This window comes from Xyrauchen texanus, chromosome 24 (assembly GCF_025860055.1).
Source record: "Xyrauchen texanus isolate HMW12.3.18 chromosome 24, RBS_HiC_50CHRs, whole genome shotgun sequence".
Taxonomy (NCBI): Eukaryota; Metazoa; Chordata; class Actinopteri; order Cypriniformes; family Catostomidae; genus Xyrauchen; species Xyrauchen texanus.
In genome coordinates, this window is record NC_068299.1 from 30,283,219 (window position 1) to 30,400,818 (window position 117,600).

At 38.3% G+C, this 117,600-nt stretch overlaps 4 protein-coding genes across 11 annotated transcripts; 1 reads left to right on the forward strand and 3 right to left on the reverse strand.

Moving 5' to 3' along the window:
* Positions 1 to 1,375: 1,375 nt before the first annotated feature.
* trmt61a (tRNA methyltransferase 61A) lies at positions 1,376 to 19,331 on the reverse strand. Of its 2 annotated transcripts, none has more exons than XM_052089867.1 (4): positions 18,931 to 19,331; positions 14,771 to 15,156; positions 9,802 to 10,068; positions 1,376 to 1,997 (listed from the first exon to the last, which is right to left on the reverse strand). In XM_052089867.1, the coding sequence occupies exons 2-4, from the start codon at positions 15,099 to 15,101 to the stop codon at positions 1,678 to 1,680; spliced, it is 918 nt and encodes a 305-aa protein (XP_051945827.1). In that variant the 5' UTR covers positions 15,102 to 15,156; positions 18,931 to 19,331; the 3' UTR covers positions 1,376 to 1,677. The 2 variants fall into 2 exon arrangements, with proteins under 2 accessions (XP_051945827.1, XP_051945828.1); XM_052089868.1 differs by having other exon boundaries at positions 14,771 to 15,159.
* A 155-nt stretch (positions 19,332 to 19,486) lies between these two features.
* On the forward strand, positions 19,487 to 24,363 carry LOC127617792 (creatine kinase B-type-like). The gene is made up of 8 exons (XM_052089865.1): positions 19,487 to 19,641; positions 20,367 to 20,565; positions 21,265 to 21,419; positions 22,165 to 22,297; positions 22,572 to 22,743; positions 23,145 to 23,268; positions 23,674 to 23,863; positions 23,982 to 24,363. Exons 2-8 carry the CDS (start codon positions 20,379 to 20,381, stop codon positions 24,158 to 24,160), a joined length of 1,140 nt encoding a protein of 379 aa, XP_051945825.1. The 5' UTR covers positions 19,487 to 19,641; positions 20,367 to 20,378; the 3' UTR covers positions 24,161 to 24,363.
* Positions 24,364 to 25,481: 1,118 nt separating this feature from the next.
* On the reverse strand, positions 25,482 to 67,906 carry LOC127617694 (MAP/microtubule affinity-regulating kinase 3-like). 5 transcript variants are annotated; one of them, XM_052089744.1, is made up of 19 exons: positions 67,787 to 67,906; positions 63,835 to 64,026; positions 63,448 to 63,501; positions 54,851 to 54,899; positions 50,773 to 50,838; positions 49,823 to 49,893; positions 48,289 to 48,345; positions 45,717 to 45,953; positions 45,511 to 45,630; positions 44,048 to 44,147; positions 39,442 to 39,554; positions 39,200 to 39,350; positions 38,814 to 39,010; positions 35,660 to 35,763; positions 35,153 to 35,392; positions 34,907 to 34,933; positions 29,732 to 29,841; positions 27,391 to 27,435; positions 25,734 to 25,965 (listed from the first exon to the last, which is right to left on the reverse strand). In XM_052089744.1, exons 1-19 carry the CDS (start codon positions 67,889 to 67,891, stop codon positions 25,877 to 25,879), a joined length of 2,127 nt encoding a protein of 708 aa, XP_051945704.1. In that variant the 5' UTR covers positions 67,892 to 67,906; the 3' UTR covers positions 25,734 to 25,876. The 5 variants fall into 5 exon arrangements, with proteins under 5 accessions (XP_051945702.1, XP_051945703.1, XP_051945704.1 ...); XM_052089745.1 differs by lacking the exon at positions 34,907 to 34,933 and having other exon boundaries at positions 67,787 to 67,905; XM_052089746.1 differs by lacking the exon at positions 27,391 to 27,435 and having other exon boundaries at positions 67,787 to 67,905.
* Positions 67,907 to 76,877: 8,971 nt separating this feature from the next.
* LOC127618030 (eukaryotic translation initiation factor 5-like) lies at positions 76,878 to 98,977 on the reverse strand. Of its 3 annotated transcripts, none has more exons than XM_052090243.1 (12): positions 98,892 to 98,977; positions 98,551 to 98,747; positions 97,413 to 97,692; positions 97,209 to 97,290; positions 91,910 to 92,082; positions 80,177 to 80,288; positions 79,467 to 79,588; positions 79,200 to 79,361; positions 78,541 to 78,702; positions 78,141 to 78,305; positions 77,829 to 77,957; positions 76,878 to 77,305 (listed from the first exon to the last, which is right to left on the reverse strand). In XM_052090243.1, the coding sequence occupies exons 3-12, from the start codon at positions 97,482 to 97,484 to the stop codon at positions 77,213 to 77,215; spliced, it is 1,272 nt and encodes a 423-aa protein (XP_051946203.1). In that variant the 5' UTR covers positions 97,485 to 97,692; positions 98,551 to 98,747; positions 98,892 to 98,977; the 3' UTR covers positions 76,878 to 77,212. The 3 variants fall into 3 exon arrangements, with proteins under 3 accessions (XP_051946203.1, XP_051946204.1, XP_051946205.1); XM_052090244.1 differs by having other exon boundaries at positions 98,887 to 98,967; XM_052090245.1 differs by lacking the exons at positions 98,551 to 98,747; positions 98,892 to 98,977 and adding an exon at positions 98,315 to 98,379.
* Between the last annotated feature and the right edge of the window lie 18,623 nt (positions 98,978 to 117,600).

The window sequence follows — 117,600 nt, forward strand, 5'->3', positions numbered from 1 at the left end:
GAGCACTGTAATACTTCTATATAAAACCTGTATCTTCATCCAAATACAATTCCATAACAAAAAGTACAACTATACTTACTTTGAAATGGTGCAGCAGATCCTCAGTCTTTGAAAATCCTATGAACTGTGATCCAAGATAACGGGACTGGACACAACCAGCCTCCCAAAATCGAACTTGGACATCTAGTTGTATATTTTTTGTCGACTGGTTGAAACTCTCATCAAACATGAACACAAATGGTCCTGCATTGTTAAATCGCAGAAATCAGTTTATTTTGAAGTATGGGCAAAGTCCAAATTTTAAAATGTAGCTTGTTTTTCCTTTCCATAGGTGAAAGATTTGGCTATTTGTGAATCAGGAAACATTGCCTGGAACAACTCAGAAACACCTTCACTGGATGTGTATGAGTGGTGCTGCACGGCAGTGTTCAGACACCAGAGCACCTCTGCCTGCAGCGTTGCATTCTAACCAAATGCTGCTCGAAGGTCACTCGATTTTCCTTCGGTAGCAACTCCGCTGGAAGCGGTGGTCACTACGGCAGTAGTTGTGGTGGTAGTAGTAGTTGCTGAAGAGGTTACTTTGTCTGTCACGGCAAAGTAACTAGACTAGTTACTTGCTGTCTGCCTTTTACAGTTTGTGGCCATCAGATTGCACAAGATTTAACCATTGTACATAGCTAAAATACTTTTTTTTTACAAACACTGCAAAATCCTTCTCCATGTTGATCACCAACGGGCTGCAACCATGTCCTAAATCAGCCACTTTTGCTGGAATTTGCACTTCCCCATTTCTTTGCGACTTTACGAAATTTACTTTCTCTGCTCTAACTGCTCCAGGTCCCAGCCCACCGCTGTCCAAACATCTGGTATTACAGCGATTTTACATTTACATTTATGCATTTGGCAGACGCTCTTATCCAAAGCAACTTACAGAGCCCTTATTACAGGGACAATCCCCCCGGAGCAACCTGGAGTTAAGTGCCTTGCTCAAGGACACAATGGTGGTGACTTTGGGGATCGAATCTGCGACCTTCTGATTACCAGTTTACCAGTTATGTGGTTTAGACCACTACACCACCACCACTCCCATTTTTTCACTAGCCGGAGGCAATTACAAAACTGGTTCCACGTGTTGATCACACCAACGTACATATTTTGCGACAGCAAATCAAAGTTGTTTGAAGGCTATATTAAAATAAATTGGTATTATTATTTTTTCAAAACTCTCTAAATTGTTTAATGCGTGTAGGAATAACATTTAATGCTTTTTAATGCCTTGTGGAAACCCTGAATTATGCATGTTGATTTTGATAGTGTAGTTTTTCAAAACCCTAACAGCTCAGAAAATCAAGAAAAATACACATGTTCCTTCTGATTCAATTTATTGCAGAAAAACATAATAAAAATTCACTATTTCAAAAATAAATAAAAACCAAACAAATGAGACAAATAAACATTAAGCTGTATTGTTAATCAAAATGTTTGAATGGCATTACCAGTCAAGATGTTTATGCCTCTCAAGCTGGTAACAATTCTTTTATATCTAAGCTGAAATTAAGCAAAACAAAAAAAGGTTTCTACTAGTGAAGTCATAATATTCAGGAAAGATCGAGCCAGCAGTACTCAAATCTATTCAAATTCCAATTTGAGTTGCCTGCTTTAGCCTCAATTTGGCTTCTAGTCTCGTGGTTTGGTAGCAAATGTAAGGTAACCGGTGTGTCCTGCCATTTCTCTTGGGGGTATGGCAGTCCGGCAGATCACAGAGGCAATTCCAGTCTTTGAGACTTCCTCTTGACTTACATTAGAAGCCATCTGGGTGCTGTCAGTAGATCCCTCCTCTGGTCCAAAGTCTGGTAAAGGCAGCGTAACAGTACGAACATCATGCACCCGCAGCAGAACCTCCAGAGTGCAGATCTCCTCAAAGCCATGGTCCAGTAATGCCTCACAAGTCCTCTGGACCTGCTCTATGCATGGTGAGAAGGAACATACTCGTCCTCCTAAAGAAAAAGTGACAAAAAGAAAGGCAAAGACATAAGCTAATATAATAAAGCTAGGATGTTGCAATTTATACTATTAACTTGCTCCCCCAAATAAATAAATACTGTAACTGCAATAAACTGAGTTTCATGGACTAAGTGGTATCCTTGAGTAAAACTATTACTCGAGCCGTGTTTAAACCTTAGCAACCATATTAACACAATCTTGGTGATCTGTTCACAAGCCTTCGAAGAGATGGTCTCAGATTTCAACACCAACTTCCATGAATCCAGCTTTCGTGAATCTCTGCAATGGTCAGTGTTTGTAAATATATAGAATACCTAAATATCAAGAGCATTAGTTCACAAAAAGGGGCCTTGGTTATGGGTAGTGTAGCTCTTCACCAGTAATTTGACTATTAAATACGATTTCGTATTCAAAATGTGGCTTCTATTGAAGCATATATAATTGCTTAACCTCAGGGCTCATGATAAGTCTGTCTTGAAAGTGTTATGAATTAACATTAACGATCAATTTCTCTAAGGTGAAAATGAAAGGGATCATCACTTACAGAACCCTGCTGTTTTGCTCTATTGTGGCTGACATCAATTAAAACTTGAAAGCTCCAAATAGTCTCCCTTGGAAAAGGAAACATTTTAACAAACACATTAGCTTTTCAGTTTCTAAGGAAATTACCACAAGTGCCATTTAAAGTCCAGTATTAGTGGCTAGAAACTGTTGATATGGTTCTAGTCACACTCCAGAGGAATTAAAACAACTATGAGAATATGGTTCTTCAGTGGGCTTACTGGAAATTGAGAGAGAGCAGTCAACATGCTCATGTTTGCATATTCTTCCCTTACTGTTAAAAGGTCTGATATACAAAAGGTCCAGTAATCCACTCACATGAATTGAGGGAATATGGCCAAAAAGATTATTTAGTATTACTAGCATGCACAAGTATAGCCAGATCAGATCAGATCAGAGAAAGAAGATGGACAGCATGGTCTTGTGAGTAGAGAAGTATATTGAGGAAGAGATACTGATGGGTGAAGTTTACTCTCTGGATCTGTATTTAGATTAAATCCAATCAGATCCACTTAACTCAACATGACCCCATCTATCAACCTGTACATGACAGTCATTATAGGTATATACTCCATGGTGCAGGCACTCTATTATTGACTGTGTTGGAAAAGTACCTGAGTCTCTCTCTTGGAATTCTAAGCTGACACAAGAGATGCATCAGGAGTCCAGAGTAACTTAGTAATACATTGATTAAAATTATCATATACTGCATAAACAAAATAATGCAAAAAGGTATATTACAAAACACAGAAAGATGCCTGGCTTTACACTGCCTTCATTGGCAGCATCCTAACTGAAATGGAACCTCATAAAGTAGCACTCGTAAGGGCAAAGGCACAGGAGACTCGACTCACAATTGACTTCAGAGTATGGTGTTAGCATATTACAAAGCTTAAGGCAAGTTCGTGTATGCAGTTGTGAGCACTTGGTCAACACATCTTCAAGGGGGGGTCGATGTAGTAACTTTCAAAAGTCTGTGCCATTAAACTGGATGTATTAATATTCAGGTAAGTTGCTAAAAATATATTAACTTTAGCTTACTTGCTCAGCAATATTCTCCTCAAACTGTTGCTCCATCATGACAGTAGTTGGTTTAAAATAGAAAACTTAAGCATAGAAGCAGACAGTTCACACTAATGTCACTATTAGTCAACTGTACATACGTAGAGTGGGTTTCACCTTTGAAAATGCAAAGCACACACAAATTTAGGGTAAATTTAGATTGAAACATTTTTATTAGGGCTGTCGATTTAACGTGTTAATAACATGCGATTAATTTTACCAAAAATAACGCGTTAAAAAAATGAACGCATTTAATCTCAATGCTTTCCTGAGAGATTCAAGCTTGTAGTACCACCTGTTTACTCCAGAGGGCAGTAAGTGAAATTTCAGCTGTGTGAGCAACACACAGTTTATTACAGTGAACAAAACATTAACAACGCTTCAGCGGACACACAACATAAACGTGGGAACCAAGGGATCTCAAGATCTGTTTAAAGATTGAGTATTAAACTATATTTAACTTGACAAAGTGACCTAAACATTTTACTTTTATGACGCAACCCACCCGAGACGCGACACAAGCATGTCTGATGCAGGTCGTATGGTCTTTACCTCACAATATTTAATTACCGGTTAAGGAGGTGTCTTTAAACTGTTACACCGTTTTTATCCAGTCAATCTTTATTTAAGAAACATGCTCCCTGAAATAGATGCACTTTGCTCCTTCAGTAGTACTCTAGATGAATCTGCCCCTCACATTTTTTGGGAATGTGTCCACGCTGTAGTATTTTGGAGAAAATTTGGTTTGATTGTACATACCTCCATTTTTACTAGTTTTTCTTTGCTTTATAAAGATGTTTTATTTGGTTATCACAGTTTTATACATAAGTGTAAATTTATGTCTATAAAGCCCCTATTTGCACTTTTTTGTAAAGACTTGAAATATTATTTAAATACTCCTTGTACCTCCAACAACTCCAAAGCATTAAAAACCATTGCACTACGTAATGAATATAATGTCTTGGCATTATTGTAAAATACATCTGTGGTATTGTGTACTATGTACCCCTGGCTTGTTTCTAAAAAAAATAAAAAATGTCTGATGCAGGTGTACATTGACGGGTCCTTAAACAAGCCCTCATAATAAATCTCCAACTGATTTACAAATTCACTTGTGAAATGGATTGCTGTGAACTATGTGCCAATGATTGACTTATGATCAATAATATGGTATTAAATAATACATTGTATTCTAAAGCAGCTTTTTGAATGGTCTTCAATGATTAACTCAATGATTAATGATTAACTCTTCTGCTACAAGAATGTAATGCATTTTAATTATCTGAATATTTTTTAATATATATAATATATATATATATAAAATTTGTTAATATTTAAAGATAACTATGTATAATTATTTCATCATTATATATTGAATTATTGTTATATGAGGGGCTTTCTCAGCAAATATTTGTATGTGCGATTAATAAATCGGGACACCATGTAATTAATTCGATTAAAAATGTTAATCGATTGACAGCCCTAATTTTTATAGATGTTTTTGGTATTGAATGAATTAGAACCGAACGACCTACGACCGAAATCGCGTACTGTCATAGTATGTACTGTATTCGATATAGAACGCATTTCTCATCCTGTAAAATAGTATGTTTTTAGGTATGCAGGTGAGTAGTATGAATAGATTAAAGACACACTTGAATGTGGGCATTGTCCTGTGACCCGAATATATCCTGTAATAACCTTGAAAATAATCTACTCTGGTTTTATTAAACAAGCAACACTTAAGCAAAAGGAACAACTTCCTTGGTGTATACAGTATAAAGCACTTACAGTTTAAAAGACCCACCAGACTCACATTTTTGTATGTGATGTTTCCTCAGCTCCAGAGGGATTATGGAATAGTAAAGTGTCTAGTCGATCAAAACTTCAAAATCTTGCCAAAAATAGTTGGTCATCCAAGTATTTATTGCGTACCGTTTAATGAATACTTAAGACATACTAGTCCATTGGCATACTGTTTTGGCATACTATATTGTAGAAAAGAATGCTTATTCAGACACAGCTTTATAATTGACATCCATCATGGATGGATTTTTTTGTTGTCTAAACTCCTCACAATGCACTTTGGCATTTCTTCACTGCAAAGGATATGCAATGCTGCCTTAAAATGTTGGCAAAATAAGGTGTCTAAGGAGCAGTTAGAATTTGGCCAAAATGTGTTTAGAACAGCATTGATGTCAGAAGGAACACATCTATGATGTTTTAAAATGGTTTTGGAATAGAGCGTGGTGATGTATGGATAAAGACTGAGACTAAAGAGCAGAAATAGAATGAAAGAGAGAGAGAGAGAGAGAGAGAGCGAGAGGAGACACAGAGAGAGCGCTGAAGTTTATGCTGCCATTCCATTAACAAATAAGGCATTTCCATGAAACCACAGTTATAAACAGAGTCCTCAGGTCTCCTGGCAACCAGGCTCAACAGGTCTACTAGCAACAAGGGCCTGGGAAAGAAAAGAGCTGTGCCAATGGCTGGGACTCTCAGAGGGAAACAGCAAAAATGACAAGAATTACAGAGGGAAAATGGATGAAAAATCAAAAAGGTTCGGAGAGTGAGACTGTTGAATCATGGTAGTTTGAAGTTATCTAACATAGAGCAGCAAAATCAATGTTGTGAGAAGGATCTTATTCGTCAAGGACATTCATCTTTGCAATGCACTTTACTTTTAAAAATGTATTTGTCTCAGCACAGAAAAGTAATACACATTCTTATGAAAATTCCTCTTCCAATATACTAGTGACGCAGGAAAACAACAAAGCCCCAGGCCCCTGGCCATTGAACTGAATTCTCTTCTGGCCTCATTTGACTTGGAAAGACTACACACCACAGCAACTCACAGATCAGGCAACTAGCTGGACCTCATTTTTACACGTAAATGTACCACCTCAAATATTCTTGTTACACCTTTACATGTCTCTGATCACTACTTTGTTCAATTCAACATGATTCTCCAATCCATAGTAAAACTTTCGCCGTAACCTCTGTTCCCTCTCACCCTGTTGCCTTTCCACTGATGTCTCTGCCTCTCTTCCCACAATAAATGTATGAAGAGGAGATGGCGGAAATCTAAAGATCCAGCCGATCCAGGTAAATATCAGCTTCTGCTTGCAACTTTTTCAGATAACTTTAAAGCTGCAAAAACATAATATTACCAGACCAAGATCAACAGCACAACAGACACTCGTAGCTTGTTTCGAACATTCAACACACTTCTCTGCTCTCCCCCTCCACCACCTGACACATCACTGACAGAATATATCTTCGCCACATTTTTTACAAATAAGGTTACAGCCATCAGCAATACATTCACAGCACCACACCCTGTCAAACACCCACCTCCAGTATGCAACTGTTCTTTCTCCATGTTCTCTCCTTTAACTGACACTGAAGTCTCTAAACTCCTCCTCTCCAACCACCCCACCACCTGTTCCCTTGACCCCATTCCATCACACCTTCTCCAGGCCATCTCTCCATCCATCCTACCTGCACTTAGACACATAATCTTCTTGCAGGCACTTTCCCCACTACATTTAAGCATACTATATTGTAGAAAAGAATGCTTATTCAGACACAGCTTTATAATTGACATCCATCATGGATGGATTTTTTGTTGTCTAAACTCCTCACAATGCACTTTGGCATTTCTTCAATGCAAAGGAAGCACTTAGACACATAATCTTCTTGCAGGCACTTTCCTCACTACATTTAAGCAGGCTCGAGTAACCCCGCTGCTGAAAAAACCTGCACTTAACCCCACACACTACAGACCAGTCTCTCTCATCACATTCATTGGTAAAACACTTGAAAGGGCAGTTTTCACAGAACAAGCTGCTGGATTACAATCAGTCAGGCTTCAAAAGTGGACACTCCACTGAGACTGCCCTGCTGTCTGTCACGGAGTCGCTGAGACAGGCGAAAGCTGAATCCAGATCATCCGTTCTGATTCCGCTGGACCTTTCTGCTGCCTTTGACACAGTCAACCATCAGATCCTACTCTCCACCCTCTCTAAACTGGGCATCACCGGAACTGTGCTTGGCTGGTTCAACTCCTATCTCACAGATTGGTCCTTCGTGGTAGCCTGGATAGGGGAGGTATCCAAGCCACATCAGTTACTTACTGGGGTACCTCAGGGATCAGTGCTTGGGCCATCAGATCCTACTCTCCACCCTCTCTAAACTGGGCATCACCGGAACTGTGCTTGGCTGGTTCAACTCCTATCTCTCAGATATGTCCTTCACGGTAGCCTGGATAGGGGAGGTATCCAAGCCACATCAGTTACTTACTGGGGTACCTCAGGGATCAGTGCTTGGGCTACTTCTCTTCTCCATATACACAACGTCATTAGGACCCATCATCCAGTCACATGGTTTCTCTTACCACTGCTATGCTAATGACACGCAACTCTACTTGTCTTTCCAGCCCAACGACACCACAGTGACCGCTTGAATCGCTGCCTGTCTGGCAGACATCTCAGCCTGGATGAAGGAACACCATCTGCAACTCAACCCAGCCAAGACCGAACTCCTTGTCTTTCCAGCCAACCCTGCTGTTGAACACAACATCACAGTGCAGCTGGGTCCAACTACAGTTTCACCTTCCAAAACGGTCAGATATCTAGGGGTAACCATTGATGATGAGCTAAATTTCACAGACCACATCTCAAAGACTGCAAGATCATGTAGATTTACACTCTACAATATCAGGAAGATGAGACCTTTCCTCTCTGTACATGCCACACAACTGCTTGTTCAGTCACTTGTCATAACTAGACTGGACTACTGTAATGCTCTCATTGCAGGCCTTCCTGCATGTGCTATTAGACCTCTGCAAATGATCCAGAATGCAGCAGCACGTCTGGTCTTAAATGAACCAAAGAGAGCACATGTTACACCACTCTTTGTCTCTCTCCACTGGCTGCCGGTTCATTCACGTACTAAATTCAAGGCCCTGATGTTGGCATACAAAACAGTCACTGGGTCTGCTCCAGCATACCTAAAAACATTTATGCAGAGCTACGTTCCCACCAGAAGCCTGCGGTCGGCTAAGGAACGTCGCCTTGTCATACCAAAACAAAGAGGCACCAAAACACTTTATTGAACTTTCAGTTTCATCATACCACATTGGTGGAATGAAATTCCCAACTCAATCCGTGAAGCTGACTCACTCTCTATCTTCAAAAAACGGCTAAAAACACATATTTTCCAAGAGCACTTAACCAGTAACTAAAAAAAAAAAAACCATTTACAATTCTTGTTGCACTTAAATCTGTTTTGTATACTATTCTGATGATAGTGAAACTTTGTAGTATGGCACTTTTCGTACCACTGTCTCCTTAAGATGATTCGCTTATGTTTTCCTCTTTTGTAAGTCGCTTTGGATAAAAGCGTCTGCCAAATGAATAAATGTAAATGTAACTCACAAAGATTCCTAACCCCTGTCTGGGCTACTGACTAGTCTGGGCCTGCCCAGTGGGGCAAAGTGGGTAGAAGTTCCTATGGCAACAACTGCTTGCCAAGTGGTCAGGTCACTTCTGAAAAGATCAGTTCTGACATGTTCAACCAATAAGAACAAACAATCTCTATCCAACACACTGATTAGAAAGAGAACATCCAAAACACAACAAGCTTTGAAGTCTGGTAAAACTAGGAGAAATGAAGCCAAAGTCTTCATAATTTACCACTATTTTGGCCCAAAACAGAGAATATATTAGGGAGGTTTATGGGCCCGTGTGAATGATTCACATGTAACATCTAACTGAGGTGAAAGGGTGTTACATGGTAAATTGCACAGGACAATGTACACAAAGTATCTAAACAAAATCAACAATTTGATCTTAAACCAAACCTCAGATTATGGTATGGTACTTACCATCTTATAATGTCACTGTATCATGGTATTACCACCACAGTTCTTTTTTGTAAAGTGTTGTATGTTAGTAATCTAAAAACAGTAAATGTAACATTTCTATGGATTTCTGTCAAGGTTTGCATTCATGCAGATCATTGCTGAAGTGGTATTCAGCCACAAAAGTAGAATTTAAAATTGTTATTTGAAGACATTTTACAAAAACATGTCCAGTTGTAGCAACAGAGAATATGACATTATGCATTATTATGACAATGTTGTTCCAGTGATCTCACTCTTTGTGCGCTCACCCTTGTGTTTTAAAGCCCTCTTGGCATGTATGACTGCCTCCCACGGAGAGGGGATGTCTAGAAAGACCGCATCGGCTACACTGCTGACACCAAAGCCCTCCTTGCACACATCTTGGTTTCTAACAGTAACCAGGTGAGACACCTTGTGCTCCTTGAACTCCTGGATGGCCTTCTCTGCTCGTTGAGCATGGAACTCCACTGTGTGCAGATGACCGGTGGGAGCAATGGTCCGCAGAATAGCGTGAGACAGAGAGCCGCTGCCTGTACCTGAAGACAACCACAATCCCACACGTAATTAACATTTGGAAATCTTACAAGCCCACCTTCTAAATAAACTCAAGACTATTAATTTAATTGATATTATCTAATTTAATTAATTTACAGTATTTCCAGAAGCGAATAGCAGGAAAAAATGTGCATGTCTTAGTATATTCAGAATATGCACAAGAAACTTCCAATAGCTGTTGAGCTTGCAAACCTCTTTTTAATAATAAAGACTTAACCAGAATATGGGCCTTATTCTGCAATCTATATGCTTTTATTGTGAAATAAACATAGTCAATGATTGTGAAGGCCCTAACACCACGTTAACACGCACATGAAAATTCTGATTAAAATTGGAATTTGGACATATTTTGTTTCTCTAGCCCATTACATGTCATATAAATGAGATAACCTAATAACCTGCAATAACCAGATTAAAGGGTTAGTCAAAATTCTCTCTTGATTTACTTGCCTTTAAGCCATCCCAGATGTGTATGACTTTCCTTCTTCAGCAGAACTGAAGAGAAGATTTGTATATGCTCAGTTTGTCCATACAATGCAAGTAAACAGGTGCCATCAGGCTGCTGGCTGTTTGATGGTCCAAAAGGCATATTTAGGCAGCATAAAAGTAATCAACACAGTTCAAAGGACTAATTTACAGTTAAAAATAATAACTTCAGCAGTAATCCTCCGTGATGAGCGCTCCCGCATGCGACCGATCGCATGCGCCGTGAAGAGCAGCTGACACACAGAAAACTGGAAGGCAACCACACTCCCAACATGCGGGCAGAGACAAGGAATCTTCCGATGAAGATTTGTGAGAACAGAGAACACTTGCACAGCAAACTGGAAGGCAATCACACACCGACCCATGCACTCAACTCAAAGACAGGACACGAAACACAGGACAGAACATGGGGCGATGATGTCCAGTCCCGTCAGCAACCTGACAAATTGGCAGGACCATGACAACCAAAATTATACCACAAATGCTGTCCATTGAGCTTAACTTGTACTGAAGCCGGAACATTCCTTTTAAAGTTATTGATTTATTGATCTTTAATTTCCACGACAATTGATTCGGAAAGTGTCTGAAAATTGACATACCACAAATATGCAAATAAGTATGTTAACCTGGTGTTTCTGAATGTACAGTGTGAAACCTCGGAACATGAATTCCCAGAGTTAATTATTAACCCAGGGATAAGTATAAAGAGTGTGAAAAATGAAATAAGATAACCGAGGTTTTCTGGGTTAAAGATGACCATGGGTAAACTATGTTAAATGTGAAAAGCCCTTGAGACGCTAGGACTTATGAAGGGTCAAGCTATCAAATAAACACATTTGGGTGATTAGGAGACTAAAAAACTGAACACAAATTACATTTAGCAATTCACTGCACTGTATTTATGTATACATATGTATTTATTGAGCTAATGAGTTAAAATGCATTACATTTCTGCACAGAATTACTATCTTGAGTATTTCTACTCACAAAGACAAGTCTTAGTGAATACATCGATAATCATATTTATTTTGAATACATCGATAATCATATATACAGGAATATTTGAAACTTATGGAAATAAAGGCTTAACCAGAATATTGACCTTAATCAGAGAATGATGTGTGTGTAAACATGGTCGCTCGCAGACTCAAGTGCATCAAGTGTGTGTGTGTGAACATTGTGATCAGTGTGCGTGTATGTGAACACGTGAGAGTGATAATGGCCTATCTTCCTCTTCAGGACTCATTAGTATGCCTTCTGTTCTCATGGCTACAATAGGGTCTATGTTTGGTCTACAGCATTGCATTCTGATAGAACAGGGTGACTGATGTAAAACAAGAGGCTCAGAAAGGGAAACAGAGCGGAAGAGAGAACACATGAGTATGAAAGAGAATTCAAAAGAAATATCTGATGGTATGTTTGAGTTATGAATACAAACACATAATACTGTATGTGCCAATGCTGTGACGTAGTCACACTCTCCTGACTACTGCATTGATATCATATAGTTAAAAGAGACAAACAATACAATTAAGTCATCATTTAATCATGCCATTACAAACCCGTATGACTTTCTTCAGTAAAACACAAAAGGAAATGTTACGCAGAACTTTTGTTGCATAGATAAATGATGTAATGAAAGTGAATGGTGACTGTGGCTAATATTCCATCTAACATCTCCTTTTGTGTTCCACTGAAGAAAGTGTCATTTTCAAGTTTGAAATAACATGAGGGAGAATTCAGTTGATGTGATTGTGAGAAGTGTAGATATAATTTCGATTTTTTTTTGGTGAACTGTCCTTCTAAATGTACACACATTTTATCACGTCCAGCTCAATGAGTTTAGAGGTCACTGAGGACAGAGCAGATTGTGTTCTGTATGTGCACACAGTCAGTAACCATTTAATGGATTCATTCATAACACGAGAGGCCCAACACTTTGAATGAGCCAAACTAAAGAGTCTTGGTCTCCATCAAGATGTCTTTGCCAGTCTACAAAACCACCTCAAAACAATGAGCTTGTTTACATGCACACCAATACTGTGATATAATGCCCAAAATTCAGCTTATTTGAAAAATCTGACAAAGCAAGAGAATCACGTTTACTTAAGATTTGAAATTATTCTCCGCTTTTCAAGTCAAACCTGTAGAGGCATGCTGGATAAGCCGGTTAGAAAACCGGTTAAGGTGTTCACAGTGCAACACAAAATCGGGATAATTGGCAAAAATCTACCCGTGTTGATAGGTTTATTCTTATGCCCTTCATGACCTTTCACCATTTACATGACCACACACATCGTTGACTTATTAAACATAACTGGTTTAAGAACGTGCTTGTAAACGTGCTCATTGATAACCCTTCATAAGCAAAGAATATTTATGTATCTCTTTGAATTTCAGGAAAGCAAAATCATAGGAAGTACAGAGTCCACATGTGGCCTGTTATTTGGGTAATTTACATTAAATGTTTTAGTTATTATTTAAATAAATCTTAAGGAAAAAAATGTAATTACATTTAAAAAAAAAAATATATATATATATATATATATATATATATATATATATATATATATATTAAATATTTATATTTATTGTGAGTATCGTTTTTTACTGATTAATCTGTGCAGATATTTGCTTTTTGGAACTATTGGTAATATGCAAAAATCTATGCCGATTTTTTCACCGTCACTTTTTTTCCTCAAATTTCATCTGGTGAAATATATACATACAGAACTCTTCATCTGGTGAAAATACAGGCTATAAAAGCTACATTTGGTAAATACATATTGAGCACTGTAACGGAGCCAAGTCTCTATCATTTCAAATTAAAAATCTTCGGGTTGTTTCGGGCATGTTTATAATGAAAAGTCCTGTGTTATGCACCAAACCTTTTTCTCTGGTTATTGGGAGTTTGGTTGCACAAACAAACTGCTTTTAGGATTTAATAAATTTTTCTAGAAATCGATTAATAAATATATATATGTATATATATATATACATCATCCGATTAATTGGTTATCAGCCTTTTCTGCAACGATAGTTTTTGGTATCAGCAAAATTCACTATCGGTCAACCTCTAATTACAACCTTTATTTCTTAATAAAATGTAAGGCTGCCCCTGACCAAAGAATTTCCTAGTCGACTAGTAGTCGTTAATTTAAGCCATTATTCGACTAGTCGCACGTTTATTATATTAATTTAATTACTTATATATATTTTGGTGGGCAACAGAAAATGGTTTGAGTTCCAGGGCTTTGAAAGAATGTTATAAGTAACATTGTTAACACTGTTCTACATTACAGAAAAATACTATACCGTAATAATGAGCCTTTCAAATATACATTTTACAAGCTCACGCATAAAGAATGCCGCGTTGACACCGGCAAAAGCGGGAATGATTCTGAATGTTTCTGCGACCAACCAACCAATCAAAACTTGGTCGACCAAGTCTCTTCTCACCGACTAAAGGTTGGTCGACTATTAGATAATCATAAAATATGATTTTTTTTAAAAGAACATGCTGATTTATTTTTAATCATTACTATGGTCGTCAATACACTAAAATAATCATGATTAATCTAGTTATTTCAGAATTAACTAGAAATTGTTCAAATAATGTCAAAGTTTGTACAGTTTTCACAGAATATTTTTGCGGACCCCCTAACAGCCCCTTGGGGGTCCCCAGACCCCACTTTGAAAAACCTAAGATGATTCAAGAAATCTGAGTTTTAATTTTGTCGTGTTAAGCTTAAATTATATCATAAATTTAAATTAATTTTCTGTGCAGATCTAGTCTACTCCAACCGTGGACTTACAAGTTTATCACAGGTAGTGGAATTGTTATAACATCTAACGCATATGATCTACATAAACTTGTTATAACAGATGACTACTGCTTTAACTACTACTGCATATTCCCCATCTCTTCCATGTTTATCAAGTATTAATTAAGCCCTCTCAACTCTCCGTTTAAAGCATCTTTCCATGTTTAAATCCATTCTACAGATTCACCCCCTAAAACGGTAGATAAATTGAAATTGTTGGGAAGAATGCTTTTATAATATGATGTTTTTCTAACCAGCCTAGCCTCTGGGCCCAGACAGCATTAAAGAAAGAATTCTAGTATATCACGGTCTTACATAAGATCCCTCAACAAATGGTTCATAGCTCAAGTAAGGCTCAAATGGTCATTCTTACCTGACTCACAGACGACAGAGCCTGGTTTGAGCTCCAGCATCAGTGTGATGTTGGCAATGTCTGTAGTGTAGAGGATCTGTGTTCGGTGGGGGAGGTTTACTGTCCATAGCTCTGGTGTAGGATGTAGCACATAAACCCAACCACCCTTACTGCAAGTCACTTTAGAACCAAACCGCTGTCCGATCAGATCACTGGAGTGGCGGATGACCCCATAGCGGGTCTGTGTCTGAGCCCCAGACTGAACTGTGATGGGCATCATGGAATCATGACCTAGGAATATAATGACGACATCCCCTTCTTGGATGAACTCAGAGTATTCCACAAAACTCATGAGGAACAGGTGGGTGTCAGCTTCAATGAAGAGTGCAGTCTTGGAAGATCAAATTCTGCTAGTCATAAATGACAACAAATTAACACATAGTCATAAGAATATAGACAATATATACTGCTTCATCAAAACATGACTGATTTCTCTCAAGTAGAAACGTCAATGCTCTGCTTTAAGTTGTTATTTTAAGCCAAAAATGCACTTACACACATAATACACAGGAGAATTATGTTATGTATGTAATTTTACATGAAAGAGTACCACATCTCAGATTATGTGTATAATAGCATTCTGTGGTCGAAATGACATTTACAAAATGTATAAATCCTCTTTTCACGATAGATTTTAAAATGGCTTATGATTATTTCACACCGTTTAAATAAATCTTGGTTTTATTCATAATAATGAAATTTTTATATGCACTTTCATAGTTTGGGAGAGTTCACACAAAAATTTACTTTCTTCTGCAGAACACAAATGAAGATTTAGGTCCATTCAATGCAAGTGAATTGAAGGACATAAAGGCAGCATAAAAGTAATCCATATGACTCCAGTGGTTAAATCCATGTCTTCAGAAGAAATATGATTGGTATATGTGAGAAACAGATCAATATTCAAGTCCTTTTTTTACTAAAAATCTCCACCTCACCAGCCCTGATCAATAGGTGGCTGAATGTGAAAGTAAAAGTGGAGATTTACTGTAAACAGGACTTAAATCTGTTTCTCACCCACTTTCCTCACTCACTTCAGAAGACACAGATTAAACCACTAGTCTCATATGGAGCTTCAAAATTCTGGCCACCATTCACTTGCATTGTATGGACCTACAGAGCTGAAATAATCTTCTAAAAATCTTCATTTGTGTTCTGCAGAAGAAATAAAGTCCTACAGATCTGAGATGACATGAGGGTGAGTAAATGATGAGAGAATATTTGAATTTTAACACTTTAATATTGAAATAATGGGTCTGGGAGAAAGGTAATTGTAAACAATAAAATCTATATGAAAAACATTTGAAAAGAAGTAAAAATAAATTACGGTATGGTAAGTCAGTTTTTTGACCATCTAACAAGAAAGATGTGTATATACATATATTTGTGTATATGTGTGTGTATATATATATATATATATATATATATATATATATATATATATATATATACACATATATACAGGTGAAACTCGAAAAATTAGAATATCGTGCAAAAGTTCATTAATTTCAGTAATTCAACTTAAAAGGTGAAACTAATATATTATATAGACTCATTACAAGCAAAGTAAGATATTTCAAGCCTTTATTTGATATAATTTTGATGATTATGGCTTACAGCTTATGAAAACCCCAAATTCAGAATCTCAGAAAATTAGAATATTACATGAAATCAATAAAAAAGGATTTTAAATACAGAAATGTCGGCCCTCTGAAAAGTATAATCATGCATATGTACTCAGTACTTGGTTTGGGCCCCTTTTGCATTAATTACTGCCTCAATGCGCGTGGCATGGATGCTATCAGCCTGTGGCACTGCTGAGGTGTTATGGAAGACCAAGATGCTTCAATAGCGCCTTCAGCTCTTCTGCATTGTTTGGTCTCATGTCTCTCATCTTTCTCTATAATGCCCCATAGATTCTCTATGGGGTTCAGGTCAGGCGAGTTTGCTGGCCAATCAAGCACAGTAATACCATGGTCATTGAACCAGGTTTTGGTACTTTTGGCAGTGTGGGCAGGTGCCAAGTCCTGCTGGAAAATGAAGTCAGCATCTCCATAAAGCTTGTCTGCTGAAGGAAGCATGAAGTGCTCTAAAATGTCCCGTAGACGGCTGCGTTGACTCTGGACTTAATAAAGCACAGTGGACCAACACCACCCGATGACATGGCTCCCCAAACCAACACAGACTGTGGAAACTTCACACTGGACTTCAAGCATCTTGGATTGTGTGCCTCTCCATTCTTCCTCCAGACTCTGGGACCTTGGTTTCCACATGAGATGCAAAATTTGCTCTCATCAGAAAAGAGGACTTTGGACCACTGAGCAACAGACCAGTTCTTTTTTTCTTTAGCCCAGGTAAGACGCTTGACATTTGAAGCCCATGTCCAGGACCCGTCCGTGTGTGGTGGCTCTTGATGCAGTAACTCCAGCCTCAGTCCACTCCTTGTGAAGCTCCCCACACATTTGAATGGCCTTTTCCTGACAATCCTCTCCAGGCTACGGTCATCCCTGCTGCTTGTGCACTTTTTTCTTCCACACTTTTCCCTTCCACTTAACTTTCTATTAATGTGCTTTGATACAGCACTTTGAGAACATCCAACTTCTTTTGCAATTACCTTTTGAGGCTTTCCCTCCTTGTGGAGGGGGTCAATGATGGTTTTCTGCACAACTGTCAGGTCAGCAGTCTTCCCCATGATTGTGAATTCAACTGAACCAGACTGAGAGACCATTTAAAGGCTCAGCAACCCTTTGCAGGTGTTTAGCTGATTAGAGCGTGACACTTTGAGCCTACAATACTGAACCTTTTCACAATATTCTAATTTTCTGAGATTCTGAATTTGGGGTTTTCATAAGCTGTAAGGCATAATCATAAAAATTATATCAAATAAAGGCTTGAAATATCTTACATTGCTTGTAATGAGTCTATATAATATATTAGTTTCACCTTTTAAGTTGAATTACTGAAATTAATGAACTTTTGCACTATATTCTAATTTTTCGAGTTTCACCTGTATGTGTGTGTGTGTGTATATATATATATATATATATATATATATATATATGTATGTGTGTGAGTGTGTATATATATATGTGTGTGTGTGTATATATATATATATATGTGTGTGTGTGTGTGTGTGTGTGTGTGTGTGTATATATATATATATATATATATATATATATATATATATAGATAGGTATATATATATATATATATATATATATATATATATATATATATATATATATATATATATATATATATATATATATATATTGGTTTTAATAAAATCCAACAACCATATATACACACATTTTAACATAAAATGTTGAATAAAAACATTGTCCATGTTATTTGTCAACTACCCAAAATGCGCACGAGCACTGCGCGAGAAGCGCCACATTTAAATCACTTCCAACCGTTAAATGCGACCGTTAGTTTCAAACGACAACAGCGGACTCTCCTAAAGACTGTGTATCATTTCAGTCCTGAGACTATTCAAAACAACAAGACAAATGGACGAGCTGTAAGTTAATCTGTCACAAACACATTTATTTATATGTAAGTGTGTACCTTTATTATTGCATGTATAAGATTCAGCAAGGTCACGGAATTTAATGATGATCGAGGCCAACGAAAATGAACCCGCTAAAACAGCTTCTGTTAGTGAACAGTTAACAATTTCAGTTTTCCCTGATGGCGGTGTCAGTTTGGTGTTACAGTTGAAATATTAATATTAAATTAATAACTTTTTATATGACTTATTCTAAAATCACCTGGATAAATTGAGATTCAGTTTATTCCTGAAACTCATTAAACTGATGAACTGTCGATTTCTAGCTATAGCAGACACGGTATCGTGGTTACCGAAGCTTTACTCTGCAGTGCGTAACACTGGAGACCAGTAGAGTATGAGATGAAAGATCATCTGACAGTGGCTCTCATTACAAATCAAGCGGTATTTATAGTCTCAGAGAGTTTGCAGTGAAAGCACAATCAAGCGCGTGCTGCTTCCGCAAACGGGTCATGTGAAACGGTGTTAAGCGCTCACAAAATGGAAACGCATGACATGCCTGAACATCGTTAATCCAACGTAAGGACGACAAACGACTCTTTACGCTTACCGTTTTCGGCAAGGATACAGCTTGATTTGGGATCAGAAAGGCAGTGCAGCACGTGTGCAAACAGCTCGCTTGAAAACCTCATGTACTTCAGGATTTTCTCCGAGAGCAAGTCTTCACATCATGTGGATCGACTTCAGTGCAGCTGGATGTGTTGCTCTTCATTTACAGATCTACGGTTTGTCGCAACATGTAAACGTCCCACGATGCAATTCAGTCTCAAAAAATGATGTAAGTATATTTTAAAAGACCAGTAACTTAAACGTCATGATGCACAAAATAGGTGTTTGAGGGGTGGTTTAGATATATTCACTGGGATATAATATTTTGGATAGATGAGATTAATAAATAATCACTGAATTTGTTAAATTATTACAGTCGTAGTCTGGTTAACTTGCTTTTAATAACTTGGACAGAGGACTGGACATGTTGTCTATAAAGATTCTGGAAATTATGAATAGAAATTCTCGAAAGTAATTGTTGAGAGCAGTCAAAGCTCCAACTGACGAGAACTACAACGTCAAGATCTTCTAATCGATGAATGGACTACACATAGTAGCCAATGGGCGCGGCTTTCCCGTACTATAAAACAGACGCTCCATCATACTCTAGTGCTGGAGAGCACAGTGACGCCGAGGAGTTTCATTCACAACCGGAAAAATAGGGATCTTTGTCTCAGCCCAGTCTTCCTCTAGCAGTAGTCCACAACCCACGGTAAGGGTTCATTATTTCGTTTTTTTTTTCCACGCATAAAAATGAGCTTATCTGAGATTGCTTTTAAAAAAAAAGGTAAAGACTTGGCTTTTCGTGCATCTCTGTATAAAGGACTTTGTATAAAATACTTGTTCTATTTATTAAGAATAGAGGTCTCCTATTAGGCTTTATCTGAAAATGTATAGGCGTTTTGTGAATTAAGTCTCATTCTCAGATCAGGAACACTGACTAATCACCCCCCTTTACTCTTTCGTCTACGTGGTCCCGTAGAGTAAACGACCTAAGTCAGATCTTAAGAGTAGTTTCAAGTCATCGATATAATCGATCTAATTTTTGCACCAAAGTTTGTGCATTTGTAGTTTGCATAAAAATAACGAATTAAGAAATCCGGTGGTATAGTGGAAACGAACTGAACCATCGGACAAAGTTTCATTACCTCACCTTCCTGCTGTACATACTGCTAACCACTGCGCATCTCGCCCCTTAAGTTCATCATTCAGAAAAGCAAGGGGGGATTTGAATGCTTGTTTAACAATTATATCACGCTTAAAAGTAAGTTGGGTAAAAAACCTTTCCAATTTATCCACATATCTCCACGAAAACCCAAGTCTTTCCCAGTTTTATTCAAATGTTAGGATGCGAGATTCGAATGTTAGATACGCCTCCTGGCTTTATTAAGCATAAAGTGTAACCACCTTTATTTTCCATCCCTTGGCCATGCAAAGGGAGCAGCAGCCATGCCTTTCGGAAACAGCCACAACCAGCTGAAGATGAAGAACTCCAATGAATATCCTGACCTCAGCAAGCACAACAACCATATGGCTAAGGTGCTCACCCCGGCCATATATGAGAAGTTGCGCTCCAAACAGACGTCCAGCGGATTTACACTGGATGATGTAATCCAAACCGGGGTAGATAACCCAGGTAAAGAGACCAAACAACTCTCAGTTCTCTTCAAAGACCATCTGTTGTGCGCATTTACAATCTGGCAATGCATTAAGAGCCTCATCATTTCACTAGGATCGGAAAGTCTCTTTTATGAAAACAGAAATGTCAATATCATTGTGCGTTAAGAGTGACCTTGCTGACTCTTTGTTGCTGCAGTTTCTGTCTAGCATGTGCAAGACCACATAAAAGATTGAATACCATTTAAACAAAGTATTTGGTAAGGCAAATGGTGCCAAACCACACCAGAACTCTGTGAACAACAGATGACTTCATCTTTTCACAGAGTGTGGTATTTTTTTTACATCTCTTGTGTTGTTGTATTTATTTAGCAATGTTAAACTAGCCACTCTGAGCATCAAGCAACTGTCAGCTGAGGATGAGTATCCAGACCTTAGCGAGCACTGCAGCCACATGGCCAAGGTCCTCACTCTGGACATGTACAAAAAGCTCCGTGAGCGCTCTACGCCCAATGGCTTCACCATAGATAAAGCCATTCAAACTGGCGTAGATAATCCTGGTAAAAACATACACGGTTTATCAGGGGTTACACAGTCAAGCTACTTCTGAGAAGGCATTTGATAAGCATGGATTAAACTGATGTTTTATTGTTATGTCAGCTCCGGCACTATGCATGACTTCTAATTTGTGTGCATTCACACTTGTTTCCAATCTCAGGCCACCCCTTCATTATGACTGTGGGTTGTGTGGCTGGGGACGAGGAGACCTATGAGGTGTTTAAGGAGCTGCTGGACCCTATCATTGAGGACAGACATGGAGGGTACAAGCCATCAGACAAACACAAGACTGACCTCAACCCAAATAACCTCAAGGTATGGAGTTAAAGGAATAGTTCACCCAAAAATTTAAATTTGCTGATAATTTACTCACCCTCAGGCCATTCAAAAATTTCTTTCTTCATCAAAACTGAATTTAAGATTTTTAGGATTTAATTTCAAGCCTCCTTTAAACAATGCAAGTGAATGTACTCAGTTTATTTGATGGTCCAAAATGCATATGTAGGGTGCATCAAAATAATCCACATGCCTCCAGTTGACAAAGTTCTTCTGAACCCAAACAATTAATTTTTAGAAACAAAACTATACTTTTAACTTCGCTTCCTGCCTACTCCACATGACGCGTGATCGTAACAACAATCTTATCATCCATCTCATTAGCACGCACGTGTCACAGAGATGTACGGAAGTGAACATTTGTAGTTAAAGTATACAAGTATTGTTTTGTTTCTAAAAATTATAAATCATTTGGGTTCAGAAGAACTTTATTTGTTGACTAGAGTTGTGTGGATTATTTTGATGCACCCTAAATATGCATTTTGGACCACCACAAAAATGGAGGACATTCGCTTGCATGGTTTAAAAATCTTAAATTCTGTTTTGATGAAGAAAGAAACTCTGATACATCTTGGATGGCCTGAGGGTGAGTAAATTATCAATAAATGTTCATTTTTGGGTGAACTATTCCTTTAAAGGCCTGTTTGGTGTTTTTATTAGACTATAGAATGGTGGGCATGGTGATCTTACTTATTCACAAGAACATAACTTTTTGTCCCTGCAGGGTGGTGATGACCTAGACTCCAATTACGTGCTGAGCTCTCGTGTCAGAACTGGCAGAAGCATCTGTGGTTTCTGCCTGCCACCCCACTGCAGTCGTGGCGAGAGGAGAGCTATTGAGAAGCTTTCTGTGGAAGGTAGCTGCAATGTCACATTAACCATAGCTTACATTCCTGCAATGTAGGCCTGGTGGCTCCCTCTAGTGGTATTGAGTATCATTGGCAGTGACTGAACCCAGTTAAACATGGAAAAACATTGCCATGGCTTTTCCTAAATATCTTCCTTCAGCTTGACCTTTAATCTGTTCTCCATGGATACTATTTTATATAAAAACAATTTATTTTATAATTGATGTAATGTATACATGATTTATGCACTGATTTATTTATTACATTGATCTGTCTACCATAGCTCTTGGTGCCCTGACTGGGGATCTCAAAGGTAAATACTACGCCCTGAAGAACATGACAGAGGCTGAGCAGCAGCAGCTTATTGATGACCACTTCCTGTTTGACAAGCCTGTATCTCCCCTGCTGCTGGCCTCAGGGATGGCTCGTGATTGGCCTGATGCCAGAGGGATCTGGTCAGTGTTCTACACTTTCCTTAATGCACAGCTTGCACTATTCAGAGGGTGACTTATAGAAAGGAAACTTGGTTCTAGTTGGTTTAATGCCAGATGCTGCAAATGGAGGCATTACCATTGAGTTGTTCTCACTGTAAACATGCCGCGTCTCTTTACAAAATGCTATGTGCCAATTACTGAGAATCCATTTTTTAAATTTTAGTTATGACTCGACACTATAATTTAATTAATAATACCCCTAATACTTGTATGCCCTCACCTAGGATCTAGTTTTAGATGAAAGTATGTAGTCAGAATTGGAAATGAGACTTCCACTAGTTCTGATCAAAATACTACTTTGTCTCCCCACCCCATACAAGCATAGTTGCTTACTGGAAAACCACTTCATTCTAATTCTCCAGGCACAATGATAACAAGACTTTTCTTGTGTGGGTGAATGAAGAGGACCACCTACGCGTCATCTCCATGCAGAAAGGTGGCAACATGAAGGAGGTCTTCAATCGGTTCTGCACAGGCCTCACCACGGTATAACATTTCCATGTTACACAAGTTATACATAAACTTTGCCCTGTTTCTTTGCAACTTATTGCCAAGATATTATTTTTTTTTTCAAACCGTTTTGAGAGCCGTTGTCTCTTGTAAAATTTTTAGGCCTACCTTGTCACATTATACACATTAATAACATTGTGATTTAGCTTAACCTTTTGTAAAACGGTAACTTCAGCTTAAATATAGTTCCTAATTATAGGAACTATATTTAATAACTGCATTAAGTATACAGAAAGTTAATTGTTGTCTGTGTTTGCTTGTATGATTTGAATAATTCCTGCTGCATGGCTGTAAGACTATTTCAAGGACTTTCACTGACATTTCTCAAGCACCTGATTATATAGAAGGGCAATAAATTCAAACTGATTGCATTTCTCACAGATTGAAGAGTTGTTCAAAAACAAGGGACATGCGTTCATGTGGAACGAGCACCTTGGCTACATCCTCACCTGCCCATCCAACCTGGGCACAGGCTTGCGTGCCGGAGTGCATGTCAAACTGCCTAATCTCAGCAAGAATAGCAAGTTTGAAGAGGTCCTTAAGAAACTGAGGCTGCAGAAACGTGGAACAGGTAAAAAGACTACAATCTTAACTACAATCTACTGTATACTTAACTAGCATCTTCCTGCCGCATTTCATCAAGAGAATTAATACAGCTCAATGTAAACTGATGTTCTTTTCATCATTAGGTGGTGTAGACACTGCTGCTGTAGGTGGAGTTTTTGACATTTCCAATGCTGACCGGCTGGGCTTCTCTGAGGTGGAGCTGGTGCAGGCAGTAGTGGATGGAGTCAAACTGTTGATCGAGATGGAGAAACAGCTGGAGAAAGGCCAGTCCATTGATGACCTCATGCCCGCCCAGAAGTAAATTGCACTTCAACCTCCCTTCCCTAAATCATTCCCGCACCCCCTCATTTCTTATTTAACTTTGACTCGGTTTTGGAATACATGCTGTATTTAAGAGTTCTTCGTTCTCTGGCAAGTTCTTGTTACACAGATATACTGTATATGTCTCAGGGCAACAGTTGGATGAGCATATCTCTGAATAAAAATTGGCCCATGTTCACATTATTTTTGTCTTTCCACTTCATTCCAGATTTCCTAGACCATTTTCTTTTCCCTTCATTTTTGACTACTGGATAAGGATTAATATAAACAATTTTATAGATATTGAATTCAAACATTTCAATTTCTAGCCAATAAAATAGTTTAGAACGGAGTGTAACTAGAACTTAGATTTTCTGAGAGAGGGGAAAAAAAAAAATCACTAGGAAATTATATTCCGTATAATTCAAGGTTTTCAATGAGCGTGAGAAACCTGTAGGCCGAATTCCTACCCATTTCTTTATGTAACAAGATCTACAGGTTGTGGAGTAGCTCAGTTGTTGCCCTGCAGCTCTTAAAATGCAAATGGGGTTAGAGAAATGATTAATTGAAACAAAGCACATACTGATGAAAAACACCCAATACAATGTTGAGATCATTTCGTAGCTGTATTAGATCTCGGCAATGAACACTGTGACAAGTTACAGAATGGAATCTGTGGTGAGTCTTATAAGTGAAAGATTACAAGATGATCTCTTGGTTTTAGATAACACAAAAAAAATATATATGAAAATGTGTAATTACCACATACAGTACATTATTTACACTAAAAATACATGAGTGGGCAATGACGTTAAATAAATTATAAAACATCTAAAGCTTGCTCTTGGTAACATTCAAATCAGGATTACTGCAGCCATTTTCACAGATGAGCACCAGCAATATATAGAGGTGCAGAGCAAATTTTCACAAGTCTTAAGCAACTTAACTTTTTTTTTTCAAGGTTTGAGCACACCCTATACACAAGGACAGCTCAAAACACGCAATAATTAAAACCACAACAGAATAGTGCCTGCTAAAATAAAACAAACTCATACAAATCTCAATCTAGTATCCATTTCCTGAATGATCCGTCTGAACTCATCAGTCTGTAATGATGTTGATGGCAATGAGTTGGCTCCTCTGTGAACGTACTCTGAGCATGTAATGATGTGCATACAATCGTAACACTCAAAGTTTCAAACCTGTTCTTACAGCATTTAATGACTTACACAATAATACAATAATTGTGTGACTGATGTTAAGAAATTATTGCTTTAAGCAATGTTTAAAATATATACATTTTCTCAAATACATGTAAGTGGTTTATAAAAAAAAAAAGAGAAAGAAATCGTAAACTGCTACTTTACGATTGTGCAGCTTAATTCATTTGTCTATATTGAACTAAACCATTTCATAAATTCCTCTATGTAGTTACACTAAAGATTTATTCATAGCTTGAGTTCGCCTGCAACTTTGGAAGCAATATTCTTAAAAGTGATTGAGTTGCCAGATATCCTCTTAAAACGGACACCATTAAGTGAGAGCCGGGGCAGTTTGCACACCTCCATCTCCCATTGGACAAGGCTGTCAGTGCGGCTGTCGCCGTGGGCACAGAGAAGCAGAAAGCATTCACGCTGCTGGTAAGTGCAGCTGTTGGCGTCCAGAACTTTGCGGATCTCATTTATGATGTCGGCTGGCTCCATGGTGCTGGTGGTGTTCATACTCCAGGTGAAACGGAGAGAGCGGGGTTTGCCGTCTTTTCCATCTTTCCCTTCATCTTTCTGCTGATCCCCAGATACATGGCGACTGTACGAGTTTGAGACGGAGTGGAAAGGGAATATAAAGAGCGAATTACAAGGTTAAGATCAGTGAGGTGGATGGAGAAACATGGAAGCAACATTTTGTATGCTTGGAAATTAACCATTAATCACAATGCTGGTGCATAAATGGGTTATTAATCATCACATATGGAAATTAATGTGAAACAAATGCACAACACTCAAACTGGGGCATGCAGACAAGCAGCATACATTGTAAAGCAATATAGCATGACTTAGGGTTGGGCAATATAGGAAAAACAATTATATTTAATTATATATACTGGAATATATAAAAACATTAAAAAAAAAATCAAGACCTCCATTTACAAAATGAAAATAAGGTATAAATCATTTACTTTCAATTACATACACAATATGTAAATATTAATCTATATATATTTTACTAAAACTTTAAATCATGAAATAATTTTGGCTGAAACGAACAAATGAATTGGTTAATCTATTTTCTGAAATAGACAGATTCTGATTCACAGAAATGAATTGACATTTGCATCTATAATGCCATGTGTGCTACTGAATTTTAAACCACAGATGCTATTCAAACATATCAGTCATAACGCTTTCATAAGGAAGGAATGCAAAACCAGTCTAATGAGTCTTCATTAAAAGGAATATTTTATTCAACAAAAGATAAGGTCTTGTTGTGGACTGCAGTTGTGGAAAAAATGTAGACTCGTTCCTCCTTTTAAAAAAAAGGTTATTTCAAGTTTACAGTAAGGCACTTACAATGGAAGTGAGTAGGGCCAATGTTTTGTGTGGTTAAAGGCAGAAATGTAAATTTGTTTAAACCAATTTAAATCATTAAATAATGTTTATGGTTGTTTAAGTGTTTACAGCGTTACGTCATCATGGCAACAAAGTCAAATTGGATATAACCTAATGCAGAATAGGTTAGTAAGTGATTTTATCACACTAAAATCATGTTAACACATATTTTGTTTATCTTGTGGCTATACTTTTGACAGAGTATTTTAATATTTACGGATTGACCGTAACATTTCCACTGCAAGTACCTCACTGTAACCCAAATTTGCGCTTTTATTAAAGAAAAGGAGGGATGAGTAGAAATACATTTTTGTGGTAATCAATATTATGCCACAAATGCTGTCGATTGAGCTTAACCTGTAAATCTAAAATAATCACAAATATAATGTGAATATTCAATATGTTGCCCAGCCCTAACATGAATGGAACAACAAAAAAAATACATCACTCATGATCAATAGGACAAACGAACGGCCCTTGTGATGTACACACTACTATACACACTGATATCTCCAGCTTACAGTGGGAGATGGGGAACATACAACCAAAACACATGACAATAATGAGCAAAGAGAATATTCCTGTTTTCATACTGAAAATGAGGGTTTCCAGTCGGACACCTCACCTTGAGCCCTCAAATCTCCCGCTTCTCTCAAACTCGGTTGAGACTCTATGGTTTATTTGTTGATTGATTAGAGATCACAATGAAGCAAAAAGAAATGGATGGAGAGTGAGAGACAAAGAAAGGGAAAAGGTCAAGTAAGTAATTTTTAGTCATTTTAGAGCACATCACTACACACGAGAGAGACTGAATGAGAGAGACATAAATAAATGAGGTAGTCAAAAAGTAAACTCCCCCACAAGACTTGGTTTTATCAGTACGTGGTGAGACAAAAACACAACAAAGTATACAAGACTGTTACATCCGACTTCGACGTCTGAATATGTGAAATACTTTTTGGCCATGCACTTATCTGACACTGCCATGCTGCTTCCTTCAAATAACAAAAGACATCAAGAATGTCACGGAAAGAGTGCATCATGGGTAAAAGCCTATTCCGAGCACTGGATGCGAGACATCACTGGATGTGACCTGACATCGGATGGATATATAGACATAAGGGTCATGTGTACATACAGTACACTGTGCACTTCACATGCGAGAGGATGCATGTCATAGTGCGTTTATGTATACGCCATTGTTCAGACTGATAGAGACTCAGGGTTCCCACACCTTTTTGAATAATAATCTTCCATGTTTTTTCCAGTCATTTGTGAAAACCTGAAAGTCATTTACAGATATTGCCCTTAAAATGTGTAAATTCTAGTCAATTAATATTTTAAAGCTGAGCAGAACTGGTTGATTCTCAAGAAACCTGTCACAAAAGTGTCCCTTTAAATCAATAAAAAAATAAAAGACATTTTTTTTTTTTTTTTAAATTAAGAAAATGAGGCCTCACTACCACCCCGGAGTTGCGAGTTCAAATCCAGGGTGTGCTGAGTGACTCCAACCAGGTCTCCTAAGCAACCTAATTGGCCCAGTTGCTAGGGAGGGTATAGTCACATGTGGTAACCTCTTGGTGGACGCTATAATGTGTGGTTCTCGCTCTCGGTGGGGTGTGTGGGAGTTGTGCTTGGATGACGCAGAGAATAGCGTGAAGCCTCCACATGTGAAGCATAAAGTCTCCATGTTAATGCGCTCAACAAGACACATGATAAGATGGATTGTCTCAGGCACGGAGGCAACCGAGGTTCGTTCTCTGCCACCCGGATTGAGGCTAGTCACTACGCCACCACGAGGACCTAGAGCGAATTGTGAATTGGGCATTGCAAGTTGGGGAGAAAATGAGGCCTACATTTAGGACCATACAAATTTTTTGCATTTTAATGGGATTTTCAGGACACTAAAACACATTTTACACCCCAATTCTCTAATTCACTGTACCAAAAAAAAAAATGCTGTTTTTTTTCCTAAATTAAAATCATAAAAATGAAAGGCAGTACCAAGTGAATACTACAATGATGAATAAATACTTTGCTATTTAAATATTATAGCGGGGGGAGGGGGGGTATTAAGTATTTTGGGGTAAATGTGCTTAGTCATGAAAGTAATGTCACAATGTAAAAAAAAAAAAAACACCTTTATTGCACCAAAAAATAGGCTACATTTTCTAGAATATTTCTTATTTCTTTCTTTTAAATTTGAAGTAAAATAGGACCAGGACATATTTTTAACAAGATTCGTGAGAATCACTACTGCAGAAAAAAAGAAATTCCAAACTTTTTTTTAATGACTTAAAAGTTATGTTAAATTATCTGTTTTTCTTCATTAAAAAAACTCTACATAAAGAAAGGACCCTTTCGCTCATGGAATAATTATTAATCATGGCTGACTGCAAATAGGGCATTTCTGCAATGTCAGTGCATCCATGCCGATAAGTGTAAATATAAGTCCAAGATGACTGCAATATTGGCCAGTGCAACATAAATATAAAAATTACTAAATATATTTTTGAATATTTGATTAATTTCTGACTTTTCCATGCCCAGAAATCACAACTTGCTCCCTAAAATTCCCAGATATATCTATAAGAGGCTTTACATAACCGTGGGAACCCTAGAAATGACAGAAATAACATGTCTTTTGCCTTCTCTCTCACACATGCATTAAGCCTTTCGCTCACAATTAAATACAACGTATAGTTGTTTATTTGTGTTTAAACGAGCCCATCCTCTAGACACTCTTCATCTGTGAATTCTTACAACTCCCTAAAGTCAGAGCAGCTGAATCTGGAAGAAAAGAGCAGCTCAAAACCGACAAAAAGAAAGAAAAATTAAACTAGTGGATGCAGATAAAACAAATACTACTACAGAGTCACATGTTCAGAGAGGTGGAGATGGAGGCAGGTAGAGAGGGGGATGAAAAATAAAGAGGAAGACAGTAAACGAGTGGAGCGCAGACTTACTAAGAGTCTTTGCCGCAGGGTTGGAGGGGACTGTGAGGGTGGGGGGCACAGAGGGGGCAGCCGGCCCTGATTTGACAGCAGACTGCCGTTTGCTCGGGTCAAAAGTGACCCTGGGGGAGGAAGCCAGACAGAAAGAGATAAAGGGAGGGAGGGAGGCAGGAAGAGAAGGAAAGACAGGAAAGAGAGGGATAGATTGAGAGACAGTTTAAACAGTAAATCGAGCATTTCTTTATGTTATAGGTGTATGAAAGAACTGTATGATCAGAGCGGTTCATTTATTTCATTTAAGGCACAATCCGAAGGTGACTTGCTGAAGGTCTGTTGCAGCTTACAGTCCTTTTTAACTTAAATCCTTCCTAATAGCCAACACTGGCTCATCCCTCCAGAAGCCTTCTTTAAGACATGCACATATGTTCTTGTAAAGAATTTAGTCCTATAGAACGCAAAAGTAGGACTGTGGGTGTAAAAATCCCATTTGTTTTAACCATTCAGACATTTTTAGCGGGGACTAAAGAAGAGATTTCAATTTTATAAAATTATGTTTAACAACCAACTTTTAGTATACTACAGTATACTAACTCTAATCCTAAAGAGAGATCTGCCAATCAGAGAAGTCACGGTCACCATGGAAACAGGAATTGTGCCAACAGAGCTCAGCAGGGACCGCCCACTCTCATTTTTCAACTACATCACTTGCATATATGAATATATTTGAATATTTTCCAATTAAATTCTAAATATTTTACTCAAGTACGTTTAAAAATAATAATAATAAAAAAAAACATTTCTAAAACATTAAGGATGTTTATATTGTACTGTTGTTTTTGTTCAATTATGTCTTTTGTGATGCTTAATGGAATAAGTAGTTCATTCTCACATCCAATAATTTAACTACCCAGTCTAGTAATTTAATCTTTTCCCCCCTGATTTTAAAATAAGATTTTTGCTTTGAATCAGTTGGGTTTTTAAAGGTTGCAATTCATCTCGGAGCTAGTTGGTTTGCTTCAAGGCTAAAAATTCTTTATTGAAGTCGTTTTTAAATTCAATATGTATGGGAACAAAATCCTGTCAAAAGTATTAATGTCACCGATCCAAAAATATTAAGCATGAATCAAAAAATAATAAGTGCATATAAAAAAAAAAATAACAAGCGCAGATCAAAAAATATCAAGCATGAATAAAAAAATATATAAATACATTTAAAATATGCTGCAAAAAATCAACAGAAAAATTAAAGCAAAGTCATCCGAATTGCAAACAAAATCATGTTTTCCTTGGTTATAAATCAAGTTGGGTTCTGAACTCACAACTTAGTACAGCTGGTAAAAACATGCATCAAACATCCACACCAACCTACAAACAAGGAAGTCTAAAATAATGCCTAAACTAAAGACTCTGCTAACTAAATTCTAAAGACTCGATACATGTGTTGACGGACAATGATAATTACCTATTCGGACAACACATTTTTTCCTAGAGCTGGCAGAAAATACTCAAAACAGACACAAGCAGCGTATCTACAAACCACAAATAATATCATATTGAGCAGCAGCCGACGGAGTTGCATTGGAGTGACATCAACTCCCCTCTTCCAATGATTGTTAGAGGAGGAGCTGTCGATCAAGAACTAGTGGACCAGTGGGGACGCAAAACACCCCCTGATTTACATGAAACTCTACTCACAAGTTTTGGAAAACCAAGCACAGAACTTGGAAACAAAAAGCAAAGAAAAATATAGCACAAGCGTACAAAACGAATGAAAATATGGGCAGAATTGTAAGACAGCACAAAAAAACAGTAATATAACCAAAGAAAACATGATTTTGTTTGCAATTCTGATGACTTGGCTTTAATTTTTCTGTTGTTTTTTTTGCAGCATATTTTAAATGTGTTTATATATTTTTGATTCATGCCTGATATTTTTTTTATCTGTGGTTAATATTATTTGATTCGCGCTTATTTTTGGATCTGTGACCGCAATACTTTAGATGGGATTTTGATCTCATAAATATGTTGAAAATTAACTGGGAAAAAAATACACCCAGAACAACTATGGTTGAAAAAGTGGGCAGTCACTGCTGCACTCTACAGTCAACCATTGGCTCCTCCCACATGACACATTCTTTAAGCACATGACAATATTAAGGCATATGAATTTCACACACCTAAGGTTCATTGATCATTCAGTGTACCCCTTCAAAGAAAACTCACATTAAAAAACTTTTTTTTTCACTTTTCCACTTTTGTTCACAAAAAAAACCTCTATGATGATGACGCATAAATTAAACTGAAGAAATTAAAATGAAAAGAAAGGTAAAGAAAAACAGAAGAGAAATGAAACGAGACATGAGATTAAGAAGTGTAATCAGAGATTTACAGAGTTTGATTTAAAGGACGCAAACTCCCATTTAGTCTCAACCTCATGCCATCCCAAATGTGCATCTACATTTTTGTTCTGCAGAAGAAAGTCATAGTATGATTTTTAGAAGAATATCTCAGCACTCTAGGTCCATTCAATGCAAGTGAAGGGTGGCCAAAACTTTGAAGCTCAAGAAAGCAAATAAAGTCAGCATAAAAAAAATCCATGGACAATGGATAGGCATGAGTGAGAAACAGATCAATATTAAAGTCCTTTTTTAATATAAACCTCCACTTTTACTTTCACATTCTTCTTTTGTTGTTTTTGTCCATTTACATTCTTTCTGCATATCGCCACCTACTGGGCAGGGAGAAGAATTTTTAATAAAAAGGACTTTAATATTGATCTGTTTCTCATCCACACTTATATCACTTCTGAAGACATGGATTAAACCACTGGAGTCTTATAGACTACCTTTATGTGCTTTTGGAGCTTCAAAGTTTACTTGCATTGTATGGACCTACAGAGCTGAAATATTCTTCTAAAAATCTTAATTTGTGTTCTTGAGATGAAAGAAAGTCATACATATCTGGGATGTCATGAGGATGAGTAAACGATGAGATAATTTTTTTATATTTTGGGTGAACTATCCCTTTAAGTGAAACAATTGGGATTCCCTTAAAGGGCAGTTGCAGTCACACTGTACCTGGCTCTAAAAGTGGACTAATCTAATCTTAGTCAATTTTAGTTGTAACTGACACAAACCAAATGTGCAACACCCTAAGTGCACTTTCTACCACCAGATGGCAGTGTACTATTATCAAATGGGTCCATTATGGTACAAACCACTCATTACTACTCAATGGGAGAGATATCCACAATTTCTCATGCTATTTTCAACAAAGCAAATCATAACAATATTGTATTTCATTGAAAACTTCAACAATCTTCCACAAAACCCCTTCAATTTTCCTGCTCTCTTTGCTTAATTTCAAAACCTTGCTGTCTACTGCTAACATGGGCATCTTCACCAAAAATGGAACCTCATAAGTGACCGATTTGTAACTCTCTACACTGGCAACTGCACGTCACACAAAGCGCACAGGAGACTCAACTCACAAGTGAATTCTACAGAGCTTGGCCATTTAGATACAGACTTGGCCATTTTAGATATAGACATCGAGAATGCGCAAGTGCATAAGCGATTTTCTTTTTCTTTTTGCGTAATCTGAGGTAAAGCAGCACAATTTATGATACATGTGTTGTCATATTAAACTGCTGATTTGAAATATGTTCTTTGATCATAATCTTGACCAACCGTTTTGGAGATTTAAATCTTTCCCTATTCAAGAAGATATGAGCTGCACTTATTTGCCACTTGTTTACATAGAAAAATAGCTGCCCAGCCTACCCGAGAATGTTCCAAAGATGGCCACAGAGTGGACTGACTTTCTAAGAAGACTTTGGTGCTACTCTGATAAGCATAAACAAATATTACATAAGAGTCCATTTCAATTAGATTTAACTATTTTTATCGGCATTGTTTGTTATTGAATGATTTAGAGTTATAAATCCAACATTTCTGTCAGATGAATGCCAAACATATCTCTCTACACATTTTACAGCCAAGAATATACTAAAAGCCCTTCCTGAATTAATACAATGATTCACAAATAAAGCTTTTCTTAAAGGGATAGATCACCCAAAAATGTAAGTTCTTCCACATATCCCAGGTGTGTATGACTTGCTTTCTTTATCAGAACAACTTTGAAGAAAATTAGTAAAATATCTCAGCTCAGTAGGTCCTTAAAATGCAAGTGGATGATGATCTGCACTGATCACAGACAGTCAGCATAAATGTCATCCATTTGACAACAATTTCTTCTAAAGTGGCACGATCGCTTTTGGCGTGAAAAATATAAACATTTATGTACTTTTATAACTCGGTCAGCAGTGGTATGCGTGTGTGACTTAATCGCACTGGCATTTAGAACACACAAAAACTGAGGCACGTGAGTCACAGCCGGAAGAGCAGTGCTGTTTACAAATGAGTAGGAGGAATGCTGTACAATAGCTTGGTTGGTTTTGGTTTAGATCTGTATCTGTTTCTTTACTTGCAATGGTTGTTTGTGTGCTTATCCTGGATGTCTCAACCGAGTGGAGAATGTGAGATTACCTCTGTATCATGGCAACGCGAATACGTCACACGAGAGATCTCCACCCTCTCGTGAAGCTTACCGGAAGCGATGATTTAGAGTTAAAAAGTACTTAAATATTAATCTTTTTTTCACATCAAAAGCAATCTTAATGCTTTAGAAGTTTAACCGCTGGATTCATGTGGATGACGTTTATGCTGACTGTCTGGGATTTTTGGAGCTTCAAAAATCAGATCATCATCCACTTGCATTTTAAGGACCTACTGAGCTAAGATATTTAACTATTTTTCTTCAAATGTTTTCTGCTGAAGAAAGGAGTCATGCAAACCTGGGATAGCATGAGGGTGAGTAAATAATGAGATAACTCATTTTTGGGTGAAATATCCCTTTAAAATGTCAAATTACGTCATACACATTGTTTTGCACAATCAGCTTGTGTCATGCAAACATTTTGATTAGTAGCAATCAGTTAAAGAGCAGCAGATTGAGTTGATCTGGTCGCACTAAGATGCAGGCATTGTTTTAAAAGCATGCTGTAATCAACCACTGTGAGAGTATTAAATCCCAAATCACTGCAATCAAATCACTACGGGTTAGTGCTTGAGATTCCTCTCATTATGTTAAAAGAGAGACTTACACCCGACAAATTCAAAGTCCTACCTTTTGGAAAACCTGAATGACATATTTCTACAACACAAGAGATGAAAAATTGACAGACATTACAAATATGGACAAAATAAAACAATAGTCTATTGAACCTACGAGAAAATATCAAAATAACAAAAATCAAAGAATAGGGGGTAAGAAATTCAGACCAAAATTCATTAATAACTAGAGACAAAACCAACAATACACTTTTGTGAGATTTGTGTATGTGCGTTTATATGCATATGAGGGTGTGTTTACCTCCGTGTGAGTTTGGAGGTGAGCTTGGTGAGCAAGTTGTTGGCATTACCGCGGCTGCGCGGTTGAGTGGGTGAGGCAGGGGGACCGTTATAGGTGGCTGTGCGACGATCCCTCAGCTGCCCGTGGAAGGTGCTGCGGCTCGCAGTGCCTCGTGGGAAACGCGTTTTATCAGGTGTGGCAGCGGTACTGATGCTGTGAGTGGAGGCACCAGGGTCCCGAGAGCCAGGAGACAATGACACACTAAAGTCGGAAACAAAATCAGTCTTGGTTTCACAACATTTGCATGGGATTACTGTGGCTGGTAAAGCATGGCATTAGCAATGGCAAGGTCATGGGTTCGTTCTCAGGGAACACAAATACTGATAAAACATATAGTCTGAATGCACTGTGAATGGACATGTATGAAAGCGTCTACCAAATGTAAACATGTTTTGTAGTAAAAAGAAAGGGAAAAAAGATGGGTTACAGCACTCAGTACACAAGTAGAACCAATACTCCACACTTTACCTGTTTTCCTTCCCATTGGGAATGACAGAAAGGCGGTCGGTGTTGTTTCTATCAGTGCACACATATGTGTTTCTCCTTGACATGCCTCCAGATCCAGAGTTATTCTGTGTGACATCAGAAAACTACAGGTATAATATTCTATCATATTATGTGAAATGATACAGGAGACCATTGCTCTGTTCCAGAGGTAGACCGAAATATCGGTTTTACTGATAAATCAGGGTCAAAAGTTAATTTTGGAACTATCGGTTATTGGGAAAAATCTATGCCGACATGTTTTTTTTTTTTATTCCTCTGTGGTCCCCACTGGAGGATTCTACAGTTAGAACAAATAGGTTCTACAGTATAACAGCAGCCTCTAGAACAGAAATAAAAACAATCACTGACACCTTGTGGTGAGTTTGCGGTCTGTAAATCATTGACAATATTCATACATCCTCACTTCAATGTATATTTTGTTATTTTGATTTGTTGTGTTCGAAATTGAAAAGAGCATGCCAAAAACAATTTGACTACTGTATTTTGAAATGTGCCTCATTAGCACATACATCGTGTTTCATCAAGCCAAATCTCCATCATTTCAAAATAAGAGTCCCTGGTGTAATTTGGCCGTGGTTATATTTAAAGTAGTGGTCAACTGACGATATTCATAATTTTTTAATTATCGCCATTGGCCGATACATTTTCCCATTTAGCCATTTTGACCAATCACAGTTCATTTGTTGTTAACTATCATTTAAATATATGTAATTCACGAACCTCACAAAACTTCTCTGGAACGCAATTACACATCTACCTCTAAAGCAAGTAAACCATCAGACTCTCTTAACACGCGATGGGATAAAGGTGGATAGGTCTCAATCAACTTGGCACATCTGGATACTGCAATTTCTCCCCATTCTTCTAAGCAAAACTGCTCAAGCTCTGTCAGGTTGTGTGGGGATCGCGAGTGCACAGCCTGTTTCAAGTCCATCCACGTTTTCTCAAATGGTCTGACTCAGCCACTCAAGAACATTAACTTTGTTGTTTTGAAACCATCCTTGTGTAGCTTTGGCTGTATGCTTGGGATCATTGTCTTTCTGGAAAACAAATCTTCTCCCAAGTCTCTGTTCTCTTGCAGACTGCATCAGGTTTTCCTCTAGGATTTCCCTCAACCTTTACAAGCCTTCCAGGGCCTGATGCAGAGAAGCATCCCATAGCATGATGCAACCACTACCATTCTTCAAGGTAGGGACAGTGTATTTTTGATTATGTGAAGTGTTTGGATCAAGTCAAACATAGTGTCTGGTTTGATGGTCAAAAAGCCCAATGTTGGTCTCATCAGATCATAGAATTTTCTTCAGAGTCTCCCAAATGCCTTCAGGAAAACACTTGCTGAGATTTCACATGTTTTTTTTTTCCCCAATTGTGGCTTTCCACTCTCCCATTAAGCTGTGACTGATGAAGAACCCAGGCAACAGTTGTTGTGTGCACGGTCTCTTCCATCTCAGCAACTGAAGCTTATAAGTACTTCAGAGGAGTCATAGGTCTCTTGGTGGCCTCCCTCACTAGTCCCCTTCTTGGACGTACACTCAGTTTTGAGGACGTACACTCAGTTTTGAGGACAGCCTGCTCTAGGCAGATTTACTGCTGTACTTCTTCCATTTCTTAATATTGACTTCACTGTTCTCCGAGGTATATTCAAGGACATGGAAATTTTCTTGTATCCATCCCCTGAGTTATGTTCATCAAAAAACTTTCAGCGAATATGGACTGTGTAAAGTGATTGCTGCTTGCTGAACATGCACAAGTGTGTGAGAGCAACTTCAAAAGTAATCGCTTCACGTGCTTTGAGTAAATGCCATATTCACTGTGCACTGTATATACAATTGGTTTGATTCTGTCTTTTGTGAGAAAATGTGTTTGCTAATGCACACATAATCCATGGTTGCAGGATAACTGTGTGTAATGTTGTCATTTCCTTCATACTTTATTAACAAATAAAGTTAAACAAATTATTTGCAAATAAATTGGATGAATAAACAGAAATCAGAAGAAACTGCTATTTACCACATTAAACAACATTTTATGTGAAATTGAGTATACTAAAAAAAAGTTTGTTATTATTATTTTTGCTATTTTATGTAGATGTTATTTACTGTATTAAATTGTGTGATATATCAGCATTATATCGGCCTATCCACCACCCTGCTCTCTGGATATCAGTTTCAGCCATTAAAAAACCCATATCAGTCAACCAACATTTAAAAGTTCCACGTTATTCACCAAATCTTCATTTGTTTCTGGTCATTATTGAGATTTAGATTTTTTGGGTTAAACTCCATTTGGGATTGTATTAATTTTGGACTGTTGTTGTCTCTATGTCTGTGCCATCATAGTAAGAAAAAATTTAGAAAATTTTTAAACACTGTAAATCGATTTTAAAAACTATCAGCAGATTAATCTTCTTTTTTTCCACTTTTTCACCACCTTGGTTATCGGTATCTGCAAAATTGACAAAATCCACCTAGTGAGCTGCCTACAGAGACATAATTTTAAGGAACTGTGAGTGCTCCCAAAAGCGAAGTATTTTCGAAAAGGTAAGCATCTTGATTATGCTGCCTTCTAAGAGAACTTGATTTAACCAAATTCTACGGCAGCATCATGGAGAAGACATTCCATAACGCATTGCGGGGGAAAAAAAAACACTTCCATGTGGGGAAAAACAAAACAAAAATAAAAACGTCCATCTGGAAAAAAAAAAAAAAAAAATGCATCCAAGATTCAGATTGTTGTGATCCAAATTATAAAATAAATACATTTATATTTTGTTCCATGGTGAAAGTATAGATAAAATAGGGTTGTAGTAAAAAAATCTTATTTCACCCAGATTGTGTGTGTGTATGCAATGCGTTTTTATGCTTTTTGATCACACCACCAGCTCAGAAGAATGAAGTCGAGTCTCCTTTGTGGAGCGTTATTTGTATGATGAACAGAATTGCTGCCAATGTAGGCTGTTCCAAATAAGTCACTTATGAGAGTCCACAGTGGTTAGGATTCTTCTGCCTTTGAGCGCAGATGTCTATGAAGGCAGTAGGTAGCTGGCTACATTTTGGAACAAAGCAAATTGACTATTTGTATTGTACATGAAAGGACAGAAACAGAGTGAACTCACATTAGGTGTGATGGTGCTGCCTCTCTTGCGGTCGGGTATTTCTGTTTTGTTGGGGTTGTTGGCATTACCTAGCAGTGGGCTGGGGGGGCTGTGAGATGGAGGCTTACGTACTGTGACCCCACCTTCCTGTTTGACATCATCGGCTGTGCCAGGAACCGTCCTCTTAGAGTTACTCAACCCTGAGTTAGTGACTCCAACTGAGAAAAACAGCATATCGATATAAACTGGTTCAGTATAGTTTTTGCACCATACACTTTAACTGAATATCCTCTGTATGGTCCTATTATGTTGGCCTGTTATCAGAGTTACACCAATAAAATCTTCTTTAGCTTCAAGGTATTCACATGCACCATTTTGAGCTAAAATGTAGATGTTAAACAATTCACCTTGGTCACTATGGCGTCTTGATTTTCTGGATTCACTGGACGAGACACTCCTCTGGACCTTCAGGTGAGTTGGTGACTGGCCGTTCATCTCACTTGAGGGCCTTGTCTTCACCACAGATAGATTAGTATTGGAGATGGAGTCAATAACCTCCTAAAACACACAAAACCAGCAAGAAATACTTGTGCTGTTGACCAGTCACAAAATATCTGTTACTTTGAATGATGCTACGTAAAGAGCTCACCTCATTGGTCTTTCTGCCCAGCAATAAGTATACAGCTGTGATCTCGTCATAGTTCATTTTGGACAAAGACTCCTGGATCTTTTCTCTGGAGAAGCCCATCCCCACCATCACATCTGTAGAATGACACACAAAGGTTTATTCACAGTGTCCTTCCCATGCTAGTTTAGTGCTATACAAAATAACTTCTGAAGTATTGCCTCCTAAGGCAAGCATGACTATTCCCGTTGTTCATACTTAGGGTTATTGACTTTTGCATGATCAAGCAGCATTCCCACTTTCTTCAGAAAACATCTTGTTTGAATTCTAGAATGCTATCCAAGTCTTTCTTGAGCCGAAACATTGATGCAACTATAAATAAATACAGTAATTGAAGTCTGAATTGTCTGTTTTAGAGATTGAATAGGATAATTAGGATAATTAAATATTATGCATGTTAACATAATTGCATCACATCCCCTCAGTTATGCAGACACAGCATAAACCTGTAGGTATCAGAGATCAAGTACATTCAGAAGTGTTTTTTTGTCTTGCCTTTTACGCACCGAGATTTGACCAGATTCCTTGAATCTTTTAACTATATTGTGCACTGTAGAGGGTGAAATGCCCCAAATACTTCCAATTTCTCTTTGGGGAACATTGTGAATATAATGTACAAATCACTCCTTTTTGTTTTTATTAGCATTTTTCAAACTGTCTTAACTTTTTCAGAATTGGGGTTGTAGTTCTACCTTGGTGCGGACTTAGATTTTTCTCCACAGATTTTTATAAAAAAAAAAAAAAGGGTTCAGTAATTACAACCATTTAAGTTAAGTTTCATGGTTTATGCTCAAAAAGGGGGTGTGTATCAAGTTAAGTGCTCCACAATGCAAAAAAATCTTCAAGGAATATTCCGGGTTCAATAGAAGTTAAACCTAACCAACAGCATTAGTGGCATAATGTTGATTACCACAAAAATATATTTCGACTCATCCCTCCTTTTCTTTAAAAAAGCTCAAATCTGGGTTACAGTGAGGTACTTATAATGGAAAGTTAAAATATTCACTGTTTCAAAGGTATAAGCCATAAGACAAACTATGTGTGTAAACATGATTTTAGTGTGATAAAATCACATACAAACCTTTTCTGTGCAAAGTTATAGTCAATTTTACATCTTTGTTGTTGGTATGAAGATATAAATCAACAAATCCCAAAAGCCTTAAAACAGCTGTAAAATTTATAATTTAAACAACTTTACAGCTCAAATACATTCGTTTTAACAAAATAATGAATGTAAGTGCTTTTATAAAATCATAAGCTTCAAAAGCTTTTAAAGCCTCCAAAAATTGGACAAATTAACTTCCATTGTAAGTTCTTCACTGTAACACTATAGTGTTAATCAACATAATGCAACATATGCTGTCAATTGAGCTTAACTTGTTTTGAACCCGGAATATTCCATTAAATGGTCCCAATGTAAAGTATAATATCATGCTTTTTTCTGTTTTAATTTTGGGTAAATATGACCAGGACATTTTCCTGACAGGTTTCAAGAGAATTACCCCATAGCTGTTAATATATTGTAAATCTACTCTATATTGTATTGTATTTCTAGTAGAGATGGAACACTGTAATGACTAATCGGCATTCAAGACTGTAACCAAATACTGTTTTATAAGACAATGTAGGCTTATAAAAGAGAGAGTCTAAGCAAATAACTTGTGCAGTTGTTAGCTCATTGGTATCACAAATAAAAACCTATTGGCTCACAGGGACCCGGGTTCACATTCAGTCCATCGTGTCCAAAAAGCCTGTTTCTCTCTCTCTCTCTCTCGCTCAACTTTGCTGCACTCTCTGCACTGTCCTACAAAAATGTTTACAGATCGATAGAGTCTGTATGTTGAAGCACTAAGGCCAGTTGGATGTTTTCTCTAATGCATATATGAGAGAGAAACAAGATGTAGGGTATATTTAATGATGGTGAATCAAACCTACTCCTCTCTCATGGGAATCCATATGTTGCTTGGTTTAAGTGCTTTCCTTCAGAGAGGCACATCAAGGGAACCTTTGTTTCACATCCTCTACATGCACAAGTACCACTGTGGGCTGCCAAGATTCAGCATGCTCCTGTCAATGTGAGGCTTCTCACAAAGTGGGGGTGGGGGGAGGTAGACAAGCCCAGAGTGGCCATGTACTCTACATTCCAGATTCAAGAGCTTGGCTATTTGTGATAAGTACCCTGGAGTTGTTCTCAAAGTTCCTCAATATGTAACAAGGTGTGTTCATGTGTGTGTGTGTCAGACACCTTTTGATCATTGAATTTGATGACTTTCCTATCGTTCGTGATTTCTTAAATAATTTTATAGGGGTAGATGGTCCGGATTTCCATTTGTGTGTCAGGAAACAAACCATGAAATGAATACCCTATGTTGCACTATTATCAGGAATGTGATCGGCTAAGCACAATTACCCTTCACTGAGAGAGCTGAAAAGTGATAATGAAGGCTGAAAGGTGATATGGTAGGTCAAAACATTATTTAAGCGATTGCAAAATCTGTTTGGAATTGACCCTACAACATGGATTGCGCTCCTTTCGAAGCACCCTGCGAAGGCATTATCAGCGGCAGTTAGAACACAGCCACACACGCTAGGGGAGGAAATGTTCTCATTCTAGAAAGCATTTGATTGGACACATTTTCTCAGGCGCTTTAACGGATTTCGTACCATTGTCTCAGAGGTCAACATTTGCAGTTTTTAAAGAGTTTTGGATGGGTTTTCCTCTCAACGTATAAGTGCCGTTTTTTTAATTACATTTTTTAATTTGATAATTATTTTAATTTTATTTATTTTTTTAAACATTAATGTTTAACAATGCGCGAATTAACCCGCAAAGACCACGGACATTCGCCATTACAGAGTCGTAAAATTAAGGTGAAACTGGAGCACTTTGTGTTCACTATTAAAGTTTATATTTGACAAGTTTATAGCTCGTTTATATTTTCGCAGGAGTTTAGCACGAGCCTCTGTAGACGTGCGCATATCAGAGCGCTTTGCGGATGTGAGATTATTTCAGAGAACACAACGAACGAGGATATGATGTCGTGTGAGGGCCTCTGGAATTAATAAAAAAAATACATCACAAAGTAATTAAAATTTAAAAAAAACATTAAACATTTTTAAATATACCATCTACAATAAAAACATCTAGCTATAAATTATATTAGAGGTCGGCAGTGTGTGACGTTTCGATATTCTATTGGTCACACGTCTTCTCAGAGTTCAGCATTTCCTTGTCGTCATGACACCATTACATAACAGTTATGGACACATGCGCACAACGTCCCAGTTTCAGAAAGCAATCCGATCAAGCATTTACATGGCAAATATTTTCTTCTCAAATGGATTATAAAAGGTTTATACCACCCCTTACAATCCGAATGAAGTTTTCATCGGAATTGGCCAGTTCATTCTGATTGATGTGGTTACATGAGAATGTTTTATTCGGACTGTGCTACTAGTCCGGTCATAACGGGTTATAGGTTCCATGTAAACGCACCTACTTTTTTCCAAAATAACTTGCTAATTAGGAAGCAGATCACACAGACAGCTTCATTGATTATAATGGGAGCAATCCAATATTCCCCATCTTTCCGCTGAGGAAATAATTATAAGCTTCTATGATAAAATTTCATCACCTCGCTCATGTAGATGTGCTTATTTCAACAACACGTCTAGATAAGTCACTTCAGGCAAACGTTTGATGTTCTTTGAGAAAATGTTAACACGTAGCTTTATTTAAAGAATTCAGTAATGATACTGGAAGTACTAGTAGTGTTCCAATTCCTTTGTTATTGTTTACATACTTGAAATAAGTGTATACAGGGCTCATATACTTTTTGATCAGTGAATTGTCAAGACTTTTTCTATATCTATCTAAAAGTTATTTTCTATACATTACACAAAAAAAGAGCAATATTAAGAGGATGTTTTAGAGCAGAGCAAACTAGGAAAAAATCCATACCTTTTCCATGCCTTAAAAAAAAAAAAAGAATCCCTGATATTTCCATATTTGCCATGACAGTGGGAACCCTGCCTATTTAGATATTAAGACTTTTCCATGGCAATTAAGATAACTGGAAACCACAATTTAAATACCCTGATATTCCCAGGTTTTCCATGGCAATGTGTTGTTATGCCATAGGTTGATTGCAGATATGTGAACAAAGCGGGGTGCTCTGCACTGCTACGCCTCATGTTACAGTAAGCTAAGCTCGCTCTCCACTCGTACTTGTGATCATATCACATTGCAACACAGGGTGATGTCTGCTGATAGAGAGCAGGAGAGGGAGTAGAAGACACCAGAGAAGTCGATAGACGAGAGAGCCAGCTGCTATGTGTTACGCAACACTCAACACTAACAAGTACACCCCTCATGCCCTTACTTCATGGTCTCTACACGTTTTCTCTCTATATTGTGGTAAGAGTCTCCTTCGACCTGCTCTAATAAAGGACGGCCCCTAAGCTGACATTGTCCACTGCATTTCCTGCCTGAAAATTAACTTAAACAGCTGTTAAAGAACTGCAGTGACCAGGAGATCATCAAGACATTCACATGCGTGATGTTTCTTACCTATTCTTTTCTGGTCAGAGATGTCGGCTTCTGGTTCAGTGAAAGGTTTGAGTTCATCATCTTCAAAGCCAGCATTGATCCAGCGCTCTTTCATGATTTGCTGAAAGATAAAGTTTAGAATCATAGTCCTATTGTCTAGGCTGGACGGAACAAGTGTATCTCAATCACATTTTGATGATATTCAATGTATTTCTGAAGATTTTTATATTTGCTCTGAAATGTCTTTAAGGGTGTTTTGTTTTTTTAATCAGAGGTACCATTATTTAAATTTGTTTCCAGTTTCAAAAGGTTCTAAATGATTATTGCAAAAAATTATTGCAGCAAAATAATGTAGTTCATGATCTAGTAAACAAATAAAAACCTAGTTAAAACAATCAAGGTGTGTTTTTCACAAAATTAACACAATGAGAAATAATATGTAATCGTTTTCATTTATGTGCACCAATAAAACAAAAAGTAATATCCCACAATATTTAGCTACTTATATTTTTCATTTATGCAAAATGTCACATGGAGAGTTCCGTAATTGTTTTTCAGTGATGACACAAATGAATCATAGTAAATCGATTTACAAAAATTTAAAATTTAAACCGTTTAACAGAAATGAATTGAATTTACAAATCCTATTGCCATTTTTGCAACTGATGTTTATATAAATACAATAATTAAACAGCATCTTAAAGGGATGGTTCAACCAAAAGAGAAATTCTCTCATCATTTACTCACCCTCTTGAATTAATTTCTTCTGAAGTGATATGATATATGTCGGTGAAAAACAGAGTATTTTTTTGCTATAAATCTACACCTTTGAACAGCCCCAACCAGTAGGTGGTGATATGCATGAAGATAGCAAATTGCCAAAAAACAAAAGATGAATGTGAAAGTGAAAGTGGAGATTTCTTGTAAAAAAGGACTTAAATATTGATCTGTTTTTCATCCATACCCATCATATCACTTCTGAATATATAGATTTAATCACTGGAGTTTTATGGATTACTTTTATGCTGCCTTAAAGTTCTGGTCACCATTTACTTGCATTGTATGGACCTACAGAGCTGGGATATTCTTCTAAAAATCTTCATTCGTGTTCAGCAGAAGAAAGTCATCTGCAATGGCCTGAGGGCGAGTAAATGATGAAAGAATGTTAATTTTTGGGTGAACTATCCCTTTTAAACACTATTTCTCTAAAGTTGCACCACAAACATTATTGACAAGATCTTCTGGAAGCATACACGGGCAAATAAAAAGTGTGTTGAAATCATAGCGATATTCACAATTATGTTTAGCCTTATATTGTGAATATATCATATATTTTATTTAACCCAGCTCAACATTCAACATAAAACCACTTTCTTAAACATGACACTCTCTGATTAAAGTTAAACAATAAGAAGTCAGCCAGTGAAGTTCACAGAAAAGTGAAAAAAGGAGTGAAGGAAAAAGAAAAAAAGAGAAAAGCTCACCTCTAATGTTCCTCTCTTGGCTGGGTTTAAAACCAGGAACCTCTTGAGAAGATTCTCACAGTCCGTGGACATGTAGAAAGGGATCCGATATTTACCACGTAACACTCGCTCACGCAACTCCTGCAGAATAAACACAGTAGTCAGTATTCACTGATACACACAAACACACATGCATACACTAAATACTGACAAAATGAAGTTAAAACCTTGAGATTCTGTCCATCGAAGGGCAGGGATCCGCTGACCAGCGTGTAGAGAATGACCCCCAAACTCCATACGTCCACCTCCGGCCCGTCATACTTCTTCCCCTGAAAGAGCTCAGGGGCAGCATAGGGAGGGCTGCCACAGAATGTGTCCAATTTATTTCCCACCATGAACTCATTACTGAAGCCAAAGTCAGCTATCTTAATGTTCATATCAGCATCTAGCAGCAGGTTTTCAGCCTGGAGAAAGAAACGGGATGCAAGAAAGAAACATAAAAAGGATAAAAGGCGACTGTGTCGGCAACACATGCATGATATACAGTGGCTGTATATGAGTTAGATCACAAAATATCAAACTAAGTGCTATGCATTTCAAAGAAAAACAGCTCAAACACACTTTAGGCAAATCAATGCACAAAAAGGTTTTACATTTACATTTACATTTATGCATTTGGCAGACGCTTTTATCCAAAGCGACTTACAGAGCCCTTATTACAGGGACAATGCCCCCGGAGCAACCTGGAGTTAAGTGCCTTGCTCAAGGACACAATGGTGGTGGCTGTGGGTCTTGAACCAGCATCCTTCTGATTACCAGATTACCAGTTATGGTGCTTAGACCACTACACCACCACCACTCCTACATTTTATACTCTATATATGAGTATAATATATATATATATACAGGAGTATAATACTTAATACTTATAAGTATAAACGTAGGAGTATAATACTTTATACTCCTACGTTTTACATTTAGATTTGTACGTTTTCCAAAAATGACAAACACACAGAGATACTGTTCAAAATGAAGACAATTTTAAATAATTTATGGTCCAACTCTAATGTCATTTTTTGCAGATGCCACTTTAAATGTTTTAATAAATTTTTAATTGTGAATTAAGTGTCCAAATACTTTTGAAATACACATGCTAATACACATTTGCTTATACATAATAATAAAATGTATTTTTATAGTTGAAGTCAGAAGCTTACATACACTTAAGTCATTAAAACTCATTTTTTAACAACTCCACAGATTTAATATTAGCAAACTATAGTTTTTTTAGGACAACTAAGTAATTTAGGACATTTACTTTGTGCATGACTTGAGTAATTTTTCCAACAATTGTTTACAGACAGATTGTTTCACTTTTATTTGACTATATCACAATTCCAGTGGGTCAGAAGTTTACAAACACTAAGTTAACTGTGCCTTTAAGCAGCTTGGAAAATTCCAGAAAATGATGTCAAGCCTTTAGGCAATTAGCCTCTGATAGGCTAATTGGAGTCAATTAAAGGTGTACCTGTGGATGTATTTTAAGGCCTACCATGTGCCTCTTTAATTGACATGAGGGGAAAATCAAAAGAAATCAGCAAAGACCTCAGAAAAAAAGATTGTGGACCGAGACATGTCTGGGAGCAATTTCCAAATGCCTGAAGACACACCGTTCATCTGAATAAGCAATAGTACACAAGTATAAACACCACGGGATCATTCAGCCATCATACAGCTCAGGAAGGAGATGCATTCTGTCTCCTAGAGATGAATGTAGTTTGGTGCAAAAAGTGCAAATCAATCCCAGAACAACAGCAAAGGACCTTTTGAAGATGCTGGAGGAAACAGGTAGACAAATATCTATATCCACAGTAAAACCAGTCCTATATCGACATAACCTGAAAGGCTGCTCAGCAAGGAAGAAGTCACTGCTCCAAAACTGCCATAAAAAAGACAACAGTTTGCAAGTGCACATGGGACAAAGGTCTGACTTTTTGGAGAAATGTCCTCTGGTCTTATGAAACAAATATGTTACAGTTTGGCCATAATGATCATCATTATGTTTTGGAGGAAAAAGGGCTTGTAAGCCGAAGAACACATCCCAACCGAGAAGCATGGGGGTGACAGCATCATGTTGATGAGGTGCTTTGCTGCAGGAGGAACTGGTGCACTTCACAAAATAGATGGCAAAATGAGCAAGGAAAATTATGTGGATATTGAAGCAACATCTCAAGACATCAGCCAGGAAGCTCGGTCACAAATGGACAATCCCCAAGCATACCTCCAAAGTTGTGGCAAAAGGGCTTAAGGACAACAAAGTCATGGTACTTGAGTGGCATCACAAAGCCCTGACCTCAATCCAATAGACAATTTGTGGGCAGAACTGAAAAAGTGTGTGCGAGCAAGGAGACCTACAAACTGACTCGGTTACACTAGATATGTCTGGAGGAATGGGCCAAAATTCAAGCAACTTATTGTGAGAAGCTTGTGGAAGGCGCCCCAAAAAAATTTAACAATTAAACAAAAGTTAAACAATTTATAGGCAATGCTACCAAATAGTAACAAAGTGTATGTAAACTTCTGACCCACTGGGAATGTGATAAAAGAAATAAAAGCTGAAATAAATCATTATCTCTGCTATTATTCTGACATTTCACATTCTTTAAATAAAGTAGTGATCCTAACTGACCTAAGACTGAGTTTAAATGTATTTGGCTAAGGTGTATGCAAACTTCTGACTTCAACTGTACAAAGCAATTTCCCAGTTCTCATTGTTTATGCTCAAGAACAACTGCTTACCTTCAAGTCTCTGTGCACAATGTGTTTTTGATGACAATACTGCACAGCTGACACAATCTAAACAAGGCAAAAATAATCAGGCTGCCTTTTGTTATTTAAAAAGACAACAATGCAAGAAAAAAAGACAATTTATAATAATTTTAAAATAGTAAATAATCACCTGTTTTCTACATGTTACTCTGCTAATCTCTAACAAATAATTTAGCCATTGACAACTTTCAAAGTTTCTGCATTCATTAACTTTTGTTTTAATCAATGCTTGCATCCACTCTGTGTTACACAAAACCAGACATTTCTAAATAAGCTTCATGAAATGCATTGGTTCAGGGCAGCAGGGCTACAGTCATAGGTTATGTCTGCTTGCATTGATAGCTTTTTCCAAAATTCAATGGGCTGCATTGACTGGCTCTACAGTTTCACATAATCAGCCACACTCAACCCTGCTGATGATGACTAACTGCTTTATCCCTAGTTTTAAGTATTATGTAACATACTGAGAACCAACAAAAATAGAATATCAATAATATGGCCTGAAGAATAGCACCGTTTAACACACAATATCACATTCACTACATTATGTTTTTAATGTCAGTGTCTTGGTGCTCGCAATGTCCAGCTGCGGCCTCTGTTTCCATTATTACAATTTATGTGCAGTCAGAGACATTTTCGAAAAAGAACATTTGTTCAAATATACTAGTGTCACATGGGCTCCTATGAGAATTTATGTAATACCAGTCAAAGTGTGTGTGTGTGTTTATGGGCTGGAGTAATTGCTGGTCAAACCAGTACAGGACAAATCAGATTGAGTTGAGACAAATTTACTGATTTAAAGGGATTGTTCACTCTAAATATGAAAATTATCATCCTTTACACACCCTAATACCATCTTAGATGTGTATAACTTTCTTCTGCTAAACACAAATTAAGATTTTAAGAATATTTTTGCTCTGTTGGTCCATACAATGCAAGTGAATTTTGACCAAAATTTTAAAGCTCCAATAAGCATATAAAGGCATCATAAAAGTAATCAATAAGACTCTGGTGATTAAATCCATGTATTCTAAAGCAATATGATGGGTGTGGGTGAGAAACAGATCAATATTTAAGTCCTTTTTTTTACTATTTTTTATTTTTTTTTACTTTGCTTTCACTTCCACATTCAGCCACCTCCTGATTGGGACTGGACAAAGGTGAAGATTTAAAAAAAGACAGACATAAATATTGATCTGTTTCTCACCCACATCTATCATATAACTTCAGAAGATATGGAGATAATCACTGGAGTTGTATGGATTATATGGATGCTGCCTTTGTGATATTTGGACCATCAAAGTTCTGGTCACCATTCACATGCATTGTGAGGACCAACAGAGCTGAGATATTTTCTAAAATTTTTGTTTGTGTTCAGCAGAAAAAACAAAGTCATCCACAACTGGGATTTTCATTATTGGGTGAACTATCCCTTTAAACTCACACAGAACAGAAAACAAACATCACTGTTTTTGAAATTTCTGAAATGTAGGAAAAACTGCACCTGTCTAAATTTAGCTCTGGCCTCTTTCTCCTTCATCCTCCCATGAGCCACAAGGTAGTCGAACACTTCACCTGCATAAGACAAAGACCAGAGGTCATGGTTAAATACCAAGAAAAACAGGCAGAGAATACAACAACTTCTGACCAATGAACTGCCAGGACTTTTAAAGGTGATTATAGGGTTGTTCAGGTTGTAGTCCAAAAACCAGGAAAAGAATCAGCAGTTTCGAGCCATGAGTTCCCTAGAGATTTTCCAGTGGGTTTTCACAAAAGCAGTCATGCTTCAAATAAGAATTTCTAAGCCGCATTGAAACAACATGATAAAAATATAAAATAAAAATAAATAAATGAACACAACTGCTTCAAAACTCACTTTTTTTGGTATAAGTGTGTCATTTATGTTCTAGAACAAAAGGTCCACGTATCTTAAAGTAATGTTTACTACAAACCTTACTCATAAATCCCAAAATGTAATTATAAAAACCCATAGGAAACTCCAGAGGGAATCCCCGGGGAATCACCTACAAAATTAACTTCACAGCTGAACAGCTCAATTGGATTGGTCTGGATTTTTAAAAGTATTTCCATAGCGAATGTCCACACAAAAACAATTTTAGCAGATTAAATATTTTTGAGCTGATGCTAAATACTTACACGTTATAATTTCCATAACTTTCCAATTACTTTCAAGGTTTTGTTATTGTCTAAAACACACACACACACACACACTTTTGACTCCTATAATCTGGCATTTACAGGTTTTCCATGACTATGGATGCCCGGATGCATAATAGAAATTTTCATGCCTTTTTTTTTTTTTCAACTTCAGGCCTGGAAATCTCAATTATAAATATTCCATGATATAACCAGGTTTTCCATCATCATGGGAATCCTGAACAGGGCACAAAACATCCACACTCACAAAGAAACAAACAAAACACATCAACGTACCTCCACTGGCATATTCCATCACCAGAAACAGAGTCTTTTCAGTCTCAATAACCTCAAACAGTTTGACTATAGAGGTACACAGAAGTGAATTGCAGAGATAGATAGATAGAAAGAGGAAAGAAACAGAAAATAAAAAAATATTATTGAAGTTTGTTTGAAGTCAACTCCGGTACTTTAATAGAGACAATTATGTTATTCATTTAGAAGAACAATTTTTTTTTTTATCAATTTAATAAAAAGTACCAAAAACATGCAATTGCAAGGTTTTGATGTTATTTTTTGGACAAGTTACCATTGCATTACCATGCCTTTTTGAATATGTACCATGCTAAACACTCTCTTTGAGCTTGGTTGATGATTTGAGCTGTGATGTATTTCCCACTGAAACAGGAAGCTGGGATGGGATACACACAAAGGGTCCCCTCCCCCCGCCCCATTGCCAAAAGTTTATTGAGAGCCGCATGCAACATTCACATACTGTTTATATAGTGTTTTTTTGGAGTCCCCAGGAACTATACACCTACCCCTACAACTAACCCTACCACTAGATCTACCCCTACCTAACCCTACCAACTAGATCTACCCTAAACCGAACCCTACCATTAGATATACCACTAAACCTGACCCTAACACTAGATCTACCCCTACACCTACCATTAGATCTACCCCCAACCTAACCCTGCCACTAGTACCCCTACACCTAACCCTACCACTAGATCTACACCTTCACCTAACCCTACCACTAGATCTACACCTAACCCTACCACTAGATCTACCCCTAACATAACCCTGCCACTAGATCTACCCCTACACCTAACCCTACCACTAGATCTACACCTTCACCTAACCCTACCACTAGATATACCCCTACACCTAACCCCTACCACTAGATCTACACCTTCACCTAACCCTACCACTAGATCTACACCTAACCCTAACCCTACCACTAGATCTACCCCTACACCTAACCCCTACCACTAGATCTACACCTTCACCTAACCCTACCACTAGATCTACACCTAACCCTACCACTAGATCTACCCCTACACCTAACCCTACCACTAGATCTACCCCTAACCCTACCACTAGATCTACACCTTCACCTAACCCTACCACTAGATCTACACCTTCACCTAACCCTACCACTAGATCTACACCTAACCCCACCACTAGATCTACCCCTACACCTAACCCTACCACTAGATCTACCCCTACACCTAACCCTACCACTAGATCTACCCCTAACCCTACCACTAGATCTACACCTTCACCTAACCCTACCACTAGATCTACACCTTCACCTAACCCTACCACTAGATCTACACCTAACCCCACCACTAGATCTACCCCTACACCTAACCCTACCACTAGATCTACCCCTACACCTAACCCTACCACTAGATCTACCCCTAACCCTACCACTAGATCTACAACTTCACCTAACCCTACCACTAGATCTACACCTAACCCTACCACTAGATCTACCCCTACACCTAACCCCTACCACTAGATCTACACCTACACCTAACCCCTACCACTAGATCTACACCTAACCCTACCACTAGATCTACACCTAACCCTACCACTAGATCTACCCCTACACCTAACCCCTACCACTAGATCTACACCTTCACCTAACCCTACCACTTGATCTACACCTAACCCTACCACTAGATCTACCCCTACACCTAACCCTACCACTAGATCTACACCTTCACCTAACCCTACCACTAGATCTACACCTAACCCTACCACTAGATCTACACCTAACCCTGCCACTAGATCTATCCCAACACCTAACCTTACCACTAGATCTACACCTACACCTAACCCCTACCACTAGATCTACACCTTCACCTAACCCTACCACTAGATCTACACCTAACCCTACCACTAGATCTACCCCTACACCTAACCCTACCACTAGATCTACCCCTAACCCTACCACTAGATCTACACCTTCACCTAACCCTACCACTAGATCTACACCTTCACCTAACCCTACCACTAGATCTACACCTAACCCCACCACTAGATCTACCCCTACACCTAACCCTACCACTAGATCTACCCCTACACCTAACCCTACCACTAGATCTACCCCTAACCCTACCACTAGATCTACACCTTCACCTAACCCTACCACTAGATCTACACCTTCACCTAACCCTACCACTAGATCTACACCTAACCCCACCACTAGATCTACCCCTACACCTAACCCTACCACTAGATCTACCCCTAACCCTACCACTAGATCTACAACTTCACCTAACCCTACCACTAGATCTACACCTAACCCTACCACTAGATCTACCCCTACACCTAACCCCTACCACTAGATCTACACCTACACCTAACCCCTACCACTAGATCTACACCTAACCCTACCACTAGATCTACACCTAACCCTACCACTAGATCTACCCCTACACCTAACCCCTACCACTAGATCTACACCTTCACCTAACCCTACCACTTGATCTACACCTAACCCTACCACTAGATCTACCCCTACACCTAACCCTACCACTAGATCTACACCTTCACCTAACCCTACCACTAGATCTACACCTAACCCTACCACTAGATCTACACCTAACCCTGCCACTAGATCTATCCCAACACCTAACCTTACCACTAGGTCTACCCCTAAACATAACACTACCTCTAAATCTAACCCTAAATTTGGTAACAGTAAATGAGGCAGCCCACTGAAGGGCTAATCCCTTGCTATAAAAGGCCAAAATGTTTTAGTTTATGTCATCCATGACCCATCATTACGGTCGGTGTCTTCTCAATTAAGAGAGCATTTTATGTGTATATACAAATTTGTGCAAGATGAGTAAATTTTTTTTAGGTCAATTTTCCCAAAGCCAATGTTTTCTTATACATAATTTTTAATTTTAGGCTATGCATCATATATTTTCTGTACAATGTTATTCTTAATGTGCACTATTCCACCTGTATTTGTATCACAGTACCCTGTGTTGTATTATCCAGGCATTAATTCAGACATTATAAAGAGTAGTTGTCTTCGGGAGTCCATTTGGAATATACTCCTAACAAAATACATGTGCCGTATATTTATACAACGGTGCTCTTTACTCATCTCACTCGCATAAAAACTGATTATATACCTCTCAGAATGCACCATGGATAAGACCATAATGAAACAGCTGAAGGTGTAGATATAAGGAGACTGGAATAAATGTTTGTTCATCCTGTACAGGGATGAATCTGTTATTCATTTAGATTTTTACGCACTCTGTGTATAGACCTTTCGTCGGAAGTTTGTCTTGCAAAATAGTCATGGATTTGGTGCGAGCAGGCCTTTAGAGCGGGCCAATCATTTGTCTCTCGCAGGCCATGGGCCACCTATTGAGGAGCCCTGCTATAGCCTATTTGCTAAAAGTACATTTTTTAAACTATTATGAATGGCATCAAATCTAACAGACTAAAAGCCACAAAACTTCCATTTTAATTTCATGCGGTCTTTAATACCATAGTAGTTTGGAGTACAACGTAAATAAATAACATGGTACTCAATAAGCACTATGGTACATATTAAAATACCATGGTATTATCACGAAACCATTACTGTACCATGGAACCACAGCAGTGCTCTTTTTTTTTTTTTAAAGGAGATATTACCTGATCAAATTCACTTTTTCTTTCCTGTTGTTCACATTGTTTATCCATCCCTCCCCCAACCATCTGACTCTTTGGAAATAATTTCTTATTTATGAAAACCGCTCTGTAGATTTAAAAGGAAATTCCACAATTTTTCCCCATTTAGTATAACCTCTGTCTGTCCTTAAATATCATGAAGCTCTCTCAATCTCTCGGGCTGAACCTCCAACAGAGCAACAATCTAAATATAGGCAAGTGATACATAAAGCTCTGTGTGTTAGGACATGACGACGTGTCTGGCTAATCATTATGCTGTTTGCAAACAGGAACTATCAACTCATAAGAGGGAAGCAATTACACTAAATCAGCTAAACATCTCCAAAGCCACTATTTATGGGGAAACAAAGGTGTCAGTGTGTACAACAATCAACACAATTTAGCTTACCGATATTTGGGTGATTTAAATTCTTCATAATTTTGACTTCTCTGGATAGCTGTTGGAGAGAAAATCATAATTAAATATAATCAACATGTCAAGATGTACAATTTAACAAAAGATTAGGACTACTTTTCTGCATTAGAGATGAGGAGGAAGCTTAGCCGGACTGTGTCATTGTAATAGCAAACAGAGTGCTTCTATCTCAGTGAAAACTAGCATTGAGTGCTATTCATTATTGATCCCTAAAAAAAAGAAAAAGAGAGACTGTATCATCCCCTCTCAAAAGAATGGAAGAGTCATGCATGTTTAATAGCTCTATAGCAGGCAGGCTGTGTTCCCGAGCTGTTAGCACGTGCTGATCCGCTCTCACACGTTGAGACGGTGCAAGAAACAGTGCGATTTTAAACCACAGGGAAAAGCTTTCCGTACCTCACAAAACCTATCCAATTCTCAACTCACTTAATTTCGTGATTCACAAGTATTTTTCAGTAATGAAATGGATACATCGGTCAAAACAGTGGACTAATCCATACACAAGTAAGCACATTTGTATGAACATGCACATTTATATACAATTCAGTGAGGTATTTCTTCTCTCAGATGTTGCCTTGACAGGGATTTCCTTTAGTGTACAAGACGTACTTATACTGAACTGTTTTTTTTTCAACTAGATGAAAAATATTTGTGGGGTGTGCTAACTGTTCAAGACAGCCTGACTGAGATTGATTAGTATTGAACCCGGAACATTAATTTAAAAGAATGTTCCAGATTTAATACAACTTGATCGGTATCAAGAGCCTTTGTGGCATGCTGCCGATTAATGCAAGAACAAATTATGACTAGTCTCTTAGCTTATTAAAACAAGCAATTTTTTTTTTGTCATGCATTTACAATATAAATCTATGGGGCAAGGCATTGTGGAGGGCTTATAAGCCAAAATGTGAAGCTTTTATTTTTGTTAAAGCTCTTATGACCCCATTTTCAGCTGGTATGGTACAACTTTACAATAACATTCCATTTGTTAACATTAGTTAACATGAATTAACAATGAACAATACTTTTACAGCAAGTATTAATCTTAGATAATGTTAATTTCAACATTTAATAATTTTTTTAAATCAAAAGTTGAATTCATTAACATTAGTTCATGTATGCACTATAAAATAACATGAAGTTCATAAACTAAAAATGAACAATTGAATTTGTAATAACTAACATTAACAAAGATTAATAAATGCTGTAAAAAAAATACATAGTTTATTGTAAGTTCATGATACCTAATGTTAACGAATGGAAGCTTATTGTAAAGTGTTACTCCTGTTTTTAGGATGTGTCTCGGGTGATCGCGTATGGTCAGGCGAGACACATTACTTAAATGCGTCTCCTGTGACTACTTGTGTTCAGATTTCAGGGGAAGGGTCTCTGATTGCATAACACATGCATCAATCACTATGTCAGTGTGTTACTGCATTATATTAAAGTGCAACAACGTCAGAAAAGCCAAAGAAAGTGTGAATAAAACCAGCACGCCGTTTCTGATGCAGTTGAAATTTTATTTCAAAATTATTTATTATTTTAGTGGATTACCCGTGTTAGCAGAACTTCAAATGTTCATGAGTCTCATGTTTATTTTTCTGTACAAATGTATGTGTTATTTGAGCAGGAAAGTTGTCTAAATTGTCCATTTAGTGGGACTAATTTGCGATTTCCTAGATTAACTTGTTGTTATTCGTTATCAACACAGTTCCTGTGGGTGAACTCTCTATATTAAAGGTACGTTTCTGGTATCCTTGCGTATGCGAAAGTTACTGGATTAACTGGCTTTACATGGTCATGACAAGAGAAATATTGTATGCAACTTTGAACAGAGGTCAGAAAGCATTTTTTAATTACACTAGTCACATGTTAAAATGTATAATGGTCAAGTTTTGTCTTTGGATTTCCTCTGCCCTAAAGGCCTTTCTACAGTGATCGTTCAAGACAAAACAGCCTGACATGTTAAAGGCTGATATGTCTCTGCAAGTGCATTCATGGAAATCATGAATCAAAACTCTCTCTTACTAAACTACCAAGAGTTACTCATTGGGTTTAGCTACTTTAATCATCAAATGCCACTGAGAGGCAAGCTAATAAAATAATATCAACTCAAATCATGTTTAATGAGCATTTATTCATTTATTTGCCAAGTAATAATAATGAATAATGAGGAGTCAGACAGTCATTTTTAAAAAGTAAACATCAACAGAACTCTGAAACAAACCGGAGGTGGATTCCAGCTGTTCGGAGATTTCTTTCTTCTCACATAATTTCAAGGCAAATCAATATTTTATGTCCATGTATTTATTTATTTGGTTAGAAGCCTTGTAATGAGTGGGATAATGTGCAGTCAGCCTGTTGTCATCACTAAATAAACCCCTACAGGGTGATACAAGACTCCTGATCACCCTGTCTGGGTTTATTGTGCAATAACAACCAGCTGACTATTCATAAATAAAAAAGTTCTAAACTTCTTAAGCGAGACGATCGCTTTTGGTGCGAAAAAAAGTACAAAGTACTTTTTAACTAAAACTATCGCTTCAGCACTTTGGTTCAACTTTTGTTGTATTTAAATGTGCTTTATAAATAAAGCTGACTTCAGGTAATCTTCACGAGAGCGCCAAGTTCACGGGGTTTCTCATGTGATGTATTCACGTTGGCATGTTACGGATGTAATCTCTTGTTTTTCTCTTTGTTGAGACATCCAGGATAAGCACACAAACACACTATTGTGAATAAAGAAACAGACACAAATACAGATCTAATCCAAAACCAACTAAGCTTCTCTACAGTATTCCTCCTACTCCCTTGTAAACAGCGCTGCTTTTATGGGTGTGTTGCACATGCCTCAGTTCTCGAGTATCTCATGTGCCAATGCGATTACATCACATCCTTTTCACACCAAAAGCAATATTGTTGCTTTAGAAGACATTAATTTAACCGCTGGAGTCATATGGATGACGTTTATGCTGACTATCTGTTCTTTTTGGAGCTTCAAATCTCTGATCACCATCCACTTACATTTTAAAGACCTGCTGAGCCAAGTTATTTTTCTATTTTTCTTCAAATGTGTTCTGCTTAAGAAAGTCAGTCATACATACCTGGCATATCATTAGGGTGAGTAAATGACCCAAAAAGGAATTGCCATTTTTGGGTGAAACCTTTTATTTGTGGCCTTCCAATCAAAAACAACGCAAAATGGAGATGTTAAAATTGTGGCTGCAACTTCTTGTGGTTAATCTGACACATTGCAAATGAAGTACCAAGTTAGTTGAGCGCATTGTGAGATACAGTATTCAACAAAGAGTGCTCTGCTGCATTCTGCACATTTTGCCTAATTTTGAATAGGCCTATACAGACAAATTAAATACTGTGGACTAGGGCTGCACGATTTGGAGAAAATGACACAAATATTGCGATTATTGAGGTTAATATTGCGATTGCGAATAAACAAATCGTATCATGAGTCAACTTGCTTGTTTATCAAGGAAAATGCACAAATAGATTACTGATAATGCTGAAATGTGTATTTTTCAACTCAAACATACAAACTAGCAACAACTATAAATGCACATTGTTTTCAAATTAAAATATTTGTACAAAATTAAATAATATCTTTGCATTACTGCAAACTTGTTATTTTCTCAATATTACACCTAAATAAATTTGAATAAATAAGAACATACAAATTTTCACGAAAATAAGATTGTCCAAACAAACAGGGACATTTAATCAGGATGTAACATGTACTTTCAATAAACTCTTTTAAAAAGGAAACTGAATATAAAAGTGTGGTTCACTCAAACCACTAAAACTGTTGTTGTTGTTGTTGTTGGTGTGTGTGTGTATTTATATATATAAAAATAAATACAGTGCATCTGGAAAGTATTCACAGCGCTTCACTTCTTCCACATTTTGTTATTTTACAGCCTTATTCTAAAATTGATTAAATTCATTATTTTTCTCAAAATTCTACAAAGAATACCCCATAATGATAACGTGAAAGAAGTTTGTTTGAAATATTTGCAAATGAAAAAAACAAAAAAATAAAATCACATGTACATAAGTATTCACAGCCTTTGCTCAATACTTTGTTGAAGCACCTTTGGCACAAATTACAGCCTCAAGTCTTTTTGTGTATGATGCTACAGGCTTGGCACACCTATTTTGGGCAGTTTCTCCCATTCTTCTTTTCAGAACCTCTCAAGCTCTATCAGGTTGGATGGGGAGCGTCAGTGCACAGCCATTTTCAAGTCTCTACAGAGATGTTCAATCAGGTTCACATCTGGGCTCTGGCTGGACCACTCAAGAACATTCACAGAGTTGTCCCATAGCCACTCCTTTGTTATCTTGGCTGTGTGCTTAGGGTCGTTGTCCTGTTGGAAGATTAACCTTTGCCCCAGTCTGAGGTCCAGAGCGCTCTGGAGCAGGTTTTTATCAAGGAGGTCTCTGTACATTGCTACAATCATCTTTCCCTCGATCCTGACTAGTCTCCCAGTTCCTGCCACTGAAAAACATCCCCACAGCATGATGCTGCCACCACCATGCTTCACTGTAGGGATGGTATTGGCCAGGAGATGAGCGGTGCCTGGTTTCTTCCAGACATGACGCTTGCCATTCAGGCCAAAGAGTTCAATCGTTGTTTCATCAGACCAGATTTTTGTTTTTCTCATGGTCTGAGAGTCCTTCAGGGGCCTTTTGGCAAACTCCAGGTGGGCTGTCATGTGCCTTTTACTGAGGAGTGGCTTCTGTCTGGCCACTCTACCATACAGGCCTGATTGGTGGAGTGCTGCAGAGATGGTGGTTCTTCTGGAAGGTTCTCCTCTCTCCACAGAGAAACGCTGGAGCTCTGTCTGAGTGACCATCGGGTTCTTGGTCATCTCCCTGACTAATGCCCTTCTCCCCTGATCGCTAAGTTTGGCCAGGCGGCCAGCTCTAGGAAGAGTCCTAGTGGTTCCAAACTTCCATTTATGGATGATGGAGGCCACTGTGATCATTGGGATCTTCAATGCTGCAGAAATGTTTTTGTACCCTTCCCCAGATCTGTGCCTTTATACAATTCTGTCTCGGAGGTCTACAGACAATTCCTTGGACTTCATGGCTTGGTTTTGCTCTGACATGCAACTGTGGGACCTTATATAGACATGTGTGTGCCTTTCCAAATCATGTCCAATCAACAGAATTTACCACAGGTGGACTCCAATCAAGTTGTAGAACATCTCCAGGATGATCAGTGGAAACAGGATGCACCTGAGCTCAATTTTGAGAGTCATGGCAAAGGCTGTGAATACTTATGCACATGTGATTTTTTTGTTTTTTATTTTTAATAAATTTGCAAAGATTTCAAACAAACACTTTCACATTGTCATTATGGGGTATTGGTTGTAGAATTTTGAGGAAAATAATGAATTTTATACATTTTGAAATAAGGCTGTAACATAACAAAATGTGAAAAAAGTGAGGCGCTGTGAATACTTTCCGGATGCACTGTATATATATATATATTACACACACACACATTTTATAGTTGTTGTAATTTTAATGTTATTTTTCACATAATATTGATGATATGATGATCTCATCAATGATGCTACACGTTGCAAGCTGCAGACAGCGGGGGTGAGAGATGAGCATCAGCCTCTTCCTGTCTCGACTCCCACTCAGATTGGGTCTCTTCCGCGACTGGTTGAAGCAGCTCTGACCACACAGAGAATGACAGTTTTGGAGTTTGAGCTTATTTACATGCCACGCTCCCGTATTATATTAACTTTAATTATTGATGAAATAAGGACATATCGCCAATCCGTGATCTGTGTTTCTGTGTTATTTTTTCTGGCCACCAGTTCAGTGTCGGTCTGTTCGGCGTCCATCTTCACCGGATTTCCACACTGCACACCGGAATCTCACATGACATGACCACACGTGCCACTCCCTAAACTGAGACTGACAGGTCATCTTTATTAGCGGTGTAGAAAATGGGCAACACATGCACTTATTTATTTAATAAAATCGCAGCATTTGCCGACATATAATCGCACAGGCTGACATCGCGATTGCGATATGATTAATCGTGCAGCACTACTCTGGACAGTATACATACTATATAATACAGAAAGAGTAGTATGTTAGTATGCTACTCAAAACATGGCCTTAAAATACAGCAAGAAGTCATAGTAATTTTATGGCCTGTGTTTGCTCATTTGGAGCTCAACAGCATTATGAAATGTCTCTGCAACTAGGCTAGTTAAACAGGAGACAGGGCAGATAGCAAAGACACTGTCAAAATATCAAAATCATTCAACTTTAAGACATTAAAATATGTTAAGAAAGAGATCAAAGGATAATGCTTTTGATTTAAAAAAAAAGAATCTTTGTTGTAAATCTAAACATTTTCTGGTATTTTCCAAGTTTAAATGAAAAAGAATCAAATCTTTATTTTCACTGTGGTATGTAACTTTTGGATTATACGGAATATCATCTATGCAGTCAGATTTCTTTGAGATTTTCTTATTTCTATCTCAACTCTTACACTCTCCCCATCTTAACGCCTCTGCGATGACTAAAAAACACCAGTCCACCGCAGAACATCTCACTTCAATCAAGAGACCAGACCTAGTGTGGAGCTCGCACGCCCACAAACAATTACACAACCTCCAACACACAACATTGTGCATACACAATCATGAGGACACGTGACAGAGAATAATTCATCTTGGGATTCCAACAAACACAGCATGCAGCACTGCTTCAGGACTAAAGATTACTGCAGTGTTATTAAGAGATATAAACAGATGGAGCCAGAAAGAAGGACATCCTGACAATATGAAAAGGATAGTTTACCTAAAAATGAAAATTCCAAAACAAAATGTTGTTCCAAACTCTGACTCTCTTTCTTCTGTGGAACACAACAGATGATGTTAGACTAAATTTTAGCCTCATTCACTATTCACTTTCATTGTTTGGTTAAAAATAAAAAAGATGCAATAAAAGTGAACAGTAATGGAGAACAATACACGGTCTAACATCTCCTGTTGTGTTCCATCAAAAAGACAGATGGTCATTTGGATTTGGTGATATTTTTTTAAATATCCCTTTAAAGAAGAAAGGCATACCAAACTAAAATGTACAAAAAGAGAGAGAAAGATGAAAAGAGGGCTGCTTGGGTTGTTCTTTCATTACTCTGGTGCGTGAGTCAGAGCTGCGTGTTGGCAGAGGACCAGCGAGCTGCCAGCAGACCACCGAGAGAGAGAATAGACACAGAATCCCAATCAATGGCGCTGTGGAAAAACGAATGGTGGCTGCGGCGAGCAGTTTCCAGCTAAAATTAGAGACGTGGCCTCAGATTGTGTATCTCAGAGCGAGCACTGATTAGCATTATCCTTTGAATTCTTCATCTCATCACATGCCCACATCTCTTGCACTTTCTGGACTCATATTTATCAGCATTTCTCCGTATCACCAATATGTAGCTCTTTCAGTCTCCTCATTCTGACTGTCATCAGTCTTTTTGTATCTGCGCCTGTTTTCCAATCTTTATCTCCAACCTCATCCAATTTTGAGGTCCCTCCAGTCGGTCACGTCAACTGTCCATCTGTCCTTCCCACTTCTTATCCTCCTCCTCCATCCTTTCCTCTCCTCATATGTCTGCTAGTTTATATTTATTATGGATGTTCAATTTAATGTTGTCAACCTAATTAAATAATATAATGTAACTGAATCTATTTAAAGGGATGATATGTTTATATATAACAATGTAGTTAGCTACTTTTTGTTAGTATTTTGTAGTGTAGCCAACTACTTTTTTAAAGGAGTAGCTTGACTGTAGTTTAACTACTTTAAGTTATGTGCAAGGTGTGAAATTTACTTTTTGGCTCACCGGTCACTGTGGCTAGTAGTGTTCCAAGGTCACTAGCCATTCAGAATTTTCATAAGCCAAAAATCCCTCACCTCGCAAAAACAAATTAAGGTAACTAGAGACTGCATGCATTTGTTTGGACATTTTATTTGAACGAGTGATATTTGTTTAGCAGGACTCAAACCTAATGATTTAAGTCACCTTTAGAAAATATGAAGCAAACATGACCAGATAGAACAGGAGTAGGATAGGACAAGAGGAATTTTTGTCAAATAATCGGTCTAGAATTCACTTGTCTATATGAAAGTTTACCATTGTTGACATTGTTTAACAGTGGCATTTGGAATGATAAGGCCATAACCACAAATAAGACCATTGATGGCTCTTATTATTGTGGTTAGGTTAAAGTAGATTGTCTCCTCTAAAAACGAGAGCATAATATATATTAAGTATTGTAAAAAAAAAAAGATTTGCACGAACACTTTGAGAGTTATGTGAGGCTTATAAAGTGCTTAATAGTCAAAAAAAAAAACATGCTTCAGAGTCATTCAATGAACTATTCAAAATCTTCACTTATGTAAACATCACAATATTGAGAGCATCTGTACAGGTCTAAATGGTATTGAGACGAAGAAAACAACTGAATCACACAACAGTATTGTTTTCAATACTGTTCAAATACATAAAACATACAAATAAATGTGAACCTCACCTTTTGAAGACTTGTTGGATTCAGTTGGGTTTTATCAATCATTTTTATTGCCACCTAATAAATAAAAATTTATACTTTTAGTAGGGTTCAACCTAAACTTTCAGGCAATTTTATATAAAAAGGCTTCCCAAAATGTAACATACATAAATGTGTATAAAGTCAATATGGGATTTGTACACATTAACAATTAATTTGTCAGGTTTTCTTCATTAGAATCATACTACAATTTCATTATTTTTTACAGTATTCAGTTTAACAGTTTTTGCTAAATAAAGCAATGTCATTCAAAAACTTTCCAAAAGGAAACATGACAGCACAAACACTAATGTGTTGGTATCTGGAAAAATGCAAGTCAGACTCAACATACTCATGACTCCCGACACTCACCTCGCTTCCTGTGAGGATATGGCGAGCCAGTTTGACCTTGGCAAAGTTGCCCTTTCCAATGGTTTTTAGAAGCCGGTAATTCCCAATTAGAGGGTGCACCTCATCCAACCCCGAGCCAGAATTCCGGTTTCGACCGTTCGACCTCACAGACCGAGAGGCCACCTCCCCTCGGCCATGGCCATTTGTTGTATGCTGTGTATTTTAAAGTCAAAACAAATTTCAATTAGAAATGATCAAACGCATTTATAAAGAATAATTTACTTTGAAAAATATTATTTTATGGAAACAACGGGATTCACAGATTTAAAATGTGTGTGCCAATATTGATATCCAATTATTTAAAACAACATCTAAATGATATCTACAGACTGGTGGCTCTACTTTTTTAAATAATTGGCCCTGATCATCAGCTATTTTTAAATAATCAGCCAATGTCCGACAGTGCAGATAATTGCTTTTATTAGCCAATACCGATGTTTGGCTGAACGGTGAATCCCTACAAACTTTATTGTGCATGTTGGAAAAACAAAAGTAAGCAGTCACTTCCATTAGGACTGGGTAAAAATATAGATTCTCCAAAGCATTGCAATCTTTATTTGAATGATCTCGATATTGATTCTTAAATCCCAAGAAAGATCTTTTGCTCTATAGGAAAACCTCTACGACAATGAGGAAACCACTTGCATTTGAAACCAAATTTCATGTTATGCGACTTAAATGTCTATGAGTAGCCACTAACTGGTGAATGTTTAGATTTCACTCACCAGTGAATGGGTAGTATAGTAGGGAAGAAATTAAGCACCGTGTTGAGAGTAAAAGTGTGGTTTGACTCGTTCTGTGTGTGTCAAATGACAAGATCCATGCAACCCATTTGTCATTGAATAAGGTCTCTTTTCAAACCCTTCCTGTTCTTTACAGTCAGTTGTTAATTTAAAACAACAAAAAAGAAACATATAATCTTAATCAAGCTTAGCGGATGAGGCCATTCGAGTAGGGTTGGGCGTTTTATCCGATTTTACCAATTAAATTCAAATTTGCATTTTGACATGATTTTGAATTTCTCTTAAATCGAGAAGTTGCAAAAACAAATATACGCTATAGTTAGATACATTGTAAATCCACCAAATGCTGAATAAGGAAGAGAAAAATTATTCTCAGCGCTTGTCTTAATGCCACTCCTGGTATGATCAGCTGCACGAGTGTGGTGCGCTCCAAATGAACATGACAGGTTAACAACATGGAGACTGATATAAAAGACAACAGTAATATTCCCAGTATGATTGTACACAGTGTGATTGTAGCTCAGCTTCATCCATCATGCAGGTATATACCGGCTAAAGACCATAACTGGCCTCGGTGTGCACATGTTGATGAACGGTATCCAGCTTGAACTGCTAGAGGGCGTGTCTCTATCTGCAGGGGTTTATGAATATACATACAAATTGTTTGATGTACAAGGAGTACTTTCTAGATAAACTTAATAATTTATAAATATTGATTTCTAGATAACTTTCTAGATAAACTTGGTGTAGATCAAATGAATACCTACACTGACTAAGAATTATTTTGTAGTTTTCTTATTCTATTATTTCTGGGTTTATTAGATTTCCATTTATTTTACATTTACACTCTGTTGACAACTTCACCCTGTGGTGAATTTGGTGTGTTTGTACATTTTCCTAATGAAAAGAGCTTGGATTTCTCTAACCAGGTTGCCTTGTATGCCATTTGAATCATGTTGAGTACATTTAAAAGTTGAACAAATCGATTAATGAATCATCCATAAGTTTGATCAAAATCGAGATTTAATTTTTTTGCCATATGCTCCAGCTCTACATTCGAGTCTCTCATATAAACATGCGTTCATTTACAGATGCTCTTTACAGAAATGCCGGTTTTCTTAAATGGACAGTACCGGTATTTAGCACGTCTTCAACAATTCAATGTAAATACTTGTAAATAGTATAAATTATGCATGTAAACAAAAATGTAACAAAATATAATATATGCAATATAATATCATAACTATTGATGGAATACATGGATTTGTTCCCCCTCAAGCATTTTCAACTCGAAAAGGTCCAACTACCTCATCCTTAATGATAGCGGCCCATACAAGTACCCCCCTACACCTTGCTGGTGCCTGACTCGAAGTGGTTCCCTGTGTCCATTAGTGATCCAGCCATGGGCCCATCCATCTGGTCCATCAAGAGTCACTAATTTCATCTGCTCTTAAACCCTTTGAAAAAATCTGTCTTCATGTATTTCTTTGCCCAATGTTGACGCTTCAACTTGTGAATATATTCAGTGGTGGTCGTTTTTCAGCCTTCTTGACCTTGGACATGACTGTGAGCAATTGGCACCTTGTACTTCTGGACACTGCAGATAGGTTGCTGGAATGTGGTGGCATTGGAGAATAATGGGTCCCTGGTTGCTTCAGGTTACATTCTTAAGTCTTTTGCTGTTAATTTGCACCTTTTCTTCACCATGTGTTTTTTGCACCCTAGTTGACTATTTGCAACAAAACGTTTGATTGTCCGGTGGTCACGCCTCAATAGTTTAGCTATTTCAATGGTGTTGCATCTGTTTGAAAGACATTTTACAATATTTGCCTTTTCAGTGTCAGTTAAATCTCTTTTTTTACCCATTTCACCTAAGGAAATGAAGCTGCCTAATAATTATGCACACCTTGATATTAATATTCATTATTGGCATTCATCAGTAATTCGGTATTCATCATTTCGATTTCACTTTTAATTTAGATATATTTCAGTTATAATGTATTTTTTGCTTAAATACAGTATGAAAGAAATGATCTTTCAACTAATGCTGTTATTCAGTATACAGTGGACATTATAACTTGTTAAATTACGTTTAACAAATTACATTTTATCATTAGTTTTTCATCATTGTGGTGACATTTTAGCTTATATATATATATATATATATATATATATATCCATGTATTACATCATAAACATGATGCATTGAAATTGATATATATATATATATATATATATATATATACAGTATATTGTTACATGTTTGTTGTTTACATGCCTAATTTGTACTATTTACAAGTATTTACTTTTATATGAAGAACAAGTGCTTAAACGGTTTTAGTGTTTGTTTGGTTGAATGGCTCCTTTACAGCATTCATGCTATGTGTGATTAGAACTAAATGTTTCTTTTGTTGATTTTGCTAAATAACTGACTGTGGAGAACAGAAAGGATTTTAATAGAGACATTATTAAACAACAAAGGTTTGCTTGGATCTACTCTTTGGATTCACTTCACACAGAAAGAGTCAAGTTTGTAATCTCAGCATGCAGTGAAAAATCTCGGTGCAGAACTTTTTTGCCACTACACCACTCAAACACTGATGAGTGAAATCTAAAAACAATGTCCCAGCCAGTGGCTAATCTAAGACATTTTATGTAGCATATGGGAAGCATTTAAGCACATATGACTGTAGGTGATTGCAGATAGAATGGAAGAGCGATCTTGGCATTTTATGAATTGACATTGGGATCCTGCAAATGAAGAACGTGTGAGAGTGGTCCAGCATGTCCGTGAGAGAAACTGTGAATCCTGCTGGATCAGTTTCAGTCTCTTGGTGCCTCATAGAAGTGTCTCTCACTGCACTGAAAATATCACGATAGATCATGATACATAAGTATCAATACAATATTGTGAGAAAAATGATCATGATATATCAATATTTGACTGTATCGACACAGGCCTATTGCTGACACTGCACTATATACAATGTTCCCACTAAATCCTGCATATTGTCCCTAGACACACCAAACTGAATGTTATCAGCAAAGCTCAGTCAAATAGATTTTTAAATCCACCAACATTGTCAGGCTTGATACAAACAGGAACACGTAAATCCAAGCCACTGTAATTATTTAACTGCAAAGAATGATCTTGATTAAAGGTCACTTACGATACTTGCACGATGCCTCATATTAGAGTGCGATCCTCTCATTTTTGAGTTGGCAAGGTGAATGCCACTGAACAAAACAGTCCGGTCTTTTATGTGAGAACTCATCAATACTCTCCCATCCACAAACACTGATAATGACAAGTTGCATCACTGCCAAAATCTTTTTGACATCCAGTGTGTGTGTGTGTGTGTGTGTGTGTGTGTCACAGAGAAATTTTGAGACTGGTGGGGCTGAACCTCGTTTGACTCATTGTACAAAAGTGAGCACCAATTTGCATTGAAATAGGCAATTGATTGATAGACAGTCATATAAAATATAAAAGAATGTCAATAAACATTACATAAAATTACATACTCAAATACTTCTATACATAAAGGGTTACAGTGGGCATACAATTCTCCCTCTTCATTCAGTTGATAGATAGACAGTCAGACAGACAGACAGACAGACAGACAGAATTCATTAAATTGTGGACTTAGGATTCACACAATGAAAATGAGTTTGCTTAATTAAAAATAAAAATGCAGGCTCAATTCAAATGCTTTGTGTAGTGGAAACATAAATGAATTGAGTTAACCTCACTTAAATTTGATCTGTCCAATAATAGAACCTTACAGATTGCTGTTAGGCAGCAGCAATGCACCTTTATATAATATATGTCTCTTTTTGTACAGTAAGACAAGTGGTGCTTCTGGTGAATTAATGATCTCCAATCAGTCAAAAAAACTGAACTGATTACAACAATACACTCTGCTATTCCAGTAGCAATATTCCCATCCTCGATCTAACCATTAGCTCCACTCTTCTTTATAATGGCAACGTCCACAAAATATATAACTTGACAGAAACTCCTTTAAATTAGGGATGCAACTAACTATTTATTTGATATTTTTTTGATAATTGACAAATCTAACAATTATTCGACTATTTGGGTGACTTTTATTATGATTAATCATTAGTTCTTAACCGACTATTCAGCTTGTGACCCGAGGTAAAAGGTTATATTAAATGTGCTTACAAACAATAAAGGACAAAATCCTATTGTTAAGTGTTTTTGTCTTGTTTTCCATTAAAATTGTCAAAAAATCCTTATAACAAGATACATTTACATGAGAAGCAACATATATGATGCTAAGAATTGCTTTCAGAGAACATATCTTGAATACAAACTTAATTTTTCACTTGTTCATACTTCTGCCAGTGCAGTAAAAACTAAATACAATTATATTCAAGATCTATTCTCTAAAAGCAGGTGCAAATATCTTATATGCTGCTTCTCATGTGAATGCATCTTTTTTAAAAGGATTAGTAGATATTTTAAAATATTTGCATTTTTAATATTATATTCAACATTCTCCAAAAAAAATGTTTTCTGCATTATAGCTGCTAAAGTAAATGTACATTATTTTAAAAGAGCTTTAGATATTTATAATGGAAAACAAGCCAAAACAAAAACAAATCAAACAAGTATTTTGTTGCCATGTTTAATGGGGTGAAGACTTCCTCTCTCACCTTTCTGTTCACTTCAATCCATCTTTAAATCACAAAAAAAAAAACTCCCTCTTATTAATAAAGCTGCGTATTAACAATTTTCTTCACATTTGGAGTGCATCTGGACTGTGAGCGGTCTTCTTCCTCTCCTCAATCAGGCATGAGCTGTTGTGCTCTTCTAGTGCGCCATTATTAGTTTAATATTATCTTATGTAACATTACATCAAACAACTAATCGACAAGAAAAAATGGTCGACAAATTAAATTTTCAACTAAAGTTTCAGCTCTGCTCTAAATCTCAACATAACAGAACATTAAACACTAACAACAGGACTCCAGACAGCGACTAAAATGGTTGCAAATGCAACCAAAAAATAATGGATTGCGACAATAATGTAAAATCTATTCGCCACTGGCACCAGTTGGGTTGTGACTTTAAATTAAGTAAAAATTATGGACTGTACACAATTTAATTAAGTTGAGACCAAATGCTTGAGCAAGTACTACAAATCAAGTTGAATGAACACCATCCGTCACAAGTCTGGATCCATTTGAACATTTCATAGCAATGTGATCACTCCACTCTTTGATGACTGTCTTGGACTTTACGCAGTAGAATTATGTTCTCATCTTAAACAAATGAATAAAATTGATTTTAAGTGTACTAGTTTAATATTTTCAATAGAGCTGCGTTCCCTTTTTTCAGTGTGGATGGATAGATGGATGCCTTATCCCATATTATTATTCTCAGGTATGAAGGGGAACCTGCATTGCGAGCACTCTCATGTCACCTTCTCTCATTGCTGACGTATGTGCAGTAACCTACAGGACGGAGACTGACGCCAATGCGCAATATCTGCATCCCATCCTCGCATTAAACATGCAAACCCACGCACGGTCAGTGGCAGCAAGTGTGCAGGAATAATCAAGCATATGTTGCACCCGAATATAACAGAATAAGAGCCAAATCACCGATGCCCTGGCCCCCATGCCACTTCAGCCTGGTGCCCCCATCTGTCTTTGAGGCTGGCACAAAATACTGCTAATCCATTTAAAAAGCACACAGTCAGCACAAAAAGACGACATGGGATGCGACTTTGCCTCACATTTTGGCCAAAATGTATCTGAATCGTCTTAGAAGAGAGCATAATTTCGTTACATACAGCTTTTTTCCACACAAAACTGCTGTCTATGTAGGCAGCTCGATGGGTTTAAGACACGGTCGTGACAAGATCAAGACAACAGCAGTATGGAGTCAGTCCAAAGGAGTTAAGACGGAGTACTAAAACCAATAACAAAGAAAATAAAACTGGCTACTCACGTTTTCAGCTTTCCGTTCGTTGACGGTTGGCAGAGGGGCTCTGTTGTTGTTGTTGTTGACATTGTGTTGATAGCAAGCCGATTTCCCGGAATTACAATTTAACCAGCAGATCTTGCGATGAAACAAGAGGGTAAGATATATATCTGGCAGATTTCAAGCTTGGTCAATAGCACTGATTTGCCTCTGAATCTGGTCACAAACTTGTTGAAAGTTTGGGTGGACGCTCGCGGTGTCTGGCGATATTGTATTTAAATAGCGAAGTTCAGCCATCTAATAGATTACTAATATATATATATATATAGGTATAGGCTATAGGTATAACTTGTGCACTTTTAAAAACATAATACGTCCTGGCCTGGCGTTGCTGTCTGTCTCATATTTCGGATGTCCGGTTCAATTAAGAATAGAGAAAATTGCACTTCACCGGGCCTCCGCAGTTCCGCTGCGATTCCCTCAAAGACAATCTGCTCATCAAACTATCCTTCCGACGGACTGTCCGATACATTCACATGTAACGGCGGGTGCTCACTGGCATCGGGAACGCGGGGAAGACGCGCTCGTTGACGATTCCATTCCACCCGAGCTGCAGCCGCGTCTGTCGCCTTCCGTTTGAACCGAGATCCAAGATGGCTGCACAACAGGGCAGGAGTTTCGAGCCGAGCCCTGAGAGAGACAGAGGAAGTGAGGAAACAGACGGGCCCGTGTGCTCATTGGAGAGCGCCGCTGTTGTTTGTTGTTTCGAAGTTAGGTGTTCATCTGGAAAAAGGGGAAAGCTATGTCATACCATAACATCCGTGACATGACACACCCTGGTCAATTGAATGTAGTTTCACCATATACGGTTTGACCGAATTTCAAATTAAGATAGAGGCTTTCACTTCATTGTTGTGCACTGTAACTTTTGGTAACCTACTTCTAGGGCATCAACATTGGCATTGTGCATTAATACCTATTTAAGGTGCACTCAGTCATTTGTTTCTTGTTAAAAAAAAGTTTTACTCCTAAAGAAATTAATTGCGATTTTTAAAACATATCTATTTAATCATGATGACACATAATATGAAGACACAAGGCATATCAGTAACCTTATAAAAGCTGTTTTATTCTACATGGAAAGGGTCCCATCATGGGGGCCGCCATATTAGGATCACATGACCAGGATATTACCACTCACTTAATCTCAGAATCTTCCCCTGTTATTGGACACTTTCCCTCATGAATTAAATTAATCATGGCTGACTGAATAGTGATTTTCTACAATGGCATCTTTAACTAAAAACTATTGCGTTTGAATGATGCTGCATTCATGCCCCTAGGTGTCAATGGAAGCAGAGACTGTTTCGCTGAGACTGACCACTGCTACTGAAATGAATGGGAGGAATTGGAATGGTCAATACATGTTGAAAGGAAGTCCTGCTTTGCAGGTAAAAGAGCCAATCAGGGCCAGCACTGGCCAGATTGATACCCTGCATGATCGGAAGTAAAAGTAGAAGTTAAAGTGCTAACAAAAATAATTACTTGAGAAAGAGTAAGAAAGTATCCAATTAAAAGCGTACTCAAGAAGTGATCACTTTAAAGGGATAGTTCACCCAAAAATGAAAATTCTCTAATTTACTCACCCTCATACCATCACAAATGTTTCAGCTCTGTAGGTCAGTACAATGCATGATAATGTAGAGGTGCACCGATCAGGACATTTTAGTCCCATGCCGATCTTTTTTAGAATGCCTTTTGCCTCAATTTTGCAAGTTATATGCTGCAGTTATATGTTTATGCCCCACACAGTAAAATTACAGTAACACTTTACAAAAAGTTTCCATTTGTTAACACTATTTAACAACATTACTGTCGTTAAGATAAACTATTGAACTTAATGTTAGTTACAACATACACTAATAAAATATTTAAATCAAAAGTTGTATTAATGCACTATGAACTAAAACAAACTAACAATGAACAATTTTATTTTTATTAACTAACATTACAATTAATAAATGCTGTAAATATATATTGTTCATTGTTTGTTCATGATACCTAATGCATTAATTAATGTTAAAGAAATGAAACCTTTTATTTATTTATTCATTTTTATTTTCTCCCCAATTTGGCATGCCCAATTCCCAAAGCGCTCTAAGTCCTCATGATGGCGTAGTGACTCGCCTAAATCCGGGTGGTTGAGGACGAATCTCAGTTGCCTCCACGTCTGAGACTGTCAATCTGCACATCTTATCATGTGGCCTGTTACCGCAGAGACATTGCACGTGTGGAGGGTTCACGCTATTCTAGAACGTTAAATGCATGATGCAACTCACCATGTGCCCCACCCGAGAGCGAATCACATTACAGCGACCACAAGGAGGTTACCCCATGTGACTCTGCCCACCCTAGCAAACAGGCCAATTTGGTTGCTTAAGAGACCTGGCTGCAGTCACTCAGCACGTCCTGGATTGTAACTCTTGGCTCCAGGTGTGGTAGTCAGCGTCAATACTCACTGAACTACCCAGGCCCCAAAAGCTTTTTATTAAGTGTTACCAAAATTACATTAATTGTGAATTGCTAACACAAATTTTTCCTCCATTTCTTCGGTCCAATGAGACTTTCTTGATACCGCAGCCTGTTACAGGTACATCATGACTCCTCCCACTGAACCTTCCTGTGCCCCGTTTCTAGCTCTCTCATTGGCTGTAGGTCAACGCTGCTGTTGTATTCAGTCAAAACATATTTCACATTGCACGATTTGGAATCGCAGACGGGTCCAGATATTTAACGTTCTAGATATCTCGCTGACATCACGACACGTCGGCGTTTCTCTCAAATCGCGTCTTTGATAGTTCACACATTACGTTCGTCGCTCACGGGAGTGAGCTCCGATTTCCCTACTATTTCAGACTTTAGTCGGTGATCTCCAAAAAAAATGTCGGCAAGCGAATATCGGGCTTAATATCGTGTAGTGTAAACTCTCCATTATTGTAACACAAATCAATAATTATTACGCAAATGCGTGAAGATGCGGTGCCGTTATTGAAGGTTAAACAGTTACATCTGTTATTAGTGGCATTGTGACCAACATTAATCTGATGTAAATGTAGATCCTTACAGAACAGCCCTGAGATGAGTGACTGAGATATTGAGAGCACCTGGAGAGCCATGTTTCATTGATGCCACAAGTGAGAATATTGAAGAGAGTGAAGCTGAAAGTGCTCATGATCGTTCAAACAGTCTCTATCGCTCAACATGTCTGATTGTCATGACTCACGTTACATCACGTGTACTCAGATTTGTATTTGCAAGTTTATTTGTTGTTTAATTTATTTTTATGCACATTAGCAGCCTTTTTGTCCTCTTCCTGATCGCTGTGCATCTAGTCAAAATAACTACTGGTTGACTCTAGAAAATGCTGACTTATGTGATGTTTTTTTTAGCTTTAAAATGTTGGCACCCATTCACTTGCATTTTATGGACCAAAACAGCTGAGAAATTCTTCTAAAAATCTTCATTTGAGTTCAGCAGATGAAAAAGTCATACACATCTGGCATGAGGGTGAGTTAATGATAAAAGAATGTTCATTTTTGGGTGAACTAACCCTATATGGGCTCTTGTCAGATCTGGATGAATTTGTCAATAAGAAGAGAGGTTTGGAAATCTGTCTAGTAATTATTACAGTGAAAACGTGAACAATGTCCCACAGGGACATTATATATAATACTGAAATATAAACCAAAGCAAGACTTGCTTTATTAATGCCTACTTTGGCTTTTTCATAGCTTTTAGTTCAGGATAGTTCGTTTTCAGTCTCAAAAGAATTTAGATAATTAGTTCTGTATTGCTCCCTAAACTCAGAGTACGCAGTCTGTCTGGGCCCGTAACACCGGCCGCGCAACACGCGACTCTTTGCACACACAGAAATGCTGTCTGTTCAAGCTCCAGTTGTCAATTATGCGAACAGCAGAGCAAATGGCATTTACACTTAACTTGGATGTTTACGTGGATTTATACATTTAATCAGTCCGAAGTAGCTGTGATTGCTTCCAGTAAAGCGCACTGATTAAAAAATGTACTCTTAAAAACTGATGTCACAAGAGCCCATATTTACAGAAACACCCTGAAAATGACCATCACCATGTCACAGAAAATCCAGCGTTAGCATTAGAGCCATGACTTCCCTCAACGTGCTGCCTTAAGTTAAAGAGTTAAGTTAAAATTTTGTTTTATATTTGACATTTGTGACAATACCCATTAAACGATCCTTTCAAGACAAACCAAGTTGGACATGCATGAATGGGTTTTCTTTGCCTAACACAATGCTGAATTTTAAAAGATTGATTTTTTTTTTCATATCAATTTTATTAGTCCTATAAATCAATTAAACTATTGAACCATTTGATATAACATCACAACAAATATTAAATGTTCTTAAAAATATCCCTTTGTTTATTTTTTGGGCCCTGATAAGATTGTCCCTGTAATAAATGCACTGTAAGTCGCTTTGGATAAAAGCGTCTGCCAAATGCATAAATGTAAATGTGTGTGTATGTTTTAATGTATGTAGGCACTGTTTATGTTAGTGATGACCTGCCTGGGGACTGCGGTTGAAAATTAGCCATTTGGCTAAATCCAGTACAATGCATAAAATGGAAACATTTATATAAAAAATTGTACATTTACGCATTTGGCAGACGCTTTTATCCAAAGTGACTTACAGAGCCCTTATTACAGGGACAATCCCCCCGGAGCAACCTGGAGTTAAGTGCCTTGCTCAAGGACACAATGGTGGTGACTGTGGGATTCTAATCAGTGTTCTTCTGATTACCAGATTACCAGTTATGTGCTTAGACCACTACATGGTCCCATTTAAAATAAAGACCTATATAAATATTCCAATTCCATTAAGCTCAATGACCATTTGACCTAGAGACATGAAACCAACTGTAAAACACTTCAAATATGATTCTGTATGTTTTTGGGAGTAAATGTTCAGTAATTTTTATAGAGATTTTATGTATAAATAGTACTGAACATTTACTCCCAAAAACAATTCTTGTGCTATATAGAATTGAGTTTAGTGGAATAACTATATTTATTTGAAATCATATAGAATGTAACTTCCACACAGTCTTGTCATGAAAGGGATATTTAAGAACATTTAATATTTTTTTTGTCATATCAAATTTATTTTTTTGATTTGGCATATTTATAGGGCTAATAAAATTTATATGAAAAAAATAATTTCTTTAACAGCTTTGTGCTAGGCAAAGAAAACCAGTTTATGCATGTACAAGTTGGTTTGGCTTGAAAAATTTGATTTGCACGGAGAGTTTATGGGTATTGTCGTGAATTTCAAATAAAAAAATAAACTTTTGCACTAAATTGAGCTGAGATTTTAATATTGAAATATCCGCTTGTCTTGGTGTTAAATGAAGACATTGCATGATGAAACTATTCTTTTTTTTCCCCACTGTATAGAGTGAAGAAAGTGTTTTAATTAGTTAGAGTTTGATGCTGCAGCAGTGATGGACTCGGCTTAAGTGACAGTGCGCACAGCTGTGTGAACTTCCGCTGTCATAAAAGTCCCATTCAATAATCTCTCAGTAAATTACACATCAACTTAAACCATGTAATGTAACAACAGGAATGCCGCCCATTGTAACAAAGTAAATGTATCAGCATGATCAAAAGACCGATACCATACGTGTATTGTACAGTATCTCACAAAAGTGAGTACACCCCTCACATTTTCTACAAGGGCGTACTCACTTTTGTTGCCAGTGGTTTAGACATTAATGGCTGTGTGTTGAGTTATTGAGGAGACAGCAAATTTACACTGTTATACAAGCTGTACACTCACTACTTTACCGTACATTGTAGCAAAGTGTCATTTCTTCAGTGTTGTCACATGAAAAGATATAATCAAATATTGACAAAAATGTGAGGGGTGTACTCACTTTTGTGAGATACAGTACATGTACTAAATTTGTAAATAAATAATTCCTAAGCTTCCATCTGGATCATCAATTTACAGGCGGCACTTGCCAGACGTGACTCGTCAGTAATCATCATCATCATCATCATCAGTTAGATGTACTGTGTGAACCATCTAGTGGCCATTTGTGATTTGACATTTTATACCATTTTCATTTACAGGACTACTTAAGTGGTCTCTTCTACCTGACAGAAAATCTGAACAACTGTATTTTGGGGGTTAGCCTTCAGTGAACCACACCTTTACAGCCCCTTGATAGAGTTATGCATTCGTTGTAAAAATGCATCAAATTGTCCCATTTGATGTATAGCAAAAACTTTATTTTATGATTAAGAAAAAAAGAAACACGTGCAGTATGCAAATCCATGAATCAAAGTCAAGCTCACTATACAAAAAACAGCTCAATATAGACAATAAAGCTCAAAACTTCTTAATTCTTCAGCAGCAAGTCAACGAAAGAGCTATATTAAAATCATTCTTGTAAAGCAGGTATACTAATTGAAAAAAAAAAACAACAAAAAACAAGAATGGTGCTTAACAGGAGGTCACTGTGATTCATTTTATCACTATTTTATCAGGAAGTAGCAAGGATCCGGATGATGGCTGCTGCCATCAGTTTAATTTGTCATTTTGTTAAATGGCATCTATGTCAAGGTCATCCTCCTCAGCTTTCTCTGGCTGAATGGTCTCCACCTTCAGCTCTCGTGCTGAGGAAGAGTACACAACCTGAAGAGGAAATAAGAGTTGCAATAAGACAAAAAAAAAAACACTTGGCACAGTTTTTCAGCAAATGTGAATGCACCAAGCATAACTCAGCTATTCTGTAATTGTAGCACAGAGAAGATTACTTATGTAATTACATGAATTGCAGTCCCAAGGCTCCCACTGACAGTTAAAATATAAAGCCGTTTCTCTAATTAAATACTACAGATTACCCTGCACCTCAGTATACACTTGTGTTTGGTACACTGAAGATTTACATTCATCTTGCGTAAACAATACTTTATACGCTACACAATTAGTTGTTGCATGAGAACCAGTAAGAGTTTGAGCTAAAACCAAAATGTAAATTAATGTAAAATTGTTCCTCAGTCTGAAGATATAAATTATAGAAGAGCACAGTAAAACACTATCTTCCAAGACACCAAAAATGAATTCTTAAGGACCTTTGATTCAAGCTGTTAAAGGGATAAATCACTTTTTTGACCAACCAACTGTTTGCCAAAAATAAAATATGGTGGGAAATCACCTCAACATTTTCATCATCTTCCTCGCTACCCTCACTTTCTTCCTCTGCCTCCTTCAGCCATTTGACAAAGGGAGCTGCCTTGGCATGGATCTCTTTGGCCAGCTCCTTGGAAACATACTTCTTGGATACCTTTCACCAAAAAAAAGGAACATTGTTCTTATTTTAGTGTCTTTAAGGGTTCATGGTATACACAAGTACAAGGTAGGTTCCTTAAAATATTCAAACATTAAGAAGTTTCATGGCCCTAATCTTTTATAATGTTCTTAAAGATGAATCCATCAAAGTAATAACTGAGATGTGTGAAATGCACACCTTCTCTGCCCATGAGAGGATGACATCCTCCTCCAGCAGATCAGCATCGTAGAGGTCTTTGAGAATGATGGGCACTCGTGGCAGCAGTTGACCTTGATGAAGCTTCACCAGACACTCAAAGCCTCCCAGCAGATACTTCTGAGCTTTCTTATCATTGTGGCAGAACTGTAAGAAAAGACAAGTTGGGACTTTAGCAATGTTATTGTATGGTAAAGTTCCAACATAAATTTATGAAATTATAGAATTATCATCACCAAGTAGCATTTTTCGCAGATAAAACGAAATTACAACAACTGGAATATCAGAACCCCCTCATTACAACGGGTTTAAATGACACTTACTAGCTAAATTCTGATCTATTAAATTTTAGTTTTAGAACTGGTATTTTGAGGCAACATACTCGTAGGAAGTGGCGTTTGTATTTTTTGATCTGGTCTCTGATGTTCTCGTTGAAGAGCAGTTCACTCAAGATGAGTGGCCCCATGGCCCTCACATCCAGCCTTTCCGCTTCAGCCAGAATTTCCTTATCGGCTGAGTCCATCGCTTCACTCTCCTTCTTTAGCTGATCAGAAAGCGCACAAGAGAGAGAGAGAAATGTTTAGTCCTAGTAGTCTTCATAGATCTGTGCTTGTTTAGACCTAGATTTTATTCTAAATCTAATCTACAGAGATACAGAAATGGTCAGATATAAGGATATCAATAGAGCGCAACAGTGACGGTCTACTTTTTCCAGAAGAATCCCGTTTTCTCAATAGAATAGAAAAATAAAAAAAAGACTGTGCTTTCATTGTTTTATGAGAATGAACTATGCATCCTATGAAGCATTGTGAATGATAATCAAATCAAAAACAGCTGTACAAAATGAATGTATTTATAGTTGTTGATTGAAAATATTCAACCAATTTCCTTTGAAGTTTAAAGCAAAAATTAGAGATATACACAAGTTGTTTGAGAGTGTAAAGAGGTCAACTTTTTCTCTGGAGAAAATGGAGTTATTTATTGCAGGAACCCTACTGTCGTGCTCCATGTTAAATATAAAACAAAGACTGGCATTATCACCTTGACAAAGTTGTAAAACATGTTCACTCTCTCTTCTAAGGTTTTTTCCAGGTCCTCGCTGAGGGTAAGGTTCTTGGCATGGTCGCTGATCTCCTCCATGCGCCGACGCTGAGCCTCCTCTGTGGTTTCCTCTGCCCAGTCATCATCTTCATCCTCACCATCCTACATAATTACATATACATCCACTTTAATAAACTGGCAACAAATGGCACTTAAAATAGAAAGTGTATTATTCATGAGAATCCCTTGCTCCTGTCAAACACACACCACAGCATCTGGTGCATCTACGTCGTTATGGTTCCCAGCCTCTCCACCTCCAGAGCCATTCTCCTTATCCTTCTTTCTGTTTTTCTTATCTTTCTTCTCTTTCACACAGGTGCTATCACTCTCTAGATTTCAAAAACAAAGAAAAAATAAAACAGACTTAGCTGAAGTCAGAATTTTACATACACTTAGGTTGAAGTCATTAAAACTAATTTAACCACTCCACAGATTTCATATTAGCAAACTATAGTTTTGGCAAATTGTTTAGGACATCTAATTCATGCATGACAAGTAATTTTTCCAACAAATGTTTACAGACAGATTGTTTCAATTCCAGTGGGTCAGAAGTTTTCATACACAAGTTAACCATGACTTTAAGCAGCTTGGAAAATTCCAGAAAATTATGTCAAGCCTTTCGACATTTAGCTTCTGATAGGCTAATTGGAGTCAACTGGAGGTATACCTGTGGATGTATTTTAAGGCCTACCTTTAAACTCAGTGCCTCTTTGCTTGACACAATGGGAAAATCAAAAGAAATCAGCCAAGACCTTAGAATAAACATTGTGGACCTCCACAAGTCTGGTTAATCCTTGGGAGCAATTTCCAAATGCCTCAAAGTACCACGTTCATCAGTACAAACAACAGTATGCAAGTATAAACACCATGGGACCACACAGCCATCATACCGCTCAAGGAGGAGATGCACCACTCACCAGGTGGGTTTTTGAGGATGAATGTGCAGAGCTTGTGCCGAGTGTCCAGCATTCCCCGATAACCACAGGCCTTGCAAGCGCTTCCGATAGTCTGCTTCTTTGGATTAACATTCTGAAAGACAAATAAAATCACAAATACAATGTGGGCAGGTTCAAAGAAATGTTCAAATTGTTAAGCGGATAAAGAAACATTATTATTGGAGGTTTTCTCTTATCAAAAGACCATGACCGCAAGGGTTGGATCTCCACTACAGGGAGGCACTGTCAAGAAAAGTAATTGGAAAACAAATTAATAAAAAAAAATAATGAGTCAATGAACTGATGTCGTTGAGCCAAAATTGACCAGACAAGTCCAAACTTTATTATTAAACGAATTAGCAAACGTCACTTCAAAAAGGTCCTCAATAAGAATACCTATAGTTGACTTAACACCTTTAAGCCCAAAGAATACTTTATTTTTTACACAAAACACTAAGATCTAATGCACAGCTTTTAAAAGTATACATTATTTGATGGTGAGTGCATACACAGGAGGTTAGTGCAAGCATGCTGTGACTGCTATGAGATACTGGACTTTTACTCTTTAGCAGTTTAGACCCATAACATTGTCTTCATATTAGGGATGTACGAGACTAGTCGACTAGACTGTTCTGATGCTGCTAGTCGACTCTGGAATTAATAGTTGGTAAATATTTTTCCCCATTAAACTGTTCAACATTTTATATATTTACTTTTGGCTTTATATTTTTACAGAGGCAACACTTATATTACTGTCATATTAATGTTACACGTTTTAAATATAATCAATAATACAAATATTATATATATAAAAAAAATAGAGGATCAAAGTTGCTGATTACAACCCCTGGAAGCACAAGTTCAAATCCAGTGCATGCTGAGTGACTCCAGCCAGGTCTCATAAGCATTCCAAATTGTGGAGAAAATAATAATAAAAACAAAAACAAAAACAAAGTAGCTATGGAGATCACTTAGAAGGTGATGCGTGCGGGAAGCGGATTTCCGAAATGTTGGCTTGGAAGTCGCTATGGAGGTACACTTGCCATGATGGCATAATTTTCACACTGGTAAGGTGTTCACGTTCAAACAGACTATAAATCCGAAAATAACCCAATTAAGTGATATTATAAATGTAAACAATAATTGTTCCATGAGACTGCACGCCTCTAACAGCACATCAGACATGCGCATAGATGGCTTTTCATTCAGATGTTCTTAAACCTTGTGTGCTGTTCGGGATGTTTTCAGCCACTGGGGGGTGTTGTTGAGTCGTAATTTGGCCATAACTTTCTCCTTGTTTCAGCAAATGGAATGATTTTTGGTGACAAATCTTATTCACACATATTTTAGGAAAATGCTTTGAAAATTTTCAAAAACTCAACAGTACACTGTGGGCAAATTCACTACCCTTTCGTTATGTTCGTGGCTGAAAACAGCCACTACTTTAAACTGCTGTAAAAATGGATCAGATAAATATTTTTTTCAAATATTTTGCATAAATCTATTAATCAATCTCAGTCCTGTTCAAAACTACTAAATGTTTAAAAAAAAATGCAGGATTTTAACTCTTTAATTGCCAAATTCATAAATGATGTCACTGATTTGGGGAAAAAAACACACAGAATGACGTATTTTCAATATAAAATGTGATTGTGGACTGGATTTTTTTTTAACCTTTTATCACAGTCTTGGACATGTGAAAGATTAGAAACAACATTGGTTTCGATGCATTGTTAGTTTTTGTGCAGCATCAGATTTAAACTTTTTCTCCCTCATTTACTGTTCGTGGCTGTTTTTGCCCCATTGACTTCCATTATATCCACATTTTTTGATTGCAAAGCCATGACACCATATAATCATGTATTTTTGATTGTTTGTGGTTTTCCCTGTTGGGAAGAGGTAAATTTTTTAATTTTTACTGTTGATAACCACGTGGCACCATTAACCCTTTAGATAGGCCTGTGCAAAAAAAAAGCTTAGTTTCTGGCTTTTACATGGAGTTATATGGAGTATAATAGCATATTAATGTATGTGTGTGTGTGTGTGTGTGTGTGTGTGTGTGTGAGAGAGAGAGAGAGAGAGAGAGTGAGAACTCACCTTGTTGCGTCTGAGAAAATCAAAACATGCACCTCAGCTCTCACAACTACATGGAGTAAACAAAAACAAAGTGCCTTTTGATGGTGAGAAATGCAGAGTAATCAAAGCAAGTGGATTTAAACACTTGCATGCAAGCCTGCTGGTCATTTGATGGTGAGAAGTGCAGCAAGCAACATGAGAAAGTGAAAAATCTACTCAGCATCTGCATCAGATTTATGAACAATTTCTAGGAAATCTAGGAAAAGCCTTCTCCGAAACCGCTTTGCCGGGTTCCAGGAGGGATCCACAGCTGTGAAGATGACATATGCATTATATGCCGAGACGTCCATCATATTAAGAAATAACGTCTGTGGCCACCGATTGGTCCTCCTCCTGCAGATGTAGGTGCCGACAACCTACAAAAATAAAAGAACAAGAATAAGTACAGATTTCATATAAGTATTTTTGAAGCTGCACATGACAATGAGAATAATCATGCAAACATTGTCAAAACACAAACAGTATCTCCTAAATTTATCTCTAACAAGCACATGAATTCAAGTAAAAATTAACAGGAATAGGATGCATGTAGTAACAAATGTGTAATGGCACATACCTTGTCTAGATCGTCGACACCTCCCTTGCAGCGGTTGTAATCTGCGATTATCTCTGGCTTCTTTTTTGGTCCCTCTGTCACCACTGCTTTGCTGACAATGAGGTCAATCATCTCCTCTGTGAAAAACAGATTAAACACAGAATCCATGTTCTGGACCCTTGCGATGGCATAGCGCGTCGGCCCTGGAGTCACGCCTCTGGCAGGCTGAAGAAAGGGAGTTGTCTCCGCGTTGGTGGAAAACGTATCGGTTACCTAACGTAACCTCGGTTCTCTCTAGATGAGGGAACGAGTATTGCGTAAGCTAGCTTACGCTACGGGAAAGATTCATCTTTTCTGAGATATTGAAGCCAAAAAATTATCCATAATTTTTGTATCCATTGTCAGCGCAGTCGCGGCAGCTGCAGACCTTGAGCCGGGCTAGCTAGCGAGCTCATAGGTTGCTCTGCGGCAACTGCTGCAGCCTATAGACGAGCTTGGGCGAACTCTCATCCAATGAGAGGCGTCCCGCGCTCACTGCATCAAAGCCCGCCAAAAGGGCGTGACTAGAGTGCATATAAGCGTAGTTCGTAGGCTGGAACCCTGGTTTTCATTGACTGAAGCGAAAAGTCGCCGCGTGGCGCCGAAGCACGGCCGGCTACGCAATACTCGCTCCCTCATCTAGAGAGAACCGAGGTTACGTTAGGTAACCGATACGTTCTCTTACGAGAGGTTCTCTCGTGATTGCGTAAGCTAGCTTACGCTTACGGGAACCCATTGTCAACGCCGTCGCGCCAAGCATCCACTGTATAAGCCCCAGGGAATTAAGGGGGACCCGGGGAGCCCTTATGAGTGGGGAAATAATATTTGGCCGGCAAGAATGCGGGTCATTGATTGTGTAATACATAAGCACATAGTAGGGACGGGAACGACAGAGCGGCGGTGCCGGTCTGTGTGGAATGTGTCCCATCAGTGCAGCTCACCAGGGGAGCTGTAGCGTATTAAACCGCTAGTAGTTTTGCCTGCAGAGCCGGGCACTTCCATATTGTAAAATCTGACAAAGGTGGAGGGGAAGTCCATCCCGCTGCCACACATATGTCGTGAATGGAAATTCCGCTGGACCATGCCCACGAGGATGCCATGCCTCTAGTGGAGTGAGCCCTAATGCCCAATGGGCATGGCAGGTCTTTTGACGCGTATGCAGCAGCAATAGCGCCCACTATCCATCTAGATAGTGTCTGTTTCGAGGCGGCGAGACCTTTGGTGCGCCCTCGAACGAAACGAAAAGCTGCTCGGAGCGCCTGAAAGCAGCGGAGCGTGCAGTATACAATCTCAGTGCTCTGACCGGGCAAAGGAGATTGGCGTCGCTTCGCTATCCGGTGCTGGCAGCGCCGATAGGGAAATGACCTGTGCTCTGAAAGGAGTACCGATCACCTTGGGAACATAGCCGTGTCTAGGCTTTAAAATGACCTTGGAGTCACTTGGTCCAAACTCAAGACACGCAGCGCTGACAGACAGCGCGTGAAGGTCTCCCACACGCTTGACTGATGACAGGGCAGTCAGAAAACGGTTTTGAGTGAAAGGTATTTCAAATCCACGGATTGAAGTGGTTCGAAAGGGGGCTTTCATAGTTTCGAGAACTATAGAAAGATCCCAGATAGGAACCGATGGGGGCGCGGGGTTCATCCTTCTAGCTCCCCTGAGGAAGCGGATGACCAGCTTCGCTTTTACCCCATGACTGGCCGTGCAGGGTTCAGCGAACGCCGCAACGGCCGCCACATACACTTTGAGCGTGGATGGGGATCTGCCCTCATCCAGCAGCTCTTGTAGAAATACTGAGCAGCGACGACACCCCACATGTCCGTGGGTCCAGGTCTCTGTCGGTGCACCATTTTGAGAACACAGACCATTTTGACGCATAGAGTCTTCTCGTGGAAGGGGCTCTAGCGTGTATGATGGTGTTTATTACTCCTTCTGGCAGAGCTGACGGGTAGTCGTTGATCACCCACGCATGCAGCGCCCAGCTCTGGGTGGGGATGCCAGATTGTGCCGCGAGCTTGAGAGAGGAGATCTGCTCTCACTGGGATGGGCCACGGCGCTGTCAGTGACAGCTGCGTAAGCTCCGGGAACCATGTCTGATTCTCCCAACGCGGGGCTATGAGGAGCACCGAGTGGCGCGTTTCCCTGATCCTCTGCATTACCTGTGGCAATAGCGAGGCGGGAGGGAAGGCGTAAAGCGGCGTCTGGGCCAGTCCTGGGCCAGCGGCGTCCTCGCTTCGAGAAAAATACTGGGCAGTGAGAGTTCTCTTTGGGCGCAAAGAGGTCTATCTCTGCTCTGCCGAATAGGTGCCATAACGTCTGGACTGTTTGGCGTGCAGGGACCATTCCCCTGGGGGAATATTGTCTCTGGACAGTCTGTCCGGGCCGTCGTTCAGGTGGCCTGGCACGTGCGTCGCCCTCAGCGGCGCCAGGTGGCACTGGGACCAACTCAGTATGCGTTTTGTCAGATGGAAGAGGTTCCTGGATCTGACACCGCCCTGGCGGTTTAGGTAGGATACCACAGATCTGTTGTCGAGCGGACCAGGGCGTGGTGACCCTGAATGACCGGGAGAAAGCGCCGCGGCGTACTCAACCGCTATCATTTCCAGACAATTTATGTGAAGGAGCTTTTCCTGAACTGACCATAGGCCGAAACCGGAGAGCCCTCGCGGACCGCGCCCCAACCCGTGTTGGGCGGCGTCTGTCGAGATGACTTTTCGGCGAGATACAGCTCCCATTGTCACTCCCGCTGATACCATTAGGCCACTGTCCAGGGCTGCAGAGCTGATATGCAGGTCTGAGTCACCTTGATGGGCTGGCGGCCTGTGGCCCAAGCCCGGCGAGGCAGCGGTGTTTAGCCAATGCTGAAGCGGAGCATGTGCAGTAAACCCAGCTGAAGTACTGCTGCGGCTGAGGCCATGTAACCTAGCACTCTCTGGAATTTCTTCAGAGCGTGAGGCTGTTCATCTGAAAAGATCGCGACTGAGTCAGCTGAACACGGCGTCTTGCGCTGTGTAGATAAGCGAGCCGTCATTGCCACGGAGTCTAGTTCTATTCCCAGGAAGGAAATGGTCTGACTGGGCTGTAGTGAGCTCTTGGTCCAATTGACTGCAAGACCCAAACTGTTCAGATGGCTGAGGAGAACTGCTCTGTGAGACAGAAGCTCCATATGTGACTGAGCCATAATCAGCCAGTCGTCCAAATAGTTCAGAATTCGCAAACCCTGACTCCGCAGGGAGTGCGGCGCCGCATCCATGCGCCGTGAAAGTCACGAGGTGCTAAGGACAGGCGAGCGGAAGGCGGTGTATTGATAAACCTGGCCGTCGAGGCGAATCTCAAGAATGGCCTGTGGCGGGGATTTATCTGAATCTGAAAGTATGCATCTTTCAGATCGAGAGAAATAAACCAGTCCCCTAGGCACATCTTGCGAGGAGTTTCCTGATTGTAAGCATTTTGAGCGGTCTTTTTGCAAGCACCTTGTTCAAAACCCTGAGATCTAATATGGGTCTGAGGCGCCGTCTTTCTTGGGAACAAGAAAATAGCGGCTGTAAAGCCCGACTTCAGCTCAGAGAGGGTGGCACTTTTCTATGGCCCTTTTGCACAGAAGGCTTGCTATTTCTGAGCGAAGCATGCACGCTGCTTCCGTGTTCACAGTGGTTTCGAGCAGCTCTGAAGCGAGGCGGCGATCGAACTGTAGCAAATAGCCCTGTTGTATTGTGCTTAACACCCACTTGGATATCCCTGGAATAGCTTCCCAGCTTTGAAGCGTAGCGCTAGAGGGTGAATGGCCAATTCGCTCTGATTGCCGCACACAGAGCTGAACAAAATGTGTGGCGCGTTTAGTGTGTTCATGCATGATTGCTCGCAGACAGCATGAACAGGCTGTTTTGTGAGTGACTTCCGATTGGAATGAATGGGGAAAGAGTCACATCTGTTACGTGATCGCAAAGCATAGTCATGAGCGCGGGACTTACACACAGAGGAATGGTTGCTGGCCGTGTAACAGAGCGGGCAGAGAATGGTAGCGCCTGCGCATTTGTGAGCGCATTTATTGACTCTAAGCGCTCGGCGGTTACGTAACCGCTTTATGTGGCGTGCTCTGGTGGGGACCACGAGACATGCAGTGCTTGTGTGCAGAAGTGAACACTGGATTGTGGGCACATTTTCTACACATAGGGCTGGTCGGTGTGACAGAGCGGGCAGAGAATGGTAGCGCCTGCGCATTTGTGGGCGCCTTCATTGACTCTGGCCTTCGGCGGTTAAGTAACAGCTTTATGAGGCGTGCTCTGATAGGGAACGCGGGATGTGTTATGCTTGTGTGTAGAGGCGAACACTGGGTTGTGGGCACTTTTTCTACACATAAGACATGTTTGCTCTTTACAAGATTTATTTGGATTGCCGTGAAAGCGGCGTTTGAGTCTGAGCAAGCGGGCAGTGTCACCGGCTTGTTGGCTGCTAAATTCACCACTGTAGTAGCCTGAGAGAAGGGGACTGACAGGGGTAAAGCTTTGACAGTGGTCCGGCCGGCGAGGACTGAGCCGTCGTTTGTTCAACACAGTTAGGAAGACTCGGCTGCTCGGGTTTCAGCGTTACCTTAGATCGAGGCCAGCGGAGGCGGTCTCGCGGCGGCTGTCTGGCCTTGATCGAGGCGGCCGCCCTGTCGGCGCTGAAGTCTGAGATTGTTGAACTGAGGCTGTGAAGAGGCTGCGTGCAGGAGGCTGATCGCGTGGCGGCCTGCAGAGGAGCTAGCGGCAGCGGCAGGAAGAAGGTTCATGGCTTGGGTGGCTTTCTGGACTTCTGAGGCGGTCAACAATGCCACTCACCGCGAGCCGAAGAGACCGGTTGGAGAGGCGGTGCGTTGAGAGCGTGGAGCGCTCTGCTTCTCCCATGTCGGCTAGTGTTAGCCATAAGTGTCTCTCGGTCACAGTCAGCGAGGCCATGCACTTCCCTAGAGCTTGGGCTGCAGCTTTGGTAGCCTTGAAGGGCGAGGTCTGTCGCGCCGTAGATCAGTAACAGCCTCTGGGTGCCTGCCTTTCTCATCCCACTCCCGAAGAAGGTCTGCTTGTAGGATCTGTAAAGCGGCCATTGAGTGCAGAGCAGATCGCGGCTTGGCGGCGGCGGAATAAGCGCGGCCAACATAGGCGAAGTCGCTCTGCAGGCCTTAGGCGGGAGCACAGGCTTGGAGCAGCCATCTCGCGGGGCGGACAAAGGTGTGCTGCTACCGAGTCCTCGACCGGGGGATGGAGGAGTAGCCTCTCTCAGTGGCGCCGTCCACCGGCCAGAGAGGTGGAGGCGTGTGAAGCGGGTCCTGGCTGAAAGCGGGCGTTCCGCGACTTTGCAAGCTCCGTATGTAATTCCGGCAGGAAGGGGCGGCCGGGCGCTGGTGTAAGCGGCGATGGCTTTGAAGAAAGCAGCCGTCGAGTCTGTTGGGTGCCTGCTCAGGGGCGGTGACCACTCGAGCCGAGGCGGTCGGCGGCCTGTGTGAGGCGTGTTAACTCCCTGCCGACTCCGGCGGGTCCTGCTGGATTCCTGGGCTGAGGAGGAGGCTTGGGAGCCTGTCCACTCCTCGCTGTCGAAGCCATGATGGAACAGCAGCCCTTATCCTCCGCTCAGTCATCCGAGATGGCAGCAGTCGCGGCGCTTCGGCGGCAACTCTTGGCGTCCGAGGCGGGGAGGGTGGCGATGCTTTCGAGGAGAGGCTCGGCGAGGCAGTCGCTTCAACCACAGTTTCCGGCAGCCTTTGTGGCGGCTTCTTCCTCTTGTGACTGAGGGTAAAGCGGCTGGCGGTTTCTGCTTTGACGCCGAGTCGAGCCGCGAGGGTCGACATCGGTAGCTCCTCGCAGAAATCGCATCCGCCCTCAGTGAGGCGAGCTCTGCGTGCCCCAGTCCCAGGCAGAGGCGCCAGATGATGTGGCGGTCTCCTGTGCTGAGAAGAGCGCGACATGAGGCGCAAGTGGAGCGAGGCATCTTGAAAAAGGCGCTTCGTACTCTTTTGTGAATAGTTCTTGAGAACTAGCTTGCTTAATAAAAGGATACGTCGTCGGATGGCGTAGCTTCGCAGGATGGCTGAAGGTGGCTGAGGCGGCCGGCTTCTTCTAGCGCTATCCACGCTTGCTAGATGCCCCTCAAGCGGCGGCGGCTTCCAGGTCAGCGATGCGGAGAGCTTCAGCTGAAGAGATGAAAATCAGGGTTCCAGCCTCACGAACTACAGCTTATATGCACTCTAGTCACGCCCTTTTGGCGGGCTTTGATGCAGTGGCCGCGGACACCTCTCATTGGATCTTGAGTTAAGCCCAAGCTCGATCTATAGGCTGCAGCAGTTGCCGCAGAGCAACCTATGAGCTCGCTAGCTAGCCCGCTCAAGGTCTGCAGCTGCCGCACTGCGTTGACAATGGATACAAAAATTAAGGATAATTTTTTGGCTTCAATATCTCAGAAAAGATGAATCTTTCCCGTAGCGTAAGCTAGCTTACGCAATACGAGAGAACCTCTCGTAAGAGAACCACACTTCGCCGTTTCTTCCAACCCACCCAGATCCAGGATCCTCCGAATCCTCCTCGCCTTCAGTGGAAGCTAGAGAGGATGATGAGGGTGCCACATCCAAATCAGGATCTGACTCTGCTGAGTCTGTGGTGTCAGAGGGAGAAGACAATACATCCTGCAGCTCGCTGGAGGGGTCAGGCTGCATTATCATCTCTAAAACTTCACTACAAGTCAAGCCCTTTCTCATGTTGCTTGCTGCTCTTCTCACCATCAAATGACCAGCAGGCTTGCATGCAAGTGTTTAAATCCACTTGCTTTGTTTTTGATTACTCTGCATTTCTCACCATCAAAAGGCACTTTGTTTTTGTTTACTCCATGTAGTTGTGAGAGCTGAGGTGCATGTTTTGATTTTCTCAGACGCAACAAGGTGAGTTCTTTCTCTCTCTCTCCCCCCACACACACATTAATATGCTATTATACTCCATATAACTCCATGTAAAAGCCAGAAACTAAGCTTTTTTTTGCACAGGCCTATCTAAAGGGTTAATGGTGCCACGTGGTTATCAACAGTAAAAATTACAAATTTTACCTCTTCCCAACAGGGAAAACCACAAACAATCAAAAATGCATGATTATATGGTGTCATGGCTTTGCAATCAAAAAATGTGGTTATAATGGAAGTCAATGGGGCAAAAACAGCCCACGAACAGTAAATGAGGGAGAAAAAGTTAAAATCTGATGCTGCACAAAAACTAACAATGCATCGAAACCAATGTTGTTTCTAATCTTTCACATGTCCAAGACTGTGATAAAAGGTTAAAAAAAATCCAGTCCACAATCACATTTTATATTGAAAATACGTCATTTTGTATGTTTTTTTCCCCAAATCAGTGACATCATTTATGAATTTGGCAATTAAAGAGTTAAAATCCTGATTTTTTTTTTTTTAAACATTTAGTAGTTTTGAACAGGACTGAGGTTGATTAATAGATTTATGCAAAAAAATTTGAAAGAAATATTTATCTGATCCATTTTTACAGCAGTTTAAAGTAGTGGCTGTTTTCAGCCACGAACATAACGAAAGGGTAGTGAATTTGAACAATGCACAAGGGTTAAAAATATAAGTGTTTTTTCAAGGGAGTGTGTCTAACAGCATTTCTTGTGTCATTCCGTATCAAAGATGTTTTACAGTTACTCACCATGCACATTATATTCGCAACCTGCAATTAAATGTCTTCTGTCAGTGCATATACTTTGCTGCCCGTGTCATTTCAGTGCATTATTTAGGTTAATTTATCATGGGTCGTAAACTCTTCATTATGCAACTTTTCTTTATTTAAGGCTATTCTATTTCTTAGGCTATTGTATTGATGTGGGAAGTTCCATTCATAGTGTTTCCCCCATTTACCCAGTATAAAATTTCACACCGGTGTTGTCCCTTGTACAGAGTAAAACCGGTAACACCCTGGCAACCCTATATGGAGGTTTTCACATTTGACTTCTATAAACCTGTGCATGCTTGTTATTTTTCCACTGAGCAGGCTTTTTCAAGAGCAGGATAATGCAAGGTGAACAAGTCGAAGATAAATGCCCATTTTCATTTTCAGAGGAATTTAGCATTGGATTTGGAATAAAGTATTTTAAATGGGTCGCATAAACACTTTTTTTTAAAGATTGTTTTCTGAAGGTGGGTTTCTTTTTAGACTAGTCGACTTCAAAATTTCAGTTTAAACATTCGTGAAATTAGTTGTTCTGCACATCCCTACTTCATATTACTTCAGACTCGAGTTATACAAATCCATGTATCAGTTGACCACACACACACACACACACACACACACACACTCACACACACACACACACACACACACACACACACACACACACACACACACACACACACACACACACACACACACACACACACACACACACACACACACACACAGTTGTTTCAACCTAACGTTTAGCAGGAATTACATATTTTTCCAGCTCTTCTTCATGACAGCCTTGGTGACCTGCTAATTAGTGAAAATATTTTATGTGCCTTAGTATCTATGGTTAAACATTTTTTTTTTTTTAAATCAGGCTTTACATGGGAAAATGAAACCCAAGTGAGATTCAAGCTGAAACCAGAACATCACAAATGCCCAGTCAATACATGAACAATTCTAATAACTATTAAGCATTGCAGACATTTGCATAGTTAGATCTATGAATCTTGAGCAGTAGCATTTAAGAAGACTTGTGATCACAACCATCTACTTTGGAAGAATTAGGGATATTTTGTCAACAGGTGGACTTGTGTAGGCATTTTGGGATGCAAGGGACAAAGTCTAAAGTGTATTGAACTGCATCATAAAATCAACTGACCTTGTACTTGCACCAAAAAGACAAAAACAAGTTTAAATTCTTTCCAGAAATGTCCAAACATTTGACAGACAGAAAACTGGAATAATCGTTAATGTTTAACCATGTGTGGACAAATCTGTATTCACCAGACAACCCTTACTCTCTTAACTTACTAGGTCAGTCTCGGGATTGTCACACTCTGAGCACAGCACATACTTGCGGATGAATCCATCCAGCATATCCTGCAGTTTGTTGGCTTCATGTGATCCGTTTACAATGTAGCGGTCATTCTTTGCATCAAACTGAGTCTGCGCCCCCAACTCGCAGCCGAAATACTTAGTTGGATCTGAGGAAACAGCAAAGATAGGAATGTCATAAAATACAGATAAATCGATTTTGATCAGCAAGTTATTTTCTCAAAACATTTTTGAGGCATTGATATATTAACAATAGCCGACATTTAAATCAAAAGCTTAATGTGCATTTTACTATCAGTTGGCCTTCCGTTTAAGGTGGCGTAATAGCTTTTGGGAGATCACAAGGGGATGATAACATTTACTGTACTTAAAGGATTAGTTCACCCAGAAATTAAAATTCATTCATCATTTAAATCACCCTCATGCCATCACATATTAATGAATGTCTGTAGGTTCATACAATGCAAGTAAATGGGTGCCAAAATTTTGTAGCGCCAGTATCCATATAACGGCAACATAAAAGTACTCCAGATGACTCTGGTGGTTAAATCCATATCTTCTGAAGCGATATGATAGGTGTGGTTGAGAAACAGGTCAATAATTTTTTCCTTCACTTTCTTCTGTTTTTGGCGATCCACATTCTTCATGCACATCACCCCCTACTGAGCAGAAGAATTTATGATAAAAATGACTTTAATATTGATCTGTTTCTCACCCAAACCCATCATATCATATCATGTCGAATGCGTGGATTTAACCACTGGATTCATATGGATTACTTTTATGCTGCCTTAATGTGGATTTTGGAGCTTAACATTTTTGACACCCCTTCACTTGCATTCTTTGGACCTACAAAGCCGAAATATTATTCTAAAAATCTTAATTTGTGTTTAGAAGAAGAAAGTCATACACACCTGGAAAGACAGGAGGGCGAGTAAATCATGAGTTTTAATTTCCGTATTAACTATACTTCAACATTGAAGGATGCTGTGCAGGCGGCAGTCCAAGTTGAGAATATAGTCACCAAATGCACAAAAGGTTACGAAGGCTTTTGCATTTCAAGAATGAACAAAGTTAAGTTTGCAAGTTAGTTTACGAAACTGGTGCAACTGCGCAAACTAAACCATTAGAAATGGTGACCGTTATTATGCAATTTCTCGTGATCTAGCCTTTAATAGGATTCATTCAAGCTGTCAAACCACAAAAAGACATACTTGCACCTGAAAATACATGTTGGCATTATGAAAGATGCATATAAACTAGGGCTGCATGATTTTGACAAAAAGTCATATTGCGATTATTTTGAAAAATATTGCGATTTGAACCAATTATGGTAACGTTTTACACATGTTGAACTCTAAAAAGGCTACTGGGGATTTCACACTTGAACCCTCTTAAAAAGAACCAAACAGACCTTTTTTTAGTTCAACCACAAACAAATAAATACATAAAACAGTGAAACAAATTCTTCCTCATATTCAAATGTTACCATCCGCCGTGTACCTGTTTTTGTCCATTATGTGACAGGATCTCAGCCCAATAATCATCAACACTAGTTTCTGAAACGGTCAGCTAGAATATTAGGGATGCTCCAATCAGTATTTTAACATCCAACACCGATCTCCAATTTTCTTTTCATCTCATCAATCGATGCTGATCATTAAACTTTAATCAGCAGCTGCCAAAACTGGTTATATGTAAACTTTCTGCTCAATGTCACTGTTAACTAAATTTCCCCATTTCCAATATAATGTTGGTTGATTGAATAATTCAGTATACACAAAATATAAATGTTAATCTTTATTCTAGGCCTTAAAAACTAGTAGGCGTATACAAACTATTCTTTACTGTTTATAAGACAGTCCTAAAGAATGAGGCTTAATGTCAAACTGAAGTTGAACTCATAACCCAATGGTGTAATTAAAATTACATTTAAAGTGAAAATTTTGGTTAGTTTGTCACTATTTAATTTAATTATTTGTATTCATTATTTTATTATGTTTAATTTAGCAATGCATTATATTAGTAACTAAATATTTGATATAGACTTACATGCATGTTCCTACCTTTTCATTTTGTTGGATGTTGGTAATATTAGTTCTGCTTTTCCGTGGGAAGTGTAATAAGGGCGACAGCTCTCTCGTGAGATAATAAATGACAGGAGAAGAGAAGTTTCTGGACTCTACAGGTGTTACTGTTAATGCGGTTTGCTCAACAATCATTGAATAAAGATGTTTGAATTATACCCCATCTTGTATTCTGGGTTATTATTATGATATCTGTGCCTTGCGGAGACTGAAATGCTGCTACCGGAGATAATAATAAAAACGCTTCATGCAGGACGTGCCAGTTTAGTATAAATAAAGCGTTTAGAGCTTGTAAGCAAACGGAACCGAACTCTGATCACTTCTGTTACTCTAAGCATGAGGGAGTTGTTGAGCACAGAACTGCTCTAAAAACACTGTAACAATGCGCTAACTTAATATAGACTGGACAGAGCAGCGCAAAGGGAGCAGACCATTTATTCAGATTGCAGCTCTTTGCAATTTAATAAATGGCACAAGGTCATATCTAGAGGTCGACCGATTATTGGTAGCGATTTTTAACATAATCGGCATCGGCCAATATCCAAGTATATCAAGCCGATTATTAGGCAGGCGCATCTGTGGGCAGCCTAGTGTTGTTGTGGAACACGTGTTCGATGCACACTGCCCCTAGAGTCATTTTCCAGCAGAGTGAGCAGACCTCATCCAGTGCCTAAGGAAGGAGCTAAGCTCCTTGGAGAAAACTGTAAAGATTAAATTTGTATAACTTCTTTATATTTAATTAAAAACTTTTGATATGTTACTGCCAACTTCGAGAAAAAACGCGACATGACATTCGGCTACTTTGGATATTGATAGCGTAGTTGAACTTTATCACAGCAGAAGGGTTGCTATAATGTCACAATAAGTAAGCAAGAATTTTGCAATTACAGACAGTGAATCTGAGACTTTTATTTGTTCTGTTTGTGTGTCTTATATTTGAGAGGGTTGTCACTCAATGCAGAGAAATAAGTAATAAAAAACATACCAACGCAGTATAGGCTATTGAAGGACTGGCTTTGGTAAGCTCGGACGTTATTTGGTTCTGCTGTCGGTACTGGAGAAATTAAGAAAATACATTTATTATTGCTATAAAGAGAAAGTTATTTTATCTCGCCAGCCATTTCTATGTATAATATTTCTATGAAACCATTTGTCTGTGATGCAATTTAGCTATACGCTCTCAGAGAGAGAGAGAGAGAGAGAGAGAGATCACTCCGCGGTGCTACAGCAAGCACAACATGAGCCCTGCTAAATGAGTGACAGAACTAAACATTCAAACGTAGCCTGTTTACACTTTAGATCTGTGATATTAGTCTGATTTTATTTTATATTTCGCCTTCCAAAGATTATCTTATATAGTAGAGGTATATATCGCATTCTGTCTAGCACAACTTCTTTCCCTTCACAGCGGTGCACTGACATTTCTCCCTAAAACTCAAACTTAACGTCAGAATCAGCACGATCGGTGATTGTTGTAAAATGCAGTCTAGCTACTGTTGCTAAATTGAGGGACGCGTTTAATAATAAAAAGAGCGCAAGAGATACCGTTCCCAAGGCAGCGCGCGCTCCGAAACAGACCACAACGAGGCAAGCAAAGTATAGGCTACTTTGGGTTTCATGTGCGCATCTAAACGATCAACTATACACAAAAATATGTCAAAACGACCAGCTTGGAGACTTACCGGCTTGGTTCACTTAAATACAGTTTATGTCTTAAATGGACGTAGTTATGGAAATAGTTGGGAGAAAATATGCTGCATCAGGAGCCTATTAGATCTGAACTTGGTGAAGGGGAAGCTGTCTAATGAACATGTTGACGATTGAGCCATTACTGCAAATCAAACAACAAAAGGCAAAGAGAAAATCACTTACAGCTCTTGAATGAATAACTTCTGCATTAATAAGCATTAATCTATCTATGATAAACTATGCAGTGTTATTTTACAATTGATTACTTTATTAGATTTATTTTTAGACCACACCTGAACAGTAATGTTAGTAGACCTTCCTGAAATTAAATCACTGTGCCTATATAACGTTTATCTTTGTGTAATATATATAACAAAAAGAACTGTTAAGAATTCCGTTAAAGTACCGGATCGATAAGCAGTATCGGTAAGAGTAGTAATACCATTAAAACCTTAACGATACCCATCCCTAGTTATGCCTGTGCTTCTCTTGGATGCTCTGAATATTGGATTACATGTCTGGATTGCCCCTTAATTAAAGCTGCATTTGGATCTCAACCTTCGTGTCTCGGAGCAGTTCGTAACACCTGCTTTGTTTATTCAATATATTTGTTATACATTATTTATACAATTTGTTTTTACATTATACATTTTTAATTTAAGTGTACAAGTGCAGATTGGTCAAGTGTTCAATAAATGTATTTGTTGAGAAATGTTGTCTATCTTAAGTAATTATTTGTGTTACATTTTATCTTTCAAATAAAAGGTTCAAATAAGAGGTTAAAAACAAGCACATATCGGCCAAAATAAATCAGCAGCATTAATCGGCCATCGGTCGACCCGGATTTCAAAAGATCGGCATCGGCCTGAAAAAACCAATATCAGTGGACCTCTAGTCATATCGCGGTTTCAATTTATTGTGCAGCCCTAATATACACAGTATATCTCCTGTGATGGCTAGAGTATACAATCCATGTCTTTTGATAATGATTTGGATCAAATTTAATGGAAAACTTTACAGTTCAGTTGTTCTCAGCGGCGCTGCAGAATTTTTTACAGACTCGTGTCATAGCTGGCCGTCATTGACAGACACCGATCCAAGTGACAGTGTGTGTACCTTCGTAGAAAATAATTTAGTCTGGGAGACACGTCCATTCTGCGACCACATTTAAGTTACCCTGCCGCATTGTATCAAAGTTATGTTGAGAATTATTTATTACACAAAAAATATTGCAGAACAAGTAGTCTTATTTATATCTGGAAAAAATAAAAAAAATAAAATCAACAATCATAGGGAACGATTTTCAGATTAGATTATCAATGTGTGAAAAAGGCATTGATCCCAAGCAAAGAGAATTAAAACATATTTGTTCATCCTTCGCACAGAAGCGAACAGGTACAGGTGCGCACAGGTGTTCCATAATGAAAAAGTGTCAAATAAATAACTACAGTACATCAAACTTTTCTGATATTAACAACTAATTGTAACTAAAAACTTACATGTTGGAGGCCTATTCAGTGCCTTTGCAACATCAACCATGTTGACAATGACCGTCTTGATTCCATTCCCTTTGCCTTCCACCTGTAAAATGAAATGAACAGTGTGAAAAGAGGATAGATTAAAAGATATATCCTTAAGCTTTATAACATAAAAAAAAAAACTGCATTCAGCACCAAAAACAGTATTTTTGTCATGACAGGTACCTTGGCAATCAAACGGGGCATCTTGTAGCGGTAGAACTGATCCAACACATTGCGGTTGACGTTGACAGACATTTTGCGTGATCTGAGGACCTATCAGCAAAATAAAAATATCTCGAATGGGACTTTTTGGGTATCTTCTGTCTGGAGAAGAGGGGATGACATAAACAACTGCAAGTGTGCTCGGTCTCTGACATGAAAAAGGTCTTGCCACAGTGGCTGCAAACTCTTTGCTCCTGGACTAGGTTTCCCCTGCTTGCGTTCCAACAGCTGTGCAACAGCTCTGAAAGGTGAAGAGAAAAACACTGTATTAGATTAGAATACAAATACAATGTTTGAGTCACATGGGTGTATGACTCAAGAGGTACGTCTACTAGATGCAAACAACTGTCTTGCCCTGAAATGAAAAAAAAAAAAAGAAAAAAGTAATGAAGCAGAGCCCTTTATCAAGAGCTCGGCTACATACGTCACTGACTGAGTCAGCAGGTCCTAGTATGACTCAAGCCAAATGAACACGTGGTGAAAAATAAATGTAAACGCAATGTTACTTAACCGAATAAACTTTATAATACCAATCAAATGTAAAATCACAATTATAGCATTTTATTCTGCCCGAGTCCATCGGTTAGTGCAACTGAATGCAAATGAACAGAACCTATCGAAAAAGCAAAGCGACAGGTATAAAACCACAACTGCGCATGGTATTTCAATATTCATTAATTTATATATACTTATATATTTATTATCTGGGAAGCTATATACTCATTTTAGCCCAAGGTCGATATTACCATGGTTAACCGATCTAGCACAACCCACAAAAAGCTGTTTTTACATCGAAATAGTGACGTCGAATACCAATGACGGACCACAGCGAACATTAAATGATTAAAACAATCCAGACAGACCTCAGAAAGAGCCCGTAAAGTTGTGTGACCGTCGCGCTGCTGCCGAGTGCGCAAAAGCACAATGACGCCATTTTGTTCCTCTGTCAAGTTACTTCAAACCCATTAGCTAACGCGATGTACACGTTTAAAAAGGCCCCAAAGACACTCATGCCCACCTCTTCTGTTCTGTAAGTTCACGAGTATGTGTAATAGACATTAATAGTTAAGTAAATGTAACTAATCGCTCGTATACTCACCGTTTCCGTAAAATAAAGACATAAACACAACGCTAGTCGTCCAGCGAACAGTGAAGGGTTGACAGCGAAGAGCCTGGAGATGGTTTGTGTCGTGATCCAAAGAATGTAACACGACACAACGGGAAAGACAGATTAGACCTGTGAAGTGCTGAACGATGCAGCCGATCAGAAGGGGATATCAGATCTCCGGGGAGATGCTGGATTAGGAAGAGAGAGCTGATTTTGTCATATGTAATTTGGTTAGGCACTTTCTGTGACAGCTTATAAAGCTAAGGATATGTCTGGGGAAAATATATTCACCAACAGTTTGTATTTTGACATTTGTTAAGAACACACCTTACCTCTCCAGAACCTTCTTGCTCCACGCAATGGTAGAATGAGTTGCGCAGCGCACTGCTCACAACTCAGTGTATCCACATAGTCCCGCCCACCTCGGTCACTCATTGGCCAAACTCACTTCCTGTATCGAATTTAACAACGCTGACTTACTCATTTTAACGACAATCATCGCTGAACCACCTATAATAACCATTTGTCTGCGTTTTTTCTTCTTCATAAAACTCCCTTGCAATATGCAATAGAAAATTATAGGTTAGTAAATTAGCCTAGTTGTCTGTTTTGTATAATATAAAATTAGACTTTAATCCACACACTGGTGTCAGTGTTAAATACAATAACATGCATCTGCATTAATGGGATGAAAAATAACAGATGCGCAGTGGAGTTAAAATCAATGAGCGCATCATACAACAGTCAATATAGGCCTACAAATGAAACCTTGAACTTTACATGCTATCAGAGGGTGCACTAATCTTTTCTGCATTAAAAAGTTTTGCTCCTAGTTGTTTTTATTCTACATGGAGGGGGTCCAGCTTCTCCATGTAGCTGAATGACCAGCTGAATCCTACTCACTAATGCAGCCTTCACATGCAATTGGAATTATCGTAAATGAGTTTCCCACTCTGAACTTGCACACGAATGACCCCTCAAGTTGTAATTACGACTGGGAAACTCTGAGATCATTTTGATACCGAGTTTTCGAGATGGAAGCAATCCTAAACTTTCAACATGGTGGAGGAGAGTACAGTTTCTGAAGTTTTTGTAAATACAGATAATTGTTAGCGCTTGCCATTTTGGTCATATTTGTTTATGTATATCAGCAAACATTCTATGCATGCTGAACATTTTTACACCTTGAAAATAGATTGTATTTGACCAAAATTCCATTATCGTCAGGAATCTAACTGAATAATAGGTATTATGATGTCAAAATACAAGTTCCTCGAGAAAGATGTACGAATGAACCTGCCGTCATCCATGTTTCCTGTACTTTTCAAGTACGTGAAGACACTGTAATTACCACATCAGAAGTGGGAAAATTCTAATAGCACATGAAGGCAGCATTAATCTCTTAATTACCACCCTCTTATTGGACCCTGTGCTTCCACACATGGATTAAATTAATCATGGCTGACTGTGAATAGTGAATTTCTACAATGGCATCAGTAAATGAAAACTATTGCAATAGCTTGATTTAATTTGTATGATGCTGCATTCCAACCGCTATAAGCTTGCTAGTATATGTTCAAGACAACATACATAAAATATTGCTAAGTGCACCTTTAAAGTAGCCCAGGCTGGTCAGTTTGATGGTTTTAGAGGTTTTGTTCCCCCTTCTTCTTCGTCTTCTTCTTTTTTTCTTTTTTTTTTTTTGCACTTGTCAGCTGGTCAGGCTGCGAAACCAGCTGGTGGACCAGCTGAACACCAGCTTAGAGCAGCAAACCACCTTAGGCTGGTTTATGATATAGAGCTATGTAGAATAGCACCATGATTACTAGCCTGAGATTATTGGCCAACAAGTCCATTCTTATTCAGAAGAGAGTTAAAAGATGTGTCCAAGCATCCAGTTTACAATGATATACTTATTAGGAGCAGGCATACACTATCCTTCACATTACTTCAGCATCAAAACACCAATCAGCAAAGGTTTTTAGAGCCAGATGTTTTACCGTAATTTCATGGGTGACTAGTAAAGCTGTAACTCCATGGTAGCATGTAAGTGAAATAGCTGTGCTATCTTTTTAATCTTGACTTAGACAATAATGCATGTGCTCACATGTTGTGTATTGGTTCAATAAGCACTGGCAAATCCAAGTTGTGTTTCAATTTCATTTTCACTTTCATTTCACACTTTCCATTCTATATTGTTTTTTTTTTTAAATGTTTGAAAGTTGTTTTTTTAATATTCGAAAGTAGTGTTTTGATTTTAAATTAGGATGGTACACCCAAGGTTTCAGTTTCACTTTCATTTACACTCACGTGATGTAATATCATATCATCACCCTTTATCTGTAAACCTCCAACAAGGGGAACTTGCCATGAGGAAAGTCCCAAGCAACCTAGAAAATCCACATAAATATGCCTGGTTTGAAGAGTGCAGTCTCAAAATTTTCTTTGGTGCAACTGTAGAAGAAATGAGTTCTAGATTTGTCTCTGTTAAAACCAGTACTTAAAACAAGTATTGTTTGTAAAAAAAAATATGTTACGGTTAAAGTGGCTCAGGCCAAAAAAGAAGGGCAGGGATGCAGATGGTCGGAAACCTCTGCTGGACAACACGTCTAAACAGCACACTGAAACAACAGATGGTAAGATACTTGCTTGTTATTTTTCAATAATTACAATTGTTTGAAGTCCAGGACCTTTTAAACTAGTTAACTAGTGATGGTAACAAATGTGATTAAAATGGTGTACAACTTAATACAAAAATTGTGCATTCATATACATTTTAATTATCATAGATTCAGGTTATTTATAATTTGTGCAATAGTATGTATAAACTGCCAATATTTAGGATTTTAAGATTTGTGGCATCGGCCATTAACTGTGCCTAACGGGCTAACCAGAAGGGGTCATTCTAGCAAGTGTCAATTCCCAAATCTACTGTCAGCCTTGTCAATAGATAAAATAATTTTTCATAAAATTTCAGCAATTTCTGGGTACATCACATTTGCTTTCTTTAAATGATTTTGTTATTTGTGTATATAGTTGTAATAGATCAGAGTTGTATAAATCTTTCCAACACATCAAAGATTATCTGTAATCTGTAAGATTAAACAACATGAGAAACTGTCCTGAAAACATGAGCTCCTAAAATTACAGCATAAAATGAATATACTAAAGTATTATCTACTTTTTAGGAGTTACTATGTTGAGAATTCCTCATGATTAGACAGTCTAGGTAAGATATTGCATAACACGTAGTGTGGTTTTAAGGAAACAATGTATACACAACACATTCTGACTAGCACAATTCAGTTCAAGTTTACCTGTCCATTCTCTCAGTTGAATTGACATGTCTGTGCAGAATTAAATTAACATTACATTTATACAGTTGATTATTCTTACATAAAGGATGTGTGTGAGTAAGGTAATTAACCCGTTAGGTAAAAGTTTATCAAGACAAATGCCTTGTCTGAAAGTTTAAAAGTTAGTTTTGTAAGTAAGTTTAAAGGTTAGACATACAGCCAGCCAGCCAGATAGATAGATAGATAGATAGATAGATAGATAGATAGATAGATAGATAGATAGATAGATAGATAGATAGATAGATAGATAGAGCAATGTAAAGCAGATTAATGGCCTTTTGGGTTTGTTAACATTTGAATCTTTTACATTTGGAGATTGAATTACTAAGCATTCCATTGGCACATTTGAACATTCCATCACAACAAGTTCATTGGGATGTTTCTGATTTTTCATCATCCATGCTGCAAAAACTGTATTCCGATCAGTTAGAAAATACATTGGCTTCGTCAAGCCAACATAATTAAAACCTTTGTTGGCATGATGCATTATTTAATCTCGTCTTACTTATCATTGACAAAATAAAAAAAAATCCTTCATCAACAAACATTTTCATCAGTAATTTTGTTGAGATTAACACTAGGAACCACTAATCTTTATGAGATAAGAGCAGCATGAAATGATGCATTACATTTGATTTTAATATGAACAAGGTTTTGAAGGAATTACATTTTCATACACAAATTCATTTGATCTGATTTTAACAGGAGAACAGATACTAAAATGTATGGAAAGTACAGACCAGTCTGGAGTGTATTTTCATCTAATTGCTCCAACGGCAGAAGTAAATGGGGAGCAAGTGCTTAGTATTCTCAGACAGATTCTTCATGGACAGGCAACCCCCAGGAATTTGACACTGCGGCTGCCATATTGAAAAGCTGGGGCAAACTGAATAGCATTACCACGGGAAAGAAAGAAGTCAGCTATCCACAAGACTGGCTCTGTGAATATATTCAGGAAATAGATCAGTTTGTAGAGCAACACTTTCCCACACTGCCAACAGAGGGACCTAAAGGATCTCATATGCAGTTAGAAGACGATCTGAAGCTTGTGTGGAAAAACATGTGTAATGAAGTGTTTCGATTAACACCTGTTTTGAATGATGCTGGACTGCTAGGTCATTTGATTGACAGTTACAGCCATCACCTCTTTACCAAGTTGGACCTACTTTTAAACAGGGATCTTTCAGTGAATGAGACCTTCCACATTCTACGGTGGGGAAAACGGGTGTTTTTCAGGTAGGCAGTTTATTTTTCACTGTGAAAATCAAAGAATACTTGAGAGGCACCATTTGGGATTCTTCTGATGCCACACTAGTGGAATCCTCTGGAGAACATTTAGGCACTTTTTAAATCACAAATATCCTATTTATATACAGTATACAGTACTCAAGTAATTAGTGTTTCATAACCTTTCTTTCATCATGGGGTTTATGAAGAAACTGTTTACAGACTTATTTTAAACTTATTTTAAAACTAAAAACTATTTTCTGAGGAAACTGAAAGGGTGTCTAGAGGTTCTTCTGAGGGTTCCAGCAGTGTGGCATCTAAGGAAAACCCAAATAGTGCCTCAAGAATCTTTTCATTTTGTACAGTGTAAATTCTTGTACATTCTAACTAATGAGTTTGAACTGTTGAAATGTATGTAAATATGCACTTATTTACATTTCAGTCCAGACCTAGCAGATATCTTCAGAGTCCACGACCCTCTGCTTTTATCAGGGTGGTTTGAGAGAGCAAAGCAAAAACTGCTGCAGGTATTTCAGGTAGGACATTTCAGAAAAAACATTTTTGTATGAATATATTTCCCATTATGCTAAAGCACGCATCAAAAACAGCGTGATATTTTGCAAGCGATTGACACGTTTATCTTTGTCCCACTTGACAGAAGAAAATCTCTAATACTCTACTCAACATTCTGTGCTATGTGGAGAAATATAGACCTAATGGGGACTCAATGGATGAAGAAGATTTCATCAGAGTGCACCTTGATGTTATTCGGGTAGTTCTTACACTGAGAAAAAACACATTTGCCTTGGTTGTGCTAAAGGACTACACGAGGGAAATTAAAGAAAATGTATTGCATTCTAATGTTATGTTCTCTCTTTACAGTATCTGAATGCTGTTATTCAAAATGCCAAAGAATTTAGTCTGACCTTGATTCATGAGGTACAAAAAATCTGTTGTGAAGAGCTTCATGTTTTTGTTCAGATGTAAGTAAAAAAAAAATATGTATATATATATATATATTCATATTAACCAACTTTTCTTTTAAAATGTGTTTGTTTTCTGTCTCTGTTATACCGCAATACCAAAATGACATGAACATAATATCCTTTGAAAATAAATTACTATAATACAAATTTTTGAGTCCTATGTGTGTTTTCAAAGGTTTGTGGATACAGAGAAAAAATATCTAGAAAAACTGCAACCACTGAAGATAGAAAATGCTGTGTATCTGTTTTGGCTAATCAACACCTGTAGGCAACTCAGGTGAGTTTTTATCTTTAATGGTGAATTTAATCAACTAAACTATGACTTAAATATGACTCAGAGCTGTATAATTAATTGGCTTTTCCAATAAATTCAAGTATATTGATTCATATCTTTACATGTAACTTTAATGCTGTTTTCTGTTGTGTTGTCATAAAACCAGTGTTTATGCTTCTATTTTTCATTTGCTGTAGATTTTTTGCTGTCGATATCAAGAGTCTGGAGATAAATAACGGAGAATATCTAGTAGACACGGCCTATGTGTTACAGGAGATGGAAGGTGACGTTGTATCTATTGTACAAAAGATGATGAAACACATGGCACAGGTGCGTCATTACAATCATCAGCACACAAGGAAAGTTGTGGTAATTCCCAAATAGACAGGATTCTAAATAAGGGGAGATCCCTGAAAATCCATTGTTTTAGTTAGGCTACATATCAGGTTCTTCAACAATAAAACCACTGTGACATCAACAACAATACTGTAACCTTTCCTGACACATTGTATGGCGTCCTTGATCGATCCATTCTTTGTGTTTGCATCAAGTTATCATTTATACTTAATGCAATTTTACAGTAGATTAAATTGAAAAACTAAGAATTAATTGCAGTTTATCTGTAAATTGACATTTCCAGGACTATTTAAGAAGTTATTTCAAGCAAGGGAATTTGAATATTCAGGCAATCCTAAACCTGTGTGCATCTGTACCCCAGACTGATGTGGGAAAGGAGATCCAAATGGTGGGTTCTGTAATAATAAATCCAATTCCTTTTAAACTTAAACTTTTTAACTAAAACAGAAATGTAGCCTGAAATAACTATCCAACCCTCATTTTCTACCCATCTCTATCTTTCTAATAGATCATTGTGAATCTAGCTTACGACTGTGTTTCCCGTGTGTATCTGGATTGTCTCACGAAGATCAAGTATGTACAGCTAAAAAAGAGATGGGGAAATGTTGAAGAAAGGATAAAAGAAGATGTTCACTATTTTCACGAAAAATTCACTGAATGGGTAAAAAATAAATGTAATTTATAGCCTTTAGAAATACAGTTAAATTATTTTTTTTTTTGTGTTGAATGGTTTTCTTTTACAATTATTAAATTAATAAAAACATAATAGTTTAAGGGAACTGATTTCTACCCTCACTTATTAAAGCAAGCCAAGCCAAGCAATGCAATGTAAATAATTAAAAATTACGTGATTTTGGCAGCATTTTTGCAAAATGATATTACGTGGCTCCTTACATGTATCACAGCAGTTGCATGGTGAAATGTCCACTGATGGGTGGTAAAAGTGAGTTGAATTTTTCCTAAATAGACAAGGTTAATACTCTATTGATCTACTTACCCTAAACCTTAATCCTTAATGTTGAGCGGAGGAGGGCGGGGCCAGGCTTGAACAATGCACGCCCGATCCCCAATCAGACTGATGGTGATGGGGGCGTCGCGAGGGATAAAGGCGACCAGTGACAACGGTTCGACCAAGAGAGAATGACATGGAGATGCGCTGTGTTCATGTTTTTTTGTTCAGTTTATTATTAAAACTATTATTTATATTGCCAAGCCGGTTCTCGCCTCCTCCTTGCCCATTAACCGATTTACATTGGTGCCGAAACCCGAGAAGGAGGAGGGATGCCCGTCGCGGAGTCCTCAACACTGCCGTCCACTCAGAGGAGCGGCACTGCCGTAAACTGGGGGACGGAGTAGCCTGACTGCCCGGATGCAGGGAGCAGCTACCGTCCGCAAGGCGAGTGGGGACTGGACTCCACGACAGCCTGGAACGATGGAGTCGCTGCCAGGGGAGGAGTGCCCTGCCATCCCCCAGAAACGTGAAGGGGTCGAGAGGACCGCCGTCTGCGAGGGGAGGAGGGAAGGGACTCCTCGACTGCCTGGAGCGAGGAGGAGTGTCCCCACGAGTCGCCAGGAAAGCAGAGGGGTGTTCTGTCCGCCGGGGGTTGTAGGTCTGACTCCGGTCCGCCCGGGGAGGAGTAGCTGCCATCCGCCTGCGTGATCGTGGACCACGCGACAGTATATCAGAGAACCGGTGAGTGAGGTTTTTTTGGCGAATCATATTCTTTAGTGTCTGATTAAATCTTTCGACCAAAGCGTCTGTTTAGGGATGGTAAATGCTGATCCACAGCAGCCATCTGTGCCCCCGCCTGTGGACCAGCTAGATACCAATGGCTGATCCGTGCGTTGGTATCCTTCATTTAATGGAGCCACTAGAATTGGCCGTGGGCCGAATAGAGGGTGAAAGCATGCCCCAACAGATAGTACCGGAGGGTGAGGACCACCCACTTGATGGCCAAATACTCCTTTCCGATTGTGATGTACTTAGCCAACCTCATTGAGAGTTTGCGGCTAATGTACAGCTCCTCCCCTCCACCATCTGGGACAGTACAACACTACATGCTAAAATGTTGTACAGAAGCACTGCTTCTGGATATCGCGTTGCATAGTCCACCCAGAACCAAAACAAAGCGATGCCCATGTGCCGTCCGCTGTAATGGCCCAACAAAGTCCATGCCAATTTGTTCGAAGGGGACTTCAATCAAGGGAAGGGGGCACAGTGGCGCTCTTGGGTGGACGGTGCCAAAAGCATTTGTGGTGTTTCTATATGTTACCTTCCAAGTTGTGAATTTAATTTATGCGAAAAACAATTCTATCACAAAAACAATGTGTGAATAAAGCCGCGTTTCCATCCCATGTGTTCAAAAGAACAAAATCTCCACTTCCGGATAAATTGTAGCCCCTGTGACTCTTTTATTAATAAAATACTCAATGTTTGAAAATGCAGACAAAACACTTTGAAGAACTTTATTCATGTCAGTGAGCAACAGCACGTCACACAGTTCTGGGAGCGCTTTGTGTGCGCATTTCATGGATGGAAAAAAAAATCCATGGATGGAAACCCAGTTTATGATGCTTTCAGCTCATGTGTCGACTCACATGCTCTTCAGGAATCGTACCCCAGTTCTTTGCACCAGAAGTGCAACGCTCTATCAGTTGAGCTGCTGTGCAATTTGATCGCTTTTGAACAAGCTTCTAAATGTGGTTTGTTGTGTAATATAAACGTAAAAATGTATATCACCTTACAAGTCATGCATTATATTGAAAGTGTTTTGATGTCATAAGACAGCATTGAGTTAGGAACAGTGTAAAATTAAGTGTTCATGAACTGACAGTCTGCTGTTTTACTCGTGATTTGTGTGAAATGGAATAAAAGTCAATGTGGTTTGTAGTGCCTCTGGTGTTTATTTCACCAGGGAACTCCTGCAATACATACAATGGGCCACGAAGAAAAAAAAAACTATTTCACTAAAATGTAGGTGTAGTAACATGATTCTGTGAAAGAGGGCTGGTGTTATTGCTCCATTGCAATGGAATATTTATGGACAATGCACAGCAATGTATGTGAGTAAGTCTCTTATTGCCTTTTTCCTGCAGAACGTGAGTGACCCGCAGAACCAGCTCCTTAAAAGAATGAGTGAAGTATTGTTGCACTGTGACGCTGAGGCAATGAAACTTACCTGTGCTAGTTTGTTCAAAGACTTTCAAGAGGACAGGTAAACTCATCCTCGCCAATAACAATCAACTCGTCTTTGTAAAGCCTATAGCAAATTTATAACCCCAAGAAATGCCTTTGAGTGCAGTTACCTTTCCTGTGTTGGCATATTTTCAATTCAAACAGGAAGTTTGGGCAGAACATAATGAAGTGTCTGTACTTTCTTTAAATAGCCATTAGGATTTAGTTTACATCACAGCCTTGAAACATGATTTACTACTTACTATTGATGTTCAGAAGAACAAGGTATTAGATATTGGATATTAATAGTTGTTTTTTGTGATAGTATTCTGAGAAGTTATTGGTGTTTATGAAAATTAGGATTTAGTTTGCACCAAACAGATGAGTGAAGTCTTTTCAATGTTTTTTAGCAAGCAGTATTTACCTGCTTTGCTGCGCTGGAAGGGGGTGTTATCTGAGCAAAAGGTGAGGGAAGTACTGGATGCAAGCCGACAGGGATGTCCAAATCCTGTACGTGTCAATCGCCTGATGGACATTTGCTGTTGCCTTTGTTGTGAATAGCAAAGCACCGTCTGTCAGCGTTCTTCAAAATGTGTTTACAATTGTAATGTGATGGCTTGACTGTTTCATGACATTCTAGTTATTTTATTTTATTACCGGTACTTATTGCTGCTAAAACAGATATTCAGACAGACCTGTTGCTATATAGGATTACAAAACTGTATAAATTACCCTGGAATGTGGTAATGTCTTTTCTGGTCAAATTCTTTTACATTGAATTGACGCAGCTGTTTACATGTCCAGTTATGAACTTTAATTAATGTTCTATTATATATTTATGTAACTTTTATATTATTATTTGTTTATAATATTGTATACTATGAATATTATGTTATGTCTAAATGACTGTTTTGTGACATTCCAGTAATGAGCTTGACTTACCGTTATTTTATTTATTGCAAATACGTCATACAGAGAAGCCTATACTGTGATGTAGTTAGAGTATAGAGATAGTACATGTCACTGTAAAACATATTTTGCCTTTTAATGATCAAAAAATATAATGTAGAGTTAATGAGATAACTTAATGACTCAGCTTTTTATTCCTGAACCATTCAGCTGAAATCAAACATGTAAGTGAAGAGAACTACTCACATCAAGCTCGCATATTTGGATATCCAGCATTCACTGCGGCATGACTAAATTTAGCAAATTGCAGTGCCGTTTTGTGCTGATTGTCAGAAAGACATCAAGGTCATTTAACAAGTTATACTGATTTTAAGCAAATTTTATGCTATGTTTAAAAAAACTTCCTCTCTTAAGTTGACAACTTAAATGTTTTAAAAAGGCAGCACAAACACTTTTTTTATATACAGTGCAGATATGAACAGTTATGAACTGAATTTTTGTTTATAGAAATGTTGGACAGCATTCCATTTTTAATAATTATCCATATATGTGCAGGGACAAGGAATCCAGCAACACTTGTGGTAAATAAAACATGATTTTAATAAAAAAAAAAAAAAACCACTCGTTATATTAAAATATATATATATATTATATATTATTTTATCGCAAGTGTTCCTGTCTATTATAAAGTTGATAGACAGTCAATTTTTCAAGGATAGGAAGCTGGAAGTAAAAACATACACTACAGCTACATTCTGCGTTCTAGTACACCACACAGAGTCTTTTAAAGACCTTCAGGAACTTCACACCTATTGTGACAGCAAGTGGGTTTTCTTAGTGTTTTAAAAGAAGCCTTGTACCTTGAAACACCACTACACTCTAGCACAGGGGTGGGCAACTATTTTGGTAAAGGGGCCACATCGGGCTTAAAGTAGTGCATGGGGGGCCACATTGTATTCTTTTTGAGATACGATGTTCTGCATTGATTTGGTTTTTGTATTTTTAAGCCCAGAAATAGTTGTGTACTCAATTTTCTGAAGTATATCTGTGACTAATGGGACTATTCTGCAATTGCCTAAAGTATTGTATTGCTCTACGGTAGATACGTTTCTATCAGGCATTAAAAAACTGAATAAAGGCTGAGCTTATACATTTATTTTACCATCTCTACTTCCCTGTTAATTTATTATTCAATTTAACAATCTCTACATCAAGGGTCTGTTTTAATTAAAAAAACATTTGAAATTTATAGAACTTTTAATGTTTGGGCAAAGCGGGCGAGTTTACTTGTGTTTTTCTAAAACATTACCCGTTTACATGCTAAAAGATCATGATGCGGGTCTCCTCGATGGTTTGACTTTCAGCACACATCTGAATAACACAGGCTGTATGACTATGATAAATGATTACTGTAAGGGTTAGATTAACATACAGGTGCAAAGGGACTTCCACATTTCTAAATTGCACAAATAAAAAATACAAATACTTATTCATCTCTGGCTTGCTTTTGCTTTGCTTGTCAATGATGCAGAGATCTACTTTTATATTTAATTTAATCACTGAGAAGGTTTACCTGCAAAGTAGCACCAAACATCAAAAGCAGCCTCAAGAATTGACACAGAGTAGCCGTATAACACTTTTCCTTGAGCAGAATATTGCACTACAATTTGTTCAAAGGTGAAAATGAGAGCTAGAATAAGTGCACTGGCGTGCATGGTTGCCAGATTGCACAAAATAAGTATAACATTAGTCAGAATATACATTATCAACCCTTAACCCCCATTACATCCCTATCCCCCTCCCAACTGTTACGATAAGAAGGCAGAGGCAGACGGGGAGTTTGGATCTACTTGCGGGTTTATTGAACAAATTGAAAACAAACAAGACAGGTACAAAGTAAACAACCACGATGGGAAAACGGGAACTACAACATGAAGACATCGAAGGAAAACGGACTGGAAAAACACGGCAGGATGCACACGGCTAGGACAGGAACCAGAGTAAACATAAGGGCCTTCCAAAAACATCAAAACAGTGGGAACAACGAACGACAAGGGAATGGAGGAACAGCGGGGTTAAAGTATACAGACACATGATGATCACAAACGACAATCAGGTGCGAACAATGACAGAGTGATGAGGGCCGGGAATCATGGGAATTGGAGTGCAACACGGGGCAGACAACAGGGGATCGTGACACCAACCCCCAACAGTCATTCCCATGGTCCAAGCCTGAGTATATACATATGAACATGAAGAGATGGAGAGAGAAATAGAGAAAAAAGTGTTTTCTCTCCTCATAGCCCTCACCGTGAGCCTTCCAGATAGGTCATGTACTGTATTTGTCCCATTTCTTACCACATGCATCTAATCTGCCAAGCTGTTTGTATGACAAACGAAATTCGAATGCCGCCACCCTGCCCAATTCGATGAACCATTCTTGAAATGAGAGAGTGCCAATTGACTTCCACCCTCTAAGAATAATTTGTCTGCCAATCATTACACTAGTTTGTATGCAGTTTTTGTATATTTTCACCTTCTTTAATAACCGCCCCATCACCCAATATACATAGTCTGGGTCAGAATGAAATTTGATTATCTAAAACCTCACAGATAAAATTCTGGACCCTTACCCCTGAATCCTTGAATCTTAGTGCAGAACCACAGAGCATGAGCTATCTCCATCCTCCAACTGACATAGCCAGCAGGTAGGTGTGTCTTTTAAACAAAACCTAAACGATCTAGAGTGAGTCCAATAGAAACTATGCAAAATCTTAAACTGAATAAGGTGTTACATTGCATCCCTAAACATAGTTTTAATTTTGTTTTATTCTTTCCCACTCCCCATTCTCCAATACCAAGTTAAAATCACCTACCCATAACCTTTAGAGCTGTTAAGGTCCCTTCACAATACTCTGTATCAATGAGGAATAATACACTGATCATTCATACCCCTTTGCAAAGGCTGTAAGCACCATACAAATAATTTCTGCAGCTTTAGGGTGTTGTGTACTTCCACCAAAAATAGTACAAAGTAAATGGTGCAACTGTAAATACCTAAACAATTGAGACCTAGATATCCCAAATTGCTGTGTTATATTTTCAAATGATCTTAAATCTCAGTTTTCATAAAGGTCACCAAGTACAGCAACATCCCTCTCAAGGTTCATCCATATGCTTGAGGAAAGATTTAGGTAAGTATCATAATTTAACACACCTTTGTCCATACTGAATGTAAGTGTGATATAATGGGATTTTTACTTCTCTAGGCAATTTAATAGAAAGACTTTACAATGGTGAAATTGGGGCAAGGACCGCTTGTTAAATTTTGTACCAGGGATGGGCTCTCTCAGATGGAAAAGAGCAATGGGGGAGGCCTAAACCTCTTTTGTCCATTGGTCTATGTAACTTAATGAAATGTAACAAGGTCGTTTACCATTCCAAATAAAAAACTTAAATATTCTATCAAATTGTGTAAAATAAGAAAGAGGAACTTCTAGAGGGAGAGCCTGTAGTAAATAATTGAATTTGAGGATACCAATAATTTTTTATAACATTGACCTTCCCAGCACTAGATAAATGTAGTGAAGCCCACTTATCAGTCACATGAGAACTTTTTAATTAATGGGTCTAAATTAACTCAAAAAGCAGGTGGTGCAGCAGTAATTTGTGATGACTTGTAACAATTAAACAAAACATCTGATACAGGACAATGAGGAGATGTCATCTGGTTGGTAGGGTAATAAACACAAAAAAACACCAGAGAAGCTTCAGCGCGGTTCGGGAAAACTCTGCAACTTTTTGGAACAAAATGGCACGGCTCAGTCACAGCACGCATGCGGCCCTCATGAATAGGATAGAGCCACAAAAACAGGAAAAATACTTCTTGAAAGCAACACTTGATCGTTGCCAATTGTCAGACTCTTCAAAACTAACTCTCTTTCTTCGACATCCTACACTCCCCGCGCAGTTTAACAATCAAAACTTAATCAGTTGTCACCGACTAATGTTGATTGAAAGGATAATTGTTGCAAAGTGTATTGGAGATCTCCACTAGGCTGCTTCCACTTGCATAGCTTCATGTGAATCCCCATAAATACTGTTTCTTTATACACATAATCCACATAACAATTGGAACTAAAAGTGCAACGTAGTATGAAGGATAAATATCAATTTAAAAGAAATAAAGCAAGAAATACTTCTTACACAAAGTATTACAGATATATACAAAATGAATGCACAATGCAGTAGTGTAATCAGAAGCAATCTACAAACGTTAAGCGAAATGTATTTAATCCTCACTTTGGAAAAGAAGCTCTTGCTGAGCTGGAGTGAGTCCTGCTCTTCCTTGAGCTGATCCTGACTGCAGGTGATGCTCATTAGGATCCTCTTTAGGTCTGAGGCAGAAAGATTTCCCTTGAGTCACAGCCAAGCAGAAATATGACGTTCACTGTAAAAACAAACCCACAGAGCTCAGATGTGAGTGTGCAACAGTGATCCTTTGCCTGAATAATTATCTGACAATGAACCACAGCATATGGAAACAAGCATACTGAAGACAGGGTAATCTCTCAAGCAGCTGTAATTTAATACTCTCTGGATCTTGAAGTTTTAGCAGTCCAGGTAGTTTTGGAAGAATGTCTTTCAACCAGTCCATGTTGGATCCCTGTAAATAAGGAATTCATGCAGCATTAAAGAGAGACTCTAAAGGATTCATTATCTTGGCATTTACCATTTGTGTGCATATTCAGGTATTTAAAGGCAAAGTGTGTGCTGCAGTGCACCACAAGGCTAGAAACATACTTTACGCAAGTACAGTATGTGTATGTATATGTGAGTGATTGGTCAACAATGTACATTGCCAATGTGCAATCCTGTTGAACATACATAACATGTGTTCTTACATTAGTGTGGCAGCAGTGTTGGGGAAGCTACTCTGAAACTGTAGTTAGACAAGCTACAAGCTACTTATAATTGTAAGTATTTAAGCTACAGTCAAGCTACTCTTTTGAAATAGCAGTTAGCTACACTACAAGTTACTATCAAAAAATAGCTAGCTACATTGAAGCTACTTAATGAGGTAATATACATTTTTTAATGTCACTATCAAACCAATAATATTATTAATATACACTAATGACATTTATTAATTAATGTATTAATAAAATACATTATATGTGTTTAATTAAATATATTAAATCTATTTAATACATTTAATGAATAGTAACATTAATACTGTTAGTAATGGACATAAAATAAAATACAACAGTACAAAATAAAAAGATCAGACACAATTAAAAAATATTTTTTATACTATACTTCATACTTTTCAGTCCTGCTGTGGCCGTAAAGATACTTAACCTAACTACTATCCTTAAAGATACTTAAAACTTCTCAAAAGATCAAATTTTTATGACAAACTCTCATTGGGCTGGCATATTTTGATCTTGTCACATAATATTTAGTGTGGATAATATGTGAATAAAGACTCAGGGCTTGTTTCTCCCCTCACCTGGGTGGACATGCAAGAGCCAGTTTTACAGGTCACATACAGAGGTTGCTCTACAAATATTTGTTTGCTTTGTTTAGGTCCAAAAACAGTGGATGGATGGTCATCCTAGATCAGGGGTCGGGAATCTATGGCTCGCAAGCTCGCCGGGTGTCTCACCATTCACCAACACATGATCATTTAAAACTTTCTAGTGATCATTTTCCAGCAGAAAGTGTGGGTGCGAATGAAAAGCTTTAAGTCAAGGAAATTTGATTTCCTTTCTCCCGAATTTGTCTTACAGCCTACTCCTGGTGAACAAGGTTTGAAATGAACACCCGCCAAATGCGGATTTTTCATGCAGAGTATTTGCTGATGTACCAGACACTGTGGAAGGCTTATGACAAGAAATTAGACACAAAGATGTGTGTTTGCTGAAACGTGATTATATTTTGCAGAACAGATGAATGAAAAGCCTGTGGTACAGGTAAATTGGATTTGTTTGCAGTGAGCTGTGCTGTTCTTGAGTACAATGAAAGCGCTTCTCCAAGAAATACACATTCTTAGAGTTCTGGGCCTAGTTTCCCAATAACTATCACTCCTTTTTATCGGTTTCATTCAACTGAAAACTGTTTGGAAGAATAATGTAATCTATGAGAATGCTGCAAATGCTCTCAATCATCTCGTGAGGTACTGCGAGTTTAGTTCGCTCTTACACATTGTGAACGCAACTCTGGAGGTTCAGTAATATATACAGGTATCTTTGTATTAATTTAATTAAAATAAATTAAATCATAAAGTAATACAAGACACGTTCACCTTGAACCTACATTTTTGTAGTATTTTCTTTTCTTTAGCCAGCATTAAATGTATCAACAAACACATTGGATAAGAACACACATTTGGCAGCATTTTTTGGGAACACAAGATAATTTTTTAGGCTTATTTATTATGATGATTATTATAATAATCTTTACATTTATAATTGTCTTTATTTCTTAATTTGCACCTGTTACTGCATACTGATACTTGATGGCAAATGTTTGTATTTGAGGAGGTGGTTATATAGGAGATTTAATCACTTCATTATATTAGTTGCTTTTTTGTTTCGTTTAAAGTGCAATTTGAATTTAGAAATGTCTTTTGTTCAAGTTTTTCGTGTTTCAATAAATGTATTTAATTTTTAAAGCAAAATCAATAAAGCAAAAATATTCACCAACCTTGGTGGTTGACCATATAATCGGATATCACGAAATTTTAAATGCGAATATTTTAAAATATTTTTTACATATTGCCCAGCCAAAAAGGGAAGTTACATTTTTCATTAACAAATGTAAAATGAATTGTGTACTCGATTCCATACAGCAACATGTTACCTATTAATTTTTGCATATTTGTTTGTTTTTGAGTAGTCTATGGGCAATATAAACATTTAATTTTATTGAAAAACATTGTTTTTGTAAATAGTAAATTAATCGTTTGTGGTATGGCTCTTTCGAAAAAATGCATCAACTGTTTGGATTCAGACGAGGGCAGATGAGGAGTGGGGATCTAAATGCAGCACTTTAATAAAGGAACAAAAGGGTGAACAGGATAACTCAAAATAACTGAACAACACTGGGGACAAACAAAACATCCACGAGGGGTAAACAAAACATAAACACAAAAAACATCCACGGAGAGCACGGGCAGAAGAAACATCTAGGACAACCAAAACATTCACATTTGACGACCGACTACGAATGAACAAACAACAGGGCTTAAATACACAGGGATAATGATAAATTAAACACAGGTGAGGACAATGAAATTGGCAGTGATGAGGGCAGGGAATTGTGGGAAGTGTAGTTCGGAATGACAAGTGAGAAACACAGGGCAGACAACAGGGGATTGTGACATAACCCCCCCTCAAAGAAGCGGATTCCAGACGCTCCTAAAAAAATGAAAAAACCCACAAAAACAAAAACAGGGATAATGATAAATTAAACAAAATGTAAAATTGGCTCCTTAGTGAAAAAAGTTGACATTTTTTGCATAATAATACTTGCCATAAATTCTTTATTTGACCAATAATTTTATTTATTTTATATGAAAATAATAATGAATTTAATGGTAAGAAATTGAGAAATCAAACAGTTCTGCATTATAGTAATTATTATAATAATACTGTATATTTATAAATATTATAATAATAATTCACTCGCTGCTCCCAATAACGCACAGATGATAAGCGAAATAAACATATTTAGAACAGAAACAAAATCCCTCAAAAGGCAATAATACATTTTTGAATTATTTTATTTAAATAGTAAAGGTAAATATGCTGTTGAGTGATCTATTAAGAACAAAGTGTCTGAAACATTCTTTGTTACATAGAAGAATAAAATAGTGTTCTTTTCCAAACCATCAGAAAATCTCTTCTTATCTAGTGAGCTGTAATAAACTCTCAGTAGATTATGGTAATTCACTATTTTTGTTTGTGATCTGCCATTACAAAAGAAGAAGACAACGCTGCCTGATTCTGATCAGCAGACAGAAGTTTGGCTTCAAGGAAATAAGGCTATAAATTATAATCTGACAAACATGATGTAGCGTTTGGTCACACTACACCGCTGCTTGCTGGAAAAAGTAGTTCACTACTGGAAAAGCTACTCTGTTTTAAAAACAGCTGCTACTGTCACGAAAGAACATTATTGAAACTCAAAATTGTTATTATTTGTCTATTATTGTGGTCTCTTCTGATAAAAGCCATACTCAGCAGTATAAATAGGCTACTGTAGGAAAATGATACTTTAGATCTGCTTTGTGTTTATAATTCTTATACTGAAGTCAGTATAATTGTAGCCATGGAAGTTTTAATAAAGGAGAAGTTAAAGACGTTATTGAAACACTATTATTAAACTATTAATGTTGTCTTTGTTGATGAAATATAATGCTCAGACTGAAGAAAGTCTATAGATCTGCTGTTCTTTTAATGCTTAAACACTATAAAGTCTCTTGGTAGATTTCGGTCATGAACGACTCAAAATGATTCACTGACTCACTCAAAACACATAAGATGCTCATTTGTCGCCACCTAGTGACATTTCCAGAAGGGGTCACTGAACTAATCAGTTAATAAAATTGAACAAATTTGTTAAACAGAAGCAAGACACACCAAATATTATTTTGCAGCTAATTCTGCACAATTGTAAACTTGAATCACTAAAATTTCTGGAATTGGTGCATTTAGCTTATTCTTTAAAAACAATATCCCCAGAAAAAATGTT

Coding starts and splice junctions, on each gene's coding strand:
- LOC127617792 (XM_052089865.1), top strand. CDS start 20,379: ATGCCTTTCGGAAACAGCCACAACCAGCTGAAGATGAAGAACTCCAAT. Junction 22,298..22,571: donor TGAGAAGCTTTCTGTGGAAG/GTAGCTGCAATG, acceptor TGTCTACCATAG/CTCTTGGTGCCCTGACTGGG. Junction 22,744..23,144: donor CCTGATGCCAGAGGGATCTG/GTCAGTGTTCTA, acceptor CTAATTCTCCAG/GCACAATGATAACAAGACTT.
- LOC127618030 (XM_052090243.1), bottom strand. CDS start 97,484: ATGTCTGTCAACGTCAACCGCAATGTGTTGGATCAGTTCTACCGCTAC. Junction 92,083..97,208: donor ACTGAATAGGCCTCCAACAT/GTAAGTTTTTAG, acceptor CTGTTTCCTCAG/ATCCAACTAAGTATTTCGGC. Junction 80,289..91,909: donor ACAATCCCGAGACTGACCTA/GTAAGTTAAGAG, acceptor TTTGTCTTTCAG/AATGTTAATCCAAAGAAGCA.
- LOC127617694 (XM_052089742.1), bottom strand. CDS start 67,891: ATGAGTTCTCACATAAAAGACCGGACTGTTTTGTTCAGTGGCATTCAC. Junction 49,894..50,772: donor GATGGAATATGCCAGTGGAG/GTACGTTGATGT, acceptor TGTCTTATGCAG/GTGAAGTGTTCGACTACCTT. Junction 39,011..39,199: donor AAGACGCCATAGTGACCAAG/GTGAATTGTTTA, acceptor TGTTTTTCTCAG/TTGGAGTCACTAACTCAGGG.
- trmt61a (XM_052089867.1), bottom strand. CDS start 15,101: ATGAGTTTTGTGGAATACTCTGAGTTCATCCAAGAAGGGGATGTCGTC. Junction 10,069..14,770: donor CTCTGTCGTCTGTGAGTCAG/GTAAGAATGACC, acceptor GGTTGTCTTCAG/GTACAGGCAGCGGCTCTCTG. Junction 1,998..9,801: donor GAGGGCTTTAAAACACAAGG/GTGAGCGCACAA, acceptor CTTTTTCTTTAG/GAGGACGAGTATGTTCCTTC.